General features: G+C 37.9%; 1 protein-coding gene across 1 annotated transcript; it reads left to right on the top strand.

Annotated features, from left to right (window-relative positions):
* Nucleotides 1–25722: 25722 nt before the first annotated feature.
* ZNF292 (zinc finger protein 292) lies at nucleotides 25723–112241 on the top strand. The gene is made up of 8 exons (XM_065888994.1): nucleotides 25723–25890; nucleotides 70086–70240; nucleotides 70435–70513; nucleotides 72796–72931; nucleotides 88040–88242; nucleotides 94738–94874; nucleotides 97354–97495; nucleotides 104425–112241. The coding sequence occupies exons 1-8, from the start codon at nucleotides 25723–25725 to the stop codon at nucleotides 111568–111570; spliced, it is 8166 nt and encodes a 2721-aa protein (XP_065745066.1). The 3' UTR covers nucleotides 111571–112241.
* The last annotated feature ends 2620 nt before the right edge of the window (nucleotides 112242–114861 follow it).

The raw sequence follows: 114861 nt of genomic DNA, 5'->3' as shown, positions 1-114861 counted from the left end.
CGACTTATCTGAGAACAGGAGTGTGGCTTAGACCCACAGAGGTAACACCCCTTTTCAGTGCTTGTATGGGCTTTTCCAGTTGTTGTCATGGCAATTGTCAACTGTCATGGTGCTTGTGGGTGTGTCATTGAAGCATGCAAATGTATTACAATGAGCGTATAATGAGGGTCAAAGGCAACTGGAGGTCAGATCTTCTACCATCTTGGGCCTAGTGAGTTCTAATCAGGTCTTGTTTTTTTCTCTTTGCAGTTTCCTCCTGAAACTAAGGCAAAAGAAATTGGTTCCCATTCGAGAGAGGGGCAGGGGAATGATTCTGGGGCAACAGCCTCGGTAACGATACCATAAACCCAAATAGACCTTGGCACCATTCTCTGTCTTAAATATATATCTGTTAAGATTGAAGCAAGGCGTTAGATATCTCTGTTGGGGTGTTTCAGTCTTAGATGTATGGCGTAGTGGGGCAGCAGAAGTCATGGCAATTTTTTGCTCAACAACCTCATCCCTTCCAATTTTTACCTATTATCACAAAATGTATTGCCCCTGAAGATAGATTCTTCTGAGAGCAAAAAAAAGAACAAAAAAAGAGCCTCAGTAAGACAAAGTAGCCATCTTTTATGTCATTCAGTAACAAACTCCTGGCAAAGCTCCATGACTTATGTAAATACCTTGGCATTAGAATTAGGAAGGAAGAAGATAATTGGTGGGAGGCACACTAACTCTTATGTTTGATTTGAAAGTGAAACCATATTTCTTCTGATGGAAAGTAAGTGCGATTGGGCTCATTGGTTTGACAAAAGGGCTGGTTTGATCAACTTTTTTTTTTTTTTTTTTCCCCAGTACGCGGGCCTCTCACTGTTGTGGCCTCTCCCGTTGCGGAGCACAGGCTCCGGACGCGCAGGCTCAGCAGCCATGGCTCACGGGCCCAGCCACTCCGCGGCATGTGGGATCTTCCCGGACCGGGGCACGAACCCGCGTCCCCTGCATCGGCAGGCGGACTCTCAACCACTGCGCCACCAGGGAAGCCCTGATCGACTATTTTACATGTCAGATATTTTCCAGAGATTGAATGAACTAAATGTAAATATACAAGGATTTAAGAAAAAAATAAGTAAATCACATATAATAAGATAAAATATGTTTGCAAAACGGAATTGACATTAACAATTTTTCAACTTTCCCAACCCTTTCTGGGTAAACTGATATGCTTCTAAGTAAACCGGTAAGAGTAACTAATTCTCATTTGATAACTCTGAGTGAAGCCCTATTGGGAGATTCACAGATATGAGAGGATTCTAATGACTAAGTAACAAATACTTTGCAAGTTAGGAGGTTTCTAATTCTGTGCTTTCAACAAAATTGAAGGAGCACCTAATCAAGCTGTCAGGTGCTGTATTTTTAGCACATAACTTGAAAGAAGGTTTTAAAAATTGAGTAATATTACCACAATAAAACTTCTTCCATTCCCATTACTTATAGGAATAAAGATTTCTCAGAGCTTACATCATTAAATTTTTTTTTGAAAATTGAATAGGACTGATGTTGAAAATTCCATCTTCTTTTAATGATAAGTAATAGTTATCCATAGATGCACGTAAAATGTGATCAGTAAGAGTCGCCACATCATGGGACCGCCGTGAACAGTAAATAAACTAACACAAAAAGGACACAGACCACGTGTGGCAAAAAATCAACAGCAATACACATTAACTATTATTATTATCATTATCATTATTACCCCTGTACTTGGCATAGAAGTAACAATCATATGAATCACAGCTGTATCCACATGCACTTCCAAAATGTTTTATGTTAATAATTATTTATCAAATCATAATATATGTATGTTGTTTTGGTAAATTGGCCCTGAAAATAATTCTTGTGGCAGAGAAGTATGTTAGAATTATCTACTAAAGATTTTCAAACATTAAGATATATTACATTAGGATAAAAAGTATGTGGGGAAGTGCAAGAGAAATAAGTCTGAAAAGAAAAAGTGGCAATGTAAAACTCCTAAGTTAAAGAAGAATTTGTTTATGTATTTTTTAAATGGCTTATGATACATATGAAGGTGGTATAGTATTTGGATTCTATATGATACATTTTAAAGAGTGATGTAACCATTTTAATGTAAAATATCAAAGTTACCTGTGATCATTTTGTAACGTATAGAAATATCAAAGCACTATGTCAGGTGCCTGGAACTAACATAGCACTGTAGGTCAATTACACTTCAATTTTTTAACTAATAATAAATAAATGTATCAAACTTAGAATATGGAGGAATTTATACACTTTGCAACTACTTAAAATTACCACGAAATTTTTTTATAACCTAAAACAGAGACTGGGCACATCGATTAGGAAAATATCGTGAAGACCACTGCCCTGGAGCTCTGTCTTCTGTTTCCACTCACTCTGTACCACCTGCTCACTCACTCTCATTGCTCAGTTAGCCTCTTTATCATCAACTTTATGTATCTGGAGAGAGAGAGAGGGAGAGAGACAGAATATGTATGTAAATAATTATTATATACAAAATATAATATGGGGCTTCCCTGGTGGTGCAGTGGTTAAGAATCTACCTGCCGGTGCAAAGGTCACGGGTTCAAGCCCTGGTCAGGGAGGATCCCACATGCCGCGGGGCAGCTAAGCCTGTGCGCCACAACTACTGAGCCTGCGTGCCACAACTACTGAAGCCCGTGCGCCTAGAGCCCGTGCTCCACAACAAGAGAAGTCACTGCAACGAGAAGCCTGTGCACTGCAACGAAGAGTAGCCCCCGCTCGCGGAAACTAGAGAAAGCCCACGTGTAGCAACGAAGACCCAGCACAGCCCTAAATAAATAAATAAATAAATTTATTTAAAAATATGTATATATATGATATGTATAGAGAGAATATATAATATGTATAATTATTATATTCTCTCTATATCTATCTGGTCCCTGGTGGAGTTTGGGAAAGTAACTCATAATCAAGTAATCAAGCACTTCAGTATTTCTCAGCAAAACACATATGTGTATATACATAGATAGACACAATTTTTCTAAAATTAAGACTTTAAAAAAATCTTTGAATTCTGAAACACATCAGTCCCCAAGGGATTGTGAACCTGAAGAGATATAAAAACATCTATCATACACAGTCTTCCTTTCACCATGCATTTGACCTATTAGGTAGCGACTGGGGTTGAAGCTGGGTCTTAGAAACATTTTAAATGAGTAATAATGGGCACCATACAACTAATTTCCATTTACCATTTCCTGTTTACTAGAAACTTCTTAAAATTTCCTTCACGGGCTTCCCTGGTGGTGCAGTGGTTGAGAGTCCGCCTGCCGATACAGGGGACACGGGTTCGTGCCCCGGTCCGGGAAGATCCCACATGACACAGAGCGGCTGGGCCCGTGAGCCATGGCCGCTGGGTCTGCGCGTCCGGAGCCTGTGCTCCGCAACGGGAGAGGCCACAGCAGTGAGAGGCCCACGTACTGAAAGAAAAACACACACACACACACACACACACACACACACACACACACACACAAATCTCCTTCACTTACAGTCTCAAGGAGATGCTGGTAAACTTGCTTGACTTTTCTGGAGATAATAATATAGATCCTAAAAGTTAGCCTTTTCGTGTTTCTGCTTCTTTACCCAAATGTTAAAGCCTTTCTCCTTTTATTACCCAGGACTTTCACTTGTGCCCCCAGAATCCCACTGAAGGGAGTTTCTGATTCATTCGCCCCTTAGGGGCATCTCAGTGTCCTCTTTTCTAACAGATGTAACAGGTTGGCTCTAACATTTGCATTTTTTTTCACCTTTGTTTCTCTAGCTCAAAATTTCTAGAATTCTGTTTCTGTAATTTGCCATCTATACTTTTGTCATTTTCCTCTTTTCTATTTCCAATTCTCTCCTTGCCTTAATTGTCCCCAAAATAATCATTCACCTATTTTGGAAATAAATTTTTCATGATTACCAAAATGCATGCAAAAATAAAATTAAGTATATTAGAATTTCATATAAAGGGAACTTGCACTTAGGGAAGGATTGCTGGCTTTACAAGTCTTTGAATATAATTTCTAGCCATCACTTTCATGCAGACAGCCCTGATTCTCTATATATGCACCACAGTCACAATAATTTATGGGATAATGTGACTTTTCCCAAAAGATGAGACTGATAATTCGTGTTCTCAGTCTGGTCATCCTAAAGTTTCTCTATACCACACTTTTCAAGACTGTGGCTTTTGCTGTGGTAGATGGTTCAAATCATAAGACTCTCTACTTATTAAACTAGGCACACATCAAGTAAAAAATCTTAAGCTCTGTGTATGTGACAATAATTAGGGGTACATGATGATTTTTCCACAAGACTTGCAGAGAAAGTTTGTGATCTGTACGAACTGTAAAAACATGGCCCTAACAGAGGAAGATGTGAGACCCCTAATCCCTGAGGTAACATTAAGAGCTTCTCTGTCATTTGTGAATAGTTCTGTTCTCTCAGCAATACTCTCTCAAGTAAGTAACAGTTGGTGTCTCTTTGTCCCTGGCATTTTATGACTAGACCCAGCTCCAGCCCTGACATCATGACACATAAGAAGCAAGAAGCTATAGTTTACGTTCATCATAATGCATTCCTGCAGACTAAAAGTCAATAACCACTTGACATTCAGAAAACGTCCTCATGCTGGCAAGTCCAATGCTTCAGTCTGCTGGGGCTGCCATAACTAAATACCATAGACTGTGGGGCTTAAACAGAAGACATCTATTTTCTCAGCTCTGGAGGCCAGAAATCCAAGATCAGGGTGCCATCATGGTTGGGTTCTGGTGAGGATTCTCTTCCTGGATTGCGCATTGCCACCTTCTTGCTATGTCTCCACATGGAGAGAAAGAGGGCAAGTTCTCGCATCTCTTCCTAAAAGTCACTAACCCCATCATGAGGGTCCCACCCTGATGACCTCATCTAAATCTAATTACCTCCCAAGGATCCTATCTCCAAATACCATGACAAGGGAAGTTAGGGCTTAAACATATTAATTTCGGGGTTGGGGGGGACATAATTCAGTCCGTAACAGCTTCGTAATACCTTTTCCAAGCAAGCAATGAAATAGTTATGCAGAGGCTAGGTTCCATGGGAAAAGCCCCCGAAAGGAGTGATGTAGCAATAGAGGCACAGGTGCAAGGGCTTTATCGTAAACTTTACGCGTACATGCACACACCAACACCACACCCACACACAATTTCACAATATGATATCTGAAAAATTTCCCCAAACTGCAGTGCTTGGTTCTGAACATCAGCAGCAACGCACTCTCCTGTTTGTTTCTATTAGGGAAATTTACATTTCAGAATAATTTGGGGTGTTTTTTGACGATTGCACCTGAAGACTAGCCAGAGAAACAAAAGTAAGGAGCAGTCACTCTCCCCTGGCCCTTTTGCCTGCTGAAGGGAAGTCTCCTTGTATATCTATATCCACAACTGAACCTTCAGAAAGAGCACTTCTTTGCCCATTATGGGATTGAATCAGTTAAGGAAAAAAGGAGTTGTTGTCATTTATCATTAGTTCTTAATTCTTTTCAGTTTCTGCATGTATCCATGCTGCAGTGATTGGATTTAGCCTACAGGAGATTCCAGAAATAAAAGATTATCCTTTCGAATACCTGTTCCTTCCTTGCTTGGTTTTTGTGTTTGTTTTATTTTTACTAATAACCAATATGTCTCTGCCTTCCGCCCAAGACCTACCTCTCCTCCATGAATCTTATTTCATTCCACTCTGAATTTTTCCTTTTTCTGGCTTTTAAAACATGTATTGTGGACTTCCCTGGTGGCGTAGTGGTTGAGAGTCCTGCCTGCCAGTGCAGGGGACACGGGTTCGAGCCCTGGTCCAGGAAGATCTCACATGCCGCAGAGCAACTAAGCCCGTGCGACACAACTACTGAGCCTGCATGCCACAACTACTGAAGCCTGGGCACCTAGAGCCTGTGCTCTGCAACAAGAGAAGCCACCGCAGCGAGAAGCCCATGCACCACAAGGAAGAGTAGCTCCCACTCACCACAACTAGAGAAAGCCTGCACGCAGCAACAAAGACCCAACGTGGCCAAAAATAAATAAATAAGTAAAATATTAAAAACAAACAAACAACAACAAAACATGTATGGCTGCACAATCACTTCCTCAATAGTTTTCTAAGGTGGTCACACATTAATATTCAATAAACATTTGTTTGATTCATTGATATTCTTTATAAATATTTCTAGTCTATTAATTAGATATCCATTACACAGTTCTTAAAAAGAGAGAGTGAGAACAGGAGAGAGAGCAAGTTGTGTGCCACTGAGTTTCTTCCTGGAAGCCTCTTCATGGTTTATGCCACCCAAAGCATCTCATCTGATCCACAGGGCCACCGGGCAGAAAGCAGGGCACCAGACATACCCACTCTTGGATGCCCCCATGGATCTGGATAGTGTATCAACATCATCCCTCGCCCACCCCAGACTTCTGTTTGGAGAGGTGAGGCATCCTTTCAAGGGACAACTCACCAACATTTAACTCTTGTTTTCTTTCCAATGTACTCTTCCTCTCCCAGTGCAGGATGAAAAACAAATTTTTAAAAAACTTTTTGCTCTGTTGACGGAAAAAAATGCACAACCTAAAAGGTGAGAGTTATGTTTTATTTGGTGGACAAAACTGAGGACTTAAGCCTGGGACACAGCATCTCAGATAACTCTGAGAGACTGCTCCAACGAGGCAAGAGAGGGGGAGCCAGGATGTATAGGAGTTTTGGCAACAAAGACCAGGTAGTCAGAACATCAAACGATTACTGGGAATTAAGGAAAACCAGATTATCTCAAGTTAAGGAATTTAGTGCTTTTCTATGTACTAGAAGATGCAAGAGTCTGGGCTCACTGAAATCATTCCTTTGATATGCGAGCTATCTGGGGCCAGTATCCTGTGCTCTCTCATCCTGAGCGTGCTCAGGGTGTACCTTTGGGAGTGGCTGCATTGGCTGACTGCTAGTTGGGGGATTGCGGGGCACCCTGCCTCTATCCTGAGTTGCCTCAGGACTCACCATCCTGGTGGCTGTAATGTGATGGCTTGATGGCTGTGACATCCTTTGTTTACTGATATGGCACCAATGTTTTTCATTCACAGCTCTCAGGTAGGAATGAAAGGAGGTCAGGGCAAAGTGGAACTCACTTATCAAGTATTTTTTCCAACCTTTCTGCCTTATACTTGGTCCTGGAGATTCAAACTTTAAAAGCAAGGAAACAAATGAACAAAACCAAGAAGTTGCTGCTTTGGGAGTTTCCTGGTGGTCCAGTGGTTAGGACTCTGTGCTTTCACTGCCAAGGGCCCGGCGTTCAATCCCTGGTCTGGCAACTAAGATCCTGCAAGCCGTACGGCATGGCCAAAAAGAAAAGGAAGTGGCTGCCTTGGTTCTCTAGTTCCATTATCTTTGGGATGTCAGTGGCCTAACTTCCATCCCACTGCACTATTGGGGATGGGCTAGGGAAACAAAAGAAAACAGAGGGGACCACATCCATTACTATTTTGGAACATCTTTGGGGTTCAGATTATGGTAATTTGGTTCAATATCCAAGGTAGTCTAATAATAATTGAAGGACTTATTGAAAGAATACATTTGAGAAACAGGATTTAGTAATAAATTTAAATAATTATTTTAAAATGGATCATAAATTTATGTTTGTCCTAGATTCCTGCAGTTTTCTCCATTTCTTAGCTCAAGCCACAACTTACCCTATCAACAACTTTTTTTTTCTACAGAAATCCATTAACAATTTATATCTGTAAAGAGCAATTTTGATCATTTGACTGCTGTGAAAAGCAGTGGTTTGCTTTCAGCAAAGGTGACATTTTGCCCCTAATCAAGTAAGAGAATAGCTGTGTGAGGAGCTGTTATCTTGGTGCTAAAAAAATGGAGACTGTGCATCCCTAACAAAGAATGTGTTTGCAAGCTGTTGATCCCAGGGGAGATTTAGAGGAGGAAGTTAATATTTTCTTGCTAAATTCTATATCACCATAATACTTTGAATTGATTGTAAATAATGCAAAGGTTTGTATGAGTGAAAATTATCTATATACAAAGAGCTGCAGGAAAGTAAATTTAGCTGCTGAAGATATATATGTTATAAAGCTTTTTATTAAGTGGTTAATATTACATTCTTCTCCCAATATTTTCCACATTCTTCGTACTACTACTCAACTATGTTACAAGAGGAATTTATTACATTCATTGTATTCCCATTAATCTTTAAAAAAATATTATAATGCTTTTCATTTTATTTCACTACTATTGTTTTTCCACTAAGCAATGATTTTTACCATGAGGCTGAAATCAATAGACATTTAACAAGTACTATACACAGGTTTATCATCAATCAAAAACCCCAAGGACCTAAGACAGCACTTACTAAAATTGACTTTGAATTCATCCTTGCTATTGTATTTTGTGAAACTTCTTTTAGAGGCTCTGGTTCATTTTACTGAGAAAATGATGCACTCCTCAATAATAATTGACAAAAAGGAAATGTAATTCAGAAAAAAAAATCATTTACTGCACATAGCTGAAACACGAAAACTTGGAACCCTTTTCTTCCACACTCCTTCTGCCTTGGTAATACCGTAGAGAAGGATATTTTGTGACTAATTTGGTTTTATGTAATTTTTACACATCAAACCTTCACTCAAAAGGAGATTGAAGATAGAGTGTTTGCTTTCCAGGAAGGGAAAACCAAACTAATATATTTGAGGAAAAGCTGCAAAAAAAACCCATGAAGTTGCCTTTGGTTATCTGATTATACCTACCTACCGCCAAGTCATGAAACTAAAACAAGTCAAAAACATAAGGATCAAGTTATTAAAATGATTGTAGCACTTTAGAATTAGAATATAGCACTAAATACTACTAGAAGGGAAAATATATAGTTAACATTAAGGAAAGTTGAAAATATGTGTACGGATGGACCTACAGATCAAAAGAATCTAGGTACTGCTAGATTCTTTTGATCTGTAGGTTGATTCAAACTCAGTTTTAGTAAGTGCTGTGTTAGGTCCTTGGGGTTTTTGATTGATGATAAACCTGTGTATAGTACTTGTTAAATGTCTATTGATTTCAGCCTCATGGTAAAAATCATTCCTTAGGTATAAAGACCCAGAGATGACAGAAATGAGCTGTCATGCCAGGACCTCAAACTTTTTGTACATCAGTTTCCTTGTATAATCCTCCGTCATCTGGTTACCTCTTCCTTTATTGTAGCCTATCACAGTCCAACCTGCAGTACTTCTTTGGGTCCTGGAACCCACCTGCGGGTTTCTGCCACCTGTCAGGAGGAATTTGATGGCTGAGTGTTTACCAAAGAATAATTCTTACTTATATTAACATGGCACAGCATCAACAGGGCTATAGGAGCACTCTCCCTCCACCTAGAGAAACTTGTAGCCATTATTTCTACACGTTATCCTCACTAAATTGAACTCAGTATTGTTTGAAATGGCAATGCTGTATGTATATGCATGTATAAGGTTGTAAAGGAAACTTCTTAGGGAATGTTTTGTTTCTTCTTTTTTTTTTAATTAATTTTTATTGGAGTATAGTTGCTTTACAACGTTGTGTTAGTTTCTGCTATACGGCAAAGTGAATCAGTTATATGTATACATATATCCCCTCTTTCTTAGATTTCCTTCCCATTTAGGTTACCACAGAACATCAAGTAGAGTTCCCTGTGCTCTACAGTAGGTTTTCATTAGTTATTTTATTCATAGTAGTGTATATATGTCAATCTCAGTCTCCCAATTCATCCCACCCCCAACAGGGGAATGTTTTGATAGTTGAGAAAAGGAAAAGAAATGAAAGGAGTAAAGGAGTAAACATTTTGTAGAGAATAAAATTTAGCAATTAGAAATAAATCTCTGCAAGAAACTGGGGATATTGTAAGACTAACCATAAAATCTCTGGGCCCTTCTGTAGTCAATCTGTCCTCTGCATAAAAGCTCTCAGAGGGCTACCTCTCCCCTTTCTCCTGCCTTTTGGTTTATAAATTGGAGTCAGGGGTATTTTGTTGAAAAGGACCAGCAAACCAAGAGGGTAGGGCTTCCCTGGTGGCGCAGTGGTTAAGAATCTATCTGCCAATGCAGGGGACACGGGTTCGAGCCCTGGTCCGGGAAGAGCCCACATGCAGCGGAGCAACTAAGCCCATGCGCCACAACTACTGAGCCTGCACTCCAGAGCCCGTGAGCCACAACTACTGAAGCCCGCGTACCTAGAGCCCGTGCTCACAAGAGAAGCCACCGCAGTGAGAAGCCTGCGCACCGCAATGAAGAGTAACCCCTGCTCGCTGCAACTAGAGAAAAGCCCGCGCGCAGCAACGAAGACCCAACACAGCCAAAAATAAAAAATAAATAAAATAAATTTTAAAAAACAAAAAGGGGATAAGGCCCATTTAAAAATTGCAGTTTATGAAAAGGCAGAGACTCTGGTCAGGTCCAAGTCTTCTCAAGTTCTCTAAGGCTAATATTATTTTTGCAGAATATGATACTTGAGTATGTGGTAATCTATAAAATATGAGAAGAAAAATGAGGGCAATAACCATCACTCCAAGCTTTAGTTAATATTCCTTTAGAACAGGGTGATTTTTCAGAGCCTTAAATGCTTATAACTGAAAATAGCTTTTATGAATAAGAACAAGGTAGATTCTCGCCAGATCAATACCTTGTTTTCAAGGGGCCAGGTTCTCATTCTATGTAACTATGGAAATCAGACTACACAGGAAGGCAATCTTCCCCAGAGAGAGATGGGTACAAGTGAACCTTCTGATACTGCTAGTGAAATTGAAGTTCCAAATCCAGCTATGTTGATTGAATTCAACACACTCTAATGGGCATATGCCCCCTCTTAGTATGCTTTATTTTAGTAAAGGGGAAAAAAGCACAAATAACATGATTGAAAGGCTTACTCGGCTTCGGAGTGTCATGCCACTGAACAAGCGCGGAAACGCCATCTGCATCAAGAATCTGGAGTCTATTTAATATAACGTCCTTTACATTAAATAATAATAACACATTAGCAGTTGGCTTTAACACATTGTATCTAAGTCAAATTACTGTTATTTTTTCTAACATCTATCTTAAATGTCTCTTTTAAAATTTCAAGTTGTTCGTCCTAATTATACTAAAATTGATCAGTTTAAAAACTATTTTCCTTCCATGACATTAGCACTTGTGTTAGTTTCCTATGACTACTGTAATATATTATCAAAACTTAGTAGCTTAGAATAATACAAATTTGTTACATTACAGTTCGGGAGGTCAGAAGTCCTAAAGGTTTTTACTGTGCTAAAATCAAGGTTTTGGCAGGGCTGCATTCCTTCTGGAGGCTCTAGGAGAGAATCCATCTTCTTGCCTTTTCCAGTTTCTAGAGGGCCCTGATTTCCTTGGCTGGTAGCTCCCTATCATCTGCAAAGCCAGCAATGGCTAATCAAGTCTTTCTCACATCGAATCAATCTTCATATTCATGTGTATCATTATTTTAGGTTCCACATTCATGTGATATCATATGATATTTGTCTTTGTCTGACTTATGTCACTTAGTATGATAATCTCTAGGTCCATGTTGCTGTAATTTCTTTTTTATGGCTGAGTAATATTCAAATATATATATATATATCACATCTTCTTTATCGATTCATCTGTCAATGGACATTTAGGTTGCTTTTATGTCTTGGCTATTATACATAGTGCTGCTATGAACATTGGGGTGCGTGCATCTTTTCGAATTAGAGTTTTCATTGTTTCTGGATTTATGCCCAGGAGTGGGATTGTAGGATCATACGATAAGTCTATTTTCAGTTTTTTAAGGAACCTCCATACTGTTCTCAGTAGTGGCTGTACCAATTTACATTCCCACCAACAGTGTAGGAGGGGTCCCTTTTATCCACACCCTCTCCAGCATTTATTATTTATTATTATCTTCAATATTTTGGAATAGTTTGAGAAGGATAGGTATAAGTTCTTTATATATTTGGTAGAATTCCTCAGTGAAGCCATCCACTCCTGGACTTTTGTTTGCAAGGACTTTTTAAAATCACAGATTCTATTTCATTTCTAGCAACTGGTCTGTTTCTTCTTTTTTTTTTAATTGGAGTAGAGTTGATTGACAATGTTGTGTTAGTTTCAGATGTACAGCAAAGTGATTTGGTTATACATATAAATGTATTCATTCTTTTTCAAATTCTGTTACCAATATAGATTATCACAGAATATTGAGTAGAGTTCCCTGTGCTATACAGTAGGTCCTTGTTGGTTATCTATTTTATATATAGTAGTGTGTGTATGTTAATCCCAAGCTCCTAATTTATCCCTCCTCCCCATGCTACCCCTATGGTTAACCATGTAACCATAAGTTTGTTTTCTAAGTCTGTGAGTCTGTTTCTGTTTTGTAAATAAGTTCATTTGTATCATTTTTTAAAATTAGATTCCACATATGAGTGATATCATTGTCTGTTTTGTCTTGACTCAATCTTGGCAGGCTGTATGTTTGTAGAAATTTGTCCATTTCTTCTAGGTTGTCCAATTTATTGGCATGTAACTGTTCCTCTTATGATTTTTTGTATCTCTGCGGTATTGGTTTTTATTTCTCCTCTTTCATTCTTATTTTGTTTATTCAATTAAATCAGACACAGTTTTAAACAATTGTTAACTCTGTATAATATTAATATGAAATTCCATGAATATACTATGTTTGAAATTGTTTATTAATTTAGATGTTAAAAGATACCCTTAAGGGGAAAACTTATTCTCTTACATCAATAAAGGAATATTAAGGACTTCCCTGGTGGCACAGTGGTTGAGAGTCCACCTGCCGATGGAGGGGACACGGGTTCGTGCCCCGGTCCGGGAAGACCCCACATGCCGCGGAGCGGCTGGGCCTGTGAGCCATGGCCGCTGAGCCTGCGCGTCCGGAGCCTGTGCTCCACAACGGGAGAGGCCTGCGTACCGCAAAAAAACAAAAAAGGAATATTAAGACTGAGCTAATGTTTCCTTCTTATTTAATATTTCTGCTGATAGAATGGCTTTCTGGTATATTATTCCCCTTTTGTATTAGTGACAAATGATAAGTGGCTTGATTTCTAGTAATATTTACATGTTTTATATGAAATATTCAGTGAACCAAGGAGGCAACTTCTTTTACCTCTCCCTCAAGATGCCAGGGTCTTGCTGTCATTTCCATTCCTCTAGGATTTCCTTCTTTGGTGCTCTGCCCTATGTCAAGTGTAGAAAGTAACTGAACACTTACAAGCACTCAACTGTCTGCAGCTTTGGTGCATCATTTAGAAAGTAAGAATCATTTCTTAGTGAGTGCTGACTGGCACAACACAGCAGGGAAGTAAAGCTGAAAAGAGAAACCATGAGAAATTTACGTTTCTTTTTGCTTGCGTTTCCTGTCAAACGAGTAAAAGCAGGACTTAAAAATGAATCAGATGTGCTTTAAATAAACTTTCAAGGTTGCAGTCAAAACATTATTTTTTAACTTCCAAATGATCAATATGTATCGTTCCTCACAGAATTATTAGAAACTACTCCGTACAGATTTATTTGAGGTTGTAGGGCTATAACTATGAAAACTAGTTTTATGACAAACAAGCTTGTGGAGTATTTTGTATTTTTCATATACTTGAACTATATATATAGGACACAAAAGGCTACTTTAAAAGGGTAACCGATCACCATACTTTTCTGTAGAAGGTTTTTGCACTAAGAAGTTTCAGTTACTCCAAATACTTTCCCTTCAAAACACAGTAATAAAACTAAAGGCCCAGGAATTCCCTGGCAGTCCAGTCATTAAGACTGCATGCTTCCACTGCAGGGGGCACGGGTTCCATCCCTGGTCCGGGAACTAAGTTCCCTTGTTCTGTTAAAGATGACTGCAGTGTAATACATGTGCCTTGCAGTGTGTCGTGCAGGATGCCCAGAATATCTGCAGTGATGACCTTCATGAATTGCAGCCTAAGCTCTTCATTTCCACCTCTGATCTCATAAAGCCATTTTCTGCACAATTATTTTGGAAAATAACTTCCTTTGACACTTTTGTCACTGTTAAATTTCTACTTCGTGGGTGGGGGGTATATATTCTCAGATCCTTAAGACCTGAACTTGTGTCTTAATTGCTCTTGATATTGAGTGATAATTATTTTCTTTGTTTTGCCTCCAGTGACATAATGTGGTTCTGTTATATTGGATCTTTGACCTCTTTAGAAATCCCTTTGGACGCTAAATATTTTTCTAAGTTTCTGCCATCGACCTTCTCATTATATCCTCTACTTTGGCAATCTCATCCATTTTCATGGCTTTACTTTTACGTTTTATTTTTATGAACGTGACTCCCAAATCAGTATCTCCAATCTGAACTTTTCCCTTCACACATCGACCTGCTTGACGGACAGCGTCACCTAGATGTTTTGCTGGTATCTCCATCCCAAAATGAATTCATCAAGGTCCCTTCCCACCCTTGCTCTCACCCAGGCTAAGCTTTGTCTGGTGTGTTTGTTTTGTTTTGTTTTGTTTTGTTTTTTTCTGGCTGCGCTGTGCGGCATGTGGGATCTTAGTTCCCCGACCAGGGATGGAACCCATGCCCCATGAAGCGGAAGCACAGAGTCTTAACCACTGGACCGCCAGGGAAGTCCCAGGCTAAGCTTTCTCTTACTTTCCTATTTCTGTTCAGGGCATTACTGCCCTTCCAAGTTTTAGGTTCCAAACCTTGAGTTCAGCTTTGACTTTCGGCTTCCCCTTTTCTTTACGTGCCATCAGCTGTTTAGACTGGCCAAAGAAATCTTTGTATAGCTTCTATCTTCCCAATGTTATCCCCCAGCAGCTCTCATAAATCTCTCCTAGAGAAAGGTTTCTTTTTTTAATTTTTTATTGGAGTATAATTGCTTTACCATGTTGTGTTAGTTTCTGCTGTACAATGAAGTGAATCAGCTATAGGTATACATATAACCCCTCTCTGTTGGACCTCCCTCCCCATCCCCTTCCCACCCATCTAGGTCATCACAGAGCACCGAGCTGAGCTCCCTATGGATTAAACACCTAAATGTAAGACCGGACACTATAAAACTCTTAGAGTAAAACATAGGAAAAACACTCTTTAACATAAATCACAGCAAGATCTTTTATGACCCACTTCCTAGAGTAATGAAAATAAAAACAAAAATAAGCAAATGGGACCTAATTAAACTGAAAAGCTTTTGCACAGCAAAGGAAACCATAAACAAGATGAAAAGACAACCCTCAGAATGGGAGAAAATATTTGCAAACAAAGCAACGGACAAAGGATCAATCTCCAAAATATACTAACAACTCATGCAGCTCAATAAAAACAAAACAAAACAAAACAAAACAAAAAAACAAAAAAAAAATGGGCGGAAGACCTAAATAGACATTTCACGAAAGAAAGTTTTCTTAATTAGCCTCTTTACCTTCTGCCTCTTCTTCTATTTTGTGCTAAGGATTTCCAGCTAGAGCTGCTCTTCTAAAGGACAACACTGACTTTAAGGCAACATAATCTAGAAGAGTTGAGCTCCCAAATCTGCAGTGAGCTAAGGGTGGAGGATTATTTAAGCCACTTTATCTTTCATTCCCTATTTCTTATCTGTATTGTGGATACTAATAATTTCTACAAACGATAATTGTTGCAATTGCATGAAAACATGCGCATAAAATATTTTTCCCTGGCACTTTATTAGCACTCGATAGATGGTAACAGTTATTATTACCATGTCACTTTGCTGCTCAAAATTGTCTGTGGTGGGAATTCCCTGGTGGTCCAGTGGTTAGGACTCGTCGCTTTCACTGCTGGGGCCCGGGTTGGATCCCTGGTTGGGGAACTAAGATCCCGCAAGCCTCGTAGTGCAGCCAAAGCGAGAAAAAGTCAGTGGTGCCAGAATGTCCACCAAATGGTGCAGCTCTAACCTACCTTTCCAGTGCTGAATCCCACTTACTGACCTTCACAAACTCTTTTCAGTCGTGCATGCTGAACCTCTACACATTTCATTTACCTAAGATGCTTCTTACTTTCTCATTTGTCTTATAGCTATTTATTTAATTTCCCTGTGTGAGTCAACATTCTGTTAATTACAACTGACCTATACTCTTTTCACAGTAAAGTTAAGTAAAAAAGAGGGAAATTATTAACTCACACGTGTGGGTCAGGTGGAGACTGCAAGGCTGTCAGGTTTCACGGAAGCCACTCCCTGGGTCACAAGCATTTTGGGACCACATGGGCTCCACTTCTTTCTACACGTCAACTTTATTTCCTGCCCCAGCATTGGCTTTCTCTGCTTCTCCTTAAACCCTGCCAGCAACACACTTCCCAGTGGTATGCCTTGTTATTTCCATCCATTTAGTTCCACACACAGATCAAATGACCCTGCATTGCAATTCCAAATTTCTGGGACAGTGTGCCAGGCAGTTCTCAGAGCAAGTCCATTCAGGGTAGGATGCTCCAAACATGGTTAAGATCAGAAAATAAGATCATTAGAGCATGAGTAGTGTCTTATCATCTTTATTTTTCTCATCATTCTTGCAAATTGTGACTTGTATAGACCCCCTTCAGTAAATATTTATAGAAAGATCTGAAATTTTCTATTGTGAGTTTGCTAAAAAGCAATACGGATATTGGGTGAAGATAAATTTGTAATTTATTTAGTCTGCAGAGAATGATATAGACTTGATTGGAAGCTCCAAGACCTCACAACGCAGTGGAAAATTTTGCCAAAAAGTGAAGGACACAGGAAAAGAGGCTCAACATCACCAATTATTAGAGACATGCAAATCAAAACCATAATGAGGTATCATCTCACACTTGTCAGAATGGCCATCATCAAAAAATCTACAAACAATAAGTGCTGGAGAGGGTGTGGAGAAAAGGGAACCCTCCTACACTGCTGGTAGGAATGTAAATTGGTACAGCCACTATGGAAAACAATATGGAGGTTCCTCAGAAAACTAAAAGTCGCACTACCATATGATCCGACAATTCCACTCCTGCATATACATCTGGAAAAAAACCGAAAACACTAATTTGAAAAGATACATGCACCTCTATGTTTATAGCAGCACTATTTACAATAGCCAAGACATGGAAGCAACCCAAATGCCCATCAATAGATGATTGGCTTAAGATGTGGTATACACACACACACACACACGCACACACACACACACACACAATGGAATGTTACTCAGCCATAAAAAAGAATGAAATATTTCCAGTTGCAGCAACATGGGTGGACCTAGAGAATATTATGTTTAGTGAAGTAAGTCAGACAGAGAAAGACAAATACTATACGATATCCCTTATATGTGGAATCTAAAAAATAATACAAATGAATGTATATACAAAACAGAAATAGATTCACAGACTTACAGTTACCAAAGTGTGTGTGGGGGGAAATTTAGGGGTACGGGATTAATAGATACAAACTACCATACATAAAACAGAGAAGCAACAAGGATTTATTGTATCACACAGGGAGGTATATCCAATATCTTGTAGTAACCTATAATGGAATATAATCTGCAAAAATACTGAATCACTATGCTGTATAACTGAAACTAACATAATATTGTCAATCAACTATACTTCAATTTAAAAGAGATCCTCAGTTTGTCCCAAAGTTTAAGAAATGCTCATCAAGGGCTTCCCTGGTGGCACAGTGGTTGAGAGTCTGCCTGCCGATGCAGGGGACATGGGTTCGTGCCCCGGTCCGGGAAGATCCCACGTGCCGCGGAGCGGCTGGGCCCGTGAGCCATGGCAGCTGAGCCTGTGCGTCTGGACCCTGTGCTCCACAACGGGAGAGACCACAACAGTGAGAGGCCCGCATACAGCAAAACAAAATAAAACAAAAAGAAATGCTCATCAAAATGAGCTATTAATTTTAAATTATGAAATTGTTTTAAAAGCTTGACAAAACATAGTTCTACTAAGAATTCCTGGGAAACCGGTCCTTTTCTACACTGTTGATGGGACTATAAGCTGGTCAAACATTTTGGAAGGGCAATTTAGCAACATCTGACTAAATTGAAATCACAAATTGCTTTGATTCAACAAATCTTTATTGGGGAATTTATCGCATACATACTTACTTGCTCAGATAATCAAATATATGCACAAGGAAGGCCACTGCAGCATTTTTATAGTTAAAAAAAAAAAGAAAAGAACCAACTTGTTCCTCCATGAAATAATTAATTAAATTACCTTCATTTATACCATGGAATATCATAGGGTCATTACAAAGAATGATGATATAGAAAATTTGTAAATTAATTTTTAAGAGAAAAAAGTAAAGTGGGAGACTGTCCAGCTGAGCGGTATGAGTAGATTTGTTAAGAAAGCAGTGGTGATAAGCACATATTGCTTATATATGCAGAAGAAATTTTTTTTTTTTTTTTTTTTTTTGCTACCGTGGGGCTCGTGGGATCTTAGTTCCCCCACCAGGGATTGAACCTGGGACCTTGGCAGTGAGATTACAGAGTCCTAACCACTGGATCACCAGGGAAAAGAAGAAAATTCTTAAGAATAAATAAACCATTGTTGAGTCAAGTAACAGGGTGGGACTTGATCCTGGAGGTTAGGAATGGAGGAAGATGTTTATTTTCTATTTTATGTCTTTCTTTGCTATTTGAAAATTTTATGTAATTTTAAAATTAATGGCACCTAATTAGCAATTTTAGGAAGTCTCAGAACCATGGATATTTGGAATTTACAAATCAAATTTTACATTATCTTTCTTCCCTGTCCACTTACCCTTATATGTATAAAAAAATACATGTCATTAAGACTTATAAATACAGGGAGAATTTTTTTTTTTTTTTGGCCGCTCGGCATGTTCCCTTACCAGGCATGTGGAATCTTAATCCCCTGACCAGGGATTGAACCCGTGCCCCTTGCATTGGGAGTGCAGAGTCTTAACCACTGGACCACCAGGGAAGTCCAATACAGACAAAACTTTGAGCTCTCTTCCCCTACCCCTTCACACCACTTCTGATAGAGCTGTTAAGAAGTAATATTCTCCTCAACAAGTAGCCTTGCTAGGGAATGTATGAGGAACAGGTTGAAAAATGCACGTTTATTGAGAACACACCTCCCATGTGCTGCACATTGAACTAGGGGCTTAGGAGTCAAATGATTCACAAAACAAAGGCTTTGGATAACAGGATGATTAGAACAAATTATGAAGAGTTAGCTATAACTTTTTTTTTTTTTAAGTGCTTTGTGCCCGTTGGTGGAGGGTGGAGCAAGAAGGAAGGTGTTTAGGCTTTTTTTTTCTTTCTTTCTTTTTTTTTTTTTTGCGGTACGCGGGCCTCTCACTGTTGTGGTCCCTCCCGTTGCGGAGCACAGGCTCCGGACGCACAGGCTCAGCGGGCATGGCTCACAGGCCCAGCCACTCTATGGCATGTGGGATCTTCCCGGACCAGGGCGCGAACCCGTGTCCCCTGCATCGGCAGGCGGACTCTCAACCACTGCGCCACCAGGGAAACCCTCTTTCTTTCTTTTTTTACAAAATTGGTACAAGGGCCATGAGTCAGAGGGAGGGAAGGGAAGGCAGAAATTAGAAAACTACAGGTCTAGAACAGTATGATCTGAAGGATCCCGAAGTGATGGTTAGAAAACAGGTTTCTAGGGCCAAACTCCAGTCTACTTAGTCAGACTTTCTAGAGGTGTGGCCTGAGAATCTGCCTTTAAGTCAAATTATTCAAGTGATCTTTATGCACACTAAAGTTTTAGAGGTTCTGCTGTAAGATAATTCAGATCCTGAAGGATAAGCCCTACCTGGACTGAGAGGTAATCTTCTTACATTTATTTTCTCCTTAGATTTCTAGGATGGTAGTAAGGTCCCACATTAAGCATGCACTAGATGTTAGTGGGTAAACTCGTGGTAAAGAAATTGAGAAAAGATTGTTATGTTAAGAAAACAATTGGACTGGAAATTTAGACTCTCTCGAGAAGACAATACAAAAATCAATATTGTGACAAAATGTAAGAGAAAAGAAAAAATTAAATTAGATCTAAAGCACAGATTAAGTTTGTGAAAGGGAAAGCTACAGCCTGTGTTTTTGCAGTTCATCTGATAGAGTGTAACAACTGAGCATCTATCTTGCCTTCTTTCGAGTCTACTTGCTATAACTTTTGATTATAGATAATTTTGTTGATAAAAAGTAGAGTCCCCAAAATATTTGAAAGGCAGTTGTAAAGAAGTTCCTAAAGTTTAGAGAGCATCATTGCTCATCCTGTATAGTCTAGGATATTTTAGATAATATGAGGATAAGTGTAAATCTATATCTATGACTGTCAAAAATAAACAGAATTGAATTTAGTTCAATGGGCATTTATTGACTACTTAATTTTACCTTGAAATGTGCCAAGGAATATTAGAGAAGGGAGCCTGGATATAAGACACAGTGTCTACCCTCAAAGGGCTTACAGGCTCATGAGCAAGGCTCATCTATAGACTAACTATAATAAAAGGCAAGATGAGGGATTTCGAATTAAAATGCAGTAGGGGGCGTGGGATGAATTGGGAGACTGGGATTGACATATATACACTACTATGTATAAAATAGATAACTAATGAGAACCTACTGTATAGCACAGGGAACTCTACTCAGTGACCTAAATGGGAAGGAAATCCAGAAAAGAGGGGATATATGTATATGTTTGGCTGATTCACTTTGCTGTACAGCAGAAACTGACACAGCAGTGTAAAGCAACTATACTCCAATAAAAAAAAATGGTATGACATTAAAAAAAAAATGCAGTAAGTAGTAGATCAAAGCTACAGGAGCTTTAATGTGTGGTTATTTCTGCATGGGAAGGGGGGGTGGTGGGCTAAGGGAAAGCAGAACAAATCAGTCAACTCTACTCTGGTGACAGATGTATCCAGACTTCACTCCACCAGGAAGACAAAGGAAGACTTCACAGAGGAGCCCTGATTAGAGAGGAAGTCAAGAGGGTGAGGATGTAGAGAGAGGAATAGTGAGCAAGTGAACATTTTTGTAAAGGTACGATAGAGGGTAAGCACTCGGTGGGACTGATCCTGGTCCAGTATATGAACAGAACACTAAACACTCAAATTGATGTTAATTGAATTATTATTACTGCCACTGTTGTTATATTGAAGAATACGTCTGTAAGAATCACAGAAATCAGCAAAACTCCTAAGAAGTTGATGTCCTAAAATGGGAAGAGAGACCTGTGCATTTCCAAGTTCATCACACTTTGACAGCCCTATTTTTTAAAATCCAGAGACCACAAAAGTGATACTCTCTGATGGGTTTCCAATGAGGTAAATGAGATACAATGATGAAAACTTAGAAATATAAGAAAAAGGCACTTTTATATTGCCTTTCCTAAGGCAATTTCTATATTTCTTCTTGGGAGAGATGCTGTGAATCAACTCAGGGGTTCTCTACAGAGATAGCGTATGCCACATTTATGCTTCCAAGATTTATTTTGCTTTATTTCGCGGTTAATTTACGTTTGAATAATTGAGGCTCTCTTAAAAGCATTTTCCTTAGAATAGTATTACTCTTTCTCATTTGCACCTGGCTTTTCCTCATGGAAAGAAAAATAAAAATCCGAATAGGCAATACAAATATCTCTCCTCATTTAACTACCTGTTTATTTAAATATACATGCCATCTTCTTTCTGGGAAGAACGCAAGGACTAGAATTAATCGTTTTAAATGCGGGCCCAGCGTTTCCGGTGCCTTTGGAATCATTTCAATATGTGGCACAGCACCTGCCTCGTGTTTTCAACTTTGATTGGACTCCATTCGCTGCTCCTCTCATGAAAAATGTTTTCCTCGGGAAAGTGTGGTGTGTTTTTAACCGATTCCAATAGACCTTCAACCCATGCTCTCTCTTTGTGTCTGCGGACACAGAAGTGGTTCCCAGACTCCGGGGGGACTTTCTGCTGGACCGATCCCCAGACAGACTCCGGCCCTCACCTCTGAGACCCAGCAGGCGGCCTGTCTGGGGCCTCGCGGCCCAGCCCTTCGGATGAGAGCAGGTAGAACCCGCCCGAGACCCAGCAGCCGTGCCCGCGTCGCGGCCTCCGCAGCAGAGACTCTAGCATCCCCGCCCTGTCGGTTTCCGGAGCCCCGGAGCCCCGCCGCGCCCTGGAGAGGCTCCAGCATCCCTCGGCCTGGAGGCCCCGGGCGCCCGCGGCTACCGAACCACGAGCCACAGCCGCCCTGCGGTCTCGATCCACAGCGCCGGGTGGAAGAGCCGCGCCGGCAGATGCCGGGGCTGGGGCTGCTGAGCGCCGGCCCCTGGACGAAGAGCTCGAGCAACCGCGCAGCTGCCAGGCGATCGAGCGCCGTGCCGCGCCAGGGGAGTCCCGTCCCGCCTCGGCCGAGTGGGGACCCGAGGACACGGTTAGCCGAGCAGATCGGAGGCGGCCTCAGCCCGGCTCCAGCCCTGCGCACCTTCCCGGTGGCCGGGGCCCCAGGAGACAGCCGGGGAAGGGAGAAACGGCGGCGGGAGGGCGGGGCGCTCTCCACCCCCTGAGGCCAGCGCTCTCTCCCAGCGTGCTGGGGTTGCTCGGCGCCCCGGTCGGAAGGACGTGCCCAGCCTTAGCCCTGAGCCGTCCGCCGCGCCCGCCGCATCCCTGGCGCGGCCCTCTGGCTCTGTTATCAGGCACAACCCAGCGCCCTTCCTGCCACCAGGCCCTGCTAGTTCAAGAATTTTAGGGGGAAAAAAAAAAGTGCACTAGCGAGTTGGGGGCCGGGGCAGCCCGGGAAACTCGTGAAGCAGGCAGGCAGGCGCGGCCTGGATGCAGCGACCTCTGTCTCCTAAGGGTCTCCCCGGCTGTATTGATCGCAGGGGTGGGGTGTGGGGCTTTTTCTGTCTCCCAGATTTACTCTGAAATCGAGTCTCTTGGGACTGAAGGTCCATATGATTGTATCACGTCCATAGCAGTCGCGCTGTGTCCAAAATGGGCAAGGGCACTCGCGGCGCAGACACTGAGGTCCCCAGAGACGCCAAGTCTCTTGGCCCCGGGGCTTATGCTTGTTTTCTCCGTGGAACGGGCCTCCGAATTCCCCCAGGAACGTCTCAGTAAGTAGGGGTGTGTGTGCGCGTGTGTGCAATGATTCCCGTGAACTGAGTGTTATTACAAGAACAAATGGACGTAAGTACGTCATGTGTACTTGTTGATACACTTTTTTAATGGATAAGAATGAAATTTCTGAGGTCTCGAAGACAAGGTCGACTTGTCAAGGGAAAGTATTTCCAGCCCTCATTTAATTAAAAAAACCTGCACTTCTGTAGAGATTCGATGGACATTCCAGCTAGCACCTTAGACGATTTTGGTGATCAGAACTGAAGCTGTATGCATTCTCATAATAGAACACTTGTCGTACGAACTGCCATTGCAGGTCACTCTTCCTCAAAACTGTAAGCTTCCTCAAGGCAGGGATAGTTTTCATTCACCTTTGATTTTCCCCGTATCAAGCAGTGCCTGGGCATAAGTACTCAATAAATGGTCATTAATTACACCACTCACCCCTAGTCCTTACACTTTCTGTAGATTCTAATACGGAGGAATGCAGGAAGGGGAAGGTGGGGGGAAAGATACCAAATAAAAGTGAAGGACTTAATCTTCCAAGCTGAGGGACATTTGCAAGTCAGTGATAATGCTCAGAAGCAATTTGCTAATCAAATCTTTTTGGTTTTAGGGCTATCATGGGCAGGAAGTGGAAATGACCTACATTCTTGGGCTTTTTGTTTTTAATCAATAAGTGGATACATTTCTCTTTGGATATATTTTCCTTTCTTCTTTTTTTTTTCTTTCTTTCTATAGATTAGGTGTGGTGTAAACCATAATGCTTGAAGTGAAAATGTGTCTTGCTAGCCTTTGATGCCTTAGATGTCCTTGAATTTACTGGTATATGTGGCTAATCTCATATTTCTCATTTTTTATATTTTAACGGTTATCCTAAGATAACATACATTGGAGAAATCTTGTTTGGACATCTAAAATACTTCACTTGGGAGAGTGAGCTGCAAATATTAAAATCCATTAGCTGCCTTAATTGTTGCTTTTTAAGCTCTCAGTGATACTTTTACATCTTTGTTCCTTAGCCCTTGAGTGTACTCCCCAGCCTCTTCCATTTGTAACTATTTGAAGAACCTGTATTGTTAACATGTAATATCAGCACACATATGCTGTACTATTATTTTAGCTGATAATGGCCTTTATAAGGGGTTCATTTGTGCCCACTCATCTTATATAATGGCACTTAAACATCACCATCACTGATGCATTACAAACATTCATTCTGGACAACATACTGTCTAGAACATTTTCTATTAATACTAGAAATCTCCAGATGCCTCATCACTATCATTGTTTCTGCATTTCTGTAGACAAGTTGTAAGAAAGATTAGCCTTTTGTCTAATTTTCTACTACTAACAAAATATTTGTTTTATTCTGAACTTTAGGCTTAAGCACTTGAATTTTTGTACTACTTCTACTGTTCTGTTCAAGTGCCAAGTGTTCATTCGTTCCAGGTTGTAAATAAAATATGGTTCAGAGTGCCATCTCTATTTGCAGCACCAGGAAAAAATGCTGTTGAATCTGTAATAACTCTCGATAACCTTGTTCTTTTATTTTAGCAACTTCCCCTCCGTTGTGATTTTTAATGGAGTCCTTATTGCTGTCTTTTTTTTTTTCTTGACCTACTTTCTTTTCAAGAGCTTTCATATAGAGCGTGTTTTATGTGGCGGTGATTTCTGTAGTGTGCAGGAGAGTCTTAAATCGCGGCGGAACAGATTAGTTGGCTATCAGTTATTCCAGAAATGTTTCCGTGGTTTAAAAATCACCTGGTTCCAACGTCCACAATTTCACAGTCTGAAATCTATTAAGCTATGCTTTTCATGAGTTTGCTCCGTTCTCCAGACTGAGGATTGGACCTCATTCTGCTCTGACCCAATTGTTATTTTTCTTTGTTGCCTCAACCCCCTAGAGATTGTGTTTCCAAGGGAGAGGCGTTCTTGGGACTGACAAGGAGGGGAGTGGGACGAGATCTGGTACCTCAGGCACTAGATCCCTCCTCCCTCTCCTGGTGAGAAGTCGGAGACAATTTTGACAGTTCATAGTCCCGCTTTGGCTCTCACGCTCTTGGTCCATGGGTGGGTTTTACCTGCTCCCACTTCCCCTGCCTCTGGCCTGCCTTCGGGCCAATCGCAAATGCAGCCCTTGCCCCAGCCCATCCAGAGCTCTCCCTCACCCGTCCTCTTGGGGGACTGGGGCATATGTCCGTAGAAGGCTTCGGAGACTGGGGAAAGCCACGCCGGGATCCGGACGGTCGAGAAGAGAGCCCCTCCCCAAGCTTTTCCCCGCGTCGCGGCCCTCACGTGACCGAGAACAGGCCTCCACCGGCCCGCCCATTTCGTCCGCTGCTGCCCACTTCCCGCTGGGGGTAAGTAAACCGCGGTTTTCCGTACAGCCCAACCCCGCCCTCCTCCTTTCCCCTTCCCTTCACCTCCCTCGGGTTCCCTCGCGCCACTCTCCCCGCCCCCCATCCTCCCCACCGGGCCCTTTGTACGTGCTCGGCGGCGTGCGAGCGCGCCCGGCACGTGACCCCGCCGAACGTGGCATTGTGTTATCACGTGACCCAGGTGCGTACGCGACGGAGCGGGGTGTGAAGATGGCGGACGAAGAGGCCGAGCAGGAGAGGTTGAGTCGCGGCGGAGGCGGCTGCGCCGCGGAGCTGCAGCGCCTGGGTGAGCGGCTCCAGGAGCTGGAGCGACAGCTGCGGGAGAGCCGGGTGCCGGCCGTGGAGGCGGCCACGGAGTACTGTCAGCAGCTGTGCCAGGTGAGGGCGCCTGGGGTCCCCTCCCCCTTTCCCCCTGCTAGAGGGGGAAGAGGGCGAGTGAGCGCTTGGCTGCCGTGCGGTGGTCCTCGCTGCCTTGGCACCGTCTGCGCCGCCGCCCGGGCGGGAGCGGGGGAGTACGAGGAAGGCGCCTTTGTGTGGCTGCCGTTGTGGCGGTTGTTGTCGGCGGCTCCCGGCTGGGGGAAGGGAGTTGTGGTCAGGGCGGAAAATCCCCCCTCCCCTTCCCTTCCCCGAACTCGGGACTGCGCGGTCCCCGCGGCCGAGAGATGCAGACTGCGAGGACTGGAGCCCTCTCCGCCGTAGGAGAGGGTAAGGGGGGAATGGAGGCCAGGTCCCCTTCCTCCTTCTCTTATTGTGCACTGGGGATTACCGCGCCCCCCGCCTCTGCGCCCCCGCGTCCCACTCCAACGGGCCTCCGCCCCCACTGGTTTGATTCCTTTGCCTCCTTTTGCTTTCATCCGTCCCGCCCCCGGCCCCGTTCTCGCTGTCTCCGGGCCTTTGTTGTTCGAGTTTCGCCTTAGGACTGAAGGGGCCTTTGTTGATGTTCCGAGGAGCAGTCCCCGCCGACCCCTTCTAGCTGGGCGAGACGTTCGGGGGTAGGCGGCGCGGAGGTTGTCCCTTCCTGCCTTTACTTGTTAGGAGCACCGCTTCCATGGTAAAGGTTGCTCTCTTCGGTGGAGAGAAGCTGTCCCTGTATGTGTATCCTAGAGTCGGATGTCGCTGTGCAGCGGCTTTTCCAGAGTCCGCTTCTCTTTTGCCTTCACCCTTGGAGGAGTGTGGTTTCCTCTCTGCCCTTCCTCTGCCGTCTCCCCACCCCCCTGTTACTTGGAGCCTTCCCTGTTTGGCCTCCCGGTGGAACGGAGAAGACTGAGGTTCATGTGGACCCGTGCTCAGGTCAGTTTCAGGCCTTTCTTCCTTTTCTTGCACAAGGACACTGCTTTTCAGTAACTGCGTTCTAACCAGGATTTGGAATGTTAATAGCACTGTTTGCTTGATAGAAATCGGGGAGTTTGTGTCTACATTTGGACTTGATTACCTACCCTCCAGTTACGTTTGAAATTTCAAGGTGCTACTGCTGGCTGTGGTCAAGATTTTGGTTAGATTATCTTCTTGAGGAAGAAAAAGAATTTATACGGGTCACATTTAGAGTTAGCTTGTGAACATGTCATTATACAGAAGTTGTTTCGTTAAGATACTGAACTTAAGGTCGAACAATGGTGGACCGTTTTAGCATGTCACAGTAGATCACATTTTCACTTTTGGCCTCCAAGTTCTGAAATCTTTCTTTATAAGATCAGGGGTACTTGATCCCATACCCAGAAATTCTCCATCGTTCTATGCACCTTATTGTCGCAAATTATTTGATGGCGGTTATCTTAAAAAGCAAAACAACAAAAAAACTTTGTGAGATTGCATGGTGACTTGTCTGGGAATAAATGCAATGTGAAAGCCACCCACTTAAGGTAATACAGGTCTGGTGAATACCTATGGCATAATTAGATTCTGTCATTCCTTTGAATCCTAGTTTTAAACAATTGTTGAAATTTACTAATTTCACTATCCTGATCGTAAACACTCATTCTTAATTGGTCTTTCAGATTTAAAAATTTATCTTAGATTAAAAAAAACTTTAATAAGATGCCCATGAAAGGAACTCTTTCATTTGTAAGTAAAGTTAGCTTTTCAGTCAGTGAAAAGTATTAAAGTCTAGCTTTGCTGAAAGACATTTTTCAGGTAACAGTTTCCATTGATGGATTTAAGGCTTATTGCTCTAAATAGTCTTGACCAGCAATATGTATAATCAGGATTAATAATTCTGGGAAAGTGGAATCTCATACAAGTTGGACTTAATTTGGAGCATATGCAACATCAGATATTTGTCACTTTAAAATCATTTTTAATGTATGAAACAGTATTCCTTTTTGTCAGCATGAAGGTAATTTCCTGTATTAGTTTTAAGTGATTAGTCTTACAACATGTAAATTGCTTTTATTGAGCAGTGCTACATGAAATAGTAATAAAACAAATGCTGGGTTTGTGGATTTCAAAAATGACATATTGCATGCACTAAAATCCCACAATAATGTAAATGCATTTAAAAGTGATCTCCATTATTCGAATAGTAGAGTGTATCTGATGTTTTAAATTCCCTGTAGAACATTTTATATATATATAGTTTATATATATATGATAAGTTTCCAATTTGGTCTTGCCAGATGGGAGGTAACTTGAAACAGTTGTTTCTTTAAAATTGTATCATAGCCATTATTATTAACATTTTGCTACGAGTTGAGCAGAGCAGTGGTTAACAATTACAGAATTTATTGGAGCAGTTTAAGAACAGTGCTAGAAATACTAGGAGCTAGAAATTATATCTATGTTTCTAACCTGGAGATTACCATTTCACTTTTTCTATCTAAGGTTTTCCTGTAAAACTGGGATAGTCACATGCTTCAGGAAGGCAAAGATGAATAATATTTGTCAGAGTTAGTGAGCTTCAGAGTTAATATTCTGCAAGTGTTGATGCTTAGTGCTTTTAAATGTGAATTAGTTTATATTCTGAATTTTTACCTCAACAAAAGGTGAGTTTCTGGAGAATGTAGTGAAACCTACAGAAATAAAGTTGCTTACTCTTTCTAGTTTATAGATTTTTCTTTCTTTTTGAATGAAGTGTAGGATAGTAACAGATTTCTTGAGTTCTGAGAAGTAAAATAGAAATGAAAAACATTTAAGTTTTTCTTATTGGTAACTATTGTGTTGCTGTTTATATTAGTTTGCTTCCTGGAAGCATGTCCCACTTTTATATGAACGTTTGCTTAAAGCTTAAGAGTAGGAGAAAGGGAAGGTGGTGGAGGATGGGCATATGGGAGTATTTGTCAGAAAATCTTAGATTTCCTTATATCTTTACAGGCTAGCTGTAATCTGGATAATGTTTAATTTTCCTAAAAGCAAATTAGAATAAGAATATAGGATAACCAGAAATAATTTATTGCATTTATTTGTTTCAGTATCATTATATAAAAACAGATTGTAGTTGGAACTTATGGGACTGTTCCATTGTATTAGACTAGGCCAGGATTCACTCACTCATTCAGCATTGTTATTGAATACCTACACCGAGGGCCAGGCAACCATGAGCCTGGTCCCTGGCTTCAAGGATCTTACAGTGTCTGGAGGAAGGTAGACAAGTAATTGTAGTAAACTGTGATTTATATCTTTTATATGGAAGGTTATTTATTTGGGAGTTTGAACAGAAGCATTCCAATAGGGGAATTGTTCTAAAAGGATTTTAAAATGATTCATTTAAAAAGTTAAGCCATCGTAATAGTTGAAGAATGATTTGTTGGAGCATGGTGTTTGTTGACAGCATTACATACTGGACTGGATGACTCGTTGATTAATACATGAGTTGTGACTGTTTATGGTTGTTTACCTTCTGGTGACAGTTATTTTAAAAGGTGGAATTGCAGTTGTGGAAATATGGTTTTGTATCATACACACACGCATGCTTCTTACCTTTGTTCATACCTTAATTCATATAAGCAGCTTCTCAACTGGGCATGGTACTGTTTCCCACTACATTTCTCTCTTAAGGACATTTAGACACACGTGGGGTCAGTTCGGTTACTGCAGTGACTGGGGATGTGATAACTGGCATTTAGTGCCCATGGGCCATGGATATTACATTTTCTGAAGTGATCAGGACAGTCCCACTCCATTAAAATTTATCCCTCTGCCTAAATACCCACAAGTGCCCTTTTGAGAAACAGTGACCAGAAAGAAGAATATATTAGGATTTTTTTTGTCCTTATGCTTTTTCATGTTAATATAGTTATATTAAGAAATGCAGTTAATCTGGAGCAGATCCAGGTCAGTGCTTTTCAACCATATATAAATGCACACACTGAGCTTCATTGCACATTGAACTTGAAAATTTCTACTTTCTTAGCAGAAATTATGAGCAATTACTTAAACAATTACTAAAACAATTCACTTTTACTAGGTTAAGGAGGGTAGCAAAGTCAGCATACTTAGTTATCCTGATTAAAGCAGAGATTTGACCTTTTGATAAAATTGAAATTATGTGCTTTTAAGAAAGCATTTAATGCAAGGACTAGGTTTAAATGTTAGGGAATATAAGATACAGGAGACTCTAGTAGGATATAAACTAATAAGATTTAAATATCACTTCAGAATGACAATTGAAGACATGTCAAAAGGCTGTGTATCATTAACACATTTGCTTGATTTTTTATTCCCCTTTTTTAAATTGAAAATGTGGTACATTAAAATGGTTTTTAAAAATTCAAAGACCAAGAAAGGGCATACACTGAAAACTTGCTCTCCTTCCCACCCTAGGCCTCCAGTCACCTTCCACAAAGACAGTCCCCTAATAGTATTTTATGTGTCTTCCCAGAAATGCTGTTTACTCTTCTTTTTTTTCCGGCACGCGGTCCCCTCACTGTTGTGGCCTCTCCCGTTGTGGAGCACAGGCTTCAGACGCGCGGGCTCAGTGGCCATGGCTCACGGGCCCAGCCGCTCCGCGGCATGTGGGATCTTCCTGGACCCGGGCACGAACCTGCGTCCCCTACATCGGCAGGCGGACTCTCAACCACTGCGCCACCAAGGAAGCCCTACTCTCTTTTTTTTTTTAATTAAAAAATCAAGACATACTGTATACTGCATCTTTTTTTTTTTTGCGGTACACGGGCCTCTCACTGTTGTGGCCTCTCCCGTTGCGGAGCACAGGCTTCGGATGCGCAGGCTCAGCAGCCATGGTTCACGGGCCCAGCCGCTCCGCGGCACGTGGGATCTTCCCGGACCAGGGTACGAACCCGTGTTCCCTGCGTTGGCAGGCAGACTCTCAACCACTGCGCCACCAGGGAAGCCCTATACTGCATCTTTTTTCTTCACCAAAAAAAGGTATCTTTGAGATCATTCTGTAGCTGCCCACGTAAATCTATGGCTTTCTGTTTTAAACTGTGTAATAATTCTAGTCTGCAGCTGTGTCTAATTAATCAGTTAATTGTTGGTGGTTATTTAGAAGAGTAAGTTAATTTTGTGTGTAGTAATTTCAGTAGAGTTCAGAATAGGTAGTAAGCACATCAGGCTGGGTTATCAGACAGAAGGCTTTACTAAAAAGGTAGGATTTGACATAGACCTTAATGCCTTTATTAACTGTGTTTAGTGCCTTGTTGGTATAAGAAACAAATGAAATTAAAACTGTTGAGAACTACTGTTTAAATTATGCAGTTACAGTATATCTTTGTATATATTTCTTTCATCTGTTTGATACAAGTTGATTCTTTTGTTTGTCTGCATGTTTTGCTTAGCTTTAATGGTAGAGGCAAAAATTTTGAAAATACTTAAATATTTTCCTTGAGAAACTCGACTTTCTTTTGATTATTAGAGACCATCTTAAGTTAATTTGTAGGTCACTTCAAATCAGAAGATAAGATAGCTTGCTTGTTAATTAGTGATAATTACTTTAGGTATTGAGGGAGTAATAAGTCATTTAAACTTTAAAAGTTTAGGTAATGCCCAGGGGAAATAATTTGTTAAGTGTTCATAATTAGTATGATTGCATGCTGGAGATATTAAATTCTGCTTTCCAGAATATACTTATACCAGTTTCAGCAAAGGAAAACTTTACCAATTTTTCTTGCCTCCTTCTTAACACTTCTTGATCCTAAATTAAAATGGGGGAAGAGGTATTTTGCAATTGCCATTCATGATATTTTATATGACTAATCTGCAAAACCAAGGATTTTTGAAAATGTATGGTCTTAACTGTATGAAACTGCTGCTGTACTTATTTTCCTGGAGATTCTGTCAAAGTTGAGAAATTACCTTATTTTTCCCAACTCCCACACGTAAATTCAGTTCATAAACCAATCAATGTGTGAGTAGCCTTGCTTATAAAATGGAAAGTTTACTTTTTATTAATGTGTTTGTCAGACACACTGTGTAACTTTTAGCTATTTATTGTTTTCCAGGAGAGCCTCTTGATTCATTGTTTCTCTTATCATTTAGAGTTGCACAGTGCACCTCATAGGAAAAAATGTTACCTTTTCCCACCTTACATATATTTAGCCAAGAAGATTTGTTAAAGTTCAATCAGTTACATCTTAATTTATTTTAAACATATTGAAATTCCTCTTATATGGGAGCACTAAGGGAGCTATGGAGAATTATGGCATGGATAGAGCTTACAAAATCTGGTACATATATTAATAGTTAAGCAAGTAATACTATTAGATAGTAAAGTATCTAGTGATTAATACAATAAGTAGAGTGTGAATTAAGAAAACTAGAGCATTTTAAAATTACACTAGCTAAAAATTGAAAGGAAAGGAAAGGAAAACACTATTTACATTGGGTCTTGAATGTGGATAACTAAAGTGGGAAGGATGGGAATAAACCTCAGAGATCTGGAACAACTTTTCAAACTGGCATCTTGGAGAAAAATGTCATGGGTTGGGATGAAAAATAGGATAGAAAAGGTAGATTAGAACCAGACTTAGAGTTTAAGATCCAAACCAAGGAATTTTAACTGATCCTGTAAGCATAGATAATATATGGTTACATTTCTTAAAGACTTACCCTTCCAAGGTTGAGGCATTGAAATTTTAAAAAGTTCAGAATGTTAGAGCCTTTGGTTTTTCTTGAAGTATCCTGTGTCAGTTACTGCCATGTAACAAACTACTCAAAAACACAGTGGCTTTAAAAGAACAGCCTTTTTTATTACTGTTCTCAAGTCTATGGGTCTTTTGGGTCGTTCTGCAGTCAGCTGGTAGGTTGTCTGGGGCTGAATGATCCCAGATGGTCTCACTCATATGTCTTGTGGTTGGTGGATTGGTTGAGGGGCCCCAGTTAAGTTGGCTCATCTCTGCTCCACTCTTACCCTCTAGTAACGTAGCCTGAATTTCTTTACTTTGCAACAGGAAAGCCAGTTCTGTAGCACAACTGCTTTTCAAGCCTCTGCTTGTGTCATGTTCGCCATTGTCCCATTGCGTCTAGTAGTCATACCCAGCCTCTTCGTGGGTACAGGGAGATGTGATGCTTCAGGGAGCAATTTTATAACAGTCTATGACATATCCCACTTCTGTTTATTCTCCAGTGCAATTCCGGGCACTTTATTGGGTGAGATTTTAATTTTTTGTTTCTATAGCCCCACCTCTGCTTTCTTTCTTGTCATACATATTCTGTCATCAAAGCACATCCAATTACTCCTTTTCTCCTTGATTGGCAAAAGGCATTTCTATTCCTGCTTTCTAATTTAAATTTCCAAATAGAAGAAGGGCATCCCACTCCATCACTGTAACTTTGGAAAGTTTGTGGAACAACTTCTTATTTGCCATGGTTCTTTACCTTAATATTAAACCTGGTCTGTATGTGGTGTTTTGTGTTGTCTCTACCTTGTACAGTTTAGTAATAACATCCTAGTTCTTGTCCTAATATTTGAACTTCTTTTTCCTTTTAACTGATGAACTTGCTTTTAACCTTCCATTCAGTTTGTGAAATTCCCCCAACATCCTGCTTTTATCCTTCTACCTCAGTGGCAGTCCAGTACTCATGACAGTGTTTCTCAAATTTGTGTTTGCAGAAACCCAAGAGAGTCTGTAGACTTTAGAGTTACGCAGCTCAGAGTAAGATGTAACTTTTTTTTTACGTCGCCACTTAGTTGTCCACTGAAAAAATTATCACAAAAAAATACTTATCTTTACTGTGTGTGATGCATTCTATTTTCATTTACTGTTATTGTTTTTAAAAGCTGCTCTTGATTTTATGATCCATTCATACGTCATAACCAAGAAATTGGAAAACACTGCTTATAGGGAGTCAATGGGCTCAATTCAGTAATAAGCACAAACATAGGTACTCCTAAGTTGTAAGGTGGCCTTCTAGTCTAGTTGATTCAGAAAATTCATAGTTTTATTTATGAGGAGCATCAAAATTAAAATACAATTTTAAATTTAAATGACTGCTAAAAACCCAGCATATGTCCATGGAATCAATTTGAGAAATACTGGTACATAGGATCAAATCCAAATTTAAGCTTGAGCCCAGTGGTCTCCGTGCTCTATTGTTTACTTTTTAAAAATATTTTCACTGTTCAGCAGGAACTTTCTGCTCCATCTAAATTGTTCATTCCTCATTTTACTGCCTTTGTGACTTTGTTCAGAGGAGCAGTGTTATGCAGTGAAAAGTCAAATGGCTTTGGGTTCAAATAGGAGGTCCCCAACTATCAAGACAAGATTTTTGCTCATGCTTTGTTTGGGGTGAGGGTGAACCTTGGAGTTAGAGTCTAGACCAAACAGATTGAAGAGGAAGAGAATTAATGTTCAAAACAGGCACTGTTACGCTTTACTAACAATGAATTGTTTAATCTGAAGACTTGTGAGATCATAGGATTAAAAAGCGTTTAGTCTGTTTAAATATCTGTTTACCCAAATTGACTCTTAGGGCCTCATCATTGCTATATAATACTTGTTCAGTATGACATTGATTTATCAGAAAATGTTCAGTTTTATTAGGCATTTGTTTAGGAAGACTGAGATATATGGTTTAATGGCTAAAATGAAGCAGTTCTTTAAAAAATGAATTTCAAATATATGGATAATATATTCGTGTGGAACATTTGGCATCCTTATTGATGCCTGACGTATAGGCAATGTTATGTTTTAAGTTTATCACTCCTAGATACAGATTTTACATTTAGAAAGAGGTAATCTAAATTCAGAGGTAGTAAGTAATTGACTTGATCCCCATCCCAGTCATTTTTTTTGTTTGTTTTTTTGGATTGAACCTCCCCCGCCCCACTCCCCTGCAGTGAAAGCACCAGGGAATTCCCTGCGTGAAGGTATTTTCTAGGAAGGGTTTCTGAGTGCTTGTCATAACTGTTGCTCCTTAGTAATTCAGAATGAACTCTAGTACGTAAAACTGAATATGTTGGCAAGAATGAGTCGGACCTAGTATATTTAATATCGTGACCTATTTAGTGTTTCTGAAAAGGCAATCTGATGTTGTAAATGCTGCCTAAAGAGAAATTATTTTTAACACCAGAAGACCTTTGAGGATTTACGTATCTTGAATGAAAACATTTGTGGTGTTTGGTGCCCCTCCTCACCGAATTATCTTTTATAAATCTTGTTTTAGTTGATGAAGAAAACCTACCCTCCAGATTCTTTCATATATACTTTGCTTGACAGCTCATTAGATACTGTAGATTAAAAGTGTTGGAATTCTAAGGACACCAATTTTAATTTTCATGAATTTGTTTATTGTGACCTTTGGCATGCTACTTAAGACTTTTCTGGGGTTTTTTGTTTGTTTGTTTTTGTTTTTTATCCTTGACATGGAGATGCTACAGACTTTTGCTGGTTGTTGGTATAAGAATGGATCAAAGGCATGATTATTTAAAACGATTGTTGTTGTATAAAGTAACATTTTCATTTACATTTAGAGACTACTTTGGAAACACCTTTGATGTTTTATACATGATAGTGACCTAGAATAATGTTATTACATTAATAATTCTATCATTTTGAAGTCATCTATTATTGTCATTTTGAAAATAGCATTAGATTACTGATTAACCAGCTTGTTTAAAGCCTACATTTTAGAGAAGGCAGGATTAGATTTTATAATAATTTATGAAAGGTCTTTTTGTCACGGGGGGCATGCAGATTACTCAATGTGTGTGAATGTGCCAGGAGAAGATTATTGGCTTTGCAATTAAAATCTTTCCTTTGTCCAAAATTTTAAACCTGGGATTTGAGAGGCTGGGATGAGAAAAGCTAGTATTTACCTAGTAACTAAAAGTATAGATTTTGAACTATGATTAGAATTCTAGCTCCCTTACTTCTGTGGGATTTCAGGCTTGGTTTTGTGCTCATCTCTATCTAGACTGGAGGTAAGAATAATATCTGCCTTAAAGCTGGTGTGATTAAGATATAATGTTTGTTGAGCACTTTGCATATTATGATGCTGGAAGCACACAGCAAATGTTAGCTATTAATACATTTACAAGGACTAGGTCTGAAACTTTCTCTCATAAACAAATATTAATCTTAGTAAAATACTCTTTAGTTTATCAAACTTAAAAAAGAAACAAGGGGAACTCCCTTTTCCTTCCCCCCCAAAGTCTTACCTGAAATCTTATGTATAAAACAGAAAAGTTACTGCTGCAGAACAGTTTGACAAGTACAGTACTAATCCAGAAAATAACAATGCTATTGCCAGGGGTTGTAAAGGGAGTTCAAGCAGAGTTCTCTTCTGCTGTTATTTTCTTCTCAAATGGTTCTTTTTTCTTATTTTCCCTCATTCTACTGCTTTTCTACACTCTCCCAAAAGATAATGAATGTTCTTGTCTTAGAGGCATAATAAAGCCATCACTGAAGACTTTAATATATTTTATCTTTAAAGACGTTTAATTGTGCTGCTTATTTTTGTTTTACATACCAAGGCACACTAAATAAACTCATTTTTTGGTACCTAAGATTTAAAATAAATTTGCTTCTCTGGAAGCGTGACACTGATGTGAATGTCTAAATAGAGAAACTGTACCTTATCAGAGAAACAATAAATATTAAATAATAGTGAAACTTATGCATGAAACAGTCCCACAGATATACTTAGTGCTTACGTTTAATTCGGCCATCTTATATATTCCCTCAAATCTTCATCTCATGTTTTCTCTAGATCTTTTATTTTCTTCCTTGGGTTTCCAAAGAAGTGGCTGTTCCCTGGCAAGTGGATCTTTTCGTCTGTGCACCTTCTCAAAGAACCTTTCCACTTTCCTGTTTCTTCACAATTTTCTTTCCATCACTTCTGTCCTTTAGCCTACAGAGATGGGTGTGTGTGTCTTTCTCATCTTTTTGCTATGTTGATCATGTCTTCAGATTTCTCCCTTTTCTCTGACCCCTTCTCTCCACATATGAGATGTCTCCTATCCTAAAAATGTCTTTCTCTAACTCTTGTTTTCTAGTCTTTCTTGCCAGACGTCTTTGGAAAAGTACCCTGTACATTGCCTTTATTTCTTACCTTCTGTTGCAGTTTGGATTCTACCCCTCACCACACTGGAGAAGACACTCTTTTGAAGGTCACTGCTTGGCATATTTGTAATACTTTATTAAATTTAGACCCAAGTAGCAATCCAGCAGCTCAGACTATTTCATATACCTGCATATTGTGTTTAATAAAATTTAATTGTTAGCATTTTAAAAATCATAAGCTTTCATGTTGAAATGAGAGTGTTTGGCTTTTCCTGGAAAATCAGAAGATCGGGCAATATTGGACTCATGCATGGCTACAGGCTGAAGTGGCTGCCTGCTCAGCCTCTGTTGGCATTTAAAAGTGTTTGTGACCCCATCTTAAGTTCATCTCCCTTCAGTTTATTTACACTGCTCTCCTGATTCTCCTACCTTTGTGACTGCTCCTTAGTCGTCTTCACTGACTCTTCCTTTCACCGCTGGAAATGCATGGTAATTATTAGCTAGTATTAATATATTTAAACGGAGTAGATACAACATTTCTGAATTTTTTGGTGGCATTTCCTCAGTGTTCTTCTCTTCCTTTCACTCTTCATTAATGACCCTCAACCATTTTCCCCATCTCATCAACATATCTGAGACAGGACTCTAATCAGAAAGTGGCTCCTGAGCCCTGGTTGACAGTCGTGCTTCACATACTAATCTTCAGCAGGCATCCACTCTGACAGCATCTCCTGTCACTCACTCTGGATAGGATTTCCAGGGGTCCATTCTCTTGGACCTTGCCACTCTTCTTAGCTCTTGACTCCTGCTTCCAGCCACCTGTGGAACTCTTCCTCGTGAGTTCAGTAGGTACTTCTAATTAAACAAGACTGAAATTGAACTCATCTACTTTGCTCTCCACTCCCCACTCCTCACCAAAAAGAAAGCCTGTTGGTATTGGTGACATTCCTCCCTTCCCCCTCAAACTTAGGTTTTGAAATCTTGAGTCATTTTTAGCGCCACCTTTCACCTCCACAGCCCAGTCACTGAGTTCTGTCAATTTTTTTCATGCACTGTTTCCTGTATCCTTCTCTAGTTAGATCTGATATGCTATTATAGCCACTTAGTTTCTTACAACAAAAAATACAACAAACATTTTTTTCATGAAGGTACTTTTCTGTTCTCCATTCTCTCCACTAATCTATCTTCTTCTACATTGTCGCTAAGATTATGTTATCTTTTTAAAGCTTGGATATCATATTTTTAAAGACTTTTAGAAGGTAGCACAATGTGGAGGAGCTCAAACACCATGAGTTGAAATCCCAGCTCTACCGTTTACTGACTATGGGCTCAGTTTCTTAACCTATTAGATGAGGATCGTAGTATTGTGAGGTAAATGAGGCATCAGCACAGCACCCCCCACATTAGTAAGCACTACATAAAATGCTGTTCCATGAAAAATAAAATTCAAGCTCACTAGCCTTACATTCAGGGACTTTCATGACATGACACCTAGGATGCCAGCCTGGCTGATTGGCAGCCATATCTCTTCATTTCTTTTTTATATAGAGCCTTAGGGGTTTGTAGTCTGTTCTTATACTACAGTTTACATAACTTCCCTCACCTCTGTGCTTTGGCTCCAGCTTTCCCCTTTAGGATTTCCTTCTTTTATCAACCCCATTTCTCCATATTTATTTCCTTCAATCTGTGATGAGATTATGAGGTATTATTATCTTTTTCATGAGGCTTTCTTATACTCCTAAATGGATTTAATGGCATATTCCCCATCCTTCTTATTGAACTGTATTTTTTCTGGCTTTTATCATAGTTTTTCTATATTAAGATTGTCTCCTCGCCCTCTCCCCAAACTGGAGCTTCTTAAAAGCAGGGGCCATGGCTTAATAAGTGATTAAATCTGTTAAATGGTTGTCTCCTCTTTTTTTGCTTGAATAGGCTGGTTTTAAATGTGGGGTGAATTTTGTGCTCATAAGAGGCCATTACTTCCTGAAATTAGGTTTCTTCTGACCACAGTTGTTTCATCTCAATTCTGACATTGGGTTTCTGTGTTCAAGGCAAGGATTCAGTTGGACCAAATATGTATAGTTTTTATAAAGCAAACATGAATGAATGATAAGTAGCAGCTCTCTTAATAGCTTGCGTTCATTAAATGCTGATTGTGTGCCAGGAACTGTTAAGTGTAAGTGTGTGTGTTTGAGAGGGAGAGAGAGGTTGAGAGAGATGAACTCATTGTAATCCTCAACAACCCTCTGAAGTAGGTGGTTACTCTCCCTATATATGAGAGACTGCTGAGGCATGGAGAAGTAAAGTAGCCCAAGTCAATTAACTCAGACTTAATTTTTAAAAAACAAACAAAAGCAAAACCCAAACTAAGTAAAACTTTTTTTTCTTTTTGGGAGGAATATATAAGTGTTAATTGTTGAAATTTGTTTTAGGGCACAAAGATAATTTACAATAGTAAAATTTAATCATTTGAAACTAAACCTCAGGAGAGCAGAGCAATGAATATAAGCAGTTATTGTAGTGGAGTTTGAGTAATAGTTTTATTTAATAATGTGTTAAGTAAAGTTATTTGTTTAGTAGTAGTGAGAATCTTATTAGTTTTGAATTTCTTTGAGTAATGTATAGGTCTTTTAAGGGTAATCAGTACATATTTATAAATTACAATGAGGGCAACTTGTTGAAGAAATCTGTTACTAATCTCCAAATATAACTAAGATCAATTCTTTATTTCATTGGATTAAGGAAAAAACTGCATTTGTATTGTGTTTGGCCTTTTTTTTTTTGCGGTATGTGGCCTCTCAGTGTTGTGGCCTCTCCCATTGTGGAGCACAGGCTCTGGACGCGCAGGCTCAGTGGCCATGGCTCACAGGCCCAGCCGCTCTGCGGCATGTGGGATCTTGCCGGACCGGGGCACGAACCCATGTCCCCTGCATCGGCAGGCGGACTCTCAACCACTGCGCCACCAGGGAAGCCCATGTTTGGTCTTTTTATATGGTGTAAAGAGGTGCCTAAAATCCATGGGGAAAAGTAGGTCATCAGCGGTCTTTAAGCTGCTTTGAATTGGGTATCCTACCAGTAAACATTTGAATAGGAACCCTTAGTATGGGAATGTCTCATAAATTTCACACCCGTGTGCACGCGCATATTATTTCAGCTTATATAGTTATTTGAGTCTGTTTGTTAAATTATAAAGTTTGTTTTAGATAGATTTCATAGGAACAGTTTTTTCCCCCTCTCTACCGCATTTTATACTCTGTTTGGAAACCTCTGGTTTATAGTGCTGTGAGTAGCTGAAGTTTCTGAGATATGTTATTAAATGAGTGCTGATTTATTTTCCCCATTTTCATAGTGTACTGGAGAAATGACAGCAGTGACCCAATCAGAATTTTTTTCATATTGTCTTTTAGGCAAATTTAATGTAATGTGTATTTCCAGTTTATTGTTTCTGTCATGCTTTACCCTTTATGAACATCCCTGAGTATTGAGTGTGCCTGTTACCAGATTCTCTCTTAGCTCTGAATCAACTGTTACTTGCTCTGTGGTATTGGAGCTTGGCCCTTTAAGCATTTCTCTGTTGATCAATGTTAAGCTGTGTCAGTAGAGGATGCTGAAGGGCCATTACACAAAGAAGGGGCTTCTGTTTGTGTTTCTTGCTGCTGCTGCTGCTGCATGACTGCTAGTGGCACATATAGGAGGACATTCAGTGGTCCTCTGCCCCAGATGAGTGCCCCGAGTGGACAGGTTCTTCGTGAGCTCACAGCCCCAGCCCCGACTTTGTGACTTGCCTCACCACAGTTCTGTCACGGACATTGCACACCCCGGCCACCAGCACCCCACTTTCCCTGTGCAGCTGCTTGAGCTGTACAAGGTTGTTTCCGTGGCCCTCCCCACGCAGGTACTGCTTGCAAGCAGGTCCTCAGCTCTCTTTGCAGACTCACCTACCGGCCACTTAGGCCCAGGCAACCTAACCTGGCAAACTTCTTTGCGATTCCAGTAGGCTGTAACCATACCTTCTCCAACAAGGTCCAAACCCTAGCTTTGGGGAAGAGCCCTCCTTCAGGTTTGTTTTTTTCCTTCTGGTACTCTCTCAGTTCTTGGGGATTCTTCAGAGCAGCGGTCCCCAACCTTTTTGGCAGCAGGGACCGGTTTCGTGCAGAGTGTTTTTCCACGGATGGGGGTGGGGAGGGGTGATTCAAGCACATCACGTTTATTGTGCACTTTATTTCTGTTATTATTACATTGTAGTATATAATGAAATAGTTATACAACTCACCATAATGCAGAATCAGTGGGGGCCCTGAGCTTGTTTTCACTTGCCACTCACTGGTAGGGTTTTGACATGAGTCTGCAAGCAGTTGATTTATTATGGTGTCTGTGCAGTCAAACCTCTCTGCTAATGATGATCTGTATTTGCAGCCGCTCCCCAGCGCTAGCATCACCGCCTCAGCTCCACCTCAGATCATCAGGCACTGGATCCTCATAAGGAGCACGCAACCTAGATCCCTCACACGTGCAGTTCACAGTAGGGTCCGAGCTCCTATGAGAATCTAATGCCGCTGCTGACCTGACAGGAGGTGGAGCTCAGGCGGTTATGCGAGCGATGGGGAGCAGCTGTGAATACAGATGGAGCTTCATTCGCCCGCCTGCCGCTCCCCTCCTGCTGTGCGCCGGTACCGGTCTGTGGCCTGGAGGTTGGTGATCCCTGCTTTAGAGCGCTGTTTACTTGTTTATATGTGTTACTCCTCTGTTAAAATTAATAATTCTTTATGTGAAACTTTCCCTGTTCAAATTACTGTGTGGTTCCCAGGTTTTTGGTTTGACCCTATCTGATGCAGTGGGCTAAAATGAGATAAAGTGCATACTGAGCGTAAAAACTGTATGTAGATTAATACCAGTACTTTCTGCCTTATACACATTGCCTATTTGGTTCACCTGCTTGCTAGTCCATGGAAAGTAGCTCTGGTATTTAAAAAAATACCATGGTTGTAAATTCAGGTTTTCATTCTAGTGGGATTATAATTATGTTGTAGTGGTCCTTAAAAGTCACTGGTCCCAAAAATTGTTGAGGTAAGGGAATGGAGTCATTGTGTTTCATAGTTAAATATCTCTTATACTTTAAACAGTCAGGAAACATCAAGTGATAACTTTTCAATCCTATTAAGTTATTGGCATATTTATTGCTCAAAAAATTTCCACCTGGTCTTTTTTTTTTTTGGTAAATTAGCAAATGGCAGGCATGAGTTATCTTTTAAAAAAAATTCCCCAAGTAGGAGGTTGGGTTAAAAGAAAAACACACCCACACTCCCAGAGGACTGGAGCTGTTGAGACAAGGAGACAAAGAAGTGCTGTTTTGACTAATTTCTTCGCTGTGCTCACTTGTTAAATGGTTTATTTGTAGACATCTGAATTTGATTCTGTTTAATATTTTCATATTTGAATTTTCTTGTGGATATTTAAAATCAGTAGCTTTGCTGATTTTAAGATTCCTCTCATGTCTTTAATAACATTTACCACATGTCTGCAGCTATTGCTGTACAGTTGACTAAAGTGTTCTATTAATACTACATTCATTCCCAGGAAGTTTTCTCAATTTTCCAGTTACTGGATTTCTGACTTCCACTTTGGTTTTTGTGAACCCTAGTTCTAGCTTTTTCTTTGAAGCAGTGATATATACTTAAAATGGATGATGATAATGTTTCCAGAAGTTGAAGGAGAAAAGAATAGAAGTAAATTAATGATCAGATTATTGATTCTATAGGAAATAATTTTGCTATATCCAGTAACCTTTACACTGGTATGGAAGTAATGAATCTGCATAGTGTATTAAATAAATTACATTATTTTTTAAAAGTTAATAAAACAGTAGAACAGCAGAATCCTATTTGAGGGGTTTCTTACCTCCTGGTCCTACTGCTTTAACTTCACTATTTGTGACAGCTTTGGGTAGAGATATTATTGAAGATAAAACTGATGGCCCTGACTCTGTAGATGATGATTTTCCCAATGGAGCATTTATCCAGTTAGTATTTTAAATAAAATTTTAAAAGCAAATTATATTTCCTGTAGAGGAGCCGATTTAAAAAAAAAAAAAAAAACCCTAGCTTATAATTACTATGTATACAGTGAGTGCTTTTGAAAAGAAAAAAATGTGCTTTTTAATAAAGTTACAAATAGGAGTTTTTTCCCCCTGCAGTGGAAAGAATGGTACATTATTTAAGTCTTTGACGTGACATTCAGTAAAGGTGTGATGTACTAGAGAAAGATTATAATTACAAAGAGGTGAGTCTCCTCATCTTAAAGGAAAATAGAATTCTTTGCAACAGTAAAAATAATAGGAAAATAATTTATAATATGTATTACTATCAAGTACATTTTTGTTTCTTGCTGGTTGGTTCCTGCAAGAAAATATAACATGAAATTGAAATACGTAGTATATGTTGTATCTTACTAAATGAAATTCAAGTATATTGTATATATTGTAACTTACTAACAAGTTACTTTTTTTAAAAGCTCCCTTCAGGTGACACGGTATGGCAATTTAATTAACAGTAATCGTTTTAATTTTGTTGGTGTACCCTTGGTATTCTTTTAGAACTTTAAGCATACTTTTCTGTGTTGTTAGTGGACGTAAATTCCCAGCTAATCACAACAGTCTTTTTATTAGCAGAGTATGCTTTAGTGTTATTTTGTATTCTAGGAACAGGATGCCATGGAGGAAAGAAGGGTTTCCTACTATTTTTCTGAGTAGTAGGCAAGCTTGCTGTCCGATTTAGAAATAATAGTTGTGAGCAGTTTTTTTTTTTTTTTTGGCGGGGGAGGAGGGCTCCTTAACACTTCATTTTCATTCCTTCTCCCTTCCCTGCCCTCTTTCCCAAGTAACCACTGTTCTCATATTTCTGTGAGCCCCACTTTGCATCCTCACTCAAACCCCCTATTTCATCAGTGTGGGAAAATGCAACTACCTGTTAAGGAACATCTAGACTAATATGTGGGTATATCTTAAGTAGATAAGGTTTTGAGCAGATAAATAAAAATGGGGAAATACGGGTAATTTGAGGAAGGATAATTTGGAAAAGAAGGGTCTTCAAAGAGACATATCACACTGTTGCTGTTATCTGAGTTCAGTGTTTGTTTGTTTTTTTTAAGAGTTGTTTCTGTACTCCTGAACTCATAGTTTCTCTGAAAATTTGAACTCAAAAAATTTTTTCCTAACTACTTTTACAGTACAGCAAGGGTTGATGGGGTAGATGAATAGGGTAAGATGGGAGCCTTTGGTATGTATGGTTTTGTAAATTCAGGATTCCAGTTGTGTCATCATCACTCTGATCTTTTCCAGTTATTATGTGAGCAAATAACTTTTTTTTTCTAATCCTAATACAAATAATAGTCCAAATTTTAAGGGAAAAATTAATTAACTACAAAAATGTAGTAAGTTGTCAGTCCTCTGACTTACATACATAAAATATACAGATAATTATGGGTCCAGATAAATCATGATAAATACCAGTGAAATGTAAAGAAAAAATCATTTTGTTCAATAACTCTCTTGACTACATCTCTGGATTCCGAGGCGTGGACACTTAGTACTGGAAAATATACATGTCCATAGCCAGATCTTCAGCTGAAGGGCTGTTGGATGAACCTATTTTGTGGACAAATGTTTGATATTTATTGATGACCTAATGTAGCTTAGTGCTCCTGTGTTAAAAACTGCTTTCACTACTTAACTGTTTGTCTGTGCTAGCAGTGACAACACTAGATGCCTGTAAACCCCAGGAATGTCAAATAAATGGAGCACTTGGGTAGGGAAGGAGCAGTGAAGAACCAGAGAGCTCCTCCCTGATTTCCCAGTTGCTACCTTCCTGCTTTTCACTGCTACGTGGGTTTCTTGACCCAGTATTACTAGATCTTCTGAGTCTTCCAAGAAGAACTAGAAATCCAGATTTTTATGTGCATGGTCCCAATTTTGAAATATTGGCATCTAATTCAAAATGTCTGGGGGGGGAGGTGGGGAAACCCGAAAAACACTGTGTGAGCCAAGCAAAACATGTCCAGGGAATTTAAATTTATTCCTGGATATTTTGAACAGTCTATAGTTTGCCAGAAACAGTACATGGAAAAACTCCTCCCCCAGAGTGAGATTTGGTTATGATTCCATCACTGTCCATGTGTTTTCCTTCTTCATTTGCATCTGTGGAAATTGTAGTCTCCTGAATGCATCTGGAAAGAGGTATGTACAGATGGCTAATATGGTAAGAGGGGGGAAACAACTCAGGTTACTTTCGCACCTTCTTTAGAATAGAGAGCTCTCGGAGGTGAAGATTCCTATTGGCAGATACCTAAGAAATCTCTTACCATCCTCCTGGTCTTGTATTTCTGCTGTAGGGCTCTATGCATTGTTTAATTTATCCTGAGGCCGGACAGATTTTTAACCAGTATTCTAAGTTTCCAGAACCGTTTAAACATTGTATATATCCAAGGGTGGTTATATATCAATGTACCAGTGGAAAGACAGAGGAGGACAAATCAGATAATATTAGCTTGCAACCATGTTTATTTGAAACTTGGGTGATTAAAGAGTTAAAAATATAATTATGTTAAACTAGGTTTTAGAATGTCAGTATTCTTGCTTAATCTTTTGCATTATCTAAGAAAAATTCTAAAGTTTAGATTAATACATGGCCAACTGTATTATCTTTTGTTTATTTTAGAAAGTACTTCACTTGTTAAAAATAGCCAAATATCAAGCTTGAAAATGAACATATTAATGAAAAATTTTAACAAATAAAAATGTTTTTTTAGAACACATTTCTTATTAGAATAGTTTTAGATTTACAGAAACATTGTGAAGACAGTACAGTGAATTCCCATATACCCCAGGGCCAGTTTCCCACATTAGTCACATCTTACATTCGTGTGGTACATTTGTCACAGTTAATGAACCTTTATTGATATAGTATCATTAAAGTCCATACTGTATTCATATTTTCTCAGTTTTTTTTTTTTTGTTTTTTTTGCGGTACGCGGGCCTCTCACTGTTGTGGCCTCTCCCGTTGCGGAGCACAGGCTCCGGATGCGCAGGCTCAGCAGCCATGGCTCACGGGCCCAGCCGCTCCACGGCATTTGGGATCTTCCCGGACCGGGGCACGAACCCGTGTCCCATGCATCGGCAGGCAGACTCTCAACCACTGCGCCACCAAGGGAACCCTCTCAGTTTTTTTATCGTAGTGTTTTTCCTGTTCCAGAATCCTATCCAGAATACACATTACACTTAGTTGTCATATCTGCTTAGTCTCCTTTGTGCTGTAATGATTTCTCAAACTTTTCTTGTTTTTGGTGACCTTAAGTTTTGAGTACTGGTCAGGTATTGTGAAAATGCCTCAATTGGAATTTGTCTAATGATTTTTTCTTGATTAGACTGGGGTTAAGGTTTTTTGGCAGGAAGACCTCACAGGTAAAGTGCCCTTGTCATCACAGTCATATTAAGGGTACCTGTTAACAATATGACCTAACACTTGATGTTGACCTTGATCACCTGGCTCAGTAGTGTTTGTAGGTTTCTCCACTGTAAAGGTACTCTTTATTCACCCTTTCCATTATGTACTCTTTGGAAGGAAGTCACTACACTTAAGAGGTGGGAAGTTATGCTCTATCTCCTTGAGCGTGGTGTCTAGATAAATTATTCATGATTCTTTTACATGGGAAGTTTGTCTCTTTTCCCACATTTATTTATTCATTTATTTATTTACATCAGTATGGACTCATGGATATTTGTTTTATACTTTGTGTTATAATTTAACACTACTGTATTTTGTTGCTCAAATTGTTCCTGTTTTGGCTGTTGGGAGCTCTTTCAGTTGACGGGTTCCTTTGGATTACTACCCCCCCCATTTCTGTGTGTGTGTGTGTGTGTGTGTGTGTGTGTACGTGTTAGCACAGTAAGTCTATCTAGAAGAAAAATTTTTAAATAGAGGTTAAGTTTCTTTTTAAATTTATTTGTTTTTGGCTGTGTTGGGTCTTCGTTGCTGCGTGCAGGCCCTCTCTAGTTGCGGCGAGCGGGGGCCGCTCCCCGCTGCGGTGCGCGGGCTTCTCACCGCGGTGGCCTCTCCTGTTGCCGGGCACGCAGGCCCAGCAGCTGTGGCTCGCGGGCTCCAGAGCGCAGGCTCAGCAGCTGTGGCACACGGGCTTTGTTGCTCCACAGCATGTGGGACCCTCCTGGACCAGGGCTCAAACCCGTGTCCCCTGCATTGGCAGGCGGACCCTCAACCACTGCGCCACCAGGGAAGCCCGAGGTTAAGTTTTATATACAGATAATCTTTCCATTTTTACTCTCTTGCTAACCCTAAAACTCCATAACTAACAAAATTCCACTATTATGGTTATGCCCTACTCTCAGCATTCTTTTTTCAGGTACTTTCAGAGGCATTGATGAACATTATCTTGGAAGTAAACTAAACATTGTCAAGATAAAAGATCCTAGAAGATTTTAAAGTTCTTGAAGCAGTGAAAAATGCCTGTGCTTGCTATAGGAAAATTTACCAGAAAATGGAGGTCTCTTAGGCCAGTGGATATATATTTTTAAGAAGACTGCAGAAAAATTCCTTCAAAGGAATATTTAAATATCCAGTAAACATCTTTGAAACATGTTTATTTTATTTTTGATCTTTAATATTTTTTGATGATATAAAACTCATTTCTAGAAATTGGACCCTAATATATAATCTCTCTGTAGAGTTTGATTTACTAGGAGCCAGTGAAGTCATTGTTTGGGGTGGGGTCACTGGTGTTAATTATCCATAGAAATGTAATCGTCCTTGGCATACCCTGAAAGTCAGTTCTAACACAGTTTTCTATGTAGTAGAAACATTCTTTAAGTCAGATAGATAAAAACACTTCTATGTGATTAGTTTTTTTAACTCTCCAGTACATAGTATTAATAGTCTCCATTTTTTAACTACTTTCTTTTTTAAGTTATAAAAATGGCATTCTTTTTATTTAAAAATACAAGCAATACAAAGGTGTCATCCTCCCTATCCTGTTCTACTCTTCACTCCAGAGGTGTAACTAGTTACAAAAGTTGAGTATCTTTCTAGACATTTTCCTGTGCATTCAAATAAATGTAATTCATTTATATGTTCAAGTGTAAATAGCAGAATCATGTAATACGTATTGTTCTGTGCTGTACATTTTTTTCACCTGATAGTATATCCTGATCATCATTCAATGGCAGTAAATTCAAAACTACTTCATTCTTTTTATTTTTTTATTAAAAAAATTTTTTTTTCATTTTATTTATTTGTTTATTTTTGCCTGTGTTGGGTCTTCATTGCTGCGTGCAGGCTTTAGTTGCGGCGAGCGGGGGCTACTCTTTGTTGTGGTGCGCGGGCTTCTCATTGCAGTAGCTTCTCTTGTTGCGGAGCACAGGTTCTAGGCGTGCAGGCTTCAGTAGGTATGGCACTTGGGCTCGGTATTTGTGGCTCGCCAGCTCTAGAGCGCAGGCTCAGTAGTTGTGGCACATGGGCTTTTTTGCTCCGCGGCATGTGGGATCTTCCTGGACCAGGGCTCGAACCCATGTTCCCTGCATTGGCAGGCAGATTCTCAACCACTGTGCCACCAGGGAAGCCCGACTTAATTCTTTTTAAATAAAACATTTTATAGTGTGCACATACCGCAATTTATTAAACAATCTTCTACTAGTGACATTTGGGTTGTTTCCAATATTTTGGATTACAGAAAGTGTCAGAAAACCCTTGTATCAATGTCTTTGTATGTGTGCGGCAGCATTTGGTTAGGATTGTTTTGTGGAACCAGAATCTTTAGTTTAGTGGTATACCCATGTAAAATGTTTGTATTGCCAAATTGACCTCCAAAAGACCCTACTAAACATTCTACAACACTGGTTGTTTATAAGGTTTTAGAATTTCTGCCATCTTGCAGAGTGAATTAGCGGCTCCTTGCTGCTTTTAATCTTATATTCCTGACAGCTGGGGAGGTTTGAAAGTTTCTTTTTCATAGACTGTGCTTTGCCATGGAAAAGGCTTTCAGAAGATTTTGTTTTCCGTCTCTGATTCTGGGTTAGTTCGTATTTTAGAAGTATTTTTAAACCTTTATATCAGGTACCTCTGAATTGTAGCTAATATTTTCTGGGAAAAGTAATATGATTTTGAGCCATTAATGTTTTAAGCAATGTTTAATATATATTCATCAGTATTTTCTTTTTCATTAGTTTCAAATTGATTCTGTGAATTTGATGGGTTAAATCAGAGGAAATTCGGACAGCTAGAGATCTGTGTCTTAAATGACACTAATTTGCTTAAAATTTAAATTCTAAAATAAGTCACGATTACATAGTACACATTAACTGTGTGCTTCATGTTCAGTCATTTAAGAAACATTAAAACAAGAACTAATTTGTAGTTGGGAAATGGATGTTGCTTAATATAGGTTATTATAAGGTATAAAATACTTGAATGTATTAGGAGGGCTTGGGAAAGTTATTAATCCTCTGTGAATTCCACAGTCCTTATGTGAAACCATTGAAGCCAGATGTGATTCAGAATTTTATGGCTTTCTGAAAAGCTGTATGGTGCATGTACTGTATTTTACACAATACCTTCAGAGGGGCTTTGGGTCACATCCCATAAACACATAGCAAGATATATGAGTATTCTCTCTAAGTGGAGTAAAAGCTATGAAGTATTTCATTCCTTTTTATTATTTTTATTGGATTATATTCAATCATATGGATATAATACATTTTATTTATCCATCCACTCCATTTAATGGACATTCGGCTTGTTGCCAGTTAGTGTTGCTATGAACATTCATATACATTTCTTTTTGTCAACATGGTTATATTTGTTGGGGTGCTTTGTTAATAGAATTGGATAGTGAATTTATGAAGCTGTCAGATTATTTTTGCAAAGTGACTGTATGTACCATTTTACATTCTGTATGTACCATTTTGCATTCTTCCCAGCAATGCATGAGGGTTCTAGTTTCTCTATATTCTCACCAAACTTGGTATTGTCTGTCTTTTTAATTACAGCCATTCTAGTGGATGTATAGTGGTATCTTGTGGTTTAATTTGCATTTCCCTAATGACTAATGATATTGAGCATCTTTTCATGTGCTTTTTAAGCCATTTGTTATCTTCGGTGAACTGTCCATATAAAACTTTAGTCCATTTTTGGGAGAAGGTCGTTACTTGTGTTTTTATTACAGAGTTGTAATAGTTTTTTATGTATTCCGGATACAAGTCCTGTATCAGATATATTATTTCCAAACATTTTCTCCTAGCCTAAGCCTTGTCTTTTCATTTTCTTTTTTCTTTCTTTGTTTCTTTTTTTTTTTAAATGAATGCTTAGTTTTTTCCACATCTGTTGAGGAGAATTGATAAATAAAATTATATATATTTCAGGTGTGCCAGATGAAGATTTTATATACATATACATTATGAAATGACTACAATCAAGTTAATTTAACATATCCATCACTTCACATATTTACTGTATGTGTGTGTGTATGTTTGTGTGTGAGAGAGTACGTGTATTGAGAACACTTAGGATTTACTTCCTTAGCAAATTAGAAATATACAATACAGTATTAATTGTAGTCACCATACTGTACATTAGATCCCTAGAACCTATTTATCTTATAACTGAATGTTTGTACACTTTGGCCAACAGTTCTCTTTCCCCCACCCCCCAGTCCCTGGCAACCACCATTCTACTCTCTGCTTCTATGATTTTGACTTTTTTACATACGAGTGAGATCATACAGTGTCTTTCTCTGTCTGGCTTATTTCACTTAGCGTAATGTCCTCCAGGTTCATCCAAGTTGCAGCAAATAACAGGATTTTTTTCTTTGTTATGGCTGAATAATATTCTGTTGTGTATATACACAACATTTTCATTATCCATTCGTTTGTTAATAGTCAATTAGGCTGTTTCGATATTTTGGCTATTGTGAAAAATGCTGCATGAACATGGGAGTCCAGATATCTTTTCAAGATACTGATTTCATTTCCTTTTGATATATGTCCAAGAAGTAGAGTTGCTGAATCATACATTCCATTTTTAATTTTTTGAGGATCCTCCATATTGTTTTCTGTAATGGCTGTACACTTTACACTCCTACTAACAGTGCACAAAGGTTCCCTTTTCTCCCCACCCTCACCAACACTTATTTGGTCTCTTTGATAATAGCTATCCTAAGAGGTCTGAGGTGATACATTGTTATAGTTTTGATTTGTATCTCCCTGATGATTAGTGATGGTGAGCACCTTTTCATGTACCTGTTGGCCATTTGTATGTTGTCTTTGGAAATATATCTATCCAGGTTCTTCGCCCACTTAAAAATTTTTTTTTCCCATAGACTTGTTTTATGTTCCTTATATATTTCAGATATTAACCCCTTATTAGATAGATGGTTTGCAAGTGTGTTCTCCCATTTTATAGGCTGCCTTTTAATTTTGTTAATTATTTCCTTTGCTGTATAGAAGCTTTACAGGTTGATGTAGTCCTCCTTGTCTATTTTACTTTTCTTGTCTGTGCTTTTGGTATTATAGCCAAAAAATCATTGCCAAGACCAGTGTCAAGGAGGTTTTTTCCTCTTTTTCCTATGTTTTCGTCTAGGAGATTTACAGTTTCAAGTCTTCTTACATTTAAGTCTTCAATCTGTTTTGAGTTAATGTTTATGTGTGGTTTAAGATAGGAGTTTAGTTTCATTCTTCTGTGTGTGGATATTCAGTTTTCCCAACACCATTTACTGAAGAGACCATCTTTCCCCATTGTGTGTTCTTGGCACCCTTGTTAGAGATTAGTTGACTATGTATGCATGGATTCATTTCTGGGTTCTCTGTTCGGTTCTGTTAGTCTATATGTCGGTTTTTATGCTAGTACTATACTGTTTTGATTACTGTAGCTTTGTAATATAGTTTGAAATCAGGAATCCAGCTTTGTTTTTTCTCAAGATTACTCTAGCTACTGGGGTCTTTTGTGGTTTTGTACAAATTTTTGTTTTAATTTCTGTGAAAAATGTCATTGGAATTTTGATAGGTATTGCCTTGAATCTGTAGATCGCTTTGGGTAGTTATGGACATTTTAACAATAATAATTTTTCTGATCCATGAACATGAAACATCTTTCCATTTGTTTGTGATTTCTGCAGTTTCTTTCAATATTATAGTTTTCAGTGTACAGTTCTCCACATCCTTGGTTAAATTTACTGCAGTGTTTTTTGTTTGTTTTTACGGGTTTTGAAGCTTTTCTTAAAAGCTGGAACTGTTTCCTTAATTCCTATTACAGCTTGTTCTCTTATAGACACATAGTTTGTTCTCTCATAGTTTCTAAATTTCTCTTACAGTTCTCTTATAGTTTGTTGTTATTGTATAAAAATGCAACTGATTTTCCTATGTTGATTTTGTATCTTGCAACTTTACTGGATTTGTATTTTTTCATTTTCTAAGTGAAGTCTTATGAAGTGCAAAAGTTTTAAATTTTGACGAAGTCCAATTTCTTTTTATAGATCATACTTGTAGTGTTGTATCTAAGAACTCTTTCCCTAACCCAGGGTCACTAAGATTTCTTCCTATGTTTTTTTTCTAGAAGTTTTATAGGTTTAGCACTTTATTTAAATATGGTCCATTTTGAGTTAATTTTTGCATGTGATGTAAGGTAAATGTCTTATTTCATTTTTATGCATGTGGATATCCAGTTGTCCCAATACCATTTGTTATGTTGAGAATGGATCACATCTGCTTGTAGTTCAGCATGTATTAACATTTTTCTTAGGAAAAGAAGTAATTTTTTTTCATTTGCTTTTAATCAAAGTTTTTGTGGATCAGTGGATATAATATAAGTGACCAAGGAAAAACTAGTTTCTGTTGAATTTTATTAGCATCCAAGATAGTTGTAAATTATAGAACCAAAGGGAATTGATCACCTTCTAAGCTGGGCTTCCTGCTGTCATATTTCACATTCTAAAGTAGGTGTATTTGTTCCTTTGAGCTGCTATAACGTAAATAACATAAACTGGATGGTTTATAAACAATAGAAATTCATTTCTCACAGTTCTGGAGGTTGGCAAGTCCAAGATCAAGGCACTAGCAGAATCTGGTCTGTTGAGAGCCCACTTTCTGGTTCATAGACAGCACCTTTTCACCATGTCTCACATGATAGAGGAGGCAAGGGAGCTTTCTTGGACCTCTTCTGTAAGGGCACTAATTCCATTTATGAGGATTCTGCCCTCACGACCTAATCACTTATCAAAGGCTCCACCTTCTAATACCATCACCTCGGGGTTATTATTTCAACATATGAATTTTGAGGGGCCCACACATATTTAGTCCATATCAGTAGGAATGTCATATATGTGGCAGTTGGCCCATGATAGAGAGACAGACCAAGTAGACTATGGTACCCTTTTCTGCTGAACCCTAGCAGGTTGAGATTGAGACTCATGCTGTTATTATTTCTGGGATTTTGACTGTGCTTCTTTGAGTATGATTATGTATATATCCTGTGCTTGTGGGTCCCTGGAGATATTAAGCTTACGGTCTTTGTGGAGGTTTTCCTCTCTAGGATTTTGGACCTCTCATGTGATATTCAGCTGTATGTTGGAATAAAATTATCACTCTAGACTTGAACCATGTGTTTACCTTCACTATGACTGCTTCACTCTTGGAGTCACAATATAAAGGTACAGGTCAACCAGACACAAGCTGTCATGGTTCTTGGAGTATACGTACAAAGTTAGAAATATTGTGGAGACTAAACTGAAGTCAAAATTGTCATTTTTAGGGTGTCCTGTATGCAGAAACAGTTATATAGTGTTATGAGAATTAGTTCAATGGATGGGATCTAAAAACACTTCCTCTCTAGGTTACAGTGTACTAGACATTGTTACTTTTTATCTCTATTACATCAGGTTTCTTAGGAATACCTGTGGGCATTGTGAACAGGTTAGTGTCAAACATGTTCATATTAGTCCAAGATTGAGACCCTCTACACAAGCGGTCCCCAACCTTTTTGGCATCAGGGACTGGTTTCGTGGAAGACAGTTTTTCCATGGATGGGGGGGGAGGGGGAGGAGGTGGGGGGACGGTGGTTGGGTGGTGGTTCAGGCGGTAATGCGAGCGATGGGGAGCGGCAGATGAACCTTTGCTTGCTCGCCTGCCGCTCACCTCCTGCTGTGTGGTCCAGTTCCTAACAGACCACGGACTGGTACCAGGGGTACCCGGGGGTTGGGGACCCCTGCTCTACACTAAGGAACTCATTTGGTTGCTTTTGTAAAACTTGTTTATAGCAAAGGATATATTATAAGAACTAGAGGAATTAATGGGCCACACCACGTCAAGGTAGGGAATAGGAAATGTTGGGGTCATGATGTTCATGCCGCCAAAATGCTGCAAAGAAAGTAGGCCTTGGATTCTGAGAAATTCTGGAGAATTACAGCATCCATATTGGAGATTATTTAGGATTTTAAGCTGTCAGAAGCTCAGTTTCTGAATGATTACTTCACATCCTAGAATGAATGTATGGGAGTGTGAATTATGTCAAATTCATAATTGATTTTCTTTGAAAATGTTAAAGTGCCACTGAAATAACTACAACAATGGGCCATTTGCCAAGGACAATAGACTAAGGTATGGGGAAACAAAGGATCTGGAATAATGTGGAAGTAAGATTATGAAATAATATTGGATTTCATCACAAGTGAGAGAGACTCATTGAATTCTTACTGTTCAGGAGAAAGATGATACAAAAGCAGCAGCCCCAGAAGAAAGTACAGTAAGGGACAAGCTCAAACCTGAGATGCTGAGTCAGGCTTCTGACTAGCTTGGTAGTTGGGAATAACCTCCTTCACCAATTCTAGTCAGAGGAAACTTTTATTATGGACATGTTAATATGTATTCCTGGGAATATGGGTTGCAAATACTTCTTCCCAGTTTGTAGCTTTTCGTTTGGTTTTAATGTGGGGTTTTGGTGAACCAAATATTAAGTTCTAAGGTAGCTTTGGTTGTCAGTGTCTTCCTTTATGGTTGTGTGTTTTGTCTTGTTTAAGAAATCCTTCATTGTCCCTTGAAATATTCTCAAGATCTTGAGATCTTCTCCTCTTGTGTTCTTAAAGTTTTCAAGTATTGCTTTTCACATTTAGATATTTAGATATTTAATCCATATGGAATATAATTTTGTTGTATGCTGGGAATAGTTGTAGTTTTTTTCTCCTGAAGAACTGGTTGTTTAAGCATTATTTATGAAATGGTCTGTGCTTTTCTCACTAATTACTAACGGCACATCTGTTATATACCCAAGTTCCCATATATACTTAGCTTTGTTTTAAAGCTCTCTCTAATTCTTTTCTGTCATCTATGCCTGTACCAATATCATGCTCTTTTAATTTCCATCTCTTTTAAGTCTTGCTATCTGATTAGGGCAGATACTCCCACCTGGCTCTTTCAAAATTGGTTTGGCTTTTTGTGTGAATTTTAGAGTCAACTTGTCAGGTTATATGAAAAATCCTTATGGGGAATTTCTTTGGCATTGCTTTGACTTTATATATCAAATTTGGGTCATATTGCCATTTAAAAAATTTGTCTTCTAACATCCATGAATGCAGTATCTCCATTTATACAGGCCTTCTTTTATGTCTTTAAAAAAAATCTTTTCTGAAGATTTTATATATATTTCGTTAGGTTTATTCTTAGGTACCTCATGGGTTTAGTTATTGTGAGTGGTATCTTTTTAACAGTTATATTTTCTACTTGCTTGTGAATAGAATTGATTTATATCCTGATTATATCCTGCAACTAATTTGAATTCTCTTGGACTTAAGTATGCATTTTCTGCAGTAATGGCGTTTTTATTTTTCCTTTGCAGCCTTTATTGTGTTCATTTCTTTTTCTCATTGTGCTGATTAGGCCTACAGTGTTGAGTAGAAGCAGTGATAGACATTTTTGTTTTGTTTCTGACTTTAAAGGGAAATGCTTTTAACTTTTCACCATTAAGTATGAGGTTTGCCGTGGGTTTTACTGAATACATTTCATCAAGTTAAGGAGCTTTCCTTCTATTCATTGTTGCAAAAAGGTTTTTTTTTTTTCTCTTTACGTTGAATGGGTTTGTATTTTGATCGTGTCCTTTTTTTGGTAATTATTGAGGTAATCATATAGCTTCCCCTTTAAATCTATTACTATGATAAATTAGTTTAAAATTAGAGACATCTGTTTACTATCTTCATATTGCCAAGATAAATCCTTCTGGGTCCGAAATACATTAAAAAAAAATACATTGCAGCCCTTCCTCTTCCCTTCCTGAATAATTCAGTCCTTGATTCCTTATGTAGAGGAGACAAAGTAGGTGTCTGTGGTGGGAGCAGGGGTGTTGCATAGGCCCAGAGTGAGTGTCAAAGCCCAGGATGGATGAGTAGCAGCTCTGTGGTGCAGGAGTCAGAGCCCAGTTAGGGTGAGGAGGGCTCTGTAGGGAGTTGGCAGGGGTGGCTGCATGTGGGGATTTAGAGCCCAAGTGAGATGAGTAGGTTGCCCATGGGGTGGGGGAGGGGAGAGCAGCCTGGTGTGGGGCTTCAGAAGGGGGGCATTTCCACAGAGGGGCAGCCTGGCAGAGGATGTCAGCGCCGAAGCAGAGGGAGAAGGGGGAACTACCTGGAGAGACAGCCGGTTCCAGCATGCTGAGCCCAAGAGGAGTGAGGAGGGCAGGCCCTAACTTAATCAAGTGATCAAAATGAACATCATCCATAATGGTACAAATTGAAATCATGTACTGCTTGATAGCATACAGTGAGCAGAAATCATCATTGCTTCTGTGGTATTCCTGCCAAAATGCATAACATGGATATAATTATGAGAAAACACCAAACCCAAATTGAGGGTTATTCTACAAAATAACTGGCCTGTATGTAATCTTTGACAGTGTAAGGGTCCTAAATGAGTCTTTAAAGTTTCGCTTAGGACTTAGAGACTGAAGGGACATCACAACTAAATGCAAGGCATGGTTCTGAACTGTATCCTTTTCTGTGAAACACATCATTGGGATAATTGGCACACTTGAGTGGTGTCTGAGGATTAAATGGTAGCGTATGTACCAGTAGATTTTTCTTTTTTTTTTTTTTTGCGGTACGTGGGCCTCTCACTGTTGTGGCCTCTCCCGTTGCAGAGCACAGGCTCTGGACGCACAGGCTCAGTGGCCATGGCTCACAGGCCCAGCCACTCCGCGGCATGTGGGATCTTCCTGGACCGGGGCAAGAACCCGTGTCCCCTGCATCGGCAGGTGGACTCTCAACCACTGCGCCACCAGGGAAGCCCAGTAGTTTTTTCTTGATTCTCGTGGTCGTACTCTCTTATCACGCAGGAGGTCCTTGTTTGTAGGAAATACACATTAAAATATTTGAAGGCAGTAGAGCACCAGGTTGGCAACTAACTCCCAAATGGTTCAGGAAAAAATTTTCTCTATACTGTATTTCCAACTTTCTGTAACTTTGTGATTGTTTCAAAATATTTTTTTAAATTTTTTAAAGTTTATTGCAGGATTTGGTTTGGTAATACTGGGGATTTTAAAATGTTTATTAAGTGAGATTGGCCTGTGATTTTTCCTGTCTCATATCACATTTACCCAGTTTTTAAGTTTATAATAGCCTCAAACACTGAATTGGGGGAACTTTCCCTCCCTCCCTTTTTCTCTTCCTTTCTTCCAAAAGTTTCTATAATAGTCTGTTTCCTAAAAGATCGTTTGTTGGATTTTCCTGTAGAAAGCCAACTAGATTCTTTTTTTTATAATTGGATTCAGTTTCTTTAGTGGGTAAAGGACTTTTTCTGTTCTTGAGATAGTTTTAATAACTTCTACCCATTTCATTCAGATTTTTAAGCATTAAAAAACAAATAGTTAAAGATTTTAAAGCTATTTCAAATAAGGAATAAGGTTATTCAGTGTATTATCTTAAGATTTTTTAAAAATATGTATTGCTTCTGTAGTTTTGGTCCCTTTCTCATTCCTAATTCTATTTATTTGTGCCTTCTCTCTTTTTTTTTTTGATTATTTTTGCCAAAGGTTGTTTTTTTTTTAAGTCTTTCAAATGACCAGTGTTTGGTTTTGTTGATCCTCTCTGTTGTATCTTCATTTTCTATTTCATATATAAATATATCTGCTCTTGTTTTTACTACTTCAAAATTTTAAACTTTCTTTGAATTTATTCTCTTTGTCTAACCTAAGTTAGCTACTTAACTCAGCTGTTTTCACAAAATTGTGTGTAACAACCACAAAACCCTAGTGACATCTAATAGTAAGTATGTATTGCTCATTCATCTGAAGTCAGGGCATGGTTGGCTAGGCAATCTGCTGGTCTTGGCTGGAGTCATACAGGTTTAAGGTTGGCTGGATGTTGCCTGGTATAGAGGGTGGCCTCAGCTAGAGCAACAGGGGTGGCATCTTCTCATCTTCCTGGGAACAGCAGGCTAATCTGGACATATCTTCTCCTTTTGATGGTAGAAGCATACGAAGGAGCAAGATTCTTAAACTTATAGATGACCTACCATCACTTCTGACACATTCTTTTGGTCAAAACAAGTCACATGGGGTAGGAAAATATTCTCTACCACTATGAGAAGTATTCCAAAGTCATGTGAAAAACGGCATGGATACAAGGAGGAGTGAGGAATTCAGTCTACCACACTTGCCATCCCCAATATTTTGCTCTTCCAAACTTTTTATTATCGAAAAAGTACAAGAATAGTACACTGAATACTCATATACCTTTTACAAGATTCACCGGTGTTAACATTTTGCTATATTTGCTTTGTCTCATGCTTTCTCTTTTTCTCCCTGAATCCTTTAGAGCTAGGCATCATGACATTGCGTTAAGTCCAAAAATTGGACTTGTATTTATCTCTTAAGTCCAAAAATACAGTCATCACACAGGAAATTTTAACATTGACACAATAATATTATCTAATTACAATATATGTTCAGATTTCTCTGTTTGTCCCAGTAATATTCTCTATGACTTTTTCATTTTGTCTTTTTCTAATGCAGCCAGTTTTGCTTTATCACAGCATAAGTATCCCTAGCAAAAAACCTTGCTATGCAAGATTGCACAACAAAAATCACAAGGCTTATGGGGAAAATGGGGTTAGAGGCACAACACTCAGACTTCATCAGTGTCACACACAGAACCTTATAAAAACTGTAGTACAATTTTATACCCCTTTAGTGGTTAAGATGTACATAACTTAAAATAAATGTGGTTAAGATGTACATAACTTAAAATAAATGTGGTGCTTTACCTTGGAAAAGACCTGTACTTTGTTTGTAGGAGTGGGTGTCAGAAGGGATGCAGTTTGTGAGTTATTGTGAGGTGGTGGAAGGAGAGTTCTCTGAAATTGGACAGAAAGTTGTAAAACCATGTGTGGATGGGTGTGGCTCATCACACGCCTGGTGAACTGATGCAGGTGATACATGTTTTTGAGGTGTGTGCATTTTGTGTTTTCCTGCAAGCTTAGTTCAGCTGGGTATAGTTTTCTGCTTTCACCTAATGTTTCTCACCAAAAAAATCACACATAGGCAAATGGGAAATTAATGTTTTGCTCATACTGTGTTGGAACATATTTGCATGTTTTTTTAAAGCTATAGCGTAACTTACAGTATAAACATTTGCATCTATTAATTTCCCTCTTAAGCTTGTTCTAGCTGCATCCTACAAATTTTGATGTGCTTTTGCTATAGTTCAAGTCTAAGTATTCTCCGATTTCTATTATGATTTCTTCCACCCGTGATTTAGAAATAGACTTAAGGGGGGAGAGGGATAGATTGGGAGTTTGGGATTGACATGTACACACTACTGTATGTATGTATGTATGTATATTTATTTATTTACTTTTGGCTGCATTGGGTCTTCGTTGCTGCATGCATGCTTTCTCTAGTTGCAGTAAGTGGGGACTACTCTTCGTTTTGGTGCGTGGGCTTGTCATTGCGGTGGCTTGTCTTTGTTGCGGAGCACGGGTTCTAGGCACATGGGCTTCAGTAGTTGTGGCACGTGGGCTCAGTAGTTGTGGCGCACAGGCTTAGTTGCTCCGCGGCATGTGGGATCTTCCTGGACCAGGGATCAAACCCGTGTCCCCTGCGTTGGCAGGTGGATTCTTAACCACTGTGCCACCAGGGAAGTCCCACACTACTATATTTAAAATAGATAACCAACAAGGACCTACTGTATGCACAGGGAACTCTGCTCAATATTCTGTAATAACCTAAATGGGAAAAGAATTTGAAAAAGAATCGGTACATGTATATGTATAACTGAATCACTTTGCTGTACACCTGAAACTAACACATTGTTAATCAATTATATTCCAATATAAAATAAAAAAAATTTCTAAAATAACGCTTAAAAATTTTCAAATTTGTACTTTTCTTTGTAAGGGTATTTTGTTAATAATTTCTGACTTTATTGCATCATGTTCGAAGAATGTGAAATGTATGATATTAATTCTTTGTTATTTTTTGTGACTATGTGACCTAGTTTATAGTCAGTTTTTTAAAATGTTTTGTGTTTTTGAAGAATGTGCATTCTCTAATTGTTGAGGGCAGGTTAATGTACTTAAATTATTTTATTTCCTTAGCTGAATATTCTATGTATATGTCACTAATCCAATCCAAACTCTCCCTCAGTTGTATAAATCTCCTCTAAGCTTATTCAGGCACATTAGGTAGTCTTGTCAATTTCATCTTGAATAAATTTGTCCTAGAGCCATCCGATATGCTGTAGTTATTTTTCAGGCCCATTGCACAGCTGTCTTCTTGGGATCTTTCTTCATTTCCTGTCTCTTGTGTTAGATTCCCTTTTTCCTAGATATCATTTTCACTCCTTCCCTGGTTTATTCCCTCATTTTGGTGAAATTCCCTCTTCAGTAGCATCCTGAAAAAATATGCCTAGAAGTTGAAATTTTTGAGAATTTGCATGTCTGAAAATAACTTTTCTGTCTTAATACTTATGATAATTGGATGAAAATAATCGCCCCTCAGTTTTTAATGCAGTGCTTCATTTTCCTTTGGCTCCAGTGTTGCTGTTGAGAAGTCTGCTCCCTGGTCCCCCCCAAGCTTGTTTTGGTCTTCTCTTTGTCCTTGAGCTCTGAAATTTTATGAAATAGTACCTTGGTATAGGTCTAGTTTGAGTAATTGAGTTGGGCACTTAGTGGGTCTTTCAATCTAAAATTCGTGTCCTTAGATTCTAGGAAACTAACTTGAATTAGTTCTTTGATTTGTTCCCCTCCATTTCTCTTAACTTCCTGGAATTCCTCTTGTTGATTATGAGACCTCTAGCACTATTCTCCAAAGTTTCTTATCTTTTCTTTCCTTCCCTTTTACTCTACTTTCTGGGGAAATTTCCTCAGTTTATCTTCCAGCTCTTTAATTGAGGTTTTTATTTCTGCTATTACATTTTTAATTTGAATCGTTTTAAAATAAACATTCCTTTATGATATGGTGTTTCTATTCATAGGTCTAATAGACTCTCTCTCACACACACACACCCTAGAATATTTTTTTAAATTTTTTTAAACATCTTTATTGGGGTATAATTGCTTTACAATGGTGTGTTAGTTTCTCCTTTATAACAAAGTGAATCAGTTATACATATACATATGTTCCCATATCTCTTCCCTCTTGCGTCCCCCTCCCTCCCACCCTCCCTATCCCACCCCTCCAGGCGGTCACAAAGCACCGAGCTGATATCCCTGTGCTATGCAACTGCTTCCCACTAGCTATCTCCCTTACGTTTGGTAGTGTATATATGTCCATGCCTCTCTCTCGCTTTGTCACAGCTCACCCTTCCCCCTCCCCATATCCTCAAGTCCATTCTCCAGTAGGTCTGTGTCTTTATTCCTGTCTTACCCCTAGGTTCTTCATCACATTTTTTTTCTTAAATTCCATATATATGTGTTAGCATATGGTATTTGTCTTTCTCTTTCTGACTTACTTCACTCTGTATGACAGACTCTAGGTCTATCCACCTCATTACAAATAGCTCAATTTCGTTTCTTTTTATGGCTGAGTAATATTCCATTGTATATATGTGCCACATCTTCTTTATCCATTCATCCGATGATGGGCACTTAGGTTGTTTCCATCTCCGGGCTATTGTAAATAGAGCTGCAATGAACATTTTGGTACATGACTCGACTCTTTTTGAATTATGGTTTTCTCAGGGTATATGCCCAGTAGTGGGATTGCTGGGTCGTATGGTAGTTCTATTTGTAGTTTTTTAAGGAACCTCCATACTGTTCTCCATAGTGGCTGTACCACTTCACATTCCCACCAGCAGTACAGGAGTGTTCCCTTTTCTCCACACCCTCTCCAGCATTTATTGTTTCTAGATTTTTTGATGATGGCCATTCTGACTGTACACACTAGAATATTAATGATAGTTTCTTGGAATTTTGTCTTCTCCTTGTATAGTCTCTGCTTGCTCCAAGTTTCTTTTTTTTTTTAACTAATTTGTTTCAACCTCCTGAGTGGTCCTTGGCTGTCCATATTTAAAGGTTTACCACTGAAAAATGGATTGAGAGCTCCAGGCCCATGAGTGGGATTTGTTGTGGTTTTCACTGTAGGGGGACGTAGCTGTTTCCTTTTCATGGGGGAAGGCCTGGTGTCAGAATCTTTGGGTCTTTTCTCTTGAATTTCCTGAGAAGGACTCAGCTAAGGAGGTTCTGGCAATTTTGGAGGGAAAAGGACATGAGAACGGAGCTGTCTCTATAGTCAGTATGTAAAGTTGACTCAATGCTCCCCTTATCTCTGTGCAGACACCTTTTTTTCTATACTTCTCTCCAGAATAAACTGCTGGGGATAGAGAGGAGTAGTGCCTAGCTTTGGTCACCTAGCTGTGGAGAGGGATGCAGAAATCAGAGAGGCCAACTGCTTAAATAGACTTTCAGCCAATCCTCTCATTCTCAGTCTCACCTTTGCCCCCATTTCCAGAGGCACCTGGTGCTCCCAGTTCTTGAGCCCTTCCATGATTCTTCAGAATTAGGTCTTTACCTAAAGATTACTTTGGAGTCATTTTTCATAGAGTGCCCATCTTCCGTATGCTTTCCAGTGTTTAAAATTTTGTTTCTCTTTCCTCTGTTCCTATTTTCTTAGTCCTTGTGGGTTTATGCCAGTTTAAAAAAAAAAAATACTGTTGGTTTAGTGAGGTTTGGAGAGAACAAGGTGCGAAGTGTATGTGTCCAATCCACCATTTTCACGCAAAACCTTAAAATAAATTTTAGTAACTTTGAAATTATAAGAGTATCACTCACCAAAGGCTCAGTGGGTACAAAAAAGTCAAAACTCTGTTATTTGCCTTCTTTCATTCCTGTACAGTGGAGTTTTTCTGGAGGTTACATGATCTGTGATATTGCAGCAGATTAAATGCAGGGATATGAGAATCCTGCTCTTTTGTATTAAGCCAAACATTGAAGAGATTTGAAAAATGTAAGAAATGCCACTCTTCTCACTAATTTTTTTGAAAACAATTTTTTTCATTAAAAATACCCTATTTATAGTAACATGTGATGGGTTTGTTGTTATTTTAAATCCATTTATAAGTATATAATTAAATATCTCAGTTTTCATTTCTAATTCTCACATGGTGAAAATCGGTAGTTATAATCCCCATAAACAAATGCTTTGGAATTCTCAGTAATTTTTAAGAAAGGGTCATGAGATCAAAACTTCTGAGAGCTTCCACTCTAGAGAATCATAGCTATAAATTGGAATTGGACCATGAGTATAAACATATCCAACACTCCAGTCTTACCTTTATGTAGGACAATAATGTCATTTAATCCTCTTGCTTATTAAATTTAACACCCCTGTGATTTTATTCCCCTTTTATTCTTCTTTCGTTTTCTCTCCTAATAATCCTTAGAGGAACTAAAGGAAGCTTCTGGAAGTTAATCTATACTGTCTTCCTCCCTAGAGTATATATGTCCTAGTCTCTGCTGATGTAGATAATGAGAAATCAACTTAACAGCCAGAATATTAAATGTGCATTTTTGTTCCCAAGGGGGTGAAAATTGGTTCTTAAGGAGCAAAAAGAATCTTAGATATTACAATAGCTTGTGACCCATAAACAGACAGTACACCTGTGGTATTAAAATTTCATTGCGGGTGGGGGACAGTTAGGGAAAAAAGTCAGAAGTTTCCTTAGGAGCGGATGAAAATGAAAAAGAGGTTGAGAAACACTGTTTTAGAGATCCTGCTGGAATATGATCCTTTAACCTTTCTTTTGCTTGTATTTCTTTCTCTGATCCTAATACACGCTATAGGAAAGGTGGTGACGACAAATAACTTGCAGGAAGACAATAGGTCCCTTAAAGAGTGAGGCAGCTGGGTAAGGCTTCCAGCAAGCAGAGAGCCTGTGCCTCAGCTCCTGCCAGTTATTTCAGTGCCGGAATATGGACCCAAGGTTTCCAAATGAAAAAAAAAAAAAAAAAAAGTCAGAAATCCAAGTTCTATGTAAACTTATGATTTTTAAGTGTTAGAAACTAATTAAAATAATTTTTAGACAATATGCCCACCAATCAAAACCTCTCTGAGCCCCACTAGTGTAGTCTCTTCTGTTGTGATAGAATGTGTCTCCCAAATAGGACTGCTTTACTGCATTCTGAACTCAGAGCTGTTTTGCTCCTGCTTGAGTAACTTCAGTGATGGAGGCCAACCTGTTCAATTTTTTTTTTTTTTTTTTTTTTGCTGTACGTGGGCCTCTCACTGTTGTGGCCTCTCCCGTTGTGGAGCACAGGCTCCAGACGCGCAGGCTCAGCGGCCATGGCTCACGGGCCTAGCCGCTCCGCGGCACGTGGGATCTTCCCAGACCGGGGCACGAACCCGTGTCCCCTGCATCGGCAGGCGGACTCTCAACCACTGCGCCGCCAGGGAAGCCCAACCTGTTCAATTTTTGGTTAACTGTAATTGTTTGATCGTCAGTCTCATAGGAAGCAGAAATTTATCTCCTTACAACTTTAACTTAGTGGTGCTGGTTTGTCCTGTGAGAGCACATAGAGTAAGACTAACTCTTGTTTTATGTGACAAGTCTTCAGGTTTGTTAATTTGGCTGTGAATCAAAGTTTCATTTCTCTAGAAATGTAGAGCATAGTATTTAAGAACTCAGGCTCTGAAGTCAGACTATTAAGGTTTGAATCTCCTCTATGCCTCTAGTTCTGTGCTCTTGGGGCTTATTTGTTTCTTTAACTATTTTATGCCTTTGTCCATTTTAATATAAGCATATTACTGTAATTTATCTAATTGCTAATAGGTATTGTAAAGCTTGCAGAACAGTGCCTAGCATATAGTAAATATTCAGTAAATGTTATTTATTGCCCAGATTAAGCATCCCGTCCTTAGTTCCATTAATCATTCTTTATAGAACACAGTTTTAACTTCTCTTACTATACTTAGTTTACAGTTTATTCATTAATGGAAGCAATCTGGTGCCTCGTAGGAAGACTTACAGGTTTTCCTATCTCTTATCCTCTATACCCCTCGCATATCCCTCTCCAAACCAGATCACAAGTTTTATTTTTGTTCATTTGTGTATGTGTATTTAAATATAAAAACACCACACACACACGTGGACTTGCTCATTCTTGAACACATGTGGGAGTAAAAACCATTGGAGAGGCAACCAAAGTGTGAGGCTTAGGCCCCTTCCCCACCTTCCTAATAGAACCCTGATTTTATTCACACATTTTCCTTCTTCAGCATGGCTTTGTGCTTCGGAGAAACCTTGGAGAGTGGGCAACCATGGAGTTCCTTTATGGCTGTGTGATTTTTGACGTAGGTGTCTGATGAAATTCTGGCCGTTGGGACCTGAGGAAAAATTTACTGATAGAAATTGGGTTTATGGTTTCTGGGAAGGATTTCTTTGTTGCTTGAAAAGATGCACATGAAGTGGTGGTCTCATCTTTTCTTCTGGTTATTGCTGAGACCTAGGGACTGGGTGGGGCACCACCTGAGGACGGCAGAGTGAAGGCAGAGGTGGTCCTTGAAGATGTTGTTGAGCTGCTAAACTAACCAATCCCAGAACTTGCTCTTCCTCTTAATCTCTTATTATGTGGGAAACCTTTATTATTGTTTCTGCTGCTTTGAGTTGGATTTTCTTACTTTCAGCTGAAATAAGCTTAACCAATAAAGAGGTCAAGTTATTTAATTCTACTATGGCTGGCAAACTAGATAAATAGTATATAACCTCATAGAGTTATGAGGAATAATTGAAGTAATAAAGTAATGTACAGATTTATAGTTGTGACATTACCACAAACAGTGTTTGTAGTGGATAGAATGTCTCACAGAGAGTGAGGAGGCTGCCTGGCTTTGCTGATTGCCAATTCAGTTAATATTCGAATTGCAGGTCACTGGACTTCGTAAAACAGAATTAAGTGATCTTGAAGGTCTGTTCTGATTCTGTGTAAAAAATATGAGTCTGATTGTTCTGGAATTCCTGCCTGAAAGCCTTTGTATAGATTAAGGTAGTAGATATAAATAAGTAACTATTTTAGTTGAAGAAAGCATAATTTATGAACTAGTCATGTTGGGAATGCTTCCAGTTTCACAATGGTTCTACTAATCTTAGTGTTTTGAGAAACAAAGGAAGTTCTACTATCAGTACACTTACTGGTTATGAATATCAACTCATACCTTTATAAAAATAGATATTTAACCCAACTTTTAAACTTATTCTCCTATATGTCATCAGTATGAGCATGCCATTAGTTTTCTTTTTCCTACCATCTCTTATTAAATCTGCTGTGATCCTTTTCTTCTACCCTTTCGCTAGTTACATTATTCCCAGACTGTTAAAAAGCCACCTAAAAGGTCTGCTTTTCACCAGAATCTGCTTTCTCTTCCTCTTTCCTCATCTATAAAATGAGGTGAAAGTATATCATTTTTAAGGTGCTTTATGGTTCTCACATTCTGTGACTTGTCAATTATTTTTCTCATCAATTCAGACTCTGTTATACCCAAAAGAACTCATCTTTGATTGTAATTAAAGGTAAGTTTAAAAACTTTTTCGGACTTCCCTGGTGGCTCAGTGGTTAAGAATCCACCTGCCAATGCAGGGGATACGGGTTTGAGCCCTGGTCCAGGAAGACCCCACATGCCGCGGAGCAACTAAGCCCGTGCACCACAACTACTGAGCCTGTACTCTAGAGCTCGTGAGCCACAACTGCTGAGCCCTCGCACCACAACTACTGAAGCCTGCATGCCTAGAGCCCATGCTCCACAAGAAGAGGAGCCACCGCAATGAGAAGCCCACACACCACAAAGAAGAGTAGCCCCTGCTCACCATAACTAGAGAAAGCCTGTGTGCAGCAACGAAGACCCAATGCAGCCAAAATTAAATAAATAAATAAATTTAGTAGAAAAAACAAAAAAACAAGGAAAACTTTTTCACCTGAGGACAGTAGAACTCAAGTATATAAAGGAAAGAAGTAATGTATAAGTACCCTTTGCAGAGCTAGACATATCAAGAAATGTAGAGCTTGGGTAAAATGTAGATATATGTACATACATGTAGATATATGTGATTTTTTTTTCTAGGGTTTTTCTTGGGGGTGTTGGGAGACAAGAAAGGAAGAAGCTTATAATTTCAAAGCTTTTTGGAGATCAGTACAGTATATTTTCTTTTTCAGGAAAAATTAAAACTATTATGGGAAATTGATTCATTACTGCAAGAGGACTAATAGGGGAAACCTAAGCTTTCAATTGAACCCATGTGAGATTGGGTACATTGGCCTGGCATGAAATTCCCCAGACGCCTAAACTTCTTTTTCCAGAAAAAGGAAAATAATATTTAATGACTTTATGTAGAAAGACAGGTGCTAGCTAAAGTAAGAATTGTATGCATAGTTGGTGTTAATTCCAAAAACCTTGAAGATGTGAGTGAGGTCATCCTCCATCATATCACCAGTTTTATTCCTAGAAGTAGAGGGATCATCACAAAACAATTCCAGAATGTAGACTTTTCCCTTCAGTTGGTAGGTTTTGTTTCGATTTTTCTAAGTCCTGTTGAGAGATATTTGCACTGCTGACACCAAACATATGGTGTTTTTTCCAGTACCTCTTCTCAAGCTCTCCAACACCAAATAGGTGTCCCACAGTTCAGTTAGCTCAGACTCCACAGGTTAAAGGGCTCAGTCCCACAAGACTGCCCTTACTTCAGAAGGCAGTTGCAAGTACTGGGCCTTCAAGTAACCTGCACTTCTGTCCAACTTGGAGAGAGTCAGGGTTTATGAATATATGACTACTCAGAAAGTAAGTGGTTCTTATGTTGCTCTTTAATTTACCAGATTACCTTTTCTATCCTTTTTTTCTTCCGTATTCTCTTTGATCACTTACTACTTTTAGTAGTTAGAGGGTTGTAGAGAGGAGAAAGTAATGTGTTTTCTTTTGAGTGTGTGATAGTAGAATATAATTCCTTCCTTCCTCCCTTCCTCCCTTCCTACTTTCCTACCTGCACATTTGTAAAAAGCTGCTTCTGTATGCCAGAGGATACAAGCAAGGCCTTATGGAGTTTTCCTTCAAGATACCTCTTTTCTACAAAATAACACCTGAATTTGCCACATGTTGATGAGTCTTAAACCTTGAAGAGTGAGAAAGACTAATTGTGGCAGTCTTCTATATTCTAAAAACATTTAATTAGAGTTCTACTTCATTTAGCATAATAGTAGAACCTTTTAGATAGTTTTTAGTAACTCACAATGTTAGTAGTTATAGAACGCATAGGTGTCTGTTTACTGTTGCCAGTTTCTTCCATCTCTTCATTCTGTAGGATAAACAGCACTTTGTTTTTCCTGATGAAGAGTTTTTTATTGTAAAACACAAGCACTTGGGCTTCCCTGGTGATGCAGTGGTTGAGAGTCTGCCTGCCGATGCAGGGGATACGGGTTTGTGCCCTGGTCCGGGAAGGTCCCACATACTGCCGAGCGGCTGGGCCCGTGAGCCATGGCCGCTGAGCCTGCGCGTCCGGAGCCTGCGCGTCCGGAGCCTGTGCTCCGCAACGGGAGAGGCCACAACAGTGAGAGGCCCCGCGTACCGCAGAAAAAAACAAAAAAAACAAGCACATTAGGGGCTTCCCTGGTGGTGCAGTGGTTAAGAATCCGCCTGCCAGTGCAGGGAACACAGGTTCCAGGCCTGGTCTGGGAAGACCCCACGTGTCACAGAGCAGCTACGCCTGTGCGCCACAACTACTGAGCCTGCACTCTAGAGCCCACGAACCACAACTACTGAGCCCGCGAGCCAAAACTACTGAAGCCCGCACACCTAGAACCCATGCTTGGCAACAAGAGAAGCCACCACAGTGGGAAGCCCGCACGCCACAGCTACTGAAGCCCACACACCTAGAACCCATGCTCGGCAACAAGAGAAGCCACCACAGTGGGAAGCCCGCACACAGCAACAAAGAGTAGCCCCTGCTCGCCGCAACTAGAGAAAGCCCGAGAAAGCCTGTGCGCAGCAATGAAGACCCAACGCAGCCAAAAATGAAAATAAATAAAATAAAAAACCAAGCACTTTATTACAAAAATTTCTTGACCTTATAATCATTCTTTAATATCTTTAATAGTGATTTTATGTGTGTTGAACATCTTTAGATATTTTTAGTGATAACTCATCATAAAAACCAGTAATATACTATGTACTATTTTTTATTAACTGAAAACATTTCATGTCTTTTCTGACCATATGTGGTTAATTTATTTGTTAGGTGTTGAATTTTATGTTCCTTGCATGAAAAATAGAACACATAAATATTTGAAATTCTTCACTGCATGCCTGGCCAAGTATTACTTGCCCAGGTGTCTTCTTTTTAAAATAACTTTTAAATCTTAGAAATTTGTGGGTGAAAGGGTGGATTTTGACTTGGAAAGAGAGGAGATAATGCTTTCACTATTTAAAACCAAACTTCATGAAAAGATGCTATTGTTGGATGAATTAACACTAATCTTGTCTCCTACAAAGAGCTGCTGGAAATAAGATTACGGCTTTATTACTTTCAATGTTTTAATCAGTATAACCTGCTTTTTGTTTTTATAAATAAAAGTTATTTCTCAAAATTTCTTAGGGAGGAAAGAAAAACAGTTGATTAATCAATATGTATTTTTATTTACGTTGAATACTTTTTATTATCCCTTCCAAACAGACACTCCTTGAATATGCAGAGAAATGGAAAACTTCAGAAGATCCTTTACCTTTATTGGAGGTATACACAGTGGCTATCCAAAGTTATGTTAAAGCCCGACCTTATCTTACCTCTGAATGTGAAAATGTAGCATTGGTTCTGGAACGCTTGGCATTGTGAGTAGACCTTTGAGTAAATAAAAAACTAGATTTAGCTTTTTTGTTTTTAACTCTGTATCTCAAATCTTATGATAGTTTAATTTTAAATAGATTAGTTATGGACAGTCTACTGATGATATTAGAATTATTCATCTTATTTTACTTTGAATTTTAGTAATTATTTGTATCCTTACCAACTTTTTGTTTTTTAGAAGCTGTGTTGACCTTTTACTGTGTCTGCCTGTTGAGTTATCTGATAAACAGTGGGAACAATTTCAGACACTGGTGCAGGTGAGAATATTTACCTACTAGATTTAATATAGGTATATTTTATGGCAATTTTCTTTATTCTTAATAAATTATTTGGTTAAACTTTAAATGATTTAAGTAATGACAAACATTAATTGCTGTTCTTATTAACATTAATGTCTTGCATATAGTCAGTGCTCAATAGATGTGTGCTAAATGAATATATACATTTAAGTAGATTGGTTGAATATTTCACTGTTCTTTAAGATCAGATAATTAGAACTTTGCCAGAGCAGTAAGGGAACACAAAAGAAAATGCCCTCATTTGTATTTAGAAACAGTTTAACTAATTGTTGAAAATTGCAATATGCTTTATAAGAATTTAACATATCTCATTTAATCCTTATGAAAACTTTGTGGGGGTAGGTATATTTTTCCCATTTTAAAGGTGAGGAAACTGAGGCTCAACTCTAAAATATTTATCTGCCCAAACTTGTATAGCTAATATCAGAGTAGTTATTTGAACCAAGATTCTTTACTCCGTAGTCCATACTTTTTCTCCTATATCTGAAAATACATGCTTATCTCTGTTACTTAGGGCTGTTATTCTACTTATAAAAGTACTACATAGTTTAGCACTTAGTTGTTTTGCAGTATTTCAAGAATGTTAAATTTTGTTAAGCACTAGATTGTGCTGGATATTTTATAGCTTCAAGTAAAGTTTGATTAATTGGTTAGTTAAGAAGAATGTTCCTGCCAACTAGTCTCAAAAAGTATAGTTGTCTCTCTGTTCCTCTAGCCAGAGTTCTTAAAATATCTTTTGGCCTTATGTTTTTCCAAATAAGAGATATTAAAAGAGGATTAGTCTCAAATTTTAGAAGCATGTGAAATAAACTATAGTTAGAGAAATCAACTTTCCTATTTTAATATTAAATATTAAAATTACATCAAGTGCAAAATTCCTGAAGATAGGATTCATACCTTTATTCCAAAGGATTCAACATAGAGTTTTACACATAGTCGGTAGATACTTAATAACTGTTGAAAGTGTCTTGTCGTGTTTGTCACATTGCAGCTAACTTTTTGATCATGCAATTTGTACTTCAGCATATCAGTAACTTTTGTCTCAGGTTTTTTTTCCCAGCAAGTGGTTATTTTTAGGTAAATGATTATCTCAGAACTTTTTTTGATTGTTTGGCACTCAGATACACTCTACCACAGAATTAATTATATAAATAGTTTATATACAAATATAATACTGAATTCCTCATATTAATTTTGTTTGTCAACATAAGGTAAACCTTTTCAACTTTCTTTTTTGAAACAATAGCACTACTTGATACTTTTTCATATGGTTTAATGAGGAGGAAATAACTCTTTAAATCCCAGTATGGAGCTCTCAGCAGTTGCTCAAAGAAAATTTCTTAAAGCACTTGAACTTGTTCAGTGAGATTTTTATGGTTTTGAGGAATAGACTTTTTATACAAACACAGTGTGCAGCTTTAAGAGTTTCCATGACACTTTGCTTTCATTTCAGAGCTTCCTTGGGCTTATTTTATACCTGCTTAACAGCATTTGTTTTATTTTGCCTGTGTTTTAACTGTTTTTAAGCATCTCTTTACTCCACTAGAGGATAATATGCCCCATAAACGCAGGGACTAGTTGCTCTCTTCCTTGGTACTTTGCCCATAGAAATTCTCAATAAACATTTTCTGAATTGAGTTAAAACTATTGGTCTTTTGTGACCTGAAGAATATGCTAATTGCATGAACACTTGTAAACAACAAGTAAGCAAGATTCAGTGTCAGCTTTAATAGGATATTGTAAGGCTATGTCATGAATAAATGAAAAATCATACATTTAGTTGTTTTCTTTTCATAAGTCCCTTTTATTGAAATATGTGTATACAAGTTGTCACTTAGACCTTGATGCAGATTTGTCATTTGTTAATGGTAGAAGTTTTTTTGGAAAATTTTTTACTAACACAGAGGATATAAAACGTGTAAGGTCTTTCATGCTATGGATACTCTAATAGCTTCCTTGAGAAATAACTTTGCTCTCGGTTTAGATTTTGGGGAGAAAATAATATGAACTTATTTCTAGAAATACATTTTATTTATTTAAATTTTATAATTAATATAATTCTTGTCCTTGAGATTCATCTTTAAAAATCAGAAGTAAAGGATTCAGCACTTTGTAATGTGACATGAAAATTTTAAGATAAAAGTCTTATTTTTCAAAAGTTTAGTATTATATTTAAAGCCTGATAAGCTTGCTTTTGAAAATCTGTTGTAATTCTTTGGATGTTTATTTAATATTTATAGGTAGCTCATGAAAAGCTGATGGAGAATGGCAGCTGTGAATTGCATTTTTTAGCTACTCTAGCTCAAGAGACTGGGGTGTGGAAAAACCCGGTACTGTGCACTATTCTTTCCCAGGAACCATTGGATAAGGATAAAGGTAAATTTTCTAGAGAGCAGAGAGAAAAAAAAGAATCATTAGACTAGAAATAAGTACTTAAAATTGTTTTGATATAATTCATCTCAAGATATTCCAAGAAGGACCATTTAATTAAATTTTATATGAGGTGCTTGAGGCCCTTCACCTTTTTTTTATTGGGGGAAGATGTGTTTATAGGATTATATAATCTTAGAGTAACAGTTTTTTTCCTCAACATTATTTGATCAGAGGAATTCCCTCTGTAACATCCTGACAGGTGGCAATCTAGCTTATATTTGATAACTAACTTATTTGACAGATGGAGAAGCAGAAACAGGGTAGTGAAATGATTTTCCTCAGAATAAGAAATTAATGCGGGAACTCTCAAATCTTCTGTCTCTGAGATTAGTACTCTTTCTCAAACAGCTTTTTTTCTCAGACTTAACTTTATCCTGCTTTGTTATTATTGTATGAGCTTAGGCAACAAAGATCCCAGTCACACTCAAACTGGCAGGTAGCCTATCAGAATTAGATGGCTAAATCACTAATATGTATAACACTTAATGTTCAGAATTCAAAAATTGTATGTGCTACGAAGAAGAGCACAATTATTGTCGTTGGTACTTTTCTTGAGATTATTTAGGAAAGTGCCCAGATTCTACCCCAAGTTTTCCCAAGGTATTTAACTAGAGAAGTAAATAAGCTTCTTCCATTGTTTATTGATGTTTTCTTGTTGACTGATGGCAAACTCTAGGTATTTTGCTATGTGATAGCAATTTCTGAAGGCTCTGAGAAAGGAGTGTACGTTCATTATTTGTTAACTCTTCTGGTACTTTGATATTTACCAAAAGGCTTCTCAGCTAATCTGGAAACTTCTCTTCAAGCTGGTTGTTCCTACCTGACTCCCCTCTCAACATTTCTCCCCATTTCTGGATAGTTTTAGCAGTGTTATCTGTTTCTTAGTTTTCACCAAAAGTTTATTTTTATTACCTCCCTTCCTTTGTGTATATCCACAGATTAGCTACATTGTTCTCAGACCCTCATTATTTAAAATAGGAAGAACAACAACAACATTTAAAAGTTGAGAATCTTGGAGTTGTTTTGCCTTTGTCATATTAGTTTTTTATTCGCAATATATTACCACCACCATGTTTTTATTCCTGTAACCAAATTATACTTTTTAGTCTTCTCAGCTTTGGAAATATTGGACATATGATATATTAATAATAATATCAGATTACATTGTATAGTTCCTTACAGTTTGAAATGTGCTTTTATGTGCCTGGTTTCATTTAGCCTTCACAATGATCCTGGGGAAAAAGTGGGATCTTTATTGTCCCTATTTTATAGGTGAGAAAATGGAGGCTCAGAAAGATGAGTTCTTTTCTACATCACATTGTCAGTGATGTGAGGCAGAGCCAGGAATTGAAGTGAGGTCCCCAGCTTCTCTCCTTTTTATATTATGCCACGTTGCACCCAGCCTAATAAAATAAAATTGCACCTAGCTTAAATAATTAAATCCTTTTTTCTGTTGTTGGTTTCTGAAGACTGTCTTTGCCAAACTCACACATTATGCTAACGCAGGAAAATGGAACCTTTACCTTAGCAGAGATTTAAAATTTACCTTAAAAGAATATGTGCTCAGTTTCCTTATTTGTTTAAATGTGCCTAACGTTGTTTCTGTTAACAAATGTCTTTGCCTATCTCTGTGCTGCTTTATTCCATGGTCTTCACATGGCATAGCTACTGGAATAATTTGGACTGTGCAGGCAAAAGGAGTTTCTACAATAACAGATGGATTGTAGGTAGCCAGATTTCATTACAACTCGTGAAGCAACCAGAGAGATGTTACATGACTGAGAGACTCTGCAGCCGTAATCTTTACTTGGTTCTCCGTTATTTAGAATACTTCTTTGGTGGGAGTTATTCTGTGGGTAATCACATAGACTAGAAGTGTATGTTTATTTCCTCCTTTGAAAAACTTGAAGGAATTAACATTTTACACATACATACTAATTTATTTATATTTTCAAATTGGATGCTTCTACAGCATGTGGAAGTTTTAGCTTTTTATATGATATATCCAGCCCCTTGGTTTACCCTACACTAGCCTATAGCAAGTTTGATGAGAAGAGCTAGAGCTCAGACAGTAATCAGTACACCATAATAAGCTGTGCTCATTAGTTTGTTTATAACAAAGCCTTTGAAGGTTTGATGTACTATTTGAACAGTAGATGATCCACTTAATCTTGTTTTAAATAATTAATTTTTATTGACTAATTTTAGAACTACTAAAGCCCAGATAAACCAAGAAATGCTCTTTGATTTAGGGACTGAGAGTGTGTGGGACTAAATTAAAAATGCTGGTTTCACCTTAAGATTTTAGTATCCTAGAATAAGATAACTCTAATAACTAAATCAGCATAATTCAAGTAGATGTCCATTGAATATCACAGGATCTTTAGGCTTACATATTACTTTTGCTTTTCTTTAGTTATCATCTCAGAATTGGAAAGACACTGAATGCCCATTTATTTTTTACCCAATTTTAACTCCCTTCTAAAACATCACTGATAAATAAATGGGCCTTTGCTTGAAGACTTCTAGAGAATGGTAACTGTGTAATTCAGTCCATTCATAGCCTGCTATTAGATAATATTCATTGTGTAAATTGTGAAAAACTACATTCTTAGAGTTGCCATCCTTTGGATCTAGTGCTACCCCTAAAGCCATACCTAACAAAGTACAAATCCCTCTTTCGTGCCATAGCAATTGAGATGCTTAAGGATCGTCATCATGTCCACACTTAGTCTTCTTTTATTCTAAAGACTAAAAGCCGTACTGGTGTGGCATTATTTTAAATCTACAGTCATGATTCCTGACCTTTTAGTGCATTTTGTTTGTTGTTCTTATTCATGTGTAATTCTCAAAACTTATGTGTACCCCAAATGCTATCTGGCAGGCTCTGAAGTCATTGGTACTCTCATCCCCTTCATCTTAGTGTTACTTAAGATGACGTTACCTTTTTGGGTGGCCTTATTCTCACAACTCAACGAGGTTACTAAAATCACAAAAATTAAAAAAGAAAACTACTCTTAAATTATTTACATTTTTATATGTTGTGTTTTGGCACACAAAGTAGTCTTTTTTTTTTCTTTTTAATTTCACTGTGTTAGATCCATTCTGCCTCTGCAACTTGTCAGTATCATTTAAAATGTTGATTTTGTTAATTCAAGATTTTTGTCCTTCCCTGTTTAAGCAGATCTTATTAGCATACACTCTCTTGGCATCCACGTTCTTTTTTTCTTTTTAATTTATTTATTTTTATTTTTGGCTGCATTGTCTCTTTGTTGCTGTGTGCGGGCTTTCTCTGGTTGTGGCGAGCAGGGGCTACTCTTCGTTGCGGTGCACGGGCTTCTCGTTGCGGTGGCTTTTCTCATTGTGGAGCGCGGGCTTCAGTAGTTGTGGCACGTGGGCTCTAGAGTGCAGGCTCAGTAGTTGTGATTCACGGGCTTAGTTGCTCCATGGCATGTGGGATCTTCCTGGGCCAGGGCTCAAACCTGTGTCCCCTGCATTGGTGGGTGGATTCTTAACAACTGTGCCACCAGGGAAGCCCGGCATCCAGGTTCTCGATAATAACCATTAAAAAGGTCATATCCAAAAACCTACCCTATGGGATACTTATAGAAATCTTCTTGCTTGCCCTTCAGTCTTTTAGCCAATGCCGTTTGATTATGGTTGTTTCATCAAATTCACCTATTTCCTTATGTCTGGTCCATGGCTCTCCTTTTTTTTTTTTTTTTTTTTTTTTTTTTTTTTTTTATGCGTTACGCGGGCCTCTCACTGTTGTGGCCTCTCCCGTTGCGGAGGACAGGCTCCGGACGCGCAGGCTCAGCGGCCATGGCTCACGGGCCCAGCCGCTCCGCGGCATGTGGGATCTTCCCAGACCGGGGCACGAACCCGTGTCCCCTGCATCGGCAGGCGGACTCTCAACCACTGCGCCACCAGGGAAGCCCATGGCTCTCCTTTTTGTCTGTCAGGATTTGATGAAAGACCACAAGAGGTACTTGGCTAGAGTTGTATTAAGTAAGATTGTTTAATATTGAGGTTAGTCTGATCTAATTAATTTTTAAATGAACTTTTTATTTCAGAATAGTTTTAGATTTACAGAAAAATTGTGAAGAGTTTCCAAATAATCCACAACCATTTTTCCCAACTGTTAATATCTTACATTAGCATGATACATTTGTTACAATTAATAAACCAATATCGATACTTTGTTACTGAGTAAAGTCCATACCTTATTCACATTTCCTTAGTTTTTACCTAATGTCCTTCTTCTGTTCCAGGATCTCACCCAAGATACCATATTACATTTAGTTGTCATATCTCCTTAGGCCCCTCTTGGCTGTGACAGTTTTTCAGACTTCCCTTGTTTTTGATGACCTTAGCAGTTTTGAGGAGTACTGGTCAGGTATTTTGTATCCCCTCAGTTGGGATTTGTCCAATGTTGCTCTCATGATTAGACCTGGGCTTATGGGTCTGGGGGAGAAAGATCACAGAGGTACAGTGCCATTGTCATCACATCATACCAAAGGTACATATAATCAACATGATTTCTCACTGTTGGTGTTAACCTTGGTCACCTGGCTGAGGCAGTGTGTTTGTCAGGTTTCTCCACTGTGGAATTACTTTTTCCCCCCCCTTTCCATGCTGTACTCTTGGGAAAGAAGTTACCTTGTACAGCCCACACTTAAGAGGTGGAGAGTTAAGCTCCACCTCCTCGAGGAGGCAGTATCTGCACAGATTATTTGGAGTTCTCCACAGGAGATTTGTCTTTTCTTCCTTATCTATCTGTTTAGTCAATATGGACTCATGAATTTTTTTTTATACTTTGGTGATAATCCAGTACTACTTAATTTTGTTGCTCAAATAGTTCAGCTTTGGCTCCCAAGAACTCTTTGAGTTAACTTCTGTGTCCCTTTGACATACCCCATCATTGTGAGTTATGTTTTTTGTTTGAATACTTCCTAGTTTTCTGGCACTACAAGATGCTCCAGGCTTATTGTGCATATTTCCTGCCCTAATCCTAGAATCAGCTATTTCTCCAAGGAACCCTAGTTCCTTTTATTGGAGAATAGTATTGATATTAGAAACCAAGACCTGGTAATTGGGTGTGCTCATTGCTACTGAGGTGTCATTGCCTCTAGGACCTCTCAGCAGACAAAGTAAGAAAATATATGTAAGTATAACTAATCTGTGTATGTACACATATCTATAAATGTTTCTGTATGTAACCAGCTGTATCTATATTAAACTAAATGTGAGAGTTTATACTGATGTCTCCGACTCTAATCTATATCACATGGATCATTCTAGCCTTCTCGCTTACCTGTAACCTCTTACTTCAATAAAATGTCATATAATTGGAATCATACAGTATGTAGCCTTTTCAGAATTACTTCTCTTACCATTGGCCATCCATATACTTAATCCTAGTATACATGTATAGTGGTTTCAGAATTGATAACCTCTACCCCTGTGGGTACAGTTCCTCTTTCCATTCTTGCTGACTCCACTCATCCAAAGTTAGGTGAGCACCCCATTTTCCCACCTCTTTCAGTGAAGTTCTTTCATTACATTTGTAAGACAGATTCTTTTGCCATATTCTACGTTCTATCCTGGACTTCCCAACCATCTAGATACTTTTTTTAATTTGTATACCTTGAGTCCTTCTTCATGCTGTAAAGTTCTGTGGGTTTTGACCAATGCATAGTATCATGTATTCACCATTACAGTATCATACAGAATAGTTTCACTGCCCTAAAAAAAATTAATTGTGCTTCACTAATTCAACCCTCTCCAGAACACCTGGCAACTACTGATCACTTACTATCTCTATAGTATTGCTCTTTCAAGACTGTCGTATAATTATAGACTTTTCAGTCTAGCTTCTTTCACTTAGCAGTATACATGTAACATTCATCTATGTCTTTGTGTGGCTTAATAGGTCATTCCTTTTTATTGCTGAATAGTATTCCATTGTGTGAATGTACTGTAGTTTGTTTATCCATTCTCCTATTAAAGGACATCTTGTTTGCTGCCAGTTTGGGGCATTTATGAATAAAACTGCTATAAACATTGGCATGCAAATTCTTGTGTGAACATAAATTTTCACATCAGTTGGGTAAATGCCTAGGAGTAAGATTGCTAGGTCATATGGTAAGACTATGTTTTGCTTTGTAAGAAACTGCCAAACTGTACTATTCTGCATGTTGCTCTACATTCTCACTGGCAATTGGTGGTGTCTGTTTTGGGAATTTTAGCCATTTTAATGGGTGTGTAGTGATATCCCATTGTTGTTTTAATTTGTGTTTCTGTACTGACAAGTGATACTGCACATCTTTTCACATGAATATTCGCCATCTGTATATCTTCTTGGGAGAGGCATCCATTTATATCTTCTGCCTACTTTTTAATTGTGTCGTATTTTCTTTTTAATTTTTATTGGAGTATAGTTGATTTACAATGTTGTGTTAGTTTCTGCTGTACAGCAAAGTGAATCAGTTATACATATACATATATCCACTCTTTTTTAGATTCTTTTCCCATATAGGTCATTACAGAGTATTGAATACAGTTCCCTGTGCTAAACAGTAGGTCCTTATTAGTTATCTATTTTATATATAGTAGTGTGTACATGTCAATCCCAATCTCCCAATTTATCCCTGCTCTCCCTTTCCCCCTTGGTAACCATAAGTTTGTTTTCTACATCTATCACTCTGTTTCTGTTTTGTAAATAGGTTCATTTGTACCATTTTTTTAGATTCCACATGTAAGTGTATCCATTCGATATTTGTCTTTCTCTGACTTACTTCACTCAGTATGATAATCTCTAGGTCCATCCATTGTTTTCTTTTTGTTGAGTCACAGTTCTTTGTTATATTTTGATGCAAGTCCTTTAGCAGATAGGAGTTTTGCAGATATATTCGGTTTACTCTGTGGCTTGTCCTTTTTCTTTACAGTGCCTTTCAGAGAACAGAAGTTTTAAATTTTAATAAAGTCCAACTTATCTTTTTTTTCTTTCATGGATTGTGCTTTTGGTGTTTTATCTAAAAATAATTACCAAACCCAAGGTCATATAGATTTTTCTCCTGTTTTCTCCTAGAAGTTTTATAGTTTTGCATTTTATATTTGGGTCTGTGATACATTTTGAATTAACTTTTATAAAAATGTAACTTAATTTATGTTTGATGAATCTGTCTTCGCTCGTAACAGTCATGCTTTTTTTCCTGACCACTCACAAGCCATGTTTTTTGGTTTTTTTTGCGGTACACGGGCCTCTCACTGTTGTGGCCTCTCCCGTTGCAGAGCACAGGCTCCGGACGCGCAGGCTTAGCAGCCATGGCTCACAGGCCTAGCCACTCTGCGGCCACCAGGGAAGCCCACAAGCCATGTTTTTAATATATTAATTTTGAGACTCTTAGGAATATATCTATTCCTCTAGTCTACAAAATGTACCTTAAGCCCCGTTTTGAAAATTACATCTTCCCATCTATTTCCATTTTCTCCATTGTTTGTTCTACCTTTTCAATTTAAAGCTTATTATCAGAAGCACCATAAGAATAAAAGAATCCTCTTTTTCTCTGTCATCATAAATAATACATAATCAAACCCAAGGAGCAGGTCCTTCTGAAGAAGTTACCCATCTCCACCAATTTGATTACATTCAGCTTTTTTGGTGAGCTAGGGGTCATCTTGAGTTTTAGCTTTAATAACAGTTCGCATAGGTTAGTACTGGTGCTGACACTCATGGTGCACACATCCTTGGTCCTGAGCCTGCTGCTTTTCCTTCTTTTGTATATGTCATTATTGTAAAATCTAAACTCTGAAAGAGCTCCCTATTAACAGTCACACTGAATTCCTTCAGCCCTTTCCCTTCCACTTCTATTTTGGAATAATTTGCAATGGCATAAATTGTATTTTTATCAGCTTGCCTGTTCTTTCTTGAATCCTAAGCCCTATGGTTCTCTCTCTTTTTTTTGAACCCCTTGGTTTTCAAAGGAAATTTCTAAAGCTTCAGCTTTTCCACAGTACTTATAAATCCTCCAGAGCTTTGTGAGAAAATAAGTCTTTTTTTCAGTAATAAACTTTGCCTTTTAAAATGAGCAGGGAAAAAGTGCTGCTAGGTTTACCCGATATTAACATATGTAAAATGTAATTATATTTTAAAGGGAGAGGAGATGGGAGGAGAGAACAAATGGTAACTAATAATTTCCAGGTAAATAATGTGAGGCCAGATCTGATTGCATGCAGCTGAATTTCTTTTCTAATAGTAAATCTCCAGTTCTTTTGCTCATTGATACTTTTCCTATATTTTTCATGTGTGTGTTTATATCTTTACCTGTCTATGTAGAGAATACCAAAAGGGGTGATTCTGAGACCTAGACTTATATCTGTTGACAGTTTTTTTGTGTGTTAGGACATTTCTTACAGAAAGTCACTAAAAAGAACACCTTATAGACTATATACATTTAGTACTCTTAGAAATACAGTTTTCTTAACTTGCTTCTATTTGGTTGTCTTTTTTTTTTTTGCTTTGTCTCTCCCTTTTGCTCTTAACTGACCTTGTTATAAAAAATAAATCAGTGGAGCATTTTAGATTTTATTTTTAAAAATCACTGCTAAATTAGATTGCCTTGTGTTTAGGTTTTACTTGTGTATAACCCTTAGATCATTGAGGATCAGTGACTCTGGATAGAATTAAGCTGATAGAACTTAACTGCAGTAAGATTGTGAAAGTGTTCAGTCTCCCATTTCAGGCTGATGCTTTATTTTGCATTTTGTTAACCTTAATAATATTCTACTATTACATAATGAGATATAATATGGTGACCACCAAGATTTTATTTTTACTAAAAATGATTTTAAAACATACACTCATTGGCTTTTCTAAACATCCTAGAAAAATTCATTATTTCTGTTGTGATGAGTATATTTCATAATGATGTTACATGGATAAAGTTGTCAGAATTTAATTAAATATAATAGTAATAATTAAATCTTATTTCACACAAATTTTAGGGTTACATATTTACTAGGTTCATCTATATCATGGAACATTTTTTTAATGTTTAAGAATTCTGATTTATATCAGTCATGTCAAAGAATCAGTTATGATCATAATTTAATGACTTAATGACCAAGCAACATGATTTAAGAAATTCTGAAATCTTCAAGTGAAAATTCTGTTTATTGTATATGTAGCTTGTTCTTCCAGGAAAAGGTGAGAGGTCAGGTGAAGATTAAGACTATCCCTCACTGGTAATTTGAACACTGAAATATAGTTACCTTAGAGCAGTGGTTCTTAATCCTGGCAGTGCTTAAATCGCCTGGAGAGTTTTTTAGACATACCGGTGCTGGAGACCTACCACAGACCGATTAAATTAGAGTCTCTCGGTTTGAGCCCCAGGCATTAGTACTTTTTAGAAGTCAAGATAATTGTACAGCCAGGGTTAAGAATCACTGATGTAGAGCTTAAAGTGTTATGTTTTTATTAAATTTCTGAATTTGGATTTTTTTGTCTTAACAATGCTGAATTGATTTTTAATGCATTTTTTTCTTGTAAAAAAACAACATAAAATGTACCATTTAATCATTTCGAAGTGTACAGTTCAGTAGTGTTAAGTATGTTCATAATGTTTTGAAACAGATCTCCAAAACTTTCATCTTGCAAAATTAAGCCCTGTTTTAAACAACAACTCCCCCCTTTCCCCATCCTTCATTTCCAGCCCCTGGTTAATCAACATTCTACTTTTTGTTTCTATGACTTTGACTACTTTAGGTACGTCATATAAGTGGAATCATACTGTATTTACCTTTTTATGAGTGGCTTATTTCACTTAGCATAATGTCCTCGAGATTCAACTGTGTTGTAGCATGTGTCAGGATTTCCTTCTTTTTTAAAGGTGAATAATACTGCATCATATGTATATACCACATTTGTTTATCCATTTATCTATTGATGGACATTGGATTGCTTCTGCCTCTTGGCCCTTGTGAGTAGTGCTACTATGAACATGGGAGTGCAGATATCTCTCTGAGACCCTCCTTTCACTTCTTTTGTGTACATAACCATAAGTGGGATAGCTGGACCACATGGTAGTTCTATTTCTAATTTTCTGAGGAACTTATAGCCTGTTTCCCTTAGAGGTTGCATCATTTTATAGTCCTGTCAATAGTGCACAAAGGTTCTAATTCTTCCACATCCTCACCAACACTTATTTTCTGTTTTTTTGTTTTGTTTTGTTTTTGATAATAGACATTCTTTTGGCTGTGAAGTGATACCTCATTGTAGCTTTGGTTTGTATTTCTCTGGTGATTAGTGACGTTGAGCATTTTTTCATATGCTTGTTGGCCATTTGTATATCATCTTCAGAGAAATGTCTATTCAGATCCTTTGCCCATTTTCAATTGGATTATTTGGTTTTTGTTGTTGAGTTGTAGGAGTTCTTTATATATTCTGGACATTAACCCCTTATCAGATATGATTTGCATATATTTTCTCCCATTCTGTAGATTGCCTTTTCACTCTGTTGCTTCTGTCCTTTGATATGTAAAAGTTAACTTTGATGTAGTCTCATTTGTTTTTTTTGTTGTTGTTGTTTATACCTTCTTATCACATCCAATAAGTCATTGTCAAATCCAGTATCTTGATGCTTTTCCCTATTGTTTTCTTCTAGGAATTTTATAGTTTTGGGTCTTACATTTAGATCTTTAATTCATTTCAGGTTTTTTTTGTTTGTTTTTTAATTTTATTATATTTTTGGCCACACCTTGTGGCATGTGGGATCTTAGTTCCCCAGCCAGGGATCGAACTTGCACCCCCTGCAGTGGAAGCACAGAGTCTTAACCACTGGACCACCAGGGAAGGCCAGGTTTGTTTTTTTATATGGTGTAAGATAAGTGTCCAGCTTCATTCTCCTGCATGTGGATATCCAGTTTTCCCAACACCATTTGTTGAAAAGACTATCATTTTTCTGTTGAGTGGCCTTGGCACCTCGTTGAAGATTATTTGACCATATGGTGAGGGTTTATTTCTGAGTTTTTTCTATTCTGTTGCATCGCCTACATGCCTATCTGTGTGCCAGTTTTGATTAGCTTTGTAGTATATTTGAAGTGAGGAAGTGTGAGACCTCCAACTTTGTTCTTTTTCAAAATTGTTTTGGCTGTTTGGGGTCCCTTAAGATTCCATATGAATTTTAGGATAAATTTTCCTATCTCTACAAAATAGCCATTGCAGTTTTGTTGGGATTACATAGAATCTGTAGATTGCTTTGGGTAGTTGGACATCTTAACAGTATTAAGTCTTCCAGTCCATGAACATGGGCATCTTTCCATTTACTTGTGTCTTCTTTAATTTCTTTCAGCAATGTTTTGTAGGTTTTAGTGTACGAGTCTTTCACTCTCTTGGTTAGGTGTATTCCAAAGTACTTTATTCTTTTTGTTGCTATTATAAATGGAATTGTTTTCTGAATTTCCTTTCCAGATTGTTCATTGTTAGTGAATAGAAATGCAACTTATTTTTGTGTTTTGATTTTTATATCCTACAACTTTGCTAAATTCGTTTATTAGTTCTAATAGTTTTTTGTTTTTTGGGTAGAATCTTTAGGGTTTTCTACCTATAAGATTATGCCATCTGCAATCAGATGATTTTATTTCTTCCTTTCCAGTTTGGATGCCTTTTATTTCTTGCCCAATCGATCTTGCTGAATAAATTTTAAGAGAAAATATAAATTGTATTTTTAAAAAGGAATAGATGATGCAGATTCATGTAGGCCATGATGGTAATTTTGGAATTTACCCTTTGAAGTCAAAGGGACACCACTTGGGGGTTTTAACTAGGAGAAGACAGTCCAGCGTGTGCTTTAGGAAAAAGAAAAGGCACCCTGCATCCTAGTGGAGATGTGATGGAAAGAGTAAGAGTGGCTGCAGAAGACTAGTAGAGTGCAACAAAGTGGTCTGATAGATAAATGATTTGGGCTGGGAGGTGGGGGTGAGTGAGTGGTTGGCGTAGGGATTGAGAAAAATGAATAGAATTGAGTACTTAGGAGTTAGAAGTGACAGGATTATATGGTGGATTGTAGGTTAGGATGAGGAAGAGGCAGAAGAGAAGAACTTTAATGCCAACTCTTAGTTCTGGGCTGAGGTACCACATATTGTGGTATAGAGATGTTTGTATGCAGAGTTTGAGATGCTTGTGAAACAGCTACCCAGAGATACTGCAAGGGGAATTGTGAGCAAATCTAAGTGTGGAGATACACACCCAGTAAACAGGTTGACTCCACTTTGGGGGGGAATCCAGGACCTAGTCCTAAGTTTTGGTGCATGGTACATGATCAGTTAATATTTGGGTAAAGATTTATCGCAAATATTCAACTTATATATTGTAATATATTTAAAATTATCTTCCATGTTTTTCTTTTTTACTATTATGTAAGTAGCATTTTATGGAAAGAAGGTCATTATTACTTTCTTAATTGAACTGGCTGAATATTATTCATTTACATTGCCATTTTATGTCATCCAGCTCTCGATAGGCTTGAATGTAGTAAACCTGCTTTTTCCCCCCAAGTACATAAATACAGACAAAATAGATAAAAAGGCTACACAAGTAAAATTCAAGGTATTTTTTCATTTTCTGGGATGGGGATGGGTAAAGCAGGGTAGGGAGTGAAATTTGATGTGACTAGGTAGTCAAGGATAAAGATAACAAAACTTTTTTCATAAGTCTGGTAGTCTTTGATGTGCTATTATAACTGTAAGGAAAACATGTCCTGGAGTAGAGAGAAATAGAGAAAGATACAGAGGAATTGGGACAAGGAAAGTGTAAAAGAAAAATGGAGAAAAGTGAGGGGAGTGAGTTTCCCTCCCCTGAGGGGGAAGTTCTGAATTGAGTATTGTTGAATGTAATCTAATTTTGATCTGTTTGAAACATGAGCTTCAGGATACATTATTATTTTCCTTTAAAAGCTAATGCTACTTCACCGCTCTTTACTGCTATGTAGTGCTGTTCTGATAACTAGTAAACACACTAGTTAAATAAGAATTTTTATTTTTTTCTCATCACACCACTGTGTTAAGGTGGAAGTTGCAAGACCCCATTATTCTGGTCCTGGTTCTGTCATTAACTGGCTTTATGACCCTAGAAAGTCACTTGCCTTCTGTGAGCCTCAGTTTACTCATCTGCCAAATGATGGAGCTGGACAAAGTGATCTATAAAGTTCCTTCTGCTCTAATATTCTGTATTTCTTTGAAATCAATTTTGCCCTAAGTGTGGCAAAGGTTTCCCATTGTTTAAAAACACACACACACACAAGTATGTTTTGGAATGTATAATAATAGCATATATTCTGCTATACTTGTTAGTACAGAAATTATTTTGTGTAATTGTCATTCTAACTATACATGCTGCTCTTTGAGATTTTAGGGACTATTTGAAATTCCTCCTATTAAGATTGTCATTAGTTTTGTTAAAAAAAACTTGCCACCTTTAAATAATGTCTTTGCCATGATCTTCAGAGTTTGTTGATTATGAATTTTTGTGGGAGTATTTGAAATAATTCCCAGACTTTTTATTGCTAGAGTTTCCTGGAAACTCAAGCTGTATTTTAAAGTCTGTGACTTATAGCTGGAATAACTTGATTTTAACTCTCTTGCCTTAAATTTGTCATTGAAAATCTTTACAGATTTTACTTTGGCCATTGAACTAAACTGTGAAAAGATATTTGCCATATAACTGTCTTAACCAGGATCGTGTCATATTAAAAAAAGAAAAGTAATGCCCTGTATATGTCAGACATATCATCAGAGGCACCAGAGGGTTATGCAGATAGTGTTATTTATCTGTGTTCAGTCTTTATACTTTTTGGTTTAGTTTATTATGTAAAGAATAGAGAGTAGCAGATACAAAGGTCTAGAAAAGGATGAAATTTGTGATCCTATGTTAAATTGCTTACATGCTCATGGTTTTAATACTGAGGAGCCATAATCATACTATTTTATAGAAGAGTATTTTCATAGTGGAGTACAGTTAGATCTAAAAAATAAAGGTACTAGAGGGTAGGAAAGGACATTTAAAGAAGAGAAAAACATCTCTTATTTTCCATCTTCTAACCCAAAACTTACTCACTAGACATGTCTCCCAGTCTGTTCACAAATGAGAAATTGTGTATTTTATAGTGTTTATAGGGCATTTAAAATTTTATTACTGAAAGCCTTCCAAAGGTTTCCAGCTAGCCATCACCAAGTAAATTTTTAAACACGATTTTCATCCTGGTAAAGAAAACTTAGGGAAAAGTTTAAATTTGCATTTGTTAAAATTTAAAATCTCCTTCACCAAAAAAAAAAAAGTTAAATTTTTATTTGTAGTTGATCAAACAAGCACTAGGAAATTTAAGATTTCAACAGAACAGAAATTTATTATGCATTAGTGGGTCTTAAGCAAGTGTTGAGGTTTGTTGATTGGTATTTTAAAAACCCACAGAACTTTCAGCAGACTACCCCCACCCCCTTATTTATTTTTCCGTAGATATTTAAATTTGTTCTACAACACTCATTAAGGCAAGGTAGACTTCACCTTTGTAAAATGAAAAATACATGAACAGTATTGAACACAATATTAGCTGAATTTCATCTTCTTGAATATCCAAACATCCTTTTGTGGTTTCCCATGTAAGTGTGTAATGTCCTAACTGCAAATTTCTAGAAATGCTAACGCCTGGTATTCAAGAATAAATGCTGTGAGGAAAAGAATTTAGTATTACTTTAAAAACAATGAGTTTCGGAATTCAATGTAAAATTATTTTTATAATCAGGAATTTAACTCACCTCATTGTAAATGGTACTTTCAGGGGCAAAAATATTTAATGCAGCTCTAAAAAGTTAGCAGCGTAACTCCTGCTTATAAGGTCAAGTATTTTGTGATAGCCTGAGAGTAATAGGAAACTGCAACAACAACAAAAAAGAGTTTTCGTTTCTGTGCTTTAAAAAAATATTCCTTGTAAGTATTTGTATTGCAAGTGAACGATTACCAAATGTTAATAATCTATTATGTCTTGTTTTTTAAAGTGAATGAATTTTTAGCTTTTGAGGGTCCCATCTTGTTGGATATGAGAATTAAACATCTAATCAAAACAGATCAGTTAAGTCAAGCAACTGCTCTAGCAAAGCTGTGTTCTGACCATCCAGAGATTGGTACAAAAGGTAGTTTTAAGCAAACTTACCTTGTCTGTCTTTGTACATCATCACCGAATGAAAAGTTAATCGAAGAGGTGAGTATGTTTTCTTTTGTTAGTAATTATTTTTTAAAGTGAAGAAAATAATTTTTAATTAGATTAGAATGTCTTTGACTTCCATTTCTCTTAGTGAAGAGCCATTGTTGTCAGTCTTAGATCTGGGGTGTGCTCTTAGATAGTGATTCTAAGCAGCTTTCAAAGTTATATGTAAACATTTCACCTGGCTTCTATTTTAAATAATTTGGCTCTTTTAACTTCTTTGGCTAAATTATGGGAAAGATGGCGGTAGCTTAATTTAGTTAGGATGTTTATATTTGTTAGTGTTTGGGCCTTAATTTCAGTTTTACCTGACTTAAAGATACTTGGAGATTTTTTTCTAACTGGCTAATTTAAGTAACTTAAAAATTTTATATGACTTCCTGCTAGGAATACTTTCTGTCTCTCTTTCTCTCTCTCTTTCTCTCTCTATATATCTTTCTCTCTTTATCTATATATGTAAATATTTTATTTGCGTATTTAATGTAAAACTTTTTCTTTGTAAGACAGGTGATTCTGTTTTTTTTTTTTTACTTCTAGTTGGCATAAAGCATAGTATTCATGTATTTGTGTATTTTATACTACAGAATTCAAAAAGTAGAATCATGATCCAAATGGGAATTTTGCAATTGGAGGACTCATAATTCCAAAGTGAAGTTGGAGACAGGGTAGGAGAATTGAAAGTTGTTGATCAAAAAGCAGGGAATATGTATATAAAGAGTACAGATAAAACTATAATACATTGGACAGTGTTGTGTGAACATTTAATGTATATGTGTCTTACATCTCTAATATACATATCTTTCGACTCCAGAGCGATAGAGGATGGAGAACAAAGGGATTGTGGGACAGATTTTAGGATATACAAAGAGAGAAGCTGAGATAAACAACAGAGAAGACAGTTAACAGAGCATGCATGATCCCCTGAGTAGTCAGAGAGAGATTGTAATCAGAGTTCAGAAGGAGGATAACCTCAGACAGAAAGCTAAATGCCTACATGAGGTTAGAGGCTGTAATTATAATGGTGATTGACTTTTCTTGAGAATAGAAAATAAAGAGGAAGATGATAGCCTTGGACTGAGATTAGAAATAAGCCTGTTGTGTATGTTGAGGATAATGAGGATACTGGGAGAGTGATGCCAGGTAATTTCTAGGCCGGGTGGAGTAGAGCCAAGGGCTCTAGCTTAGGGGAGATATCATTAAGTTTAGACCTTAGCTGTTATTTTGTTTAATAATTTCTCTTTTGTCTCAGGTATTGGCTTTTTAATCGCTGTATAACAGGAGCTAAATAGAAGATAGAAAATTTCTTATTAGTTCAGGATAACTTTGTAGACAAGTTCATTAGCAGCTGTATCAAGTTTCTTGGGATAACAGCCTTTGAAATGTGTGTAACATTGTTTTTTAGTCTTTAAATAAATTAGTTATTGTGATGCTGCATTTTAGATATTTTTCAGCTCCACTAAGGTTTTCATTATCAGTTCAGTCCCAGCCCTTAAGTCAATCTGTCCATCCGTCCATCCTTCCTTCAGCAGATTTTATTAAGAGATGTGTGCTGTCTAAACACTGAGGGGATTTAAAAGTAAGGCATAGGTCCTACCCTAAAGAAGCATACCTTCTAGTAGGAATCTATCTAAAGACAGGGTGGTTAGGTTAACTTTGAAAGTCCTGTTTGAAGTTGAAGACTATGAATTTGTAATCTCCAGGAAAAATCTCTATTTCTAGCTGTCTTGAATAATCAAAAAATCTTGTAATACTGAACCTAAATTCCCTTTTGGTCTAATTATCCAGAGTTAAGTACCAGCAGCCCAGCCTACTCTGGGAGAGCCTCAGAAAAATTCCCTCTGAAGACCCTGGGTATCTCTGATGTCATACGAAATTATTTTTTCCTTCTCTTGTTAAGCAGGTGGAATTAAGATATTTCATGTTCTTTAAGCAGAGTTCCCTCAAGTCTCTTTCCCACCCCAGGAACAAAACTAGATCACATAGTGTAGAACAGGATGGGATATGTGTAAGTCTACACATTCCTTGTTAAAAATCCCTTTTTGCTTAGAGATTGTTTGATTACTCTTTTATGTTTCTATTGCAAACATATAGAAACTGGTTCTTCATTGTTCCAAGTGGAGTAAGTTATTATTTCTGCCCCAAGGAAAGGTAATCACTTTGGAACAATTGCCCAGACATTGCCCCCTTCAGAAGAGGTATGCTACATGACCCGCTTCAAACATTCACTTTACCTGTCTGGTTCTTGTAAACATTTGAGATCTTTACCCATTCCTTAGAGTAGGCAGGAATAGATATTGGAAAGAGTCAGCCATGGTCTGGATCTATAGTCCTTTCGAGGAAATCCTTGTCCAAGTGAGCCAGTAGACAAGGGATTGACTATTTCTCAGGACGCTTTCAGTGTGATAGAGGTAGCAGAGGAATGGGACTGAGATGAATGTTTATTTGGCTTCTCTAGAAGGGACTTTGGCCTGAATTCTTGGTGTAGGTGTAAAAATGAAGTTAGCGTTGTTTATTTTATATCCAGTATTTACTGGTTTTGTCGTCAAAATAAACATAGATGTTAAAAAAGTAAAATCTACCTTGTGTCTCTCTAACCATTATTTCCACATTTAATACTCCTCTGACTAATCATTAAGTGTGAAATTTGATATTTCTGATATTTTTACATACACACACACACTTTAAACATACTTACACATACCCTGGCTGCTGGTCACTTTTCCTCCTCTTAGTTTGGACATCTTTCCATATCATTTCTTTTTTTTTTTTGTTTGTTTTTTTTGCGGTACGTGGGCTTCTCACTGTTGTGGCGTCTCTCATTGCGGAGCACAGGCTCTGGATGCGCAGGTTCAGCGGCCATGGCTCACGGGCCCAGCCGCTCTGCCGCATGTGGGATCCTCCCGGACCGGGGCACAAACCCGTTTTCCCCTGCATCAGCAGGTGGACTCTCAACCACTGCGCCACCAGGGAAGCCCCTCCGTATTATTTCTTATAGATCAACCTCATTCTTTCTCATGGCTGCATAATTCCATAGTATAGATTTATAATAATATCTTAGCCAAACTAGGGGACATTTAAATTGTTGCCTTGTCCATACATCCTTTCATTTTTCTTGGGGGTATACTGGTAGGGTAAATTTCTGTAAGTGGAATTGCTGGATCAAAGAACCTACACATCTTAAATTAATAAATAGGGCCATACTACCATCCAAAAAAAGATTATACCAGTGTATATACTCCCATAAACAGTATATGAAGTTTTTTTCTTTCCTAACACTATAGATTATTCGTCTTTTAAATCTAGTCTAAGATTTTTTTTTTTTTTTTGCCGTACGCGGGCCTCTCACTGTTGTGGCCTCTCCCGTTGCACAGCACAGGCTCCGGACGCACAGGGTCAACGGCCATGGCTCACGGGCCCAACCGCTCCGCAGTATGTGGAATCTTCCCAGACCGGGGCACGAACCCATGTCCCCTGCATCGGCAGGTGGACTCTCAACCACGGCGCCACCAGAGAAGCCCCTAGCCTAAGATTTTGCTACCCTGAGAGTATAAAACAAAAACAAACAGTAGCTAATTATTTTAATGTGACAGGTTTACCATTTAAGTCCCTTTCTAGATGGAAAGCAATTTCATTTTGATAAGCAAGACTATTCCTAAAATATGTTAAAGCCAATACATTTTAAAAGTATACTTGGTAAATGTATGTAAAATATTGATGAAGTGTTGTATATTTTTTGGATATCTTATAGAAAGAGCCATATTAAAACATGGAAGTCATTATTCACATTTTTGAAATGATTTTTATGCTTTACAAAGGGATTTAGCATAGTGTATCTTTAACAAACAGATCATTTTAATTGGCTTTAAAATTTTTATTCATATTTCTAAATTTTCTGGTATTAGATTTTTACTCATTTTTCAGAGCAATACAAAATAGCTATCTGTAATGTATAAATAGTTCTTATATAGGTAATATATTGGTAATCCTTACTTTATGCTGCCTTGGATTATAAAAAATAATTCTTGCTCATTGATGGCTAAATTTGACCTGTATTTCGCTTGCACAATTTTAATTAAGCCATTTATTAGTTTAGGTTTCATTTTCTCTTTAGTGTCCTATTTTTTTCAAGTGGGCCACCTAGTGGCAAATCGGGAATGAAGGCTATCAAATAGTACATAGTAAAATTGTTTCCTTAGTATACCTATAAAAAGTGAGGTTTTCTGTATTATTGAATATAGCAGATGTTTCAGTTGGTATGTTGTATATATGTGGATAAATTTATAGAGGCTACCTTACATAGATACAAATATATATAAATATATATATATATTTATATATATATATAAATATATATATATATTTATATATATATATATTTTTTTTTTTTTTGCATTATGCGGGCCTCTCACTGTTGTGGCCTCTCCCGTTGCGGAGCACAGGCTCCGGACGCGCAGGCCCAGCGGCCATGGCTCACGGGCCCAGCCGCTCCGCAGCATGTGGGATCCTCCCGTACCGGGGCACGAACCTGTGTCCCCTGCATCGGCAGGTGGACTCTCAACCACTGCGCCACCAGAGAAGCCCTATATTTTTAATTCTTAAGTATAAACTAATGTAGGTAATATCATTGGGAAAATAAATTTCTTTCCTTATATATAATGTACACATTTTGCATTATATGAGAATTCAATAAGAATGGCTTAGGTTTTAGAAGGACAACAAAAAAATATTTGATTCAAAATAAATCAGACTTTCAGGATGTAAGAATTTTTGTTAAACCTGAACATGTAGAATCAATATTTAGTAAGAAAGACCCTCAGTATGCTTGTGCATGTAGAATTCTAGAAAGAGCACAGACTTTGAAGCGAGACCTGGGTTGAAATCTTGACTCTGCTAATTAAGCAGGTAACTTTGAGCAAGTAACTTAACCTCTCTGAGCCTTATCTCTATAAAGAAATAGTATTTACCAGGCAAGCTATCATGTTGATTAACAATGCTATTTCTGAAGAAGCTGGCACAAATAAATGAATAATAATAGTAGCTGCTATTTACTGTGTTTATTGACATCTTATGTATAAAATGTTAATGATACCTACCTAGTAGAAAAGTTATGATTAAATAATAATTACATACATATATAAAATGTCTAACAATGCATTTAACTTATTGTAGATATTTGAAAATGTTAATTGTATAAATATATATTGTTCATCCCTTTTTGTGTTTGTTTACATAGGGTCACTTAGAGATAAAGATTTGTAAGAAAGAGGCAGACAGGAGTAGTGGAAAGAGTACTGTGCCAGGGAGTTCCAGGACTTAGGTTTCAGTCATAACTCTGACACTAACTTCATACTTCCTTTAAGAAATCATTGTTGTTAAACACATAGACTTGGAGTTAGGTCTTTTCTTATCCTAGTATTTTCTAGCTCAGTGTAATGTATAAAATGGAACCTCTGAATCTATCCCCGTGCAATCGTTATCCTCATTACCAAAGATCAACCTCAAGATTACCCTCATTCCCATTCAGACACTTGTTTAATCCTAAACATGTTACATTTTACACATACACACACACACTTTTCCCATACTCAAAAAGTAATGAGACATAGAAGATCGACAAGGAGGTGTATAGTTACCTCTGTGGTACATGGGTGCTAGTGGTCTGTATTAATCTTCAATTATTTTTGCCATTTGTCAGTTGTACCATGTTGGAATTAATCTTTCTAATTCTGTGGAACACCAGTGATTTGTGACTGTATGCTGTTTGTCAAATCCTTATCTTACAACAAATACTTGTAGAGATCATAGGTAAATTCTGTTTTATGTAGTAAATCATTGTAATGAGGTTATAAATTTTAATTTTAAAAAATAAGCATTAGATGTAAGTGCATAATTAAATGAAGCAAGTTGCCTTCATCTAGGTTATACTTATGCATGCATGACTGTTGACAAGCTTTGAGATGGAATGAATTTATATGAAAAGAAAAATAATGGAGATGTATAGAAAACTGAGGTGAGCTTCATTTAAAAGTGGTATAGCTACATAAAATGTTTCATATTATACTTTTTTTCCCTCCAATAAATAGACACTTTGTTTTTCTAGTCTATATCCAGTAGACATTTCTGTCTTTTTGCTGATTCTAATGCTTTTTAAATTACTGGATAAATGGGAAGAAATACAAGTAGCAGCTTTTCTTTTTCAGTATTATAGACCTGATTTAATGGGTAGAGGTTGCTTATAATTAGCATTAGTTATTTACATGTAAATGAATGCTTATAAAGGTCTTGAAAATCGTTGGTTCTCTGACTTGAAGGAAGATTATTTCTTTAAACTGCAGGCTAGTCATGACAAACTGTGAATTGATAGTGTATGAGTTAATGAGGTTTTACTGATGAAAATGATCTGTAAATATCTAATAAAAATGATAAAGTATATTACTGTATATTCTAACATAAAACCATTTTATGGCATATTTCTATATCCTTTCCCTGTAGATTTCAGAAGTTGATTGCAAAGATGCCCTAGAAATGATCTGTAACTTAGAATCTGAGGGTGATGAAAAAAATGCTCTTGTCTTATGTACTGCATTTTTATCACGTCAGCTTCAACAAGGAGATATGTACTGTGCTTGGTGAGTTGATTTTATTTTGAAAGGAGAAGTTTGTTCAATAAGATTACAGGATAGGTTGTGCAGATAGCTTAAGAACATATTTTTAAAAATCTTTTTAGTGTTACAAAGACAAAAAACTTATTTTCAGATATTATATGCTGTGCAAACTGATTATCAAGTAGTTCATATTATAACTTTAAAAACTTTATATTAAGGACCACACAACTCCTTAGTATACCAGCAATGATCATATAATGATCAATTATGATTAATTTTTAAATGTTGGAAGATGAAAGAAGGGCTTGTGTCTAATGCCACAATAAAAATTTTTTCAGATATGTAATCAACCTCTGATTTAATGTGTATACTTTTGCTCTGCATATTGCAGACTTTTTTACTACATAACTAGCTGCTAGTGATTTATGTATAGAAATATAGTTCATTTCTGTGAGGTATCATTCTACTTCACTAACTTCATGGTACATTTCCTAGTGGGCAAACCTGTTATATATAATCCTTTGGGAGGATACAGCTAACAGAGATGATGACTTCAGTTAACTCAAAAAACTTAAGATCAACTGTCTTAAGTTAGTGTTAGCTAAAACTGACAATTTATCTGGTCAGTCGACAGCATTATTAGTCTTCAGTGTTGTGTTGGTATTGTGGAAAAACAAAAGAAAATTTAGTTTACATCGTTCTGATATTTAAGGATATTTACCAAGTGACACACGTCATATAAGTGAATATAGAACAGGCAAGCTAAATAAATGGTTGTATAATCAAAAAGACTAAAGTTTATAATTATAAAGGTTTTCTGAACAGTTGAGCTCAGTTATGAAGGAAAAATTGTATATGCAATACAGAGAAGATTGATATAAAAGGCCAGTAGAAGGATTCTGAAGGGAGAATAAATAACATGTATTTATTGAGGACAAGTAGGTTTTCTATATAACAAATATTAATGATGACTAAGAAATTAATGTGTTATATTGGTTTACAAAAGGCATCAAAGTCTGGGTTTTATATGAAAAGCAAAAGCAGTCTATTAAAAGCCCTTAGTAGAAGGGAGCAAAATAGAAGTTTATGTTCAAAAACACTGTTTAAGACTAACAGTTGAGAATGGATTGGAGCCTGAACAATGAGGGCGAGTTGGGGGTAGGAAGTGGCCGTACAGGGAATTGAGCTGAGATAGGAAAATCAACTAGAAAGCCAGTAAATAGTCCAGCTGGGAAGTTACGAAGTTTTCCTGTGGATGTGGGGTGGGGTGAGAGAAATGTTGAAGATAACAGTCTTGAGGATAGTAAAAAGCAGAGGCTGATAGATAGGATCAGTGATAATGATGCATTAAATTAGAAGAAGGGTGAACTGGAAAGAATGTTAATCATCTTTTTCATATATTAAGTTTCAGGTTTCAAAGGAGATCAAAGGGGGGAGGTCTTATAAAGAACTAGAGAGGTGAAAGTGGTCAAGACTGGAGAGACAGATTTTGAAGTCCTCAATATGAAGGTTAAAATCCAGTAAATGAGCAAGTTATTCAAGTGGATGGTGAAAAGGGCACAGTTGCTAGGAGTGGAATCTGAGGAACTAATAGGAAAAGGCCTGTATGGAGGAGAATACTTGAGAGGGGAAGTTGAAGCCAGGAAGAAGATTTTTGTGGAAGTTAACTATGGAGGACAGAAGAGAAATAGGACAATAGGTAAAAGGGAGGAAAATTCATCAGTTCAGTAGGATTACTTTCTAAGAAAATACAGTGTAATTGCATTTGAAATAAATTTCAAAGTTTATTTTTCAAAGTTTATTTTTTCACTGCTGTGGCACAGATTAGTTATTTTCTTCTGGGTTCTGTGTCATCCTTGATTCTTAACATTATCTAATAATTTAAGTTAGAAGATAAAAATTAAATGCTTTTTAAAAATCATTATGCCATTGAAGCTTTTTTTTTTTTTTTTTTTTTTTTGTGGTACGCGGGCCTCTCATTGTTGTGGCCTCTCCCGTTGCGGAGCACAGGCTCCGGACGCGCAGGCTCAGTGGCCATGGCTCACGGGCCCAGCCGCTCTGCGGCATGTGGGATCTTCCCGGAGCGGGGCACGAACCCGTGTCCCCTGCATCGGCAGGCGGACTCTCAACCACTGCGCCACCAGGGAAGCCCCGAAGCTTTTTATATATACACACACATTTTGCACTTTCTTATTACTTTAAAGTTCAGATGTGGCCCAAAGTTACCATTTATATAACTTGTTTAAATGTCAGATGCTTTCCTAGTAAAAGGTAGTGAGTGCTTCTCTGAGATTCAGAAATCTTAATCAGTAAAATGGTAAGTCATATCTTGATTTTTATTTAATAAGTCTTTAGAAATTGAGATTTTTTTTCTTTTAAACCTCATTCCACATACAGAATTGGAATCTATAACCAGTTTTAATTTCACATGTAGTTACGAGCCTGACATGTTCATGATTTTACATGATAGCTCCAGCTTACTTTTTTACTTTTTTTTTTTAAGGGAACTCACTCTCTTTTGGAGTAAATTACAGCAAAGAGTAGAACCATCTCTACAAGTATACCTAGAAAGATGTCGTCAACTTTCTTTGTTAACCAAGACGGTATATCACATTTTCTTCCTGATTAAAGTTATTAATTCAGAGGTAAGAATGATCAAGGTATCTTATCTTAATTTCAAATACATAAATTATCTTCAATAAAAGACTTTATTATTTTGGCACCTCTTCCAGTGATTTTTGTTTATTTCATTTAGTGCTTTGAACATTGATTTTCTTACTAGTCCTTGATGATACTTGATACAGAGAAACATAAAAATGCAAATGAGAGCCAGGGGCTTGCTGTTAGCCTGGAGAAAAGCAATATACATAATACTTGCATTTTATCATTCCACAATTTTTACTGCTAGGTGTTATACTATTTTGATAATTGGCTCTATAGAAATTTAGAAAGTGTAAAGAGAAATATAGAGATAGCTTCCTTTGCTAGCAGTCTGGCAGATTACGGTATCTAAAAATTCTTCTTCTACAAAAGACCCAAAAATACTTGATAAAATAAAACAAATATTGTTCTTAATGTATAGCAGCTGAGATTGCAAGAATATTGGGGAAATCCCTAGGCTCAAAAAGAAGAGAAACCTAAAAACTGGAGTAGAAATTTGAGCTGATGCTAGGGTTCTGCTACCCTGGTGAGGATTGGGGTATGTTACTAAGGGGTTTGAGTTTTTATATCCACACGGGGATAAGACAAGAGATGGGATCTTGGGCCCTTTCAAGTTGGGGATTTAGAACTGAGTTCTGTGTTCCCCTCCTTCCCTCCACCAACTTTTGAAGTACTATGATTTCATTGAAAAGTGGACTAGAAAAATATTATACTGTGTAACACAGGTGATGATAGGGAACCATGTGCATGTCCGACTGGACTGTGGGTCAGAGGAGGGAAATGTTTTCCCTAATAAATTGTAACCATAGGTCTGCCCTCACACAATTTGGGGTCCACATTTACCCTGCCGTATAACCAGGAATCTCCACACCAGGTGAGTGTCAGGGAGGAAGACCTTTTCCTCTCTCTTTTCTTCTTAGTTATGTTGGCTGGTCTAAGAATTAAACTGACACAGGACAGATTAACAAGAGAAGATCAGGCAAAAGTTTAATAACATGTATACATGGGAGAGACCCAGGAAAACTGAGTAACTCGTCAAAATGGCCAAAACTCTCACCTTAAATACCATCTTCAGCTAAAGACAAGAGGATGTTGGGTGTAGTGGTTTAGGGCTTCAGAGGGGAGGAAGGCAATTCACGTGAAGATGGAAAAGCAGTGTTTGGTAAACCAATGGTGTGCTGGGCCATGCAGAGACTATCAGGCACGGTGGACTCTGATCTCCAGGCCCTGCAGAGTTTCTCCCCACCACCCCTAGCCCATATTCTTTGCAGAGATCTCTGGTGACAGCTCTATTCCAGGAACAGGCCCTCTGTCTAAATTCTTTTAGGCAGTAACAAGTAGGGGTGGCGGGTAACAGGAAGAACTTCCTTAGTCTTCTGTTTTTTAAAAGTAATCAGCCTAACATAATCCTCAGGTCAAAGAGACACATTTGGTGGTGACAGATTTTGCTCCCTTACATAAGTAGTATTTAAGAAGGTAAGGATGGAGTCCTGGGCTGGTAATGCCTGGGATCCCTGGCAGAAACAAATGAAGAACTGCTTTGGAGGGACATACCTTCAGTACAGGATTCTTAGATAAAACCCTTCTTAAGATGGGTTCACCATCAAGATTTACAAAACAGAGAACAGTCTGCCATGAGGGAATTTTAGCAGAGAGAACTAACAATAGGGTTAAACATACAAGGATAAAAACGATAAATTACATATATTTAAAGACATAAATAAGTTAACCATCAAGCTCTATTAAACATATGAAACAATCTGACATGAATGAATTTCAGTAGACAGAAAGAATGATAGAATTATTTGCCTAATACTTTAAATAATACAGTTATCGGATAAATTATAAAATACATATATTTAAAGATATAAAATAAGGGAATGAAGTATGAGAAAGAGAGGTCCTATAAAAATGACCAAGCAGATTTTAAAAAGAGTCAAAAGAACTTTTAGAAATACAAAAACAGTCGTAGAAATGAAAACACTTAATAGATGGATTAAACAGTAGATTAGACACAATTCAAAAGGGAAGTGATGAGCAGAGATTGCGTGTTTCCATTTATCTATTAGCAAAAATCAGAATCCAACTTTTACAAAATTAATTTTTCTTATAGTAACCCTTGTAGGATGCACTTGATTTCCCCTTCAAATGTACACGGAAGTCACTTTCCAAAGTTGCTAGCACTGCATGGAATGGTATGCCAGACAGGTCTTAGGAATCCTTTAAAAGCGGGATGTAATATGATAAGAAGTATTTTTAATTAATGTATAATTTTGTTTTTGAAAGTAGAAACCAAAAGACATTCTTACTTTTCAAAAAATATCTTTTAAGATCTATAGCTGGTCAGTAAATCTTATATGTATCTTTGCTATTCTTCTCCTGAAATAATTTCTCTTCATTTTCAGGAGTAAAGAACAGGAATGAGTCCTTCTGCTTTCCAGTTTTTATCAACCTTAACTCATCCTTCTTTTTCATTTTATATGTCGTAGCGCTGCAATTAAAAAATAAACTTAACAATAAGTTTCTATGTAATTTTAAAATATAGGTTGTGCCACTACTTTATATCTAACTTAAAGAGCAGCATGGCAAAATAGATGGAACTTGAAACTAGAAGCCAGACAAACTGGGTATAAATCTTGACTTGTTGTTGACCACCTGGTAACTTTAACCACTTTGGATTTCATTTCTTAATCCGTGGAATTGAGGAGGTTAGGTAACAGGGACTCTCCTCCCTCAACCTTACATCCTGCTCACAAGGAGACCTTGTTGGGGAGGGAGGAAAAATCTTGGACAAGAGCTACACTGTCCATTATGGTAGCCATCAGACACTTATGGCTAGTTAATCTAAGTAAAATATAAAATTCCGTTCTTCAGTTACAGTAGCCACATTATAGGTGCTCAGTAGCTCCATGTGACTAGGGGCTACCATATTGAACAGCACAGATAAAGAACATGTCCATCACTGCAGACAGTTCTGTTGAGTAGTGCTTTTCTAGAGAGACTTTGGGCTCAGAAGTAAAGCACATAAAAAAGCACTTAAAGTGTGAATAGCTTGGGAAAGTTGTCCAGGGGAGCAGGATAATGTGCAGTGTGGTAATTGCTCTGCCCCAAAATCTTGTCTCCCATTGCATAAAATGTCTCCCTTTGTTTTTATTTTCTGAAATCTGACCAAACAGAGGTTTTATCTTAAAAGTAGAATCATAGATGATTATTGTTTTAGGACTATGAAAGAGACCTTAAAGTTATGTTGTAGTGACTGCGTTCTAGTGTAACTCCTCATTTTTTTACATGATGAAATTTAGCCTCAAGGTTGATGATTTGGGTTAACTGGTGCCCCCCCCTTTTCTCCCCAAAACTCCATGAGTTGTTGAAAATTATTGCTCAGCTGCTCACATATTACCTAAAATAATTGTTTCCTTCTTAAACTCTATTTGAGATTTGCAAAGGAAATGGAGCAGATAGCTTGGTTCATCATTTTATTTATGCTTTTTCCTAGACCCCTGAAGTCTGAGTGTTGAAAAATATAGCCCTGCCCTTAAGGATCTCATATGTATTGATGGAGACACACTAACAGTTGCAGTGTAATATGGGTCTTTCAAATATAGAGGGATACCAAGACTCCTGAGAGGGAGAGCACATTGCTGAGCGTAGTGCCTGGTGTAAAGTAGGTGCTGATTGAATAAAAGAAGAGGGCCCTTTAACCCACTGGTCTGTTTAGACTCTCAAATAGTGATGGCCAAACAAAGCTGGAGAGGGAGAGTGTTCCTAGTAACAGAAAAAGAATGAAAGGTAGTGTAAAGAAAATACTGTTTTCTCTTCTGTTCACTACTCACTGAATACTTCCTGATGACCAAGTATGACCAAGGAGATTTTTTCCATACCAGGCAATCCTCTGATTCTCCGGACCCCAGCTGGGTGTCCTACAATTTAACTCAATTCTGACACTGTTCACCTAGAGATAGCATAGAATCCATAGGTTAAGGGCTCAGTCTTATAAGACTGCCCTCCTCCCCCAACATCAGCTGCCAGTCTTGAATCCAGGGTGTCACCTGCTTCTGACCAGCTGGCTATAAATCAGAGGTTTCCACAACTTTCTGGTCAGATTTGATTATTTACTAGAGTGGCTCACAGAACTCAGGAAGACAGTTTACCAGCTAGATTACTGGTGTATTTTGAAAGGATTCAACTCAGGAAAAGCCAGATGGTAGAGATGTACAGGGCAAGGTATGGGGGAGAGGGTGAGCTACTCTTCCCCACCTCTACTTGTTCACAAACCCAGAAGCTCTCTGAACCGAGTTCTTTTTTGTTTGTTTGTTTTTGTTTTGTTTTTTGTGGTACGCGGGCCTCTCACTGTTGTGGCCTTTCCCGTTGCGGAGCACAGGCCCAGCTGCTCCACGGCATGTGGGATCTTCTCAGACCGGGGCACAAACCCATGTCCCCTGCATCGGCAGGCGGACTCTCAACCACTGTGCCACCAGGGTAGCCCCTGTACCGAGTTCTTTATGGGCTTTTATGGAGGCTTCTTTGGCCATTTATAATAGATTCAGCCTCCATCCTCTCTCTCCTCCTTGGAGGGAAGGGAGGGGGACTGAAAGTTTCAACCCTCTGATCACAGGTTGGTTCCCCTGACAGCCCCCAGCGTGTGGTTATCTAGGGGCTTTCAGAAATCATCTCATTAATAAACTCCAGTGTGATCGAAAGGGCGTTATTATAAATAACCAAAAAACACTCATTTCACCTATTTCAAAAGCTGGGAACAAAAGATGCCCCTATAGCTATTATTACTTAGGAAATTACAAAGGTTTTAGGAGCCATGTCGGAACTGGGGGTGGGGCAGGAAGACCAAAATATATATTTCTTAGCAGTATATTACAATATCACAAGTTGTATCAAGACATGGGAGAATGGCGTAGTTGGGGAACTACAGTTCACATTGCCTGGAGTGTAGGCTGTTTGGATAGGGAAAAGATAAAACATGAGGCTAGACCAGATGAGGCATAGGTCAGACTGTGAGGACCCTTTTGTATTCATTCCATGCTAAGAAGTTTATATTTAATTCTGAAAGACACGGGTAATAACCATTTTAGAATTTTAAAGCAGGGTAAGCCATGATGCTGTGGGTGGATAGGGAAGGGCTGAATGGGATGTTAATGGGGAAGGAATATCAGCATGTAAGCCTTGGGTAGCTTTGGGTCAAGGATACTGGGCAGCCAGAGGAAAGGAATAGAAAAGGGGGACACCAAAGATAAAACCTTGCATTTTTCAGAAGATTGCCTGCTGTGTGCCAGTGCTAGAGAGGGGGATGAGTCTATTTCTTCTCTGAATGGCTCTCACTTAGGTTTCTGCTCCTGTGACTCATAAATTCAAGCTGGTGCTATCAGTACTTTCATTAACTGATATTATTAAGTAGGTTTTTATGGGCTAATTACTTGTTTAATCACATTGTACTTATGGGAAATTGTGAATTCAAACTCAGCTCTTAAAAAAAACAGTTGTTACATAACCAGTTTATGATCTGAATATTACCTATAAACTTAATTTTCAATCAGACACACACAAAGATGAAAACTCAGAAGAATAAAAATTTTGACATAGTTTGTTTTGTTAGCCTTATTTCTTAAGGTTTCAAATGTATTTATAACATTAAGATGGCCAGTTAGCATCTCAGCCTCTTTCACTCACCTTCCTTTTGGCCCACAAATCTAAGCTTCTGTTTTAGTAAAATATTGTATTTCCTTCTTAACCTGTAAAAATACAGATCCTCTCAGCTTTCTTGGACCTTTTTTGACTTTCTTGCCCTTTGATCTTATGTCACACATATTTCATTCCCATGAATGTGACCACATCTTGTGACTGGCTTATTTTTCATATATTTGTTCTCTTTTAGCCTTGTAAAACCCATTTTTATCTCTTCATTACATGTATCTTTCATATGAGTCTTACCTTTATTACTGCTATATTATAATAATAGTTCAAGATACTAATTCAAAAGGAAAAAAGTTTATTGTGTCTCCTGCTACTCCTAATTCTTAAGATGGTCCAGGAACTTCCCTGGCAGTCCAGTGGTTAAGACTTCGCCTTCCAGTGCAGGGGGCGTGGGTTCGATCCCTGGTCAGGGAGCTAAGATCCCACATGCCTCGCAGCCAAAAAACCAAAACACAAAACAGAAGAAATATTGTAACAAATTCAATAAAGACTTTAAAATTGGTCCACATCAAAAATAATCTTAAAAAAAAAAAAAAAAAAAGATGGTCCAGCCATGAGGTAGCTGATTTGGCATTCAAATTTATGATAGAACTAGAATTCCCAATATTAAGGAACAGGTAACTTTATTCTCTTAAATGGGAAAATCTCCTTTCATTACTAACGAGTTAGGAATTATGGGGATATTCTCAGTTTTGTAATTGGACTAAGGGTTTTGTTTCAGAAGGATTGTAAATATAAACTTAGGAAATGAAATTTGTGATAAAATTAATGACATTTATTGATCACTTAATGTGTGCCAGACATGATACTAAACTATACCAACTACTTTAGATACACAATATCTATTAATGCTCACAGCAGTTTCATGCAGTTTGTGTTGTTTTCATCTTTTATATTGTGATATGAAAGGTCAGAGAAGTTAAATAATGTCCAAGTTTGCCTAGCTGTTAGATGATTTTATACTCACGTCTTAACTTAGCTCTTAGCTCTCAACGTTTATGCTTTTTCTGCTATTCTCTACAGTTCATTACACACATAGACACACAAACACACACACACACAGCTACAATGCTTTGGAAGGAGGTATCTGCATATATTGGTTATTGCAAAATTTGAGAAAAGCAAACATCAGTTTTAAAATTACTAAATTCACAAATCTGTTGATGAGTGTAAATTAAGATAACATTTCTTACTTGCTTTTTCACAGACTGAAGGGGCTGGACTTGCCACTTGTATAGAACTATGTGTAAAAGCTCTTCGCCTGGAATCTACAGAAAATACTGAAGTGAAAATATCTATTTGCAAGACCATTTCATGCTTGTTGCCTGATGATCTGGAAGTTAAACGTGCTTGTCAACTGAGTGAATTTCTTATTGAGCCTACGGTAGATGCATATTATGCTGTGGAAATGTTGTATAACCAACCAGACCAGAAATATGATGAAGAAAATCTTCCAATACCAAATTCTCTACGCTGTGAGCTCTTACTTGTATTGAAAACTCAGTGGCCCTTTGATCCAGAATTCTGGGATTGGAAAACCTTAAAACGACAGTGTCTTGCATTAATGGGAGAAGAAGCATCCATTGTGTCTTCAATAGATGAACTAAATGACAGTGAGGTTTATGAGAAAGTAGCAGACTATCAGGAAGAGAGTAAAGAAACTTCCATGAATGGTGGAATTGGTGCTAATTCTGGCCTTCTTAGAGACATTTGTGATGAAAAGCAGAAAAAGAGAGAGATAAAACAATTAAGAGAGAGGGGATTTATATCTGCTAGGTTCAGGAACTGGCAAGCCTACATGCAGTATTGTGTGCTGTGTGACAAAGAATTCCTTGGTCATCGAATAGTACGACATGCTCAAAAACATTACAAAGATGGGATTTACAGTTGCCCCATATGTGCAAAGAACTTTAATTCTAAAGAAACTTTTGTCCCTCATGTCACATTGCATGTTAAACAATCTAGTAAAGAGAGACTAGCAGCTATGAAACCATTAAGGAGGTTGGGAAGGCCTCCTAAGATCACAACTACCAACGAGAATCAGAAGACTAATGCTGTGGCCAAGCAGGAACAGCGGCCTATCAAGAAGAATAGTCTCTACTCAACAGACTTCATAGTGTTTAATGATAATGATGGTTCAGATGATGAAACTGATGACAAAGACAAATCTTATGAGCCAGAGGTGATCCCAGTCCAGAAACCAGTACCTGTTAATGAATTCAATTGCCCTGTAACTTTTTGTAAAAAGGGCTTTAAGTACTTTAAAAATTTAATTGCTCATGTAAAGGGACATAAGGATAATGAAGATGCCAAGCGCTTTCTTGAAATGCAAAGCAAAAAAGTTATTTGCCAGTACTGTAGACGGCATTTTGTAAGTGTTACTCATCTCAATGATCACTTACAAATGCACTGTGGCAGTAAACCATATATCTGTATACAAATGAAATGTAAGGCCGGTTTTAATAGTTACGCAGAGCTCTTAACCCACCGAAAGGAACATCAAGTCTTTAGAGCAAAGTGCATGTTTCCTAAATGTGGCAGAATTTTTTCAGAAGCTTATTTACTATATGATCATGAAGCACAACATTATAATACCTATACTTGTAAGTTCACAGGTTGTGGTAAAGTTTATCGTTCTCAGAGTGAACTAGAAAAGCATCTGGATGATCACAGTACTCCTGAAAAAGTGCTGCCTCCTGAAGACCAACTTAATTCTTCTGGAGATTCTGTTCAGCCTTCCAGAGTGAATCAGAACGCAGAAGGGAACACTAAGAAAGAAGGATCTGTGCTTCCTTCAGAAAACAGCACGGGAAACACCTTCCCAGCAGATAGAAGTGGTGCTTGGGATAAAAGCAAGGCAGAATCACCTGTGACCAAACGAGACCAGATTTCTGCTTCAGAGCTCAGGCAAGCTGATGGACCATTGCCAAATGGTTTGGAAAACCCTGCCCCTGCTCCTCTGCTTCAGGCCAGTGAGGTAGCTGTGTCCATTAAGGTATCCCTCAATCAGGGGATCGAGGATAACTTTGGAAAGCAAGAAAACTCAGCTGTGCAAGGCACTGGTGAATCACTGGTCACAGACTTACATACGCCAGTTGAAGATCCTTGTAATGGTTTGTGTCATACAGGTTTCCAAGAGAGAAAAGAACAGGCTTGTTTTAATGAAGCCCAGATTACTCAGAATTCTTTAGTAGATTCGGAAGCCCTCAAAATAGATGACCTTACTCCACAAAACTTAGAAAGACAAGTGAACAACCTGATGACCTTTTCTGTGCAAAATCAGGCAGGATTTCAAAACAATTTACCAACTGCCAAGTTTGAATGTGGAGGTAATGTTAAAACATCGTCCAATCTTTATAATTTACCTCTGAAGACATTAGAAAGTATCGCATTTGTTCCACCACAGCCCAACCTCAGTAATTCTTTAGGAACTCCATCAGTGCCTCCAAAAGCACCAGTTCAGAAATTCAGTTGCCAGGTTGAGGGATGTACTCGAACCTATAACTCTTCACAGAGTATTGGGAAACACATGAAGACAGCACACCCCGACCAGTATGCAGCATTCAAAATGCAACGCAAAAGCAAAAGGGGTCAGAAAGCTAACAACTTAAATACACCAAATAATGGAAAGTTTGTTTATTTTTTGCCATCACAGGTGAGCAGCTCTAATAATGCATTTTTTACACCACAGACCAAAGCCAATGGGAATCCTACTTGTTCTAATCAGTTGCAGCATGTCTCACCTTCCATTTTCCCAGCTCATTTAGCAAATGTGTCAGCTCCACTCTTGCCCTCAGTGGAAAGTGTCATAAATCCAAATATACCTTCTCAGGATAAAAATGAACAAGGTGGTGGTATGTTATGTTCCCAAATGGAAAATTTATCTAGTACTACCTTGCCAGCACAAATGGAAGATCTAACCAAAACAGTTCTGCCTTTGAATATCGACAGTGGCTCAGATCCTTTCCTTCCGTTACCTGCAGAAAGTAGTTCAATGTCTCTCTTCCCTTCACCAGCAGATAGTGGGACTAATTCTGTTTTTTCCCAGCTGGAAAATAGTGCAAATCATTTTTCCTCACAGATGGAAGGGAACACTAATTCCTCTTTTCTAAAGGGAGGTAATGGTGAGAATGCAATTTTTCCTTCACAAGTCAGTGTTGGAAATGACTTCAGTAGCACCAGTGCCCAACAGTCTGCACTGGAAAAAGTAAAAAAAGACCGTGGGCAGGGCCCAAATGGGAAGGAAAGAAAACCCAAGCACAACAAAAGGGCTAAGTGGCCAGCAATTATCAGAGATGGGAAATTTATCTGCAGCAGGTGTTACAGGGCTTTCACTAACCCCAGATCTCTGGGTGGACACTTGTCTAAGCGATCTTACTGTAAACCACTGGATGGGGCAGAAATTGCTCAAGAACTTCTGCAGAGTAACGGGCAGCCTTCTCTTCTTGCCAGCATGATTCTCTCCACAAATGCAGTAAACTCGCAGCAGCCACAGCAGTCTGCCTTCAGTCCAGGAGCATGTTTTAAAGATCCATCATTCCTGCAACTTCTTGCTGCCGAAAATCGCTCCTCAGCATTTTTACCAAATACATTTCCTCGGAGTGGTGTGACTAACTTTAATACAAGTGTTAGTCAAGAGGGAAGCGAAATTATTAAACAGGCTTTGGAAACTGCCGGCATTCCCAGTACATTTGAGGGTGCCGACGTGCTCTCTCATGTTCCGCCAGGTTGTGTCTCAGACCCAGCACCAGTAAATGCAACAGTGATGCCAAATCCACCTGTGCCAGCCCTGCTGCAGACTGTATGCCATGCAAACCCCCTGCTGACAGACCAGAATAGGACACCAAACTCCAAAACTTCCTCCATTGAGGAATGCAACAGTTTGCCTGTTTTTCCAACAAATGACTTACTACTGAAGACTGTTGAAAATGGTCTGTGCTCTAGTTCATTCCCTAATTCTAGTGGGCCATCACAAAATTTTATCAGTAACAGTTCACGAGTTTCCGTTATAAGTGGTCCTCAGAACACAAGGTCTAGTCATTTAAATAAAAAGGGAAACAGTGCTTCTAAGAGAAGAAAGAAAGTTGCTCCTCCACTAATTGCCCCTAATGCTCCCCAAAACTTGGTAACAAGTGACTTAACGGCAATGGGACTTATAGCAAAGAGGATTGAGATACCAACTACTAACCTTCATTCAACTGTAATTCCTAATTGTGAACCTCAGGGTTTGGTGGAAAATCTAACACAGAAATTAAATAATGTTGACAATCAGTTGTTTATAACTGATGTGAAAGAAAATTTTAAAGCCGGTCTTGAGTCCCATACAGTGTTAGCTCCCTTAACATTAAAAACTGAAAATGGTGATTCCCAAATGATGGCTTTGAATTCATGCACACCTTCAATAAATTCTGATTTGCAGATTTCTGAAGACAATGTTATACAAAACTTTGAAAAGACTCTTGAAATTATTAAAAGTGCTATGAATTCTCAAATACTTGAGGTAAAAAGTGGATCTCAGGGTATTGGTGAAACATCACAGAATGCTCAAATAAATTATAACATTCAGCTTCCTTCAGTAAACACTGTACAAAATAACAAATTATCCGATTCTTCTCAGTTTTCCTCCTTCATAGGTGTCATGCCGACAAAAAGTAACATTCCTCAGCCTGAAATATTACATAAGGAGGATCAAGTACAGGAGATTTTAGAAGGCTTACAGAAATTAAAATTAGAAAACGACCTGTCCTCTCCAGCACCCCAGTGTGTACTGATAAATACATCAGTGACACTGACTCCCACTCCTGTTAAACCAATTCCAAATGTCACACTTGTTCAGCCAGTTTCTGAAATGATAAGCAACATTCAGTTTAATGACAGAGTTAATAAACCCTTTGTGTGTCAAAACCAAGGCTGTAATTACAGTGCTATGACAAAAGATGCACTGTTTAAGCACTACGGTAAAATTCATCAGTACACTCCAGAGATGATTCTTGAAATTAAGAAGAATCAGTTGAAATTTGCTCCATTTAAATGTGTAGTACCTACATGTACAAAGACATTTACAAGAAATTCGAATCTCCGGGCACACTGTCAGTTGGTACATCATTTTACAACAGAAGAAATGGTAAAGTTAAAAATAAAAAGGCCTTATGGAAGAAAATCTCAGAGTGAAAATTCGTCAGCCTCGCGAATTACACAAGTAAAAAGACAGCTAGCTATGACAGAGGAAAATAAAAGGGAATTCCACCCTGCTTTAGAATTGGGTGCAATGAAGGAAAATACCCTCAGTAATATAGCAGTGATCCCAGAAAAACAACTTCTAGAAAAAAAAAGTCCTGATAAAACAGAAAGTTCTTCACAAGTGATGACCGTTACTTCAGAACAATGTAATACAAATTCTCTCACAAATGTACAAACCAAAGGACGGAAAGTTAGGAGACATAAAAAAGAAAAGGAGGAGAGAAAACGCAAGAAGCCAGTTTCTCAATCTCTTGAGTTTCCCACAAGATACAGTCCCTACAGACCTTATCGATGTGTTCATCAGGGTTGCTTTGCTGCCTTTACAATACAGCAAAACTTAATTCTGCATTACCAGGCTGTACACAAATCAGATCTACCTGCATTTTCTGCAGAGGTTGAAGAGGAAAGCGAAGCTGGTAAAGACAGTGAAGAAATTGAAACTAAACAGACTGTGAAAGAATTTCGATGTCAGGTGAGTGACTGCTCTCGAATTTTCCAAGCAATTACTGGCCTCATACAACACTACATGAAACTTCATGAGATGTCTCCTGAGGAAATTGAAAGTATGACTGCTTCGGTGGATGTTGGGAAATTTCCATGTGATCAGTCAGAGTGTAAATCTTCATTTACCACATATTTGAACTATGTTGTTCATCTTGAGGCAGATCATGGAATTGGGGCAAGGGGAAGTAAAACTGAGGAAGATGGCATATACAAGTGTGACTGTGAAGGCTGTGACCGAATATATGCGACCCGGTCCAATCTCCTCCGACACATTTTTAATAAGCATAATGACAAACATAAAGCTCATCTGATTCGGCCAAGAAGATTAACACCTGGTCAGGAAAACATATCAAGCAAGGCAAACCAAGAAAAGACAAAGTCTAAACACCGGGGGACAAAATACAGATCTGGAAGGGAAGGAACCAAAATGCCTAAGACCAAACGAAAGAAAAAAAATAATTTGGAAAACAAGACTGCAAAGATTGTGCAGATTGAAGAAAATAAGCCTTATTCTCTGAAACGTGGGAAGCATGTATATTCTATAAAGGCTAGAAATGATGCCTTATCTGAGTGTACGAGCAGATTTGTCACCCAGTATCCATGTATGATAAAGGGGTGTACATCAGTCGTTACAAGCGAAAGCAATATAATTAGACATTATAAATGCCACAAATTATCTAAGGCATTTACATCACAGCACCGCAATCTTCTCATTGTCTTCAAACGGTGTTGCAACTCACAATTAAAGGAAACTTCTGAGCAAGAAGTTGAAAAGAGTGATGTGAAAGATTCTGACACGGGTATATCAGAGAGCAGTGATAACTCAAGAACAGCTGTAGTTCCACAGAAGGAAGTTGAAAAAAATGAAAAAGATGAAGTGGATGAGCTAACAGAATTATTTATTACCAAATTAATAAATGAAGACAACACAAGTGTGGAGACCCAAGCTCAGACCTCTTCAAATGTTAGTAAAGATTTTCAGGAAGATAACCCCTGCCAGTCAGAAAAACAAAAAGCAAGTAATTTGAAGAGAGTTAATAAAGAAAAAAATGTCTCCCAAAATAAAAAGAGGAAAGTTGAAAAAGCCGAACCAGCACCGGCAGTTGAGTTCAGTAGTATGCACAAGGAAGAAGAAACCGCTGTTGCAATACAAACCACTGAGGAGCATCCTGCATCTTTTGACTGGAGCTCATTTAAACCAATGGGATTCGAAGTATCATTTCTGAAGTTTCTTGAGGAGTCTGCAGTGAAGCAGAAGAAAAATACTGACAAAGACCATCCAAATAGTGGGAATAGAAAAGGATCCCATTCAAATGCAAGAAAAAATGTTGACAAGACTGCTGTGACTAGTGGAAATCATATATGTTCTTGTAAAGAAAGTGAAACCTTTGTACAGTTTGCCAATCCATCACAGCTTCAGTGCAGTGATAATGTAAAAATTGTTTTAGACAAGACTCTTAAAAATTGCACTGAGCTTGTCTTAAAGCAACTTCAGGAAATGAAACCTACCGTCAGTCTGAAAAAACTTGAAGTGCATTCAAATGATCCAGATGTGTCTGTTATGAAAGAAATCAGTATGGGCAAAGCCACGGGGAGAGGGCAGAACTGATAACTCATGTGCTATTAATACATTATTTACAGTTTTATTTTAAATAGGAAGCCATCAAGCATGCTAGAATTGTGTAACTTTTTTGTTTTTCTTTTGTTGTTGCTGACATGAATTAACCTGGCCAAAAGAGAAAAAAAAAGAAAAGGAAAAAAAATCAACATGACATTTGTCATGTAAAACTTTTTTTTATCCCTATGGGACTTGAGGAACAGAATCAATATTTCAGTTACTGTAAATAGTCGAGCTAAACCTCAAATTTCTATCAGCCAGTTGTCCTTTCCATGAACTAAACTGAATTATCTGTGTGATTGATATGTTTCACCGGGTCACTGCTCATGTGTAACAGTACTCTGTAGATACCTTTTTTGTATATATTTATTATTGTAAATCATTTGCTGCCACCAGCAGTGTGTAAGTCTAAACTATTAAATGACACATTTATATTTGGAATTTTAATTTTTAACTAAGTGATCAAGTTTTTAAAACTGTTCTTTTATTGTTTTAAATTAAGAATTTTTTTAACTAAAACTAGAAACTCTGCCATAGTTCATTGATTTTTACATAAAACATTTATTTACAAGACTATCTCAAAAAATTACTTTTCACAAAGTAGGCACGTTATATCAACACCTTGCTCTGCTTTGTAAATTTACCCTCCAGGATTTTTTGGGTGGTACTCATGTGAAATTAAAGCAGATTCTTTAGCAATTTCCTATAGCTGCAGTTTTCTTTTCAGTGCTTCTAATTGGATATAGTTACTATGATTCCATGAAATATAATGGAAATGTGAATAAAGAATTTACTACATCAAAGATTTTAAACATTTGGTATTTAAAAAAAAAATCCTTTGTGAATGTGATAGAAACTAGTAGTGTGGAGCAGTGTAAATATTTGAGGTGGTGATTTGTGAAGTAGCCCAGTATTGCCTTAAATAAAATCACATTTCATTTCTTGTTTTATACATGTGATCTTATAAAGGTTTTTGGGTTTTATTTGTTTTTTTTCCCCCATTTTCTGAGATTTATAGATTGGTGTATAGCTTTAAACTGTATAAACTTTTGTGGAAAGATTTTTTTAAACATTTTTATAAATCTAAAAATTGGTATCATCAAAGTGAGCCCATCTTGTGTTTATAAAATGCAAGAGTCCTTAAACATTTATAATTACATAGATGAAACACTTTCTATAAGGAAGTTGGATGTTTTGATTTTACTGTTTATAGATGTTAGATTGTACAGATTTGTCTGTATTTTCCCACCATATCTAATGATACTTTTTTCATTAGGTTGGTCTTCCAGAGCAGTATTAGTTGTTACAATTGATTATTTTGGTTATTCAGTATATAGTTAGCTCTTATAGATTAGCTTTATTCACCATATTTATACTGTGGATTTACGGCCAGAGATAGAGGTTATTTCAGGAGAGTTTATTACCTTCCTTTGAATTCCAATTAAAATCAGTACTGGAAACAAAAGAAAACATCCTTTCAAATTTACTTTTGTTTCTGTTTGCCATAAATAGTAGCATTAATTTTTGACTTTGTTATAAACCAGTTGCGTTCACAATATTATTAGCCTGAGACATTGATGATATTGTGATATGAAAATGTGTATATCCCCTGTTCAACATCAGACTTGCAGGAAAAATGAAGCACTTAACATTAACTGAAATTGCTGGTACTCTGAATAAATAAGCATGGTCAAGGAGTGAATTATTTTCTTTTGGAAAATATTTTTTTAAGTTTTATTATTAAAGTATTATAGTTTTATTTTTAGGGCCGAATGGGTTATATTGAATAGTTGGTTTCACCTCCTTAAGGTTTATTACCAATATGCATAAAACTTGACACATTAAAATCCCTATCCTTTGGTAAGCCCACTGTTATTTATTAAAATAAAAGTTGTTCTTATGGGTGATTAATACATGTTTTTTTCTAAATTAATAATAACTTAACTTTGAGTCATTTTAATATTAAATTTTTGTTAACAACTGAATGTTTCCGTACAGTTTTCTTAGAAGTTGACCTAGATCTTAAAGGTAGGCATTTGGCAAACTGCCCTGTATAGTACAGCAGTAAGTAGGTTTATTTCTGATGAATGTAGTGATGAGCCTGTTAAGGGAAAATGCCAGTGTACTGGGGCTTTTCTTTTGCTCATTAGCTTAAGAAAATTAACCACTAGAACTTCTGTAATTGTTCTCCTACATGTTGGGGGTGGGGGGTGGGGCGGGCAGTTTGCCAACATTGAGTTAATTTTTTTTATATTCCAGGTACTGTATGCTAAAAGTAATTATGGAATAGTGGGCTTTTTAGCATGGAACAGAAAAATCAAATTATGGTATAAAATAATGAATTTATAGAACAACAGCATGTTGGTAAAATTTGATACAGAATGTAATGCCTAAGTATTAAAAAAGTATCAAAAAGTATATATTTTTCATGGTATAATTTTCCTCAATCTCTTGTCTTTGAGATATTTTCTTCCTACAGTGTAAATTTGCCCAAGTTTTCATCATTTGAAAAATGGATTTTTTTCCCTCTTCTAAACTCAGAGAATTTGAATCTTACAGATCAGAACATGTTATTCAGAATACATCATTAAGTGAAATGTAACAGTTTGAGAAATTTTCAGCAATGTTAAATTCAGCATAATTAAATAATTATTTTAAATGGCTGGACAGAGTTTTACAAAGGCAAATTTTGATCATCAGGTAAGCAAACAGTTGCTATAGTTATTAAGATAAAAGTACATGAAAGCTAGAGACATGGAGAGAATGCTCTGTTTTTCAGGGAAAAAGAGGTAGGTGGTTATGAGTGTTTCTAGAAAGATGGGTCTTGAAAGATCAGTGAGTGGTCGGCGGCTGCTCAGAGGGGAAAGGGGAATTCTAGGCAGGAGATAAGAAGTGGCATAGTGCATTTGCAGTATTGCAGGTGGTCTGTGTGGAAAGATAGGGAGTTGGAGAAGCTGAAGCTGAGGAGGCTGCTGGGCCAGGTCGTGAAGGTTCTTGTTTGCCACATTTAGTCTTTATCGTGTTGTTTTTCAAGTGGTTACTGAATGCATTTCAGTTGAACCGTTTGATCAGGTACCGATTTTAGAAAGATAATTGGCACTGTATAGAGGATAGGTTGGATAAGTTGGAGGTTAAGAGCAGGGAGACTTGAAGTAGTCCGTGCAAAAATTGATGGGCGCCAGAAAAAAGAATGTTACAGGAGTTGAGAAAGAGACTAATGAATGTGAGAGGTGTCAAGAAGTGGCGCGGTAAGGCAGCCTTTTTCAAAATGTTTAGTGTAGT

Source organism: Phocoena phocoena, chromosome 12 (genome assembly GCF_963924675.1).
Source record: "Phocoena phocoena chromosome 12, mPhoPho1.1, whole genome shotgun sequence".
Lineage (NCBI taxonomy): Eukaryota > Metazoa > Chordata > Mammalia > Artiodactyla > Phocoenidae > Phocoena > Phocoena phocoena.
The sequence above is the reverse complement of the archived record's forward strand: the minus strand, read 5'-3'. Positions and strand labels throughout refer to the sequence as shown.

Coding starts and splice junctions, on each gene's coding strand:
- ZNF292 (XM_065888994.1), top strand. CDS start 25,723: ATGGCGGACGAAGAGGCCGAGCAGGAGAGGTTGAGTCGCGGCGGAGGC. Junction 72,932..88,039: donor ACCATTGGATAAGGATAAAG/GTAAATTTTCTA, acceptor TGTTTTTTAAAG/TGAATGAATTTTTAGCTTTT. Junction 88,243..94,737: donor ATGAAAAGTTAATCGAAGAG/GTGAGTATGTTT, acceptor CTTTCCCTGTAG/ATTTCAGAAGTTGATTGCAA.